This window comes from Pholis gunnellus (genome assembly GCF_910591455.1).
Source record: "Pholis gunnellus genome assembly, chromosome: 2".
In the NCBI taxonomy this organism is placed as follows: Eukaryota; Metazoa; Chordata; class Actinopteri; order Perciformes; family Pholidae; genus Pholis; species Pholis gunnellus.
The window spans coordinates 14,383,815-14,527,993 of record NC_136536.1 but is presented as its reverse complement, the minus strand read 5'-3'; the positions used below and the strand labels follow the sequence as shown (position 1 = coordinate 14,527,993).

Genomic DNA, 144,179 nt, shown 5'->3' with positions numbered 1-144,179 from the left:
GACTCCGAGCAGGGAACACAGACATGCTCAACATGGCAAGTACAGACCTCATAATGCTGTGTTGGCTCGTTCACAGTCAGTGTTTTTTACTGAGGACATGACTGCACCCTGATGGCGTGTGAAGTATATAACATGTTCCAGACTTCCTTAAATAGACTGTCCTCACTATCAACGCCTTTCGGGGATGAGTTGGAATGAACAATCCTGAAAAACTTTAAACAATTCTGCCATATCCACTGTGTCAGGAAATGAGGGAATCGTTCAGTAAACAATTTTCATATTTTGCCATCAGAATCTGATCCAGAATCAGAATCGGATCAGAACTGTTTATTGCCATGTACCTTACACATACAAGGAATTTGGCTAGGTGTTCGGTGCGTAACAGTATTACAGTATGCAAAACAGTATACAAAACATAATTTAAAAATAGAAAATATGAAAATGTACAGTAAAATATTGTTAACAAACAAAGAGTATGTTAAAAAAAGTATATTATTGAAGTGTCAAGTGTATATTAATAGAGAAAAGATGTGCAAGGGTGTGTCACTGTACGAAATTGTCCTGGGGATCTAAGTGACGGAGTCAGTGGGGGTCCCAGGCTTTATTTATGAACCCAACTGCAGATGGAAAGTATTTGTGGCGTGAGGTCTTGGTCCTGATGGAACGCAGCCTCCTGCCAGAGGGACTCGAAGGGTTTGTGTCCAGGGTGAGAGGTATAGCCTGCAATCTTTCTTTCCCGCCTCACGGTCCTGGAGGCGAACAAGTCGTGGAGAGACGGCAGATTGCAGCCAATCCCCTTCTCAGCAAAGCGAATGATACGTTGCAGTCTCAACTTGTCCATGGTAGTGGCTACAGTGTACCAGACGGTGATGGAGGAGCAGAGGATGGACTCAATGATGGCAGTGTAGAAGTGCACCATCATTGCGTATGGCAGGTTGAATTTCTTCAGCTGCCTCAGGAGGTACATCCTCTGCTGAGCCTTCTTTGTGATGGAGCTGATGTTAAGCTCCCACTTGAGGTCCTGGGTTATGGTGGAGCCCAGGAAGCAGAAGGATGCCACAGCATCGTCAGGGGAGTCACACAGGGTGATAGGGGCAAGTGAGACTGCGTTCTTGCCGAAATCCACAACCATCTCCACTGTTTATAGAGCGTTGAGCTCTAGGTTGTTCAGACCGCACCAGGTCACCAGATGGTCAATCTCTTACCTGTAGGCGGACTCATCCCCACCTGTCAGACAGGAAGTCTGTGATCCACTTGCAGGTGGAGTCGGGCACGTGCAGCAGAGACGGGATGATGGTGTTGAAGGCAGAGCTGAAGTCCACAAACAGGATCCTGGCCTATAGGTTCCTGAGGAGTCCAGATGCTGGAGGATGAAATGAAGGGCCATGTTGACTGCGTCATCTACAGGTCTGTTGGCTCTGTAGGCGAACTGCAGGGCGTCCAGGAGAGGGTCGGTGAGGGTTTTGAGGTGGGACAGGACAAGGCGCTCAAAAGACTTCATAACCACAGAGGTCAGGGCGATGGGCCTGTAGTCATTATGTCCTGTGATCCTTGATTTTTCTGGGGACAGGAATGATGGTGGAGGCCTTGAAGCAGGCTGGTACGTGGCATGTCTCCAGTGCGGTGTTGATGTTGTGTTTGTGAACACTGGAGACAGCTAATCAGCACAATGCTTCAGGGTGGAGGGAGAGACAGAGTCAGTAAAACTCTTTCAGCTTGTCGCCAGGCGCTAGTCATTCATGGAGTGGGGGGCTTTAGGCTTGTAGTTTGTTATCTGTCTGAGACCTCTCCAGACATAAGAAGAGTCACTTGCTGAGAGCTGGTGTTGTAGTTTCTCAGAGTACTTTCATTTAGCGTCTCTCACTGCCTTGCTAAACCTGTATTTTGACTCTTTAAACATGTCCCCACTCCTAAATGCCTGTCCCTTTTGCACCCGTAGCTGTTTAAGCTTAGCTGTGAGAGTTTTTCATTGTTATAACTCACCCTGGTGCTTGTTGGAACACAGCTGTCTTCACAGAAGCTGATGTATGACGTCACAGCCTGTGTTGACTCATCCAGACTGTTGGTAGAAGTCCTGAAAACATCCCAGTCTGTACAGTCCAAGCATGTCCGAAGATCCTCCCTGGCCTCACTGGTCCACTGCTTTGATTTCCTCACAACAGGCTTACAGAGCTTTCATTTCTGCCTGTATGGATCAGGTGGACCGCGACGTGATCAGACTGTCCCAGTGCAGCACGAGGGACGGCGTGATAAGCCCCACTTATTGTGGTGTAACAGTGATCTAAAGCCTTCTCCGCTCTGGTTGAGCATTTATTAAACTGTCTGTATTTGGGGAGTTCATGGCTGAGTTTTTCTTTGTTAAAATCACCAAGGACAATAACTAAGGAGTACGGGTTGGTCAGCTCCACACACAGTAGAGCGAACGTGTGACCAGTGAAGTGCAATGTGCTTCAGTTTTATGAGATTCTACAGTTCAGTGCTCTTTTCTTGCAGAGTTCAGAATGAAAGATATTTCAGCACTTAAAAAATGTCTACAGTTTGTACGTGGCCTTCACCCAGTTCAGAGTTTTCTGATTGGTGAAAGGAAAGCTGTTCAGTTGTGAGGTCGAGAGCTTTCAACAAAAACCTCTACGTTAATGGAAGATCATCCTGATAGATGACAGAAACGCCCACGGGCACAGTGTGACGCCCTCGCAAGCTCGTACAGCGCATCAACCTTTTTGTTCTGACACAGCATAATTTAAACGAAGGCTTCAACTGCCTGGATGAAGAACCAAGCACTGAGCCATGTCCATCTTCAAATGAGAAAAGATCACATAGCGTCTTCCTCCCCAGTGTCTTGTCGGCTGAACAGGGTTCAAAAACAATATTGCTCAGTCATTTAAAAAAAAGCACCAGCCATGAACTGCAGTGGTGTTCCCAGCGGACTGCTGACCCAGATGGCAACAACTGGACTCCCTCCAGTAAAACAGTTTAGCCATTTAAAACAAGACGGGGGCCATTGAGGATTACAACTATAGAGTTATTACAAGGGACACTCCAGGAAAAACAAGACAAGATGGATAGCCTTGGCTTTGTCGCTCAAAAGACCTTCAATGAAAATCTCAGATAGGAGGCAATATAAAACATTTAAGCATTCACATGTATCCTCCTGGACAATCGAACAAGCACACAAACAGCCTCTAAAGTATCATATCTGCTGGGAATGGACGTGGCCCCTTGTAATTTACATGGAAATTCTCCAGAAAGTGGTGCATCACAGAGCAAAAACAAACAGATATTAGATTAGATTTAAGTACTCATTTCTTAGTAATTTCTTTTTGTTGTCACACGAACAGCAATCAAGTCTGCTCATTTCCTCTACAATTAATATAGATATAAAAACATAAAGTTGATGTTGTTGAGATCAGCAAACAGCTGCACACAACAGAGAGGTGAGATCATCTGCACGAGGCAGAATGTGTTGCTTCAGGATTATTAGATGTCATAGCATTGAACAGAGACTTCATGGATATAAATACTGCACATCTGATTGCAGGACAAATGCATTTGTCACTATCCATGTGACCCTGATTTTGTGTTGTATTTCACAAAAATACACTTAAAGTGGTTTGAGTCCTGATCGTTAAATTGTTGGAGGGCATAATCTTTATAATCATTTTCTCCTTTAATCAGAGAAAACAACCTGTGGACATACTCATTTTGGAGTAAGAGCTCTTCTCAGAGTTGCCAGCTGGCTGACCCATCATTCTGACTGCTCATCGCCCACAATGTGCGCGTGAAATGAACCACCGCACCGCACCCACTTGAAGCTTGAGCTGACAGGGTGAAAATTAAAAATGTCAACAGCTAGTCAGGCAGCACACTGTGATATCACACAAAAAGCAAGCCTTGATCATAACTGGGATATTTTAAATGTGTGAGTCTTTCAATGTGGCCTGCTGATGAGGTCCTGGCAGGGCCAGAGCCAGGAATTTGGAAATACTGAGTTCACGAGCCCTCTGAGAAATGTTTGACTACCCACCTGAACATTAAATACAAAGAGATTGTTGAAATTATTTCATTCATAATTTTAAATTCATTAAACCATTCAAACATGCATTATTTCTTCAAAGCAAAATAAGCCTTAATATTGGAAATTGGTAGCTGTTAAATCTGCCTCAGGTGATTAAAACCCCTAAATCTTCAGAAACAGTAACAAGGAGTTAAAGTTAAAGAAGTGGTTCTACAATATGGGCAATGTACTCATGTGTTTACTTGCTCATCATCTCTTGTTGTTTTTACACTTTGGTTTAGTACAGATTAAACAAACAAGATATAACATGCTAATTATTGACCTTTAGAGGGGCTGGTAGGGAGATTTCGTTGCCTTTGGACAGACCCCGGCTGGTTCTTTCCCTCTGTTTCCATTCTTTATGCTAAGCTAAGCTAACCAGCCGCTGGCTGTAGCTTCATTAACCGTCAAACATAAGAGCGGTATTGATCTTCCGCGGCAATAAAACAAATAAGCATATTTCCTAAATTGTCAACCTATTCCTTTGACAATATCCTGTTCCTTAGATATCTGTATGGAAAAGTTGGCTACCATGCAACATAATCATGTCTATATGTTTTCAGGTATTGCTCTTATGATTTTATATTCTCCTTTCAGTGGAGAAAGTTAGAGCATAATAGGGGATTCACCATGTGTTTGTGTCTCTGTATGTGTATGAGTGTGTGTTTGTAAAGACGAGGACCACTCAAACAGAAGAGCTAAACCCAAACCATGGTCTCTGTAATGCAGCTCTGTGGAGAGAACGCCTCCGTGTCATCCAACACCAGCCCCAAATAAGATTACTGTGCAGAAAATACTGAGCCACTCAAATGTTCCGCTGCATCTCCCACAGCTCTTCACTCCATCCATCCACACCCAGAAAGCCAGCAGACAGCAGTGCCACTCACTGCCTTTCACAAAACAGCAGGTTAAATATATAATTCACACCTTGCATGTTGACATTTTTATTGTTCACTCTGCATGGCCCACCCTGCTCACTGATGAGCAGCTGATCAGGGTAAAAACATTTCAGACGGCTTTAAAGTAGAAACGCCCTCCTGCAGCCTACACACCAATCATAGAATTAAATACAGAGCTATTTGTAGGCAAATGTGTAAATGTAGGTGAGAAACCAACATTCTGTTTCCGTAAAGGTGGGTGAGTTGACTATGCGTTGTGTTGTGCTTCTTAGGGCTATTTTTGATATAATTTAAACTGCCAACAATGTAGAAAAACAATGTACGATTATAGTCTTGATTTCTTCTCATGGTTACACGCTGTTGCACACATATCGAAAGGCCTCGCATAATACAAGGGAATATTTAATGTCTTTTCCCCAACATGTGATCCTATTAATGCTGCACAACACTAATTGGAAGCACTTTGACAGCAGCATGTACAGTAAGATGATGACAGCCTGCACATGAAATATTGATGCTTGATATACCATCCGGTGATTGTAAATGTGTAATTTGTCAACAAAGGTGATAATTAGGGGAGTACAATGTGTAATGGCATGTGCTGCACAAGTGCTTATTACTGCGTAAACAAGTCTCACACTATACAATTAGATCACAAAGTGATAGGGAATAAAGCCAGACCTGAAAGATTATGGCTTTCAAAACACAAGTTAGCACTTCCCTTTGAAATCGGCCTCTTGTTCTTGGTAGCCGCTACTCCCTCTCTCGCATATAAAGGCGACACGGAGGAAACTGGTGGAGAATCAGCGAAAGGGCGAGAGAATATAAATAGATAGAGGAGCAGGAGAGAGGGATCAGTTAGGGCTGTGCACAACGACGAGATAGATGAGAGAGGAAATGAAAGGAAATGAAGGAAGGAGTGGAAAAATGTGTGGGTTAATGACGAATCTCTAAATGTAATCTATTTAAGATGGGTGGTCAATCCCAAATCAAAGGACTTGATGTGGGCTCTTGTGAATTTATCGCTTCAGAACGTGTGTTTTAAAGTCACGGCTGTTGTCGGCCCACTTTCCTGTGATGTTCCTTTGAAAAGACATTTTGGAAAAGCGCGTCCCGAGGAGTAAAAGAAAACTGGGTCAAACGTGTAGTTTTAGCTCTCTGTGGATGAAGACGTTGTGCTCAGCGTCTTTGATGTTGGCTCGGTCATTTTGATCCAGTGTTGTAAAAGAAAGAATTAATAAATGAAGCCTAATATCATATATAGCAGGATACATTGAGAGGCTCCAGTATTCAGCGTGCATGCTAAAGACTGTGTTCTGTAAATTCTCACCATACTACACTATGAAATTGGGCTGGGACTCTGCACTGGTCTTGTTCTATCATGCACAACAGTTTGGATGACAGTAATCAGACTAGCAGACTTTGGGGAATGATGCATCATGCACAAACATATTATGTATGCTGCTGATTAGATGGGTAGGAGGCATTTCATCTTCTAATTTATTCTGATTGCTCCAACGTGTGTGCCTCAGTGTTTGTCTAATTGTTTATAGCCTGTGTCCTGTGTAGTATATGAATGCTGTTCTCTATATTGAGACAAAAAAAGTTATGCCCCTCATTGATGTTTTCTGTTAATTCTGCAATTATTGGCCAAAGGCAGCCATTGTAGTGTTTGTTAAAATGATCTCTGGCAAAGTGATCTGTGGTTGCCTAAGTACATACATTTGCATTTCTGCACAAAAAAACTATTGCCTGTACATGACATTTGTTGTGCAGATTCACACTATAAAAAAGGAAAAATGCTTTTTATCGTTAATGACCGAGTGACATTTTGTCTAGTGTTTCAATTAGGCCAAACTCTGTGTATTTCAATGACCGTATTTCCTGACCAGTTAGCCATCAAGTTGCATGTCTATCTGTGTGAATACATCCTCCCAGAAAGAGGAAACTTACTGATTTTGGCGACCTTATGGTCTCCTAGGACTGTTTTCTAAAGATTATCATTCCTCGGCTTCTGAGCATGTAGCTCATGATTCACATGCATGCCGGCCTGCACGATTTTTCCTTTTCACCACCTCTCCGTTGTAAAAATCCCCCGACTAAAACGTGGCGTGGTAGATATATAAAAGGGAGTTATGTGGGTTTTAGAATATCCAACAGTGTAAACACTAGGCAATACAATGCCTTCTTAACTTTACTGCCTCCAGCAATGACAAATCTCTACGAATAAGAGACTTTGTTTTCGTCTAAAAGCAGTCTAACTGTCACTGGAGAAAATATAAAAAGCTGCATGGTTAGATTGTGGATAGAGTTTTACCTCAGCTTAGCAGTCACACTTTAAATGAAGCACTTCAGAAACCATACTCTCTTTGGCTTCTCTATTCAAATTGAATAGCCTTGGGGGGCGGGGGGATATTACTATCTGTAATACTTGAAAACAAACTACACTCGAGTCAGAAAGAAGGGAGAAGAGGTTTGTCTGAATTGCTTCACCCACAGACACATTTCTTGTCAATTGTTTTACAGCATGTTCACCCTCTTTGTGCACTCCAGGGTCCCCTGCCTCCCTCCACCCCGAGTTACTTTCAAGCCATCTACGGCCTGAGAGGAGGCATGATAGCTTATTAATGAGAAAATTCTCTGCACTTTATGACCATTTGCCATTTCAATTTAGGAGCAATATTGCAAATTAGGGAAATTGTTGGCGGATCTGGAATGATTAAGCACCATTTGGAGAGTGGGGTTGTGTTTACACAAATGGGAGGTCTAAATATTGGTGCTAACGCAGGAAATAATTACAGCAATGTGAAATGCATTATTCTTGCTTGTGTGTGGATGCTGGAAAGCTCCATAAAAGAGTTCTGCAACGTGAGCGCTTCTGTCACAGCGGGAGGGGATAAAATCCCTGTGAAACATGTGGATGCATTATTAACATTCAGAAGCTAATGAGTATAGACACCCTTTCAGTCTGTCATTTGCATTGTCATGTTTTAATTATAAAGCAATCAGTGTAGTGTGTTGTGCACTGTGCCCCGCATCTTGAAAATGAAAATGACTTCACTGGGTTTTGCTTTGATTGATTTAATGTAAGCAGTTGTTCATGGGCTTTTAAATTACAGCACAGCTTAATTGAGGAGACTGGATGTTAATGAGTTTTAATGTAAGAGAGAAGAGTTTGGGAGATGAGGATGTAAACAATCACGTAGTCGATCAATTTATCTCGACTCCGTGTTTCTGATTGACTCTTGATTGAGGATGCTTTGTTTACAAATTGCAATGTTGTCATTGGCAGTTCAGTTAGATATGACTTCCTTCTTAAATCTTTCACCAACCATGAATATTTACCAACACGTCTGACACCGGGGTAGATTGATGTGACTGTGCTCAGAGGTTATAGTATACAGTATGTGTTGCCCTTTCCGTATGTGCATTTCTATATGCAGATTGGTTCATGGCTTTGCATGTTCAAAAGAAATTTCTTCTTGACCCACTGACCCTCAAAGTGTATGTGACAGCCATGCAAAAGCTCATGATTAAATACTTTCCAAATCCATCCCTTTTGCACTGATGTATGCACCCTCCATCATCCATCAGCCTCCACATGGGAATTCATGTTTGTTTCTATGGCAACAGATAGCAATGCCGGAATTAATGCATTCTAAAATGTTCAGTGGCGAGAACATTTTCAGTGTTTAGTGATATAATCACACCAACACACACACACACACACACACACACACACACACACACACACACACACACACACACACACACACACACACACACACACACACAACCAAAGCTCTTACTAATTGTAGTGAAGTCAAGTGGAGCGTTTTAGTTTTTTGGGGAAAGGGACAGGGGAGGTAAACACCCAGAACAACAGATGAGACTGCTTTTGCAAAACCACCCAGTGAGCATTTTCCCCCTCATTTGCCTTCCTTTTCTTTTCAACCCAGGCAGCTGGACCATGGCTGCAAACAACTTAAATGTTTAACGCGTGGGCAATTCAAGTCCACACACACACACGCGCACACACCTACACACACACACCCTCAGTGGAAAGACTGAATAACACTTAATAGATTAAGTGAAAAAGAGAAGGACCAAGACCTCCTATTTACAGGTGTATATGGAATCAGTAAGGGCCAGATGGGCTGTGTGTGTAGGAATAACATGCCTGGCCAACAACTACACACAAGCATGAGTATTTGTAAGTGAGGAGTACAGATAAAGGGGGAAAAGAGAGAAGAATGAAGAAGACAAAAAGCCTGGTGAAAAGTGGGCTGGGAGTTTTATTGATTACTCATTTCTAATGTATATTCTCCTCTTTTTTTAAATCAATTTTGTTTTGATTAGCTTGTTTTTCTCCTTTTTTCTTCCGCCTTTGTTCTTGCTTTCTCTTGCTTTAGGCCGTGTTGAGACTCGTAGGAAGTTGCTGGGCCATTGGAGGTGTATGGTACACACGGTGACGTCTGTGTATTACTGTGCTATGCAGTGGAAATGTGAATAATCTAATATGTGGACTGTTTGCTTCTGCAAAAGCAAAAAATGCATAACGTTTCAGTAAATAACAGTGAATCGATGTGGAAAGACAAGTAAGAGCCTAACATGTGAGGATTTAAAAAATAAATACTGACGCTGAGAAGAAGACTTTCAGGATTTCCTTTAATAGTTGCTTTTCCAGTGGCTAACTCAAAACCAAATTATTGTCAATGCTGGCAGCGTACGGACTGCTGACTGACTGCTGACAGTGTTCCTAAAGCTGAGGTGTTACAAGACTGTGAAACAGCCAGTGGCATCTTCCTCCTCTATTAGCATATTCATGTGCAAGAGTTGACTCTGTCTGACACAACTGAACACACACAAGCTGCAGCTGCATCCCGAGGCTTAATGCCGCCTTCAATGATATTTTGAATTATTAAAACACAGAGAAATTTTACATCCACTTTCCACAGAAATGATGAAAAACACATTTTTAAAACATTTTCAATGACAATGGCTCGTCTCACTATAAATGTTAAGACCTAAACGTCATTGGCTTGTTTCTTCGGCTCCAATCTAAAATAGCTTTTTCACATGAGCTCACCTATGCTACTGCCGTTGGTGGCTGGCTAAATGTGACAGCTAGGTCACCACACATTACTTATAGCTCAGGTCGGATGGACTGCCGTGGGAGAACTTTGTTTTAAAATCTATCCACTCTTTGTTCTAATAGCCAAGAGACACGTTATACGTTCTATTTCAAGCATCTTACAAAACAAGGTTACACAATACTCTTCACAAAAACAACAAACAACGCGTCATTAGAGGAAATACATTTTTAGCCTCAAAGTGTCCTAAATTCTATATCCTTTAATACATTCTGGCTTCAGTCTGCAGCGGGGAACAGTCAGAGCTTTGTCTAAGATTATGTCTTTGTTCATCTTGACGTACAATTTAAGCAGTAGAAGCTTTTTTCTTTGCTGTAATGTCTTTACAATTTTAAAGTTACTAAAATGAGTTGGACACCAGTGTTTCTAAGTCAGTCTGAACTAACCGCAGGTACTAAAGAGTTTTTTCTCTGCGATCAGAATACAGAGAGATGATGTTCAACATGAGAGGAAACAAAAGTATGAACCATATTTTCCCGATGAAAAACAACTTTCATAGTGACTTCCAGAGATTTATAGCTGCATTCAGAATAAGAGGGTCACTACTGTCCTTCTGGACCCAGCAGCATAAAGACAGAAGATGTACTTTTGTTATATCACAACGGCTGACAAGTCACTAAGAACAAGTCCAGATAACTAATGTGGATATAAGTTGTAACATTTTGACCCCGACCTGTGTCATCTTTAATCCCTCCAGGCGTCTATAAGCAGCCTGTGATGAATGTACTTCAGAGGTGCGCGGTATTTCCTGTTTCTGTTGCTGCTGTTTACTTTCCTCATGATGCAAATTAAAAAAATGTACGACAGGACTGTACTGTTCTTGTTTTGTTTGTCATGTGTTTGTTGTGTTACAAATGGGCTACAACTGAATTTTACTGTGCATCCCTGTGTTGCATAATGACAATAAATGATCCTTGAATGCTTAATATTTATGAATTCACAACACACTCTCAGTGTGAGAGATTCTTATTTCATACAGACGTTTTCAGTCAGGAAGGAAAGTTCTTACATTGTGCATGTGCATTGCAGGTGGAGTGAAATAACTATTCATGACACAAGCTGTTGTTATCTCATTTCTTTACTTGCATAATGCAAGTCAATCCGACTTGCATTATGGTTCCGGAAATGAGTTCCGGGGGATTATGTGAACATTGACACAGATTAATTAACATTTTAAAAACTTTCAAGAGGATTGGGGCTAGAACATGTCTGAGACAGCTAAAAGTACATCTTAATGCTGCAAAATATGGGGAATATGTGGGCTGACTGAAGAGTTATGAGCATAATAATTGCATCATGTCCAATTATTTATGGTCAACCATACTCTCCAATAATACACTATATTACAGTAAATATGCTTTATGGAAAACGTTGTTGACTATGTCAGAGAGATGTTAACTCAATTAGTAGTATTTACTACATGGCTGTTCGGATACATTGCAATACAGTGAACAGATGTTTCAATTTTGTTGTGCTCAGTCTCTGTATCTTAACAACTACAGGACAGTTCCACCAAGCCTTATGTGCATTTTATTTGTTTATTTCACCGTTTTTTTTTTTTCAATCTTGTTTCATTTTATTTAGTTTATTTTATTATAGTCTCTGGATTTGTTTTTGCTTTTTGTTCCCATGTAAAACACTTCGTAGCATTATTTGAAAAAGGTGCTTCATGAATTAAGTTTATCATTATATTTACACTTTCTACCACTTTAATTCATTCTTTCAACATGGACAAAGCTTTTTTTATAGCGAGGTGTAACAAATATTATAGCCTCTAAGCCACCACCGAAGCTTTAGACTTCTAAACGTGTTCGCTTACATAGCTGAGGTCAATGTATTTTGTGGATTTCTACCTCGAGTCATGATGCTGATATATTTTTTTTTTTTTGGTATCCAGGTCTTTTGGAACCATATTTCTGATAAACAGAGAAAAATAAAGATGATATCCGCTTTATAGATGCCCATTCATCTCAGGGGAAGCATATGAACCAGCACACACTGGGTTATATATTGTCTTCATATATTTTGTTATCATTCATATATTCAATGTGACATTGCACACCGAGCAGTACCCTTTAAGGAGGAATGAGATTTTCTTGGCTCAATTCATGTTGAATGGTTTACAGACAAATGAGGACACAGATTAAAACACACAGATGTCATGATGCTGAGATCCAGATAATCCCAGCGTTGTTAAGGAATGTGCTGAGATTCTTTGATCCTCAACTGCGTTTCTAAATAAAATGGTGATAGAAGAATGCGTGTTAACATTGTTTAAATTGAACTGAATTGAAGTTGTAAGGCAAGTGACCTTACTTAAATACTTAAATACAAATACTTACATTTCTAGTTCTCTCAAGCCACAGTAATGTGTATTTTCCTACCGTTTGCTTTTACTACATGCTATATTAAAAAAAAATCAGTCAATCAAAAAGTTGTACTTGTATTTAGTTTTAGAAGTGTTCTTCATTACCTTGTTGTAAATGCACATAAATAATACATGCCAAGGCCAAGGTCTTCTATCAATTTTCCTTTAGGATCTACTGAAGTGTCCCTGTCCTTACCCAAGGGCAGGACATCAGGATGATGCTTCTGTGCATACCGATTAGTACAGTAAATGATCTTTCACAAACAAACCCATTGACATGAAAAAGTAATTCATACCAGGCTATTTCAGATGGGTAAACACTGGGTTGTGGCCGACATACTACTGCAAAACGGTGTTGCATATTTCAGCATCATTGACATGATTGTAAAGTATGTGGAAGAACCCACTGCTGGCTTGTGTGTGTTTTACGTCTGTGTAATTGTGTAAGGGTTGGTTCACCCAAATAACAAAATAGAGCATATTTTCCTAAGTATGTCTAGTTATATATATATCGACATGCAGATTTGGGTTTTATTTCCTGATCTCCATGTCTAAAATTGTTGCATCACAATTTCAAAGATGATAATAAATTGTTAGATTGCCGAACCGAGTTGTCTGCACAACCTTAGAAAATGTTCGCAGGCTAATGAAATTAAGATAGTGAACGTGGTAAAAATGATTTGCTGAACATCAGCATGTTCGCATTGTCACTCGTGTTTCCATTCAATTGTCACAGCTAACTTTTAAAACGTGCCAAAAACAGAAATGTGAATTAGGTGCGTTTTCATCAACTGGTTGAGAGTATAAACAAGGCTACAGCATAGTTTGGTGAGAAGTTACCGCCAAAGGCCGAGGTGTCATTGTTTTTTTCATGTCAGCTACCCTTTGCAATGTTTTATGTTGCCCAGTGATGAAGACAAGCATTCGAGCACCATGGCATTTTCCGAGAATAAATTATTATTAGGCAAAGGCGTTTCCATAATTCATTCAGCGCAACTCTTTTTTCATAGCAGTGTCAGAAAAGAACTTTGGGAAGCAGTAACAAATTGTGTTGTCCTGCCAATAGAGATGTCAAGATAAGAAAAGCTTGTTTGCGTCACCCTGGAGGGAAACAATATGTTATGTCATTGAATTTGGAGGGCTTGTTGGAAACATGCAGCAGCCAGAGCAGAGCAGAATTAAATGCCTCTGGGTCAGATGTCAAGTCAATCTGCATACAATACGTTGTGTGCAACCCTCCACACAAAAGCCAAGCAGCATTTAACATTCAACCCCTTTTAATCCTCAGTGAGTAGCTGTGAATTCATTTCTGGTAACCTGCATTGACCCATTCACATCAAGGGTAACAAGCTATTTTTATTAGGTTGTTGCATCAGTGAGAAAGATTCACCTGCCACTCACATTATTTTACAGATGCATTCCTAATGAAGCACAGCAGTGCAGAGTTTGTTTTTAATATCCGCTTCATAGCTTTGCAGGAAACAGTTCATCTCAGAATCTAGAGCTCTTCTGTCAAACAAAGAAGTTTGACTTCGATACCCAAAGGTCAAATTGAGTTAATTAGACATTGCACCGCAGAGCACTTGAGGGAACAGCTTATCTAAAATCAAATCAACAGCCCTTGACAGGACCACTCGTGGTTGAACCACAGACAAAGAGACCGGAGAGAGCACACATAAACGCTCTAAAGTAAGCAACTGCACGGGACAAACCTGCTAAATTATAGATGACCTGGACAACTAAAGTGCAAGTCCTCTTAATGGAGAACTTTTTAAGCAACACAGAGATGGGAAAAGAGAGAGAGAGAGAGAGAGAGAGAGAGAGAGAGAGAGAGAAAATGAAGCTCTGTATCTCAGTGGAGAGCAGTGGGTTTGGAATTAATATTTCATCCTTCTCTCCCTCTGTCTCCACTCGCTCTCTTTCTTTATCACTTTCTGCTTCTGCCAAGACAAGTTCTGCTCGATCAGAGTGCCTGCCTTTTTGCTGAGGCGTTTCGCGGCCTCGGCCAAAGCCTCAATCTCAGCCTCCCGCTCCCACCGAGACCAATCACAGGTCACGTCTGCCTTCAAGTCACGGCAGCCCCGTGCTGACAGCCAGCTAGTTGAATTTAAGACACGGTAGAGACTTCTCTTCTCTTCACTTCTCTCTTTCTATCACATGGCATTCTCAATCCTCTTTATTTTTAAACTTGGGTTCTTATTCTCTCTGCAGTAACTTCTTTTCGTGTTTCACCGGCGTGATATTTCTGCTCCAGATCTCCACTTCACTGAGCCTTCTGTTCGTGTGCTCTTGTCTTTTAATTTCTCCACGAGTACCACATAATAATACTAGTATTAGTTCTCCACCTCCCACACCATGCAGCCACCCACAGGCACACATTTTTACACTCTTGTAATCCTGTTTTTTATATTTCACCAGCTGCTGCCACGCAGTGTAAGCATTATGCTCACGCTGGCACGAGGGTGTTGTCAATTAGAAGAAGGCTGTACTGTAAAACTCTGGGGTGCTCACAACAAGAGGCTAAGCGCCATGTCAATCAGAATATAATCAGGGATGACACTTAGCTGAACCACGAATCTGACAGTTAAGCCCCGACATGCTATCAGAGAAACGCCAATTTAATGGTGATGGTGGAATTTATTCTCCATAACTTTAGAGATCTTTTCCCCCCATTTCAAATGTGCCATATTATATTGTGTGCTATAAGGCTGTGTGTGTGTATGATTATGTGTGTTTTATTCATTTCCTTCGAGCCAATATTTGCCCATCATGTCATGTCACCTGCTAATAGCCATTAGAGAGCTAACATTTTCAACCCCGACATGATGGCGGGTGTAACAACCAGCAGTATTCCTCAGAGAGCGTTTCCTGTCTCGGCTTGTCTGACTAACCGGGAGGAACCTTGTGTTACAAAACCATTGCTCTTTCTAGAGAGGGAGGGGGACATCTCAGGGCTGACTGACAGCATGTCGTCACCTATTTCTGCAGCTCTTTTCACCTGCGCGGGTTATCCACTGGTGGATGAGGTGACCAGCAGTCGCAGAGAAGGTTTGAAAGGTTTCTGTACTTAAAAAGGAAGTGAACTGAATAAGAAATGTGCTGCAGGAGGAGCAAAGTCAGCAAAGTAAGAAGTGGTTAAAGCGGGATGTCAAATACTTTTTCGCTTCTTATATAATAGTAATTGCTTTTACAAAATCCAACACTGCTGCAAACACATGCTGCATAGCTACAAACATGACATGTCTATATAAATAAAATGCATACGTACAGTGAGCGCTCTTGATCACATGAATTATGAATGGCCACTCATGCTGCTCTCGAAATAGTCAACATGGCCGCCTGGCATGACAGTAGGAGGATACAGAATATTGGATTGCATCTCTCATTGCTGCAATCAATAGCTGGCAGGTCATCGTCTTTTCAGTCTAAAAACCTGACGAACTAAAATAAATAAAAAGGATGTTCAAGGTTACAGAGACACACACCTTCGGACTTATTGAAACTGTCAACAACAGTGGTAAAAATGTAAGTTTCTTAATGTCTGTGAGAGAAAAGAAAGTAATCGTGACGAAAGGAAAACACAAAGGAAGAAAGGTTTTTGCAGACCCAAGTGTTTCTGCTATCCCACTGCTCCCCTCTAGCTTTTACTAAATGAGAAAAACTGGCCTCAAGGAAAACATTAAAGCAAAGGCAGATTTTTGATGAAGTATGATTGCAGTCCTCCCTTGTGGGCTCGCTCTTCTGTGACATTAATTGCGAGAAGGCTCCTTAATGAGTCAAATGGCGCGAGGTTAGAGATGAGAATGTGGGGAGCTTTGTCTGAAAGAGATCACGTTGGTGAAGATCTGCTCCACACTTCTTGACTTTGCATGTTAATCTTCCTAAAAAGCGTATCTCCTATTACTCATCTTCGCATATACCTTTTGACGTCTGTCTGCATAATAACTGGCTCAGTGAATGTCAAACAATCCGGCGACTGTCTTGAACACAGAGATAAGGTTAACGGCCCTTTAAAAGTGCTGAGGTTCTGAGTGTTCCAGCAATCATTTCCCCTTCAGTCTTTCCCTCTCTGTTCAGTTGGCTTATATTTTCTCCCAGTATACAATAGACTGATCATTTGTAAAGAATATCAGTGGCATGGGTTGTCTCATTGATGTCAGTAATTCATCCAAGTAAACAAAATGATGACAAAGGCTCTCAGTTTTGTATAATGGGTAGCAGCATCGTACCACTTGTTGGTTGCCTGATTAAAATATCGAGTAAATTAGTTTTAACAAGGAACAAGAAGCTGTTGCATTTAGTTTCCCACTTGCATTGATTTTTCTGGCTGCAATCAATACAAACGTACAAGGTCCTTTTTGCCTTGATGATACCTGATAGGGAAACAGATGTTGTAAATGTAGAGTTGGAAGGTTTGGCTTGCCTAAAATTGATGTACCCCGAGAGGAAAATTGCAATGAAATAAAAGTCAAATGATCTACAGACTCCCAAGTCCTTGATCCTGAGCTGTTATCAGCTCTGCAGGAAAGGTCGCAGCACAGATTTAGCCTTTTACCGTCTGAGCTCTGGACATTCAGTCCCTGCAGTCGCAGCCTGAGAAGATACTAAAAATATCTAGGGCAAATGTCTGAATCCTGTTTTAAGATAATTCACTCCAACAGAGTTCGAAGCGCGCAGCACTCTGCCAACTGGGCCTCATAAAATGATAATGAGAACGCTGCTGTCTGCTGACAATGAAATAGACGCAGAAAACGCAGATGCATTGGCAGCACTTCCAGATTGGCTGCTTATTTCACAGTTTGAAAAATTCACCATACTAGAAAATATGCTAATTTGTCTCTCTGGCTCGATGTGTACAAAAAAAAAATCATTCACTAAGAACTGAGCGGTTTCTTCTGCTGACACTGAGAGCCACAGTATGGTGATGATAGCAGAAGTTGGGTGCAAGGGTCTGTCATATTTGACAAGAGCAAAAATCAGAGCAGCAAATTAATTTATCATGACCTGAGTATGTGGGGTTAGCTATTTAAAACCTCAAGAGAAAGTGATCCGTTGGTTCCAATGAAGTGAGCTCCAGAGCTGTACTTCTGTAATCTAGCACGTTCTTTGCTGCAGTACCCAGTGAATGGCAAACATCTTTTGTCAACACGTTGAGCCCTGTGTAAGACCTTAACTCTGAAGGTATTAATATTTCACTCTCTGTACATCAGAAGAATCTTATAAAGACCATCAAACTGACAGAGTGTGTTTATCTAAAGGGTCAGCTGACACAGCAGATGGAGAGATAAATGTGGATCCAAATCTTTTAAATCTCAGTGGAGAAGAATATGAAAAGCTGCTTCCTTCCTTGTGCAGCAAGATGCAAATAATTAAATTCCTCCTCCTCTGTAAACTAGAATCTGGACGCTATACTGTGTCTGAGCAGAGCACGAGCAGTATTTCACAACAATGATTCCTGCTCCGTTGAATTTAATAATTAGGGCTCTATAATCAATATTTTTAAACTGATATGACAATACATGACTACTTGTATGTAAAAGGAGTTCCTCGTAGAGACAAACCCTCAGAGAGTCATCACCTGATCTCTGCAGTTCCCCTCAGCAGCTAAAGAGCCAGATATAGACATGAATATCTAGTTGGTGTTAACACAAAACACAGCTACTAAGAAAGTGAATGTTGGACTTACATTCGTCATTTGTACACAGACAGGCTCCAAATGAATGAGGAGTTTTCCGTTTGTCTGTTAGATGTGTAAATAAGGAGCTAATCTGATGATTGGTTCATTCATTAATTGTTTTCAATAGGTGTACATAGCGGTATACCAGTATCGAAAATAACAGTGATGTTTAAAAATGAGATATTGATATCATGTTAAAGGTTCTGTAAACGACATTCAGAGCATTAACATAGCAGCAAATAACTATGTGTTATGTAAAGATATGTCTACCTAAGCAGAGAATGAAGTCACTCTCTCTCTGTGTGTTGTTATCCAGATTCTGCCTTGCATGCTTTTAGTGCATGTTCACGCATGGGAGGGTGATCCACTGGCAGCTGTTACATATAGATATGTATACGTGTATACATTTAAACCACGAGAAAGAAAACCTTGTCAAAACGTAGGGTTGTTATCAAAAAATGTATTGGAGCTAGTGTACAAGTGTGTGAGGCCTCATCTTTTACTTTTCTTCTTGTTAAGTTTATCTTGTGTGATCTGCTGTCATGTGATCACATCACTGAACGCCGCACTGCCTCAGTGGATTGTTAGCTTCAGTTCAGTCTTTGAAGTCTGTTAACCAGACACGAGGTAATGAAGACAAATGAAGACTTGCTGTTTAGCCTCATTATCGGAAATCTCTCTTCTGAATAAATGTGCAGCTTTGTGCATTTAGACTTCAGAGGGAACGTCTGGCATGTTGTTATTCAGCCAAGCTACATCAGTTTACGTGAGTCATATTGAATGACATAGACTCAATTACAGGCTTATTAGATAAACAGTCTAACGCAATAAAAAACTATTAAACACAATAAAGAAAACGTACAAGTTTGTAATATTCAGGTTTTTTTGACAACACGTCAGAGAAGAGTTGATTCCCCATGGTGTTGCACTGAAGTGCATCATATTTAAAGATATTTTTGTTTATATTGGGGTTGACGAGGGTCACAGAGCAGTAGACGGGCGTTGCAAACTAGCTTAGCCTATAAATGCTGTGGTATGTGGCATTGGTCAATGCCAATAACAATTAAATAAATTGGAAAAACCTTTCAATACGGTGCAGTCCAGAACAACACCTCTAACTATAGCTTTAAAAATGACCAGTTAGATCATCCCGTCTCTACACACTGCCAACAAAGACTGAACATTATAACCTCCACAAAAATAGATAGATATTGCAGTGCTACAGTATTAGATTGTATTTATGATGCAGATTTACCCAATAAACTGGTCACCCAGTATATATCTGATTGGACAGCTGCAGTCAGGTCCAGTAACTGTACAGTACTTCTACACCGTGTCAGATGAATACCTCACTGCATGACCTTTAGAACTGTTGTATCAGCTGTCTCAGTCAGCCATGGAGCCCTAACATGTGCACTGATTCACCTCCGTTTACAGTGGCTGTAATTGATGCTGAGCAGGCCATCCATGAGCATTACCTATTGGCATCTGGCTTGGGAACAGGGAGAGGGAGAGAGGGGAGATAAAAGAGCATTTTTCATTCACTCCCCTCTCTGCGGTGGAAGCTCTCTCAGATGTTTACCTGAGAATTTTTCTTTTTTTTTTCCCTGTGTGCACATCTGGCTCTTTCAAAATCCATGCACATTTTGTCAACTATGGGCACTTCACTTTGAGTTTGATCATCATTCTAAATAGGTTTAAAAGAGGATGAAAACAAACGAAATTCAACAGATTATATATCCATGCAGCACTTAAGATTTGACTGATTAGACTCTTGGAGCCCGTTGGATAGATGCAGTATGATGCTTTGCTTGTGTTTTCGTCGTATCAATTAGTGCTACCAACTCTCATGATGAGATTCAAATGTATTGTGCATATCTGGATGCTGGAATATTGAAATTGAAATTGTGATCTTAGAACCAGGAAAACTGTGAAGCCAGATGAAAAAGGTTGCGGTTGGAAAAGACAACACAGGCATCAGAAAAAAAGGAGAGCATGAAAACAGGCGTCTTGGGGGGAAAAGACAGGGAGCGATGCCATGAAAGTGTCTTTTATGTCAGCCCAACTGGAGCTGCATGAATAATTTCTATTATGAATCCACAGTTTTGAAAATTAGAACTACAGCATAACAAAAAGTGGGTTAGCCAGAAAGCATCATCCTGTTATTTTGACTATTTCTGTGCTGAAAACCGTGCTTCATCACTTACTTTAGTTTGCCTTCAGCCATCTCATCACCAAAAAAAACAGCCAATTATCCGCTAAGAAACTGCAGCACTAACAACAACTGCCCACATTTACACATTTATACTGAAGACGATATTCTTCCATTTTCAAATCTATTGTAACAGAGATGGAGTAGATGAAACCTGCTCTCACTGAAACCATAAATGACTTGTTCTCTTTCTCTCCCTTTCTGTGCAAGTATACTCGGCAGCCTAATCCTGCTGGGGTTAGACGAGTCAAACTGCTATCAAAGTGAGTGGTACTGAGCTCATATTTAATATTTACTGACCTATAGTGATTGAAAACCCTGCAGACAAAAGGTCATGCTGAACACTGTCAGGACATTTGGAATAACCGGCTGTGAATCTCCATAGCCTAAAAGGCCTGCAGACAAATTAAACATCCTGTGACTTCACTACTCATTGTTGCTGTAAAATGTCATTCATTTTATATTGTTTTTATACAGTAAATTAATAATCGAGAGACCGTGCATTGATTGTCTTGCAGTCCTAAGAGAATACAGCTACCTTGTAATTTACTGCAAATCAATTTGTAGTAGCAGGCTCATGGGAGCATCAGCTGCAATAGTGCTATTTGCCACATATTTTTTATAATAAGGCAGCTAGTGTTGCTGTGTCTGTGTGAGTGTGTATGTGGGCCTCATTAGCACCAGGGTAAAGTATTATTCTGACGGCCTTACAGCGAGACTCTAATAGACCGAAACAAGGTTACCCCCATTACCAACAGCTACTCAGGGCCAGCCCCTTCAAGGTTGCCATCAGCAACGAACCAACAAAACACGCCACACCTCCACATTCACCCACAACAATAAAACATTTATCATAACTACTCCCATCGGGCAATAGTACAGGGAACGTGTGAGTGAATCAAGAAGGGAAACAGCCACAGTCGAGTTTTCTTGCAGGCTCATGAGTGTTATAACAGTGCTGGGGGAAACAATCGAACAGTTCTTCCGTAGTATCTGTAGATCCTGTTCCATAAGTGTGTTATGCATATGGGGAGCACTTTGCTAAATCATGAGCAAACGTGCACATTGACACACCAAAGCATATTGCCGCCATGTGAGTGCAGTTTCTCTGGGGCCTCAACGATCAATTATTCATCATGTCTTTTATTACAGTTTAATGTACAGAGCACTACTGGCACGAATAAGCACTTATTCAGATCAGTGGTGTCTGTTAAGAGTTAAAGCAAAATTAAATAATAAATTGAAATTACATAAACTCTGAACATTGGTCTTTCAAATTCACTTAGACACTGATGTTCTTTGACTACCTCACAGGACGATTGGCCGTAGTATAGCCTTTTATTTTGTCTATTTTCACCCATGTTGTACTTTCACTCGAGCATGCAGCCAGCAGACGTGAAGCTACTTGAAAACCCATTTTTCACGGCTGAATAAGAGTCTCTCTCTCTCAGGCGAATGATGCTTTTACTGCTGAATTTCATTTTGCCAACCATCATATAATCTCTGGGCCATCTCAGTAATGCACAATATTAGTTATTTGTTCCTAAAAAGCCTCTTTGTGCTAAATTCCTCTTTCTGCTTTGCATCTACACGAGACAATCTAGATGTAAAACCCCTTCTATGAAATCCTGTCCTGATCTACATGAGAAGAGTAATGGAAGGATGTCAACAGAACTGACTTGACAGCGATTGAAAATCGTACATCACAGCAGCAAATCAGTCGTGCAAAACATGCTACATGCACAGACCGAAGCAATGTATAAATCTGATCACTGGAGGACAACGTTTCTCCTCGCTCATATGGAAAAACAAATGATACACTGGATGTCCTTGTTGTTGTTGACAATACATTTGTGAGGAGTTGTCAGCTTGTTGTCATATGAGGGACAACAACAAGAGCTCTCTTTAACACACAAATCTGTCTACTGCAGGAAAAACTGCAAAAAAAAAAAAATGTTTTGCATGAAAGCTTCCAGCCATTGCTCAGGACAGGACTATTAGTTATGCCTGTGCCAGAGAGAAATGCACTATACACACACACAACATTACACAAATTCAGTACAGCACAAGAAACATATTTGCAGTTTCAGTGTAGTAAACATTGCCTGAATCACCTTCAAACACCCCTACGTTTCACAACTCTGAGAATTTAGTCCAGAGCACATCAAAATTATTTGTGTCTATTTGTGTCTATACAATAATACGGTATCACATGTTTCTTGAGCAATTTTCAGACAGTTCGTTCTGTTTTTCTTTCACGTAAGGCTGAGGATCAATACTAATATGTTTACTTTTCTTTTCAGGAGCAAAGGTTACGTTTGCTTTGATTAAAGACTGATATGGTGAAGAAATTGACCAGGGCTCAGCTTCCACTTATAGATAGAGAGAATAAATGACTGCATCCAGCCCCACTCATCTCTGATTAGGATGGCATAATCTAAGAGAGCTTTCAGCCATCCCCGGCTATGATTTTGCCCACGCCTGCTTCCTACCAAGAGAAATTCAAAAATAAAGACAATTTGAGAGTCATCTTCCCCTCAGTATGTAGCGTCGGCCTGCTGACAGCAAGCTACATGCACATTATGCATAATGCAGCCCTTAAAACTGCACTCTTCGCTGGTCGGTGGGGATCCTCAGCAGGCTGACTGTGTCGCGCACCACCCAGCCCACTACTAAAAGTCTAATGAACTGAGCTAATCAAATCAGATGAGTGGGGGAATCAACTGGCTCTCATACCCCACACTATAGTGTGGCACGTTATGGCGTGAAGCCTGGCCACAAATAGCAGCTCCTCCACCGTTGACACTGTTACAGCAGTTAAGAAAAGAAGGCAATCACAAAGACTGTTTGTAAAGAGGTTCAGACAGCAGTCATGCTGCTGTGATGTGCTGTGCTGTGAGTGTGTGTGTGTGTGTGTGTCAGAGTGTCAAAATGACAAACTGCAAGAGCACAAAAAGATACTTGCTGAAAACCCTATTGAGGATGACAAAGTGGAAGAAGATGAAGTCAAGAACATGTAACAAAGACAGAGACTGGCGGAACAAGGGAGTGACAGAGAGATAAACAGAGAAAGACATGAAATAAATGAATGCCAAAATGAGAATATGTGTACTCAGCAGCTCATTCTGGCCGGCAACTTGCTCTTAGCCCCCAAGAGACATCTTCTCACACATGTCCATGAATGTCTCCACAGGAGTGTGTGTATAGCACCACTGCAGCATCCCAGGAGGGCTTGTAAGAAATAAAGCTGCTACTGCTTTTCACTGTACAAATGTGTTGACTCAGACAAATGGGGGAATAGCTCACATTGCTCATCATTCATGTGGAATCAATAACTAGTGATGCAAGAGATTAGAGAATCCACAGAATCTCGCATGGGACCATTTTGGGATTTAGGGGACAATTTGGTCGTGTATTTAGTCTTCAATAAAACTAATGAGAATGTCACAGAGTTGTATACCCAGAGTACTTATAACTAGTTTTAGTAATGTAGCAAACAAGAATGGACGAGGTCGCAGTGATTTACTGACCTCAATAAAAACGTACATGGAGGATTCAAAGCATTGCCCTTAATAGCGGCAGTGGCAGATCACAGACTGTGCAGCCATCTGCCTTCGCAGCACCACTGCTGCTGTCTGACAGCACTTTTGTTTTCCTCTGCATAACAACATGACAGAAAAGACAACTCATCCTCCTGACCTCAGCAAGCTTTGCCTTGACGAATGTAAACAGTGACGCTGTTCTTATTCTTACCACTGCGTGTTATTCATATCATTCTGGAGAATAAAGCACTGCACCTTGTTTATTTGTATAAAAACATTAGGACTGAGATTTTAAGTCTTAATGAAGATGCTCAATCATTTGTGGAAGTGTTCAAATGTTTCTGACTGATAATACAATACTGTTTTATATCTTGAAATCCTTTAGATGGTGGAGTCTATATTAGGACTATTTTCCATATGATCATAATTTTACTCAAACTGCAGCACTGCTATTCACTGTAGCTGTTTTTTTACTGTATGTGCCAGGTATGACTGTACTCCTTATTCATATGCCAAAGGCCAAATATGTGTGTGAGGATAGAGGAAGGGTCCAATTACTAAAAAGAAAGCATTAGGGAAATAATTTACAAATACGGCGAATGGTAAAGAATCAACCAAAGTATCTTACAGTTAGGGTAAAATTGTAATCACTTGCTGACTTGTCTCTTGGCTGTATAAACATTGCCTCACACAGTGTGCAATAATCTAAAGGGCATCCAGCTGTTTAATGTATCACAAAGTATAAGATGTGAACAGTAACAGGGGCCCTCTGACTGTGCTCGACCCGCTCAGTTAATCACCATTTCATCTCTAGCATAGGGTTACCACAGTGCGTGTATGTATGTGTGTGTGTTGGGAGGATAATTAACTGTAAGGCAGAGCATGATTAATGTGCCTCTGGATACGGGGAGAGGACATACGCTGTGCGAGGGGAATGTGAATAAGCAGCAAGGTATAATCCTGAAAAGTGAGTAGTGTGCAAACGTATAGGGAGGGCAACAATGGATTGCAATCACCATAGCGACGCTCCCATTTAGCAGCAACCCCTCCCCCCCTTAGTATATTGTAAGTATACAAATATTAGAAATAGCTAGATGTGATGATGTGATGATGTTCAGGACAATTACACACAGGATTATATGAGTTTATAGAACCACCATGCCAGATGAGTCAGCAAAGGTTTTAGAGAGGAAGCAATCCATCATCCAGTATCACATCAGATTACACTATTTTATTCATTGTACTGCTTCTTGTTTATGTTCTGTAATAGAAGAAAATAAGCTTGCATATAGAGTGAGAAAGATTCAAGACATGTTTTTATGTCATTGTGTGGATAAAAAAATCATGGTATAGCTTAAAAGCATAGGCCATTGTTTTCTGAAATTAATCAAAGTATAAATCAAAATGAACATGAATGGATCAATGAATATGTAGCTTTTATATTTATTATATAATTTATATCCTTTCTAAATCTCTCATAATGTAAGCAGTTTACAAATAAAAATATTATCGAGAAATGTTCTATTTCACACAAAAGAATCGAACTTAAAACCGTTTCCTCTCTCTTGGCGCCATCTTCTGGAGAGTAAACCACCATTCAATCAATTTGAGGGAGATGTTCCTAACTTGACATTAATTAATTAAGCACCTCTTTGCAGATCAATTAAGTGCTTCGGGAGTGTTTGTCTTGGTCGTATTGTGGATTACTAGTTCTGACAATTGTCTTTTACTAATTTAAGAAAAAGGACAAATAGAGATGTTTACTGTTATCTAGAAAAGCTTCAAAAACTGAAAATATGTTAAAATTAGAAACCAGATAGATTAAGATGCATTCTGTGGTTGTCCATGTCTTGTGTGTTTAATTTTGTTTCCATTCATGCAGCATTTGTTTAGGCTTATATTACTCATTTCGTGTAAAGATATTTTTGAGTTTGCTGTTTTTAACGCCCTTGGGGATTGGAAAATGAAACTAAAGGTCATGAATATATGGCAGACCATTTCCAACAGAAAATAATTATGAAAGATGATGTTATACGTTATGTCCCAATTATAAGTGAAATGGTCTATCATACATTTTAATTCTCATTTTAATCAGTAAATCTCATAAATATGATTTACAGTGAGTCATAATTTTAAGTAATGCCAAAATGTACATTTCTAATTTACTATCATCGTCATCTAATTGTGTGCTGTTTTCATCGCAGAACAGGCCTGCTACCTGTTCATGGGACCCTGCATGGTACAACCTCCAGGCGGCAGTATGATACAACAACCTGGACGACAGCTACAGTACAACACCGTAGAAGAAGAAACAGTGCATATATCACACATGTATGAAGGGGCGTTGAGCGTTAACTTGAAAACAGAAGTGACGGGGTCCACAAACGGCTGCAAACACTGTGACTGAACATGTAACGACGGCCAACTGCTTGTGATGTCGAAGGTTGGACGAGAGATTTTATAATCGCACAATAACGACACAATTGTTTAATGCTAACTGCTGCTAGCCACATTGTTTTTAGCAACGTCCGTAGTTCACCAGTGTCTTATTTTTGATTGCTTAACGCTGCATCCAATTATATCAAATGATGACGTCGCTTTTCTGTTTTATTTGTATTTGTTGATTTTACTAAATATATATATATATATATATATATATATATATATATATATATATATATAATGTATTTATTTCTTTGTTTTTATCGTATTAACTGTCTCACTGAGCGTTCTGGTATTATTATTGCCTTGCTTTTGCTGCGTTGGCTGTCAAAGCACTTTGTAAACTCTATTTTTAAAGGTGCAACATAAATAGTTATTATTATTATTATTATTAATTATCACCGGTATGAAGGTAGTATTTTACCTGAAAGAACCTTAACTTTACAACCAATGTCCACAGCCGTTAAGTTTAAACAGTCGTTAAACAGATAATAAACGGTTGTTAGCTCACTTGTTTCTGGTTTTAGGATATCCAGTGGAACCTCAGACAATGTCAGGCAACGGAAAAGTCATCCCCAACACCCCGCTGGCCGTGGACTTCTGGCACGTGCGCAAGTGTCCGGCCACACGGCTGTTTTTCTTGTCCCACATGCACAGCGACCACACGGTGGGTTTGTCCTCCACCTGGAGCAACCGGCCCATCTACTGCTCGCCAACCACCGCCGCTCTGCTCAGACTCAAACTGCAGGTGAGGGAAACACAAACGTGCTGTAGCTAACTGGAGGGACTGTTTAATGCGGATGGGCTCCGTGCAGGCTCATTGGAGCAACTGGTCATGGGTCTGTGTGCTTTACATTAGTACAACAATGACTTCTGACTGTTTTTGCTGTCAGATTTGGTTTAAATTGTGCTCATATCTGTTTTGCAGTGCTAACATATTAACTTAATTTTGACAACCTGTGACAACCCAGTCTCTTTAGTTTCTAGAAGATTCGAGGGTTAAGTCAACATTCCCTTAACTGTCCTTGTTTAATATAATAATAATAACTTTCAGCAAATTTTCAGTCATGGTAAACATTATTCCAAGCCCTTGTTATGTGTTGCATGTATTTCAGAATCATAGGTTGCCGCGGTTAAGAACAACAGTGGATATAAAGCTGTATTTCTTCTGCTGATCATTTCTATTTTTGATCAGGTGAAAGAACAGTGGATCCATCCACTAGAGCTAGATGAGCCTTACCTGTTTCCACTGGATGACATCGGCAAGGAGAGGCTGGCAGTCACACTGATGGACGCCAACCATTGTCCGGGGGCTGTCATGTTTCTCTTCGAAGGCTACTTTGGTTCTATACTTTACACTGGTCAGTGTCTGAATGCATGGGCAACACATTTTATCTCATGCTTCTAGGATGTAGAAAAAATTGTAAAGCTGTATTTTTTTTCTTCAGTATTTTGCTTTCCAACATCATAATTGGTATCATATGACATACAAATATGTGCAGGTACTTCATCAATTACGGAATCAAGTAACGGTAAGCATTGACACATTATTCATTTCAGGTGACTTCAGATATACTCCCTCCATGTTGCGTGAGCCGTGCCTGAGGACCAACATCACTATAGATGTCCTGTACCTAGACAACACCAACTGTGATCCCAACCGCACCCTCCCCTCCAGACAGCGAGCCACTCAACAAATCAAAGAGATCATCCGCAGACACCCCAACCACAATGTTGTCATAGGTAATTTTCCTTAGACTTTTCTAAACATGCCTTCCATACTTTCTCCTCATCTCAACAGGATGAACATACAGGTTCTCAAAAAGTTATATACCTTTATTTGAAACTATTATTGTTTTCCCTCATTGTGACTATGTGTGCTGTCTTTGACACATCTTTCTATTGTCACACCCCTGCACATGTTTAAAAAAGTGATTTAATCAAGGTTGAAATCAAGCTAACAGCCTGAAAAGTGTCTTGGTTTGCCAGTTCGCAAAAAGCTACACTCTCTCTTTTTTGTGACATTGCTGTTGCGCCGCACGCTCAGCTGAGACAGACCCTCATGCTCTCTTGCGCTGCCTTGCAGGTCTCTACACACTTGGAAAGGAGTCCCTGCTGTTGGAGCTGGCGATGGAGTTTAAGACCTGGATCGAGGTGAGCTTTGAGAGGATGGAGACCCTCAAAGTGCTGGAGCTGCCTGACGTCTTCACCACTGACCCAGGAGCCGGTCGTATCCGAGCCGTGGAACAGTCAGAGATTTGCTCTGCCACTTTAAACCAGTGGAACAAAGAACAACCCACTTTGGCCATCTTTCCCACCAGCAGGCCCCTGGTCTCTTTTCACCCCAACGTCCATGTGGTGCCGTACTCCGACCACTCCTCTTACCAAGAGCTGGAGGATTTTGTCTCCGCACTTAAACCTACCTCCCTTGTACCCATTGTAGGAAACCATGTACCCGGTAGTTTCTTTGCCTTACTGCCCACTAAAAAGCGCCATGAAATCCTGGTGCCCGAGTCCGTCCGACACTACATGTTGAGACAGCCTGAGAGCCAATTCAGCTCCTCCGCATACACCAGCCTTTGCCGCAGACGTTTCCAACCTCTTGTTCCCAAAGGGGTGGTATTTGAGTCTCCTGAAAGGGGATCCAAGAAGCCATGCGAAGAAGTCTGGGAGACAGAGTGCCTGGAGCAGGATGCTTCTGAGGAAGAGATGGACACAGAAAGTGGTGAAAAGGACTCCGACTGCATCCTTGTTGACCTGAGCAAGGACCTCACCCCAAACAAAAACAGCAGAGGGACTGGAGATTTGTGGAGCCTCAATATCGTCCAAACAGTGTCTGAAGATATGGTGATGGCTGAGTCGGTGCCTTTTAGTCAACTCAGCCCGAGCAACTTTGCTCCAGTGGAGATCCGGACCAACACCAAGGCCTGCTTGAAGTCTGTGAGGAGGACAAGAGGGCCTTTTGAAACCAAGGCCAAAATAATCAATAGCACAGTTTCAAATGTAAATTACAGCAGTCAGCGTAGCAGACATGCTAATGTTCACAACAACCACACGTTGTCAGGGAGTGATAGTATGAGTCAGCACAGTGGACATGGAATTGATCAGGACAGTGACATAATGTCAAATGACCAACTGAAGAACATCATGACAACATTGCAGAGCAGCCTCCATAACGATTCCTGCTCTTCATCCAGCTCGGAGACTGAGCTGAAGCAGGAGTATATAGAGGAGCTTGAAAGCAGTATTTTAAAGGCTCTCTCCTTCACAGAGGAGGACATGAAGGTGTGTGGCCTCTTGCAGCAGAGCTTTGTGCAACAGTTTTCTCTCTCTCCTTTCTGTGATGCACAAGAAGATGACATCTCAGACAAATAATGTGACCTGACGTTCAAGTTTTCACGTGTGTGTGTGTGTGTGTGTGTGTGTGTGTGTGTGTGTGTGTGTGTGTGTGTGTGTGTGTGTGTGTGTGTGTGTGTGTGTGTGTGTGTGTGTGTGTGTGTGTGTGTGTGTGTGTGTGTGTGGAAAAAAAAAGAGCACTTTAAAGCCAACAAACTATGTTCTCATTGGTAACTTCCTTGTTTATATAATGCTGTATGTGTGGCCTGGAGTTAATGGATGTTTGTAAAGTCACATTTCCACAATGATAGTAAGCTAGTTACTCTTCTTTAGTTTTTCTGCCTTGAGATCCACCTGTTTTGTAACAGCGGTTGCTTTTCCGTTCTTTGTTTTGAGCGGTTGAAAATAAGATTCTTATGTTAGATCTGCATTTCTCACCTCCATTTGTATATTTCGACTGTTTGAATTATGGACTGTTTTAAGTCAATTGTAAAATCTTCAAGACTGGTGTCAGTTGTTTTGTTTTGTTGAGAATCACGGTGTTAAAGATAAAAGGTGATTTTGGTATCATCTGTATTTTTACTTATACTTCAAAATGAAACATGTTTGAGAAGATACTGTTCAAAATAAAGTTTGTTTCCTGTTTATCCTTCAGCAGCTGTGGCAGTGTTCCTTCTTTGTTAGTCAACTGCTGCATATGGATCAGTGTGAAAACATGTTTTATGTCACTGCTCATATTGATTAACAATCCAAGTGTAATTGTCAAGAGGCCAAAATCACTTCTCTTAAAAACATGCATGTGTATTGAAAAGCATGATTGCTTCAGATTGTATTATTCTTACAACAGTTAATGTGCATTTCACATTTGTTTTTGTCCCCATGAACACCTTAACAGCAGCTGCTCTTATCCTTTTTACATGTTCTGAGTAGACTTGACATAAAGCAGCTGCGTGCTGCTCGGCTGCCCTCTGTGGGTATTTAACAACTCGCTGTGATAGTTTTAATCCCAAATCTTACCTGTTGGACTACAGTGCTTTACAACTCTTTGCATTCAAATGATTTGACACGGTTTATATTTGTCACAACACTGGACTTTTCCAACATGGCAAATGATGTCTACCAGTCATCCTCTCTGTACTTCATACACCCTTTTGAACATGTTATCTTGGACACGACCTTCCTCAACATGTTTGATTTACTTAGATAACAGATACAATGTGCATCAAGGGGATCTATGAATTACCACAACAAGCTGCAGAAGCGAATAAAGGTAATCTGGACTAATCATTTTGGTCACGACTGAGTCTCTCTGTGAATCAGTGAATCTTTCTGTTAATCGCTATAACATGAGGCACACTGTTGCACAGGGTGACGTGTTCCTACGTTAAGTTTATGTTGAGCTGATCCAACACACACCGTCCTGCAGCCATAAATCTACTCAGCAATATGCGTCATCAGATTATATATTTCATCAAGAACATGTTGCATATAAGATCACGGAGAAATGCTCCTACCACATAAACCAATTTTTAGAAGAATTTTAGAAATCAACCCAGAAAGTATTTGACTGTTCAATAAAACATACTTTGGTAGATGCTGAAGAAGAAGGTTTTCTTTCAAAGACTGATAGCGCCATCTTGTGGTTTAATTAATCCAGGCAGTTAAAAAAGTAGATTACTTGATTTCCATAGTAATTCTTTTTCCGGGTGTTGGCTCAAGTGAAGTCATAGTTCTTCATAAAGGAACTTTTCAAAAACATGTATTTTCAGTTATTAATCATGAGCATGTGAAACAGGAGTTATTAGCCAAATACATTTAAAAATCACAATTAGATAGAGCATATGAAATAACCTGGAATATAAAATAGGAAAGCGTATGTATGGGCCTCTGCTGACTGGATTCAAGAGTCCTGCTTTGAAGTGGCTGTGTAAGATTTGCATGACGTTTCCACTGTTGATAGAACCAAGAACCAGAACAACCAAGAACCAGAACCAAATATGCAGAACAAACAATGTAATTCATTTGATGACACTTTAAGGTAAACAAAAATCACAACCATTAAAATATGCAGAACAAACAATGCAATTAATTTGATTACAACTATAACTATTTACATATCACTAATTCAGGTTAATTATCAAAGCAACAAGTGGAATAAACAACAAAAAAAAATTCAATTTGTCCAAAACAAATTGTAAATCAGAATCAGAATCAGCTTTGGTAATATCCGATACCAGTGACTCTAATTGAGCGTACACAAGCAATAACATTCACCTGCATCACATCTCTGTCACTCAGGGCAGACTGAGGGCCATTGTCTCACAGATGTAATTGCGCTCGCCGACACAGACAATATCGTCCCAAGAGTTGAGCCAGTCCTCTGCTTCGATCTGTGCCGGCGGGACAATGGCCACACAGTCCTGCCCTGCATTGTCGGTGTCCCAGGAGGGGCTGGCATTGTTTGGCTCCCCGGTCTTCCAGTAAATTAAATCCTTGCCCGTTTTATGTCCACTCACCCAACGGTGTTGGCCCTCCTTCACTAAGTCTTGGAAGCCTATCCATGCTGAATGGAAGCCCTTAGGGTGCTTCTGTTTAAACTGATAGGTCAGGTTTGTCAGAAATGCCTGGTCCTCTGCGGTCCAAACGGTGGCCAGGTCACCCCCCATGTCCAGGCAGTACCGTCGTGCAGCTTCCCACTTCTTTTTTTCCTTGGACCAGAAGAAACAGCGCGAGGCGTGTTCCACCCATCCTGGAATACAGCGGGAGCACTGCAGGGACTCATTGCTGCAGAAACGCCACAGGAACGACAGTCTGCTGGAGGACAGGATCGAGAGCTGGTGTCGATTCTCTGCCTCCAGCTGAGCGGATGTTTGCTGCTCGTTCTTTAACCGCAGGAGCAACTGTTGGTTTTCTGCAGACGCCAGGGCGATGATCTGCATGGATCGATTCTGAAGCAGGTTCAGTTTTCTGTTCTCGTCCCCCGCAAGGTGACAGCTTTCAAGGGTTGCATTCAGAAAGGCCTTCAGCTCGTCGTTCGTCACCTGTAACTGTGCCTTTTCTTGCAACGTGTCCTTCAACAGCAGGCTCAGCTGTGTAGCTGTGTAGTTTATGGGCAACTCCAGTTGGCCAGCCTCACCTTCAAGGGTGACATTTTGACAAGTGGAATGCAGCTGTTGCTTCAGCTGATCATTTTTCATTTGCAACTGCTTGGCAGTTTTTGCCATATTCTGTAATTGCGCTGTCAGACTTTGCTGTGTAGTTATCTGGTCCAAGACGACAGCGGCCACACCACAAAGCATCACCACCCAAATCCCAAGTGTAACGGCTTTCCAACTGAATCTTGGCCTCTGCACCAAGCTGTTTGGAGTCTCTCCTCCGTCTATTTCCACTTCTGTGGGATTTGTCGCTGGTTCCTCACCAGGACTTTCACCGTTAAGACTAAGAGCAAAAAACAAAAGGTATCAAGAGATGTCACTGAAAACAAGATGCTCTACAACCACCAGTAAGAAACACACATATTATACATCGAGTGAATACGTAGAGAGGGATGGATAGTATATAGTCACAGGTGTGAGTAATTAAGAGGATTGAAATCAAACATCAGCAGTCACACAGCAGGATAAAAAAACAAGTTCTGAAAGTGAAACTGTAGCTTTACTCTCATGGCAAACGTATCTTGTTTGGTTTCACTTTAATGTTTGAAACCTTGCTGATGTTACACCCTCAAAGCGCTGGAGCTGCCTGACGTCTTCACCACTGACCCAGGAGCCGGTCGTATAGCAGAGGGACTGGAGGTTTGTGGAGCCTCAATATCGTCCAAACAGTGTCTGAAGATATGGTGACGGCTGAGTCGTTGCCTTTTAGTAAACTCAGCCCGAGCAACTTTGCTCCAGTGGAGATCCGAACCAACACCAAGGCCTGCTTGAAGTCTGTGAGGAGGACAAGAGGGCTTTTTGAAACCAAGACCAAAATAATCAACAGCACAGTTTCAAATATAAATTACAGCAGTCAGCGTAGCAGACATGCTAATGTTCACAACAACCACACACACTCATGTAACCACATACCAATTAACGCTACGTAAATAAAGACCAGATTGGTCTTTATGCATGATTTCCTTTACTGTACTTTTACTCCAGCTCCTAGTTCAATATTATCACCCAATATTCGCACCAAGACTACCCTGACCTATCCTTAAATCCAAAAATACATATTAATTGTACCGACATTTAAAAAAAAACTTAAAATAGACCAAAACAAGTGTTATAACTGATTTAATTACCTCAGGTTCAATTGAATATCCTCAGGGTCAGCCATGTCTTCTCTGTTCAAGCTTTTCTTCTGAATTATCTGTTTTTAATCCACCAACAACTGCAGCAGCTGCAGCCAAGAAATGAACAAACGAATGGAAATCAAAACGTTTTTTTTCAAATTGTATTTTTGACCCCGATGCGCTGGAATCACCGGAGCGAGATCGCGTTGTTAACGTCGTGCTAACGCGAGATGTAGGTATTCTCCAAGGTGAGTTTAATTGAATGAATGGAAAGTATGTTGTAGCCCCTTCACGCGACACACAAATAAAATATAGGCTGCGAATGTTTTAATTACAACATAATATGTACTAGAGTAGTAACTCTGCTTCAACTGTAGTATTCTGACACGTTCTGATATATTGTATATACTTGTCTGTGTTGCTTAGCCACCTTGCTAACAAGAAATTAGCAGTGGTTGATATACGTAGCCTAGCCAACGGTGAGGCTAACTGCTAACTGTTTGAGGTAACTAGTTACTTCTATGCTACTTTGCTTTGGTAAATGTACTTCTCCGACATTCAGTGAGAAGTAATGTTTGTTTTACCGTTTACAGCTACTTGTCACTTGTACAGATTAAGATTAAACAAAACATTGACGTTAACATGTGGCTAACACTCACTGGTTGTTTTTTTAAATTGTGAGTAAGTTACTAACAGTGTGACTGACACTGAAGAACTTTTTGAATAATAGTAGCTCTGTACTTTTATCTTAGTGACATTTGGTGCACGTGTCTACAAAAGTCTTCACACGCAAATGTAAAAAAAACTATTAAGTCCATCAACTCTTGCTCTTCTGTTGGACTACAGGAAATATACTCCTCCAAAATAAGAGACGTCTCAGCTACACGTGTAAATACAACTTAAACACAATAAATAGTATATTGTTCACAATGATCTATAAATCATCTGACTAATGTGCAGTTTGCTTGCTGAAATAATCCTGAAAAAAACAATGCACTTCCTACATCTCAAGCCTCCACTATCAAATAGTTTAGTCCTGTTTGATCCAACACACACAGTCCTGCAGCCATAGGTCTACTCACTACAGCAATGTGTACTAATATGCAGCTGGAATGAGTCAGCCTAAAAATACAATGTCCCACTATTTTAGGAAGTGATTTATCCTTGTTAGCCTTAAAAGAAAATGAAACAAACTATAAATGCATGACCCATTTTTAAAGATTGTCATTGTCAGCAGGAACCAAAGGGCTTGATGAGGAGCACCTGACAGGACCCAGGACCTCCTCTGAGTTTGTACGTAAAAAAATAACAACACAAACTAAACACTGACTCTGCGTTACTCGGCTGGCTTATTTTTGTTTTCCGTTCTGAAATCAGTCACTCGTCATTTATATTCACCTATAAAGGGACGTCTGCTACCGTTGTTACTTCACAATGATCGTTTAAAAGGTTTTGTTTGAATTCTGTTTGTCATTTAAGAACGGCAGTTCATTTTGATCGCGTTTTATGTTAATGTGATACAGATGTTGTGGCTCATAAAAAATGCTATTTTATTAAAAAGAACACAGGAGCTTCTTCTTATTTGCGGGAAACAAAATTATGAAAAGTAATATTAGCTGTTTTTGTGGGTTTTTTTTTTAAACATACCAGGAAAAGTGCAGGAATATTTAATAAAGTTACTTCTGGCTGTATTTGGGGACCTGTCGTTGGTGTTATTAGTTCTACTCGTGTTTTCCCTTTAATAATAACAAATGTGCTGTGAGAAAGGTCAATACTTTTACAAATATTTCTGGTTTTTATTTACTTTTACAAGGAGACAAATTAAGTTTGGTTACATTTCTTCTTGAGAACACCGATGTGGTCAAACACAACATTAACAACAACAGGATGCAGAAATGATGAATCTGTGCAAGCAGCTCAGATTGCTGTTGTATCCACAATCACAGTAAAGAGTGCTCCCTGGGTTATTATTTCATAATAAGTATTTTGTAATTGATCACGTGACATCGTCCCTCTCTCTGCAGAAGCCGTACTCTCTCTCTCTCTCTCTCAGGAGTCTGGCAGATCCGCGGCCAAATACTTTGTCAACAGCAATCCCAAGTTCTTCACCAAAGACTTTGCTGAGCCACAAATACCAGTAAGAAACACACATATTATACATCGAGTGAATACGTAGAGAGGGATGGATAGTATATAGTCACAGGTCTGAGTAATTAAGAGGATTGAAATCAAACATCAGCAGTCACACAGCAGGATAAAAAAACAAGTTCTGAAAGTGAAACTGTAGCTTTACTCTCATGGCAAACGTATCTTGTTTGGTTTCACTTTAATGTTGGAAACGTTGCTGATGTTACACCCTCAAAGCGCTGGAGCTGCCTGACGTCTTCACCACTGACCCAGGAGCCGGTCGTATAGCAGAGGGACTGGAGGTTTGTGGAGCCTCAATATCGTCCAAACAGTGTCTGAAGATATGGTGATGGCTAAGTCGGTGCCTCTCAGTCAACTCAGCCCGAGCAACTTTGCTCCAGTGGAGATCCGGACCAACACCAAGGCCTGCTTGAAGTCTGTGAGGAGGACAAGAGGGCCTTTTGAAACCAAGGCCAAAATAATCAACAGCACAGTTTCAAATGTAAATTACAGCAGTCAGCGTAGCAGACATGCTAATGTTCACAACAACCACACGTTGTCAGGGAGTGATAGTATGAGTCAGCACAGTGGACATGGAATTGATCAGGACAGTGACATAATGTCAAATGACCAACTGAACAACATCGTGACAACATTGCAGAGCAGCCTCCATAACGATTCCTGCTCTTCATCCAGCTCGGAGACTGAGCTGAAGCAGGAGTATATAGAGGAGCTTGAAAGCAGTATTTTAAAGGCTCTCTCCTTCACAGAGGAGGACATGAAGGTGTGTGGCCTCTTGCAGCAGAGCTTTGTGCAACAGTTTTCTCTCTCTCCTTTCTGTGATGCACAAGAAGATGACATCTCAGACAAATAATGTGACCTGACGTTCAAGTTTTCACCTCGCTTTAGAGGCCTGTGTGTGTGTGTGTGTGTGTGTGTGTGTGTGTTTAAAAAAAGAGCACTTTAAAGCCAACAAACTATGTTCTCATTGGTAACTTCTTTATTTATATAATGTTGTATGTGTGGCCTGGAGTTTAGAAAAGCAGGCTTGTGATCAGTCTTTGGACCTGACCTGTGAAGAGACTGACCTCTGCCCACACCGTTCATCATGGTAGCCATGGCCTCGTGGAAATGTATGCCAAGGCAGCTTTCTTTGGTTAAAAAAAAATAATCGAATTAAAAAACGAATTAATTTTGTTGTAATGGAAGGAACTAACCAGTATATGTGGTCGGGGCTGATGCACAGCTTGTCTGTAATGGATGTTTGTAAAGTCACATTTCCACAATGATAGTAAGCTAGTTACTCTTCTTTAGTTTTTCTGCCTTGAGAACCACCTGTTTTGTAACAGCGGTTGCTTTTCCGTTCTTTGTTTTGAGCGGTTGAAAATAAGATTCTTATGTTAGATCTGCATTTCTCACCTCCATTTGTATATTTCCACTGTTTGAATTATGGACTGTTTTAAGTCAATTGTAAAATCTTCAAGACTGGTGTCAGTTGTTTTGTTTTGTTGAGAATCACGGTGTTAAAGATAAAAGGTGATTTTGGTATCATCTGTATTTTTACTTATACTTCAAAATGAAACATGTTTGAGAAGATACTGTTCAAAATAAAGTGTGTTTCCTGTTTATCCTTCAGCAGCTGTGGCAGTGTTCCTTCTTTGTTAGTCAACTGCTGCATATGGATCAGTGTGAAAACATGTTTTATGTCACTGCTCATATTGATTAACAATCCAAGTGTAATTGTCAAGAGGCCAAAATCACTTCTCTTAAAAACATGCATGTGTATTGAAAAGCATGATTGCTTCAGATTGTATTATTCTTACAACAGTTAATGTGCATTTCACATTTGTTTTTGTCCCCATGAACACCTTTAACAGCAGCTGCTCTTATCCTTTTTTACATGTTCTGAGTAGACTTGACATAAAGCAGCTGCGTGCTGCTCGGCTGCCCTCTGTGGGTATTTAACGACTCGCTGTGATAGTTTTAATCCCAAATCGTACCTGTTGGACTACAGTGCTTTACAACTCTTTCATACCCGTTAACATTGTGCAGCAACAATTTGCTTTTTTACTTCTGGTTGTATTGTATTAAAAGAACTAAAACAAAGCCACATAAAACAATGCAACCTTTTCTGTAAATGTATTAGTAGGAGACTTATGCTTCATGTGATAAATTACTGCATTTATGTTGATCTCATATTTATGAGCCTAGCAGCATTTTGTTTGAAATAAAATGTTCCTCTTCAGAAAGAATAATTTCTTGTGAAGTCAAGGAAAGTTAGAACTGTAATATTTATGTCGAAAACCGGCTCCTTATATGTGGACTTTTTCCTCAATAAATTGCCCTTTTATTTGTAAGTGAATGTGCTGTGATGTCCCTTTTTGAAAATCATTTTTTAAGCCCGATAACACTGAGATTTGTGTCAGCATCTCCTGTATATGTGAGCCAAGGATTCACAGCTGCTTCCTGTTGCAATGCTGTCATTCCTCCCTAAGATGGCAGTAGTTTATTAAGAAAAAAAATCAGCAGATGCTTTTACTTTGTCTTGCTTCTTATTTAAGTAGGTTTTAGGTTTCTGCAGTATGTCTGATTCCTGCAGCAACATATTTGGTCGGGAAAAGCATGCTGAGCAGTAATGACTCTGCTCTCAAGAGAATCCCATTGTGTCTCCGTGGTTTTTATAAAGATAATAAAAATGTATAATACAAACTGACTATCAGAAAATGAACAGAAAGCCTGCTATGCTCTTAATGTGAAGGTCTTACTGCGTTTTTCAAAATCTGCATATTTATATTTGTATAATGTTGAGGTAAGCATGCTGCACTACCCGACTACAAAGCAGGACGGACTGTCGCCCTGCATTGCAAATGTTACATAAGGAACAGTATAACCAGAAAACTGTACTAAATACAGAAACATCACCCTTTTGACTGTTTTATACATTACATATTATTTTACTTTATCTATTCATGTGTATTTGAGTGTTGCAGCTGCTGGAGGTGGAGCTGGTTTTTAACTAATTTATTCGGGAATGCAACTAAAAAATGTTTTCCATAAAAGATGAATCTCCTAATTATTAGAATAACTTTTCACAATAAATCAATTGTTTCAAACAGAGAAAGAGATACAATCACAATTACCAAGTGGGCACAAAATAATAATTAAAAAAATGATTAAATATATGAATATAAAAAGACAATAACATTATATTAAGCAATAAATCCTTATATGTGAAGCGCAGGAACCATGAAAAAATAATTTCAACAATCATAAAAACAGTTCCCAATTAATGTTCCGTGGTTTGATCTATAAATAAACCTCTCACATAAATATAATGGAGGTAAAAAGACAATATTTCTCTCTGAATTGCAGGGTAGTAGAAGTATGAAGTGGCATGAAAAGGAAATACTCAAATAAAGTATAAGTAACTCAAAATTGTATTGAAATAAGGTACTTGAGTAAATGTACTTACAGTCATTGATGGATGGGTGTGACAGGGTTCTTCTCACCCGGGGCAGTTCCAGACAGTGAGCTGCTCCACTTTCTTCACATGACCAGCTCTACAGGGACTCCAGGTAAAATGAGTCCAGCACTAAAAGAGCACAAGAATGGATTGTTTCAGTTTGCTTACGTTATAGTCAGTTGTAATATTTCTTGAACATGACAGTAGGGTGACAGTTTGCATTAAGACTCCTGCATGTTTTACACACGCCTGCTTTTTCCCCTGCAGCCCAAAATGTTATAAGTAAGTGCTGCAAAAACTGCAAAAAAATCGATAACATAAAAACAGAATATGGGAGAAAAAAAAACAACCTTTTACACTATAATATAATATGAAGCTCTGGCAGTGAGGCCAGGAAATTAGAGGAAATGGAGTGTCACATACTCCTACCAGCATCCCAGCAGGGTATTAGGGCTAAAGTAATGGATTCCTCACACATACCATTACTTCAAAGTGGAAATCATCAGGAAGCTGCTACCTGTGAGGCCAAGCCCTTTTACCTGGAGTAAAGCGGCTCTAGAATGAGGTGACTATTGCAATGGTCAGTCAACTCTCCTTTCAAGTGAATATTTCTGTTCAGGATGGCGATCTGATTGGCAGAGACTCTGTCTACCTCATCATGTATCTGACATACCTGCAGAAAGAAGTGCTGGGCAAGGAATATGACATTTGGCAACAAAATCCACCCAGGATCAAAGTGCAGAGTTGGTTGTTTTTCTTTTCTCTTTGCATTGTAAAGAAGAAGGTCGGGATGCTGCTGTGCAATTTACAGCTCTGTTCCAGTAAGGGCTCTCTGTACATTCTTCAACTGTTACCAGGGACTAAAATGAGCTTCCACTCAAATTTAAAAAAAGGTAACGCACCCGACAGGCGAGCACACCAAGCCTCTGTTTTGGGTGTTGAAGCACTTAATCACATTTCACAGCTACTGTAGTATAATACAGAAAGGTCCCTGCCTCTTTGAACAGGATCTGTTCATCATTTCAGAATGAATCCATGGAAGACTGTAATTGTGTGTTTAGACTTTGACTCATTTTTCTTTTCTATTTTCTTCTCAATCAACTTTGCATTTAAACTAGTAAAACAACTTTGAGTGAGACAAGGACATTGCGAACATTTACGTATTACATTTAACTATCCAGTCAGACGTCTTTTCATGTATTTCTTATCTGCAACACTTGTGGTCTTACAACTTAGAGTTTGGTGGGAAACTGTGTGGGCAGTCGGCCTTGTTGCTGGAAGGTTATTGATTATAGTAGCATGCAAATGAATGTATTCTCCACAAGTTTGGGTTTTTAAGGGTTTCGAGAAACATTCGTCCATGACCCCAGTGAATAATCACAATGATCTGAAGAAGAGGATGACGAGGTAAAACCATGAATCAACTTGACACAGCTGGAGCAAAGACTTTCCTGCAGGCAAAACCAAGGAGCAAGACAGCGGCTTTTTAACTCAGAGGAAACCTTTTTCCTCATTTACTTTCCACTTACAAAATGCTGACTCGGTTTTAGCTGTTATTCAAAGACGACGCCCTTCAGTGGGGGAGACGAGCTCCAGATCCGAGCTCATATACTGACATAAGAAGAGCAGCACCGGGGATTGTTAATAAGAAAGCCACTGCATGGTTTCTGCACTTTGTAGTGGTTTCCCTCAGTCCCTCTTCCCTACACTGTCGCAGAGAGTTGGACCGATGAAGCTGAGCTGCCTCACACCCACACAGCAGCAGAGGCTGTTATCTTTCTGCTCACAGTCTACTGCTATTTCTGTTGCCTCTGCCAGTGTATATATGTGAGGGGTTACACACACACACACACACATATGGTAATGTCTTTGTTTGGGTGTCTTCTGGGGGGGTAAACACACAACGATGAGAGGAACACAGCAGTCCCAAAACATCTCCGCTGACTGCAGAGTAGAGAGAAAAGGAGGATTTGGGGAAAGCTGCCAAACTCCAGCAAAAACAAAAAAAAGGAAAAGTAGCTGTTGCTTTATGACTTTCAACAACTAGGATAATTTCTGTCTTTCCCAAAAAATGCTTTCCACAATGTTCAGCCTAATACTGGAACCACATGAAATTTCTGCATGTGTCAAGCTTTTAAGGGTCACAAGAAACAACAGCGGCGTAGTGTACAATCGAACACATTAATCACTTTCTTTCACATCAAAAGAGTCGTGATGAGGAAACGTTGAGATGTTGAGAAGCAGTAATTTATGACTCTCTCTTTATTAATACCCCATAAGACCATAGGAGGGAGTCTGGTTTACACAGGCCCAGATCCAGCTGCTTGTGGATGACTCACAGTGCTTCCCTGTGGGGGGACTCCTCTCTCCTTCTGTAGTCCTCATGCTCTCTCCCGCTGTCTCTCCATGCTACACTCTGTCTCCCTCCTCTGTGCTCTTCCTAATCTCCTTTACTCCTCATTCCAGCCCCCTACCCTCTCTATCCTCTCTCCACCTGCCAGCTTTTCTTCCCCTCCGATGCCCCTCTCTCTTTTTTAATGTCACCACTCGCCTACCTCCCCATCATCATCATCCCCTCCCTCTCGTATATTCTCTCTTACTCGCTTACTCCTCTTCCCCTTCCCCCCAGCCACAGAGATTACAGTCCCAGTACTGAGTCACTGAGGTAATCTAAGGTGTATAGAAAATACGCGCGGAGGGCGCAGCAGAGAGAGCAGCAGATAGAGCAGCTGTCAGTGTAGGAAGTATTATCTGAGCACTACTTGAAGCTACCACCTACTTTGACTTATTTGAAATCTCCAAAGCCTTTTTATTGCTTGACAGGGCTGGTACGGTATTGCGTGCACTTTTCAGCCTTCTGTTAAATGGCACGCATCAACCAGAGAAGGGTTTTCACTGCTGAAATAGTTTATGGCTGCTGGCAGCTTCAGCACTTACTGGAGATGTAACAGCCATTTGAGTTGTGTGAGATTGAGTCAGTCTGGAAGTCTTACACTTCTGAGGGACTGTTGGGTAAGGAGGGTAGTTTTTTTTTTTAGAAGAGCTAATGAAAACAAAAGGGCAAATATTCCCAATCAAATTACAAATAGTAGTACGCTGAAAAAAAATAAAAATAAAATCCATCTACAGAGTACAACCACCTATTTCTACAGTCTATTAAAGCTAGCCCGCTCCAGATCTGATACCAGATTACTGGGTGTGGAGGAGTGTTATGTTGTAGGGGGGGGGGCCCTCCAATTAAGATGATCCCTAGAGCCGCTATTCTCAACCACTGGTGGGCCTCAGAGCAGAACCATAGTGGACTGCAGAGGTACTGCCTGATAGTTAGATTACATTTAAAATGTAACCTTTTGGTCATTTACAAATCTTATTTTCATATCTAAATGTGCTCAATAATTCACACGAACAGAATGAGTCTAAATAAAATGCTTGATTTTAATAATTAGTTTCACAGTATAACATAAACCATATTCATACTTAATATTCCAGTATTTGAATAATACTGAATGAAAATTGCTAAGCTTGGACCACTTCAACTTTCTAATAAACCATTTTCAACGTCTAAAATTCCTTTTAAAAGGAAGTGTTCCTTAAATTAGACTCAGTTCAGATCAGTAGATCGCTCTGGGTCAGTTTTAGTGATGGGTGCACACGATAATGTGGACTTGTGACACAGTCTTACCACAATGGTGTCATCAAAATAAGGAATTGAAGGAAGCAATGTTTTTCTGATGAGGTCCAACAGAAAGCTCGCCATCTCCTTCATCAGGGAGGAAATCCAGAACCCCATGGAGGTCCAAGGCCCGTCGGAGGAAAACCTAGCCTGTACACCAACAGCGCTATTACTTTCAGTAAGTTCAGCAAGTTTAAACTAACGAGGCCATGATGAATTATCACGTTATCAAAACGCTACTTTAACATAATAGCAATTCTATGAGTTCATTCGTTTTTAGAACTGTACAGCATTTTCTAGTATGTTTTTCCACCATCAATCATGAATTATAATTACAAATATTTCAACCTTGAATTAGGGTTAACATTTTACAGACACAATGTAAACTAAGAACTGATGTAGAGTGTACACAGCATTCATTTCATACACACTTCACATTGTTTAGGTTGCATTTTAGGTATATATAATATATTTCCTCTCTATGCTAAAACAGGTGATCGAATGTAACGTTAAGTTAACTTGAGTCAGACTGCAGTGCATAGATGTTCAACACCATTCTACAATTGAGCAAATTTAACTACACAACAAAGTTCACTCGGTATTTACATTCAGTGTATTGTTCAATGAGTTTCTGTTAACTTTGGCTTTAACCCCGTTTAATATCTCAACATGTTACAAATGCACAAACTTCAGCATGAACAAATACACACTCGACCTGCAATACCGATTACACACATCGACTGTCACACACAGGCCGTAGCGAAAAATTCACTCACCAACAAGCTGCAAAAAGAGTAATTACCTCAGAGCACACAGGGGTGTGGACCAGCTCGCTCACTGTTTTTGTTTTTTGTCCTCAACCAACGTTAATAGGCTCATTCGAGATGAGTCCAGTCCTGCGCAGAATCGATCATTGGCGATCGCCGCGCAATGCATGCCGGTCAGATTTGTGTCCGATTTGATCTCTGACGTCATGAACACGGGGGCAAGGAGGAAATGAGCCCCAAGCCTGCATCGGGCTTCAGACAAGCGTTAACGATGGTCACAAACAAGCTCACTTTCAATGTCTGGGACACATTCACACGCCTTCTCTAAAGGCCTGCACGTTACTCAGCGTTTTGGTTTCTCATGTTGCCCTGTAGTATAAATTGTGTCATCATGAACCTATGTGGGATTAGAAAGGTTGTCAAATGTCAAAGAGGCAAGGAGTTCTGCTTTTATAACCAGGACAGTCCCAGACGTTGAAACATCCCTGTCTTGCCATTAGAGGAGCTTTCCTCCAGTTTTGGGAAAAGGGAAAACCCTGTCAAACACCCGATTTTCATTTTAAAGGGACTGTATTTTTTCCATTTACCGAGACAGTGGTAGTAATTTGTTGTAGGCACGCACTTCACGGGAGGATAATCTGAAATAGCAACAGTTTACCAAAAATAGTTGTGGTTGTTTCCATGAGCCCATGATTGGATACGAGAGACTTGTTGCACAGGACTTTTCAGAACGTTTTTGGGACGCTTTATAACCTTTTTTTGCTGTTTTTTTTCATCTTTCGTCTTAGTCTGTTTGAGAGCTCTGCCCTCCTTAACGGCATTTGATAGAAAACGTTTTCTGGGAGCACAGGTAGTCTCGGGAGGTGAGTAGTACCATATACAATTTTTATTGTATTTTGGGGTGAACTATTCCTTTAAGTTTTTGGCAATCTGGTGGTCATGCTTAATAACTGTTTTATCAGCTCAATTATTTTAAAATATGGACGTTGATGAGGAAGGAGAGGGGTCTTTCTCCCGTCCCTTCTCAGTAATTTCCATACAGTCCATGGAAATATTAATGTTCTGTTTTCAGAATACTTTATTTTTATGAGTCTCCCCCCTTTTTCCCAAAAGATTTCTTAGCAATTCATAAATATTTAATAACTCATGTGGAGACTTTGTAGTCTAATAATTCAACCAAGAAAGGAAAATCATATCTTGATCCTTTTTCTATATTTCATTGCAGTAAAGCATGCTGTGTTGCATTCATTTGTATGAAATATATATTTTATTTTAACATCATTAGCATTAAAAGCTTGTGTGAAGTTACATCAACCATCTCTCTCTTTCTCTCTTTTATATGCATAAATAATGTATCATAAGTGTTTTTCAGGCAGCAATTAACAATTATTTTCATCATCAATTAATCTGTAGATTATTTTCTATTTATTTTCTTGGTTTACTAAATTGTAAAATCACAATTTTCTAAAGCACAAGTTGACATTTTGTCTCAGCAGTCCAGCACCCAAGTTATATTCAGTTTTATATCAGAGAAGATTAAAAAACATCAAATATTCATATTTGAAAAGCTGGAGCCAGATATTTTTTGGGCATTTTTGCTTAAAATAGGAGTCAAAATGATTGCAGTTCAAACGCCTAATTGATTAGACTCGTTTCACCTCTAAATATATTCCAGCAAAGGCAGTGGTCTGTTCAGTGTAGAGGCAATTAAAACCTGCATTTGGCATTTAGACTGGCTTATTTGTCTTCCCAGTATTCTCTTGTTTTGCGCTGGCATAAAGAATCAAATAAAATCACCAAAACATCTCTGACATTTTTAAAATCATTGTTTGGTCTGTAATGGGGATTCATTTTTATGGGGACCAGGCTTTTCCAGCCTGCAGCAAACAGTAAATAAGGCTCACTCTATGACATTCAGCATGTCTCCCTGTGAGAAGTCAGCACTGTGATACTGTAGGTACTCAGCTCTTCTCCATTCTTTATTTGTTGATGTTATTAATGTGAGTGGTCAGTGCGTTGATGCTTTAATGTCAGATTTCATCCGTTCGAGGCAGAAGACGTGATATTCATTGATGTGAGGTACTATTCCAAACAAAATATCACCACTCTGTCCTTTACTTTGCTTTAATGTAGGAACAGGTACAAGAAATATGACATGTTTTTGTTTCTTTTCATCACAATTGTTTTTCATATGACCGGTTCTCCCAGCTGACAAATCTCCAACAACCATTGGGGGGTGATGAGAAACCACCTACCGCGCCACTCTGGCTCTATTACACTGCACTGAAAACTCACTCATTCTTGTAATATCTTTATCGGTGGCCTAATGATGATCTATAGCCAATACAACGGCAGCTGGTGAATCGTGGTGGTGAGTGCATTTGTGCTGCTGAGCGAGTATAGCCCCGAGGTGAGTGGGGTTCATTATGAGCAGCAGAGTAGAAAGGATACAACAGAGAGTTGTACCATGCAGTTAATGGGAGCTGTGAGGCGTAGAAACCTTCCCACTATAACGCCAAATTCAAATCTAAAGAAAAATAGCAGATCAATTGACCTGAGCTCTACAAATTGGTGGAGTTTGTTCCACCCACCATCAGACATGAAACGGCCCACCTCACTGCTGGAGAACCTGGAGTCTGTTTTAATTGGGAAGTGCTGTGACATACCATAAAGATATCTGTTCGGTTTCCAGGTCAATACTGAAACCGTGGTCCACTCTGATCTCTGATTAGAGTGGGAATAGCTTCTGCACACCTCCCTCCCCGCCCTGTTGAACAGGTTAAAAAGACGGAGGGGTGTTTAGTGGCTGCTGACCACACTGACACACTTTGTGACCTTATTAATTCACAAATGCACACGTTATCTGTGAATGTTAAAAACATGGACTGTTGTTATTGCTCTGCCAAATTAAAAGTTGCAAGCTTTGGCAAATTAATTCAGTGAATTCCTTTTGATGATTTAATTTATATCTGCAGTTATTTATCATCTTTATAGGATTCTTGTTGCAGATAAAATGTTTTTTACAGTTCATACTTTGGATTGCCACCGCCCGTAGAGAGGTTAATGAATGCAGTGGCATGCTGTCTCATTGAGATACGTTTAGTGTGTTCACTGGCTGATCGTAAAAGCCTTGAGTCAACACTCAAATCTATTCTACCAAATTGATGATTTAAAAGAAATAGTTTTGGGAAATACGCTTATTCGCTTTCTTACCGAGTTAAAAGACTAAAGTCGGGTTAATTTAGCTCAGCACAAGACTGAAACAGTTTTTTTATATATATAATTTGGCTTATAAATCGTTGCCTGCCAGAACTCCAGACTGATTGGTGCAATTAGATCTTAGCAGAACTATTTAGCATGTTATACATGTGAAACGTTACATATAGGGTATAATTCTATGTCATTAGCTGTTGATTTTCCCCCTGGCTGCCAGTCAGCGGTTATTGTTCAGGCAGTAAGTGGGTGGGCGAGGGAGGTGTTGGCTCTATCTTAGGCTGGTAATTTATGGCTCCAGCTGCTGTCTCCCTCTCCCCAGGTGGACAGCTTGATGCGTCAGCACTGCATCTCATTAGGGGGAGAAAAACACATTTCTAAGGGGAACACATTCTGCGAAAGGACAGCGCTGATTGGACACCAGTCTCTCGGGGGGATAGATGTGCAGATACAAATCAACCATCTTGTTGGTTGTCGAAAAGTCTCAATGGCAGCAGCTTTCCTAGCGTATGATCCAACACCGACATATGGATCCATCCAAATAAAATGAAATGTAGATAGCTGAGCTTAAAGGAGAATGTTTCGCACCAAAGTCTGTTCAACTCCAAGATAATAAATTATTCAGTTTACTAAAAACAGCAAACTACATACGAGTTAATGATATGCGTCCCTGTCAGACGGACAACACCTTCTAGACGGAACGGGATCAACAAACAGACTGACAATGTGTTGCTGTGGTGATGTAATAAAGGATGTTAAATATAATAATGTAGTGCTTACTTCATGTAAATATTCAAGAAATACATACAATTCAGCTTTCTCTTAATATTCTGTTGCAAACTTCAACATCTTTCTCCGATGTGAGGGAGATACGTAACATCCTGTTGTAATTCTGATAAAAAGAAATGTAACTTTGGATCACTGTTCACTCACCTCACCTAATTTTACCGTCCTGCTCTCGTGCACTCACATTATATCTGGTTTGCCGTCTACTGTCTGCCTGATACCATGTGAACGCAGCATTGTACTGGCAAACCTGCCGTGACTTAAGACAGAACATCTTTTGAAAATGTGTTTCATAAAATACTAAATTAGACCACCAAAGCAAAGCTGGACTTAAAGGTCAGGGGGCCCCTTCAAGTGGTACCAGATAGACGAGACTGTAGAAACACCAGAATAGAGAGGCACAGGAGAACGACAGGTGCATACTGTCCACTGTCTTTTTTTTTTACTTCAACCTCAAACATTTATTGGATTTCATGTGGTTCCTTCTGGAGCTACAAAAAGCTTTATAGGTTTTTCAACATATGCAGTACTTCGCTGTACACAATAGTGGGTTTTATTGGGGGCCCGCGCTCATCAAGGGGCACCATGAAGTAGCTCATGAGATCACAATCTACTTTAAAAAAAAAAAAAAAAAGTTGTTGTAGAATTAGAAAGAATTTCTCTTAACAGACCTCTGTAGCCCGCTCCTCATCTTTGCTTGAGGCTAGCAGCTCAACGCTACATTAGCCGCTACTGGCACAACACACCTGAATCTCTGACTAAACTGCATTATGGGAAATGTTTTAACAAGGAAGACGAGTGTGTGAAATAAAAAAGACAATATGTCTTGTTCCGCTGCACTGATTTGAATGCTTTATTAAATGGTCCATCATAAGTTCAACATTGTTATAGGAGTGCAATGCTAAATGTGTGGCTATTAAAGTTAAGAGTTAAATGTTCAAAGTTACTGTTCCATCTCACTGAGAACAAAGACACACAAAAAAACATCTTGCATTCTGCCAAAGTTGTCAATACTTTATTAATCTTCAGTTAAGGCAATCCATTACAAAGTATTTCACAAACCACAGTATGACGACAATATCATGTCCAACAACTGGTTTGGAAATTATTCAGCATGCAATTTAGAGACCAAGAGAGGTATGTAAACAACCTGGGATAAAACAGGAGTAGTGGCAAGAAGAACCCATACAGAATGTGTGTCATAGGAACAGAATGGAAAGAAACCAGAGATGCAACATGCGAGGTGGCTGTAATCTCTAAATAACACCCTAAGTAACAAACGAAGCACATGGCAGATGCACTAATCAAGTGAAATGAAGGTAGACCACCAAACCTCCCGGCATTTTGGCACAAACATGCACATTGTCTAAAGAGGCCAAGTTCAACAAGTGAACACATTTTGGCACTGAATATTCTTTATACGGGGCTTATGTACATAATTAGGTTTCAGCCTCAAAGAAAATTCTAAATGAAGAGATAATCAAAGCCATTTCCATCAAGAAAAAAAAAGAACTAAATGTATTGTTGGAAAGACTTTTAGACTGAAAAATATATTTCATAACAACTTAATGTTTCACAATTGCATAAGTGTCATTGCTGTGCTCATTTCATATTTATTGATTATGTGTTTACTACTGAGGGTTGTAGTCTTTGATTTCCCTGTGGAGGAAATCTCACAGAGAAAAAGGAAGATTGTAGCTTGTTATAATCTTAGTAGGCCGGCCCAAAATAGCCATCTTGCTGTATTAATTACATGAAGTATTTCTAAAAAGTGCACATAACATATGACCCCAACTCCCTGTTTTCATGTAATCTCCTCACACTCAGTGTATGAGCTGCATGCTGCTAAATGATGTAGCCTACTTTTCCTAATTGATTTCCAGTAATTATAAACTTGTGATTGTTTTAAAGAGAAAATGTGAAAGTAATAACAAATCACTTTGAGAAAAACTATTTAAAGAGGTTACTTGCAAAGTAAATATATCATATATGTGAGTCAGTAGTTATAATACTTCTTTAAATTACTTCATAACAATTGTATTCAATGTATATTCATGATTTCCTTTTGGCTTGAATGTAGAGGTATTTAGGTATTTATGTGTGTTATGTAACTAAACTTAATGGCCTCAATTCATTTCTGATGAAAAAGTGGATTTGGCAGCAGATTAAACGCGTCTTTGTCATCTAAAGGAGAAATGTCATCACAAATTAAAAATTAAAAAAGAAAAAGAAAGGATGCCATATATGGATCTAACAGAAGGAGTTCACTGCCTCTGGACTGAGTTTCTGCAATATAACACTATATCGTCTCTTTGATAGCACTAAAGCAATGGGAGTCAAAGAACATTATGCGGCTAACAAAGATCGCAAAGCAACATGAATTACATAAACACGTTTGCTCTCAGCACAAAACAAATTATAACAATGAGAAATGGAAGCTTCACATTCTCTGACACACGACAACTCTTTGTAAACGTTAGTTCAGACAGTGTCATTCAACCAAACTTGCTTTAAGTACAAAATGAGACTGAATAATGCACAACACAGCGGATCAAAAATAAACTCACTTCTTAATGAATGTTTGCTGTTAATCCTTGAGATAATGTTAACAGCCACAGTTGAGTTGTAAACAAGTCTTGACTTTGAATATTGTACAAGGCTCAGCGACACTGTTAATTCTCATTATTTCAAGACAATTAGTGAAGAGCTGCAAGTATAAAAAGTACAGGACACTGGTAGAGACAGCGTGTAATAGTCTGTAATAGTCCTAATCTTGCAACAGTTTTATTGTCACCAACATTTTCTTAAACATGAGATCTGCTGCTGCTGGCAGAGTAACACCTGGGTAACTGAATTTGGATATGTTTCTATATAATAGGCACATTTGGATCGAGATATTGAGTGACTGAGAGATGCTTATGGAAATAATGGCCAATATAAATAGATAGGATACACACCACTGGGCCACAATGGCAATATCTGACTTTAAAAACATGTACACAGTCACAAAAAAAAAAATGCAGAGAACAAACCTGAACATATGGGCAGCTGTCTTAAATTAAAGTGTACAACAAAATTGTGATATTGTATCTTAGGTATTAAAATGGTATTCCAATGTTTTGTTATAAAATGGGCTGCTGTGCATAAGTGTAAAACAATGTTATCTAGGAACACTCAATTCATTTGAAAGAGTAAAATCAATGAATTCACTAAAAAAGACAATAAGTAATTCCGAAAAGATGGATTCGTAACTTTTTTGTTTTGTGCAATCAGTTATTGTTTTCTTTAAAAAACATTCAACACCCAAATATCTCACTGCAAAATGTGTGATTGTTTCAATTTTCGTTCCGGGGAAACAAATCAATATAAGAAGGAGAAAAAGAAGTCAGTATTTGTTGACATCAGTCTATTGAAAGTGTATTTGTAGGGTCCTTTTAAAAGTACAGAGCAAAATCCCAGACAATAAACTGTAACCATAACAAATATAATGGAAAGAAACAAACAGCAAGATGACAAATGAGATATGGCACCATGACTACTAATTTACCTCTCTGCATAAAACAGGGAAAGCAAGTATGTGCTTTTAATTATTCATCTATTTTTCTGTAAACATACTGTTTTTGTAAATATAGTGTAATATATAATAAATATAAGTTAATTTTAGTATATCAGTATAGTCATTTCTTTACAAACATTGTTCCAGTTTCATTCGGTTTAAAATAATGCATGACGTTGAAGCTGTGTTGAAAACATAACACGGGGTCCTTTCCATTATTTTCATTGTGGTAGCTGTTGGTTCCTTCAAAATAATCATCTTTGAGTTTAATAACATTATAACCTTTGTGCTTTTTGTTAGGACAGTAATTAGTGCATTCTGTTGATATAAATACTATAAATAGTTATAACACATGGTGCTGGAAAATCAGTATGGCAACAGCTCACAGCAGGTCCTCTACCTAACTGCTTGCAATTAAATTATCTATCAGTGAAAATGATTCATAAACTGCTGAATAGGTTTTATCACATGCGATTATATTACAGTCCTTATCAAAGTAGAAATGGGGATTTTTTTAATACACTGGTCATAAAATAAAAGATGGAAAACTACAGGGAAAATAGGACTTTAATCCCCCCTCCTGTTGAAACCCCCTTAAAGGAAGAAATTATTTCTGCAATAAATAAATAAATAAATTAGTATACCTATGATTTCCTAGTTCAACACACACCGATTCCAAAAGGTATCACAAACATGATACACACTGGCACATTCTAATATATGTATGCCTTCAAACAGGCTCTCCCTACGAGTTCACTTGCTATCCATTACATCACCACTTTGACAGGTTTGACAGCGAACAACTAAAACCTCCTTCAACACCGTCCTCTTCTCAGCGCTCTCATCCTCAAGCACTCGGAAAGAAAAAACTTCCTGATCATCAGCAGGTTCACCAAAAGCAGTCGTATTTCTCCAAAACAATATGGAGTTTCGTCATCTTTTTGTTCAGCCGAATTAATATTTATGAAAGGGCCTTAAAAGCGCATTTTCCCAAAGGACGGTTGTCAACCACGATGCTGCCCTACCTCAACGCAGAGCTGTTTTTGGTGCTCAAACGAGATTGGTCTGGAGTTGGTCTCCAGGCGAGTAAGCCGGTGGGACGGGGTTAGGTTTGATGGCTCTGGTCTTCATGGAGGAGATGAGCTGGTCAGGGATCTCGGCCAGTACGTCTTTAGCCAGACGCGCCATGCTCAGCACGTGGTTGCCTGTGCGGTCCATGTAGTCTCTGAACGGGACAAACTGTAAGAAATGTGTGACTTTATGAAAAGGATGCATCACGTATACAGCAAGTCTAACTGGCTAAAGCACTTCTAGCCACCCCTTTAGTTTAGATTGACTTTACTGCCCCCCTGAGCTCACCTGTCCATTGCACCATTGCAGCACTTTTTGTAAAGGTTTCACCTGGAACGCTTTCCGAGGGTTCTACCTAGAACCCAACAAAAAGGGTTGTACCTAGACCTTCTGTGAAAGGTTTCACCCAGAACCCCCTATGAGAGGTTCCACAGACAACCCTTCTATGGTGTAATAGTCCCTTACAGAACCCTCTCTGGGGTTCTATCCAGAATGTTATTATCCTCTAATGGTGGTAACAAGAACCCACCTAGGGGTTTCTTCCGAGAACCTTTTTATATTCCAAGCCTGTCATCTAGAACCCTGAAGGGCCAGTGCTGATGTGCAGTGCCCCCCACAACAATCATGCTTGACAAACAGATTTTTGGGGCCTCCGGACGATGTTATGAACCCAGACACGATGGCGTTTAATTTCCCGGGATATCTGAGACTTCCACAACATATACAAAGCAGCAATAGTGGTTATTTCAGCCATGATTGAAACGTTGTCTGCACAGAGGGAGTCCTCGCTTTTCTCCGGTGAGTCTGGCGATCAACCTGCGATCAAACTCCCGCAAGTAACGCAAAAACGCGAAAATTCCCTTCACGTTTGGTGTGAACGCAGCATTAGTCTTACAAAAAAACTCTCTCCTCAAAAAAGAGTTCTTTAGAAGCAAATGGTTGTGGGTACAACCTAAACCCATCAGGAACAACCCGTTTGGAACCATTACTTCTTACAGTGTACTTGAATAACAGGAGTTGCATTCAGGTATTTTGCCTCGTCTTATTTCTCATTGCTGCCATGCCATTGCAGGATTTATGTTCTTTCATTGGCTGTGATGAAGAGAGTTGGCAGAAATGTGCAGCAGAGATGGTTTTGCTTGACATTTGTTCCTGAAAATCAGCAGGTATTTAAGGGTTTCTTCAAGTTTTTCAATGTCGTCTTCACTCTCAACAATCTCTAGCAGCATCAGAAACTTAGTAGGAGAAAACACAAGCTGCCCAAGCTGACCGATCGCAGTCTTGAGGTCACCACATGCGTGTCTGTACCCCCATAAGTAGTACATTTTGAGGAGGTTCATAGGGATACATGCGTAGGCTATGTAGCTACATCATGGCCCCTTAATTAACACACGGCCATAATTCAAGATTCAGAGCGTTGAGCTGCTTCGACAGTTCAAAGGAAAGAGCATACAAAAGTTTCCCTGATGCTGGCGGTAGATGAAAGTCCAGAAGTTCATTAAAATCTCAAGAGTTTGCCCTCTTTCGAGCATGAATGTTTTAAAATAATTTTGCCAATTAGATTATGATAATTAATGTAGTTTACATATCATCTTTATTGTGGTGCACAAGTAAATAACAAATGGTCACCAAAGCACTGTGGTTGATCCTCTGAGGATGAAGAACATGCACAGTTAATTAATTCGAGGACAAGCATGCAAAGTTAATTCATTCAAAACCATCCATTTGATATCTTGTGTACGAAGTTGACATTTTAGGTTGAGCGTGGATAAGAGAACTGTTGGAGTGGTTTCATCCTCTGATGAGCATGAATGTGCTCAGTTAATCATGATGTGCTAACTGGATTTTGATGAGATATCTTGCTTTGTAATAAAACAACCAACCAACATCGCTGTCTGTAAGCATGGCCAATAAAAGGAGCGAAAATGCAACTTTTTCACCACTGTGCCTTTGGAAAATGAGCCGTGTTCTTCCGATCGCAAGCGACTCAACATTAGAAAGGTCTCACCTGAACAATGTCTCTCTCTGCCAACTTCCCCCGGGAGGAAATCCTGATGTCATCTCCGTCCAGCTCAACCATGGCTACAGAGAAAAGGTATTAAAATAATCTCAGATAAAAAATACATGTTCATACTGATGATTATGTACAATGATTGCTATGGATGGGAGCAAACCTAAAAAGTACATTTGATTAAAACAAACCATCTCGGATGCAAACAGACCACATACTGGTTTTCACGGTTTTATTTTTACACATTTGTTCCCTGAAGAACATTATTTACTGTTCTCACCATCAAACTCAGCTTGGCCAACTCCAACAATGATGATAGACATGGGGAGTTTAGCTGCCTGTCGTGAACAAGAAGAACAAACAGTCAGTCGGGGTTACATTTCCAGTATGTTTTTCACAATAAACTTCTCATTCTGCAAAGTCAGTATTAACCTCCACTCTTTTCTCCAGTGAACAGAAACAATAATGGACAAGCTAAAATAAAATAAACATAACTAATACATAGCATTTTGTTTAATGTGTTTCACATTATGATGCATAGTTTGGGTTGTCAGGGGACGGAGAGAAAATACAAAATACATTATTCAACTCAGGGGCCCAAAGGTTGTTACAACATCCAGCATATAACATAATATTTTAGCTTCTACATATTTTGCAGGCCACTTTTACAATGTGGAATACTAAATCAGTTCAAGGGAATAATGTTACACACCGTTCTTTACATAACGGTCACTCAGAATAAGACAAACAGTAAAAATAACATGTACAAACTCACATTATCTATTCATGATCTTTACATAAAGAAATGTTTCAACCACTGTTAACGTCGAAGCATAAAGGCCACATGTCCTGCCTATTAAACACCAATCTGAACAATACTTAACACAAAAATAGTAAATATGTAATAGGGCTTATCTTCCACACTGGTTGTGGTGTCCATGTTTCTCCACTGCATGATGAATCTAAACCACAGTCCTGATGTGGAGAAAGTGAAAGCTCTGGCATGAATGAATGATGTATGCTTTTGGTAGAAATGCATTTAAAGGGGTAAAAGTAGGTCAGCTTTCCTCGAAAAATCTCCCGAGGGGAGAGGCCTGTCACAGATAGGAGTTTATAGACAGAGGAGGACCATCCTCTCAATGTTCACATGATCATTATTCTCCCTCCATCTCCTCTGCCATTTTATCTTCCCCTCCACCTGGCTTATTCCTCATGAACTCTTGCTCTCACACTAATTACATACATTCTCTTTGCCCCTTTCCAGCAGCAGAAGACCACACAAGCATATACCTATAAATGCCAGATCGGATTCTGTATCAAGGACTGAATTATTCAGTCTACACCATTTGTTACTTTGCTTGTACTGTACAGTCACTCAGGGGATATAACTCCATCAGTCTGTGTGAACACATTCAAATATAGCATGGAACAAGAGATAAATGAAAAAACTCTGTCATCTCTGTGTCTTCAAGTAACTTGAAGGTTGTAAATCATCATCAGTTCATCATCAATTTGGTCCAACTTGTTATTGAAGCAAAAATGTTAATCTTGAGTTAAATATTCAAACCCAAGGCTCTGTGTTTTCTATGGCTGCCTTCTATGACTCATGCATGATTTAATACACATTTCCCCAAAATCAAGCTGGACATTTCTGGTATCTTTGTAATCTTTGAATAACGTGGGGCTGAAGAGGTCAATGATGAGAACAATGAGAAAAATAGAAGTTATAGCAGCTTTGAGAAGGATAGAGTTCATTTTAAATACAGAGATCGAAACATGCTGGCTTGATTAGGAATTTGGTTTAATAAGAAATAAAATCTGTACAAAATAGAAAGTAGCAGAGCATCTAATCTTTGGGAAATTTGTAGATAAATCAGTCAGTAAGTGTCTAAAGTCGGCCAGACAGGTGAAACGTTTGCTTTGTTGATTCCAAGTGGTCAGATGAACTAAGCAAATGCAGTTCTTTATGTGTCTATACATTTTAAAATATTCATGGGTTTTATGAAGTTACTGGTCGAGCCAGCCTCCTATCCAGACAACAAAATGACAACCAGAGACATAATCCAATACCTGTGCACAAATTGATTTATATTTTGGCCTCCCAGGTCAGAGTGAGACTCTCTTTCAGAATCTAAAATCCTGAAATGAAATTTGGAGCTTATAGGAAAAAAAACATCAAAGGGAAGTTGGCCCCAGAGGCTGTCCTGTTAGATTAGTGGACACATTAGTCACTGAAGGCTAAGCTGTGCTGGTTTGGTTTGACCATGGCAGTGTGGTCAGCAGCAGTACTGACAACTTTACAAAATGATATCCGCAATGTAAAATCATTAAAGCTATCCCACAGCACAAATAAGAACTCAAAGGTGCAGAGATGAACGTTGCACGTAACTCTATTGTTAAGATTCATCTCTCTGGGGGCAAAGGCTAAATGCCAAGTGAAGAAGGTTAATCAGCTCCTTTTTCTGTGGGCAGAAGAAAGTGTAGCCAGGTCCAAACTGAGTTGAGACGTGGCAGCAGGACACAGCAGGTTCGGGCCGAGCAGTGCAGAGCAGCAGACAAGATCTTAAAAGGAAGGTGTGGCTGTTCGATTGGTTTGATTAACAGTCGCAAATTCCCTTTAAACCCAGTCTGCTGGGGGTCAGAGCACCGTGTTGCTGTGTATCAGATGCTGGGCTGTGTAAGACCATTGCCTCTAACACAGTGAACCTGTTGACCTGAGAGTGAATCTCAGCTGAGCCCCTCATCCTTCTGAGAGTTCAATTAAAAGGATAAATATTGGACAAACAGATATACTTGTCTCACCCAAGCACAGTGGGTGAGACAAGTGGAGGAGAAAACATCCCACAAAGCCTCAAATCCCAGTGCTACTGGCTTATAAATGAGAAAAAAGGAGAAGTGCCACAGCAAACTAAAAGCACCTGCATTGTTAATGCAAGGGGGAGAGAGAGAGAGAGAGAGAGAGAGAGAGAGAGAGAGAGAGAGAAATGTCCTCCAGTTGTTAGAGCTGCACTTACATTCACGATGGCCTCCTTGGTCTGAGCCATGTCTGATATGACGCCATCAGTAATGATGAGCAGAACAAAGTACTGAGATCCGTCCTGCACTGCTGCTGCATACCTGAAACAGAGGAATCATCAGCACAGAGTGATTTAGTATCCATTTACATACAACTCTGACTTTGGTTTAAACCACCACAGAGCAACTTTTTCGGAAACAAAGTTGCCCCCCCCGCCCACCGTGTGACACAAAGGCTTAATATAGATATGTAAAGAAGTGAAATATGTTGTATAGCTCTTCATGTCTCAGAGGTCTATCCAGACTCTATTATGAAACCCATCAGAGACAGCGCAGTGACTGTGGCCTAGTTTCAATCGGCCATAGCTGGCTGCTCTATGAATAATTTATTAAACTGTTTATGCAAGTACTGCAGTCTTATTCTTCAGAGGATTATTGATTGCCTAGCAATCGACTGACCACACTTGATGAGTGAAAGGGGGTGAAACATGACAGATCATTGTGGGAGCCAAGGACAGGTCAGAGGTCAGCCCTTAGTCATTTTAATCAAAGAGCGTGACAAGTCAGTGACAAAGGCAAGAGCAATGACTGGTGTTCAGGAGATTAAAAAGACCTTTGTCGTCCTCCTTCAGCATACAGCAATGCGGGTCACACTCACTGGAGACATTTGACCACATTAGCAGTGTAATAACACCATAAATAACAATGTATTATAGAGTCTACAATTGTAAGATTAAGATTGCTCCATTGATGAGAACAAAGAGCATTTAACTTATTACCAATTTAACATCACCCTATACATCTAGCATACAGTATGTATTATGCATCAACACCTTTAAGAGCATTGCATGAGAAATGCATGTTCTTCTCAACATCTAAAGTCAAGATCTGTTTCTGCTCATGTACATTTTCATTTGAGACTTTTCATCATTTAGTTACTGGATGACCTATTTCACTTGTTCGGAATAGTTGAGACACTGCAACAGCTTTGTGAATAATCTTTAGTATTTAGTAGTTTTACTGCAACCTTGAGGCAAATAGAGATCGTAGAATTAATAATAAATTATTTAGTCTCCAATTGCTTTCAACCGAGACTATACAAAGCCATAATGTCTCAATATGATTGGGCCAAACAATCTAAAAGTTTTGTTTATGATTAATTTTGTATTCCTTACTCAATGAAATCTGCAGAAGATGTTTTCCTCATCTTTTTTCAATTGTATCATTCTTGTGTGTCTATGTTAGTAGGGAAATAAAGAAATAAAATAAAGCATTCATAACAAAACTGTAATGACTATAATAATGTAAATATAAACGGATTTAAGACTACCAGACACCCATGAGTGGAATCTGAATGACAATATAGTACTACACAGTTTAATGAAATGTCTTAGTAAGTAAGTTATAAAGGTTGACAAAATCTGTACATTGATAAACACGTCCTTATATCTGTAAAGAATGTCCATACATCTGTTTACAACAACGTTATAGTGTCTCATAAATCATTTATCAAATGTTTATATAGTTAACTTTAAAGTAAAGTCTTACCTCATGGTAATTGTTAACAACCCAGAAAATACAGGTAAATGCTGAAAGTCAAATCTAAAATTCAAGTTCATGTCCGCAGTGCACGAACGTGAGTCCAAGTGTGAGTCATTAATATTCAGGTCCAAGTCAAGTCATGAGTCATCGTTACTGAGACTTAAATCCCAGTTTGAGTCCGAGACCCCAGTAAAACACAGGTTGGGGGTAATCAGTGTTCAACTGTGCTTTATTATAATGTAACTGTTTCAATCTTGAGAAGACCATTTTTAATAAATTGTGTGGTTCAGCCCCCCACCAGACTAGAGTCTAAAAAGAAATGTAGCACCTGCATTCTGAAATATCTGGTCCCGAATATGCCGGATTAACATTTAGATTCAACTCAGATTGGCAGCCGATTATTTATTTTCCCTTCATTAGATTTGCTCAATTCATGGAGAAACCATCACTCACTGTCTTAGTACCTCTGACGGCGTGTCTACCCGCCGAGGATTATTTACCGATTGACTTTCAAAGGAAGGACAACTGTGCTCTGTGATGTTCACCGGGACAGCTATTTGTTCTAGTACCTGGCCACATGATTGACAACAGGCGAAAAGTTGGTTGGTCCGTACAGCTGAACCGTCTTAAGGCTTTGATGGTAAGCTTCGAGAATCCCCTCCATGCCGTTACAGTACGGGTTCTCAACGTTGCCATTCTGAGAAAAACAAAAACATGGGCGGTTGTCAGAATGGAATACAACAGCGCTTGACATAAGAATTGATAGTCGATGTAAACAACAATTAGTGTTTCAGTAGTACCACATGGTGTCAGGGAGTAAAGTTAAAGAGTAACTTAATACCAGGCTGAAAAGCAGTGTTTTACTTTCCTCTCAGGGTTGAACGTTTCATATTTGTCTGTTGCACCTCTGACCAAAGCGATTTCAAAATGTCACTCGTTCTGCTTCAATTAACGTCTGAGGAGTCTGAATCCGGCTCCGTTTAGCTAATGCTAACTTTATTAGTCCATGCTTTGTCTGACAACAATCATTTTTACATAATTTGAATGTGATGTGTGATGTAAAAACTGTTGTCTGTAATAAAATAACATTTTAAGTTGAGGACTTTGGCCAGTTGGAGTGCAATTGTAAGGTCTTCCAGGGGCTTATTTACACATGTATGTTGTTACCTGACAAGTTAGTAAGTCAAAACATTGTCAAAAACATCCATCCAACACATATGTGGGTTTCTGTGCTGGATGAAAATGTGCAACAGTTATATAGCAGCTGGTTGTGTTCTCAATAACAACGCATCACACCCAGCTGTGATGACGGGGTGCAGGTTCATCAGACTTACATCTTAACCTACAGAGGTCCGTGTAGTTGTGCTTCTCCGCCATAAGAGATGGAGTACAGCGGAGTTGAATGACAACCTTTGCTCCCAGAGATGTCCTTGTCAAACTTTGCTTTAACAGTTAGCTGATTTAAGTACAAGGCACATTTCCAACCAAATATGTCACCCAGGACTCTAACTTTACTTTTAAACCCACTTACAAGACCGGAGCATGACAGAATGAGACTTCAATTATATGGTGAAATGAATCTTAATTTTGCAAATTTTAATAGAAACATGGAGTGATGCAGACGTTACCCAGTAGACAGACTCCTCATTAGGCTGTACTATGCAGCAGCCAGAGCACATTAGCTGGCAGAGAGAAGCCAAATTGATTTAGGAAGATCCTTCAGCCTTATAGAACCTCATTTGCACTATAAAAGGTAAATGAAATTCACTCTGAATTATGCATATCAGAGGCGTAGCAGGAGCCTTCTCACAATGCACACATCCATATCGCACAAAAATAGTTATCCGTGCATGCTGGAGAGAGCATAAAAACACAAACGAGTGCTCACACTCAAAGATAAGCTCCACTGGGAGGGGCAAATTAACTTTAACATAGAGTCTGATTAACTTTATGAACATTTCATTGGGTGAATTACAACCCGAGAGTCGGAAATAACCCCATAATTTACTCACCAGAGGGAACTCATGGGAGACCCTCCCATCAGGGGGCAGCTTAGCACCGAATCCCAGAGCAGGGAACATCTTATCACTGTCATAGTCCTGGATGATCTCTCCCACGGCCTTCAGGGCCATGGCATAGGCATTCATCTGGTACGGGTTCATGTAGTGCAGTGAAGTGGACTGTGACGGATTTCCTTCCGAGACAAGAGAAGTCAGAGTCAGTGATGCAAACCATCAGACTGAGGCCGAACTGACAGCTGCAAGCTGAGCAACCAAGATTAAATTGGATGTTCTGAATCAAAGGTGGGCCTCGATGGGACTATCTGCATTATTTGCAATAGAAGAATTCAATGTTTATATTTTCCTGTTCATGTTTTGAAGTTACACTGTCACCACTTCTGGGTAGGTGTTAGTTTCCAGGACTCCCTTTTATACTGGCATGAATCAGTAACAGTCAAAATATGACATGCAGTTCAGTGAAAGCAGAGAAAATAAAATACCTTTAGAATGATCTCATTGAAATGTTTGAGCGTATATAGGGACCACAGATAAGAGGAAAATATTGAAATATTGAATATACTGTCTGTGCATCTTTGTATTTGCACATCAACATGACCACATCATGTCACCAAATATAACTAGAGCATGATGAGCAAGTTGTGCCCTTAAATTCACATCTATTGTTTGCTTTGTAGTTTGCACTAGATACAGAAAGCATTTTGTTTAACCTTTCTACATTCTGTTTATAATCCCATTTTGTTATGCCTTCTCTTGTTGTCTTCTTTTAAAAAATGTATTACATGTACTTGACTTTGTTTAGCATGTGAACATGTGAAAAAAAAAGTGTAACAAGAAAAAAGATTTAAAAAAAACAAGCAAGAAAACTCAAGCCGCCTCTTTGATTCATGGAAAATGCAATAGCCATACATCAGATGACAAATGGCAGCAGAACAGGGTGATGGCAGTGAAAACACTCACCGTTTGATGCAGTGAAATCAATGGCCACTGTGAAGTGAATCTGAGTCCTGAAACAGATGAATGGGGAAAGGATGCTGTTATCAAAAGAGAGGCAGGAAAACTCAGCGCTGCAGTTTAATGAGGCTCTCTCTGGTTTCACTGTGCTCTCTGCTCTACCTCTCACCCGAGAGAGGTGTGAGAAAACAAAACCCAAAACAGTGTGGAAAATGCACCTTTACTGTCTGGGCAACATAGGATCTAATCAGGTTTTTATTATTTCATTTCATGAAACATTGAGAGCAGAAATGTACTTATGGTCAATCAGCATCCAAAACACAGCGTTGATCCTAAAATAATACACGTATCTAAAGATTTACCAGCACATCAGTAAAATCACAAACACATCCCAATAAAAAAACTAGAAAAACAAATAAATGAGTAATTTCACAAATGGTCACGTTATGAGTTGCGGCAGGCGGCTCAATGATTTGACTGAACATCATAATAAAGAAAGATTTCATTATTTACACGGCACAAGAGCTGGAAAAAGAAAATAATACCAATTCCATGCTAGCTGTTTAGATTTTTTACCTACTGTTTTCAAGATATATGAACATTTCCACAATCCTGTACAGTATGTATGTATGCAGTGCAACTGATCGTCCATTACAGTCGCATCATAACCCTTACTATCAATGTAATCACCATTTTTGTCTTTGTTCCACCTGGCTGCTACTGTATGATCAATGGAAAATTGAATTTGAAAAAAAGCAGCCTGACAAAATGTCGAAAAACTACTGGATGTTTTTTATTCATGAGCCAGTAATGATAGACACAAAGAAACTAAACATGGCCCAACTAGTCTCTGCTGGATTTATCTGTTTCCCCAGTGAGACAAAGGAAGAGAGAAATGGAAGCCGAGTTAGATCAAAGTGTGTGCTCTTTCATTGTGATTAACACTGATTGCCTTTCCTGACTTCGACTCCATTGAGAAAATTCGAACACGCGCGGTATCGGATATAATGGCAGCTTCCTCCTGGAGAGACTCTGACCCCAGCTCATTAATCAGCATTGAGCTGGACCGCTCAGTTGACAAAGAGGAATTGTTACAATGGCATGCTGCCTCAGTTTGAAAGTCTCTGCTGATTTCTATGGTTGGTTTTGAAAGTTTAGCAAGTAAAGCGAGGTGGTGAGTTAGTGTTGAGGCAGAGTGCATACACTAGAAATGGTCACACGGGAACTGTCAGTCAAACTGCCAATTACAGTCGTTGATCGGAGCACTCCATGGAAATTCATCCTCAGACAGAAGCTGTTAAACTCTGCAGTTAAGTGGGAGCACAACATGGTCCTAATACTTTTTTATCTGAATGTTTTTAAGGACAAGAACCCAGTTGACAAGTGTCACATTTACATTGCATTACAGTCATTTAGCAGACGCTTTTATCCAAAGCGACTTACAATAAGTGTATTCAACATCGGTATTCAAGAGAACTACTAGTCACCAGAAGTGTATTTATAGCATTAATATCCTAAACCCATTTACAACGCACAATCCCTGAAAAATAAAATATATCTAAATAAATAGACACAGTATAACAAGAGAACGCATACAAAAATACACAAAACAAACACGTTGATCAAATTTACAACAGCAATGTATAAGTACCTTAAAAAAACAATTAGTCAATTAATCGACAACCACTGACTAAAATAACCATAGCTACCATTCCCACAATCTTCTGTCATTGAACAAAATCATCAAATATCAATGTACTGGTCTGGTGATTGGGTTGTTCATTTTATATGATATATCTATTTCTACACATATTATCTTATGGCATCTACAATACAACCAGTGTCTTCCTAAAACATGCCAAACCTTTGGTCTCACACCGTCGCACCATGCAGGACTAGGGATTGGACTGTGGTTAGAGTTGGGGTTGCCACTATCCTAAAATCCATCTATCTATCCGTATCTGGTCTGTCTGTGACTTGCTGCAGGAAGAGTTGCAGCTCACACACAGTTGACCGACTTTGGTTTCACTAATTGTTTTTTTTTCCACTTGTAATGCTCTGTGGGAATATGTTTGAGAGCAGTGAGCTCACAAGTTATTTTGTGACAAAAAAATCAATATGGATTGAGGTTGACTGATGCTGCAGTGTTTTCTAGGTCTAACTGGCTGGTCTGGGGTAGCTATCTTTATCTCTGCAATCCTCAAATCTAAAGTCCTTGAGAGCGGACAATTCTTCAGTCATCTTTCAGTTGTCAGACTCTTCTTTGAGTGACGTATTACTGTTTGGACAAATAACTGTACCATCATTTGTTGCTACATTTTATCAGGAGTTCATAAATCTGACACCAGCCTTTGAATGGCCTCTAACAACCTGATTCAGAACAAATCCTACAGAACAAGCAGTCCAATAATCCCCTATGGGCTTCTCTCTGTCCTTTCATATCATCACTAACTTGCTCAGCATCTCCTGTTTTTTTTCTTTTTGTTCGCAGCTAAAATGACAGCTCCTCAACCACTTGTGCATCACCTCGAATTACTGCAATAATTTAAAAATAGATAGAAACGTATCAGTGTCAGATTGACTTTCCCCTTCCAGTTAGACAAACACCATATGGCCAGAGTCTTTGTAATGTGAAATCCCTGCAGTCTTGGCAATCTGGGATTTGAAAACAGAGCGACAGAGAATGCAGCTACTGTACACCTACAATCTCATCAGTGTGTGAAGTAAATTGGTAAACCCAGACCACATCAATGAGCAGAATGGCACGGTACTTTAATTGTGTAATGATATGCAGGCAGATATACACAAGGGAGTTGTTTTTGTTTCAGAAGTGTGTGTGTGTGTGTGTGTGTGTGTGTGTGTGTGTGTTGGGGGGGGATATCTATGTATAGACATATAGATATTGTATAAAAGAAAGTAGATCTATGCAAATCCCTGTATTATTTATGCACTAACCTTCATTGATGGAGATCTAATACTTTCTGATTTTCATTTTACTACCAAATCACTGTGCTTTACTGCCTTACTTTAAAATTAGAATAGATTTATAAAAAAATATATAATTTATTTAACCTGCAAAACTAACACAAAGACGTTCTTCCAGGCCAAAGCAAAGTCTGCAAGCGTTCTATTCAAGGCTGCATACAGCGCCAGCAACCACCACCAGTATGGCAGCCTGTGTGTAGCCTGAGAGGCCAGCAGGACAAAGAGTCCCGTTGCTGCTTGTTACGCTGAGTTACGAAGTTGTGAGCACATTTTATAGGCCTAGACTGCCGGGGGACTTCCTATGATACATTGAGCTCCTATCTCCTCTTCTTCATCTCTTTTTGTTTGAATTCAAGTCCCATTTATGCTCATTACTAATGTTGCTTCTTCTATGGAGTCTTTGTGCTTTCTCACCTCCCAGGTTCCCATGGATCGTGGTTTTATCTGGACCCTGGTCCTTCCTCCCGCCATAGCCCTGCTGACACCCACTGCTACTACCATTTTTATTATTACTCACATTCTATATCAACGATACCATGAACGCACATTACTGACTTTGCTTCTTCACTCCTTCACTTTGTTTTTAAATCTCCTTTTCTTTTGCCTTATGTTTTGATGCTTTAATGGTTTTATCTGAAGCCTTGTTGTTGAAATACAAATAAACTTGCCTTGCCTTATACCTGGACCATGGTCTTGCCTCCTGCCGTGGTTCTGTCATATGCATTGAATGTGTTGTAACTCTGTTGTTGTTCATTCTGTACACATGACATCTATTATACTTCTGTCCATCCTGGGAGAGGGAACCCTCCTCTGTTGCTCTCCCACAGGTCTCTTCCTCTTTTCTCCCCCCGTTAAAGGTTTTTTTGGGGGGAGTTTTTCCTGTTCTGATGTGAGGGTTCCGGGACAGAGGATGTCGTATGTGTACAGATTGTAAAGCCCTCTGAGGCAAATTTGTAATTTGTGATTTTGGGCAATACAAAAATAAATTGAATTGAATTGAGTTTTAGTGAGTCAGATCTTCTCTCTTCTCGTTTTTTGACTTTGGTGACACTGGACAGTGAGACAACAATGTTCAGAGAGATTTTAGTAAGAAATCATGAAGCTATAAAAGTGAGGGGAATGCAAGTGGCATTTTGAAAAATGAATGGTTCATGTCCCCCCATCTCCAATGGAAATTACGCCCTTGGATATTTAGTATGTGGCAGTAAAAGTTGCAGTAAAACAAAGTAAAAGAAAGGTCAGGGAAGTCTACAGTGGCAAGACTCCATTTGCAGAAAATGGCCATGACAGTTTCTGGTTGCAGCAATTCCCGGCACAACTGTGTCATACCTACATTTAAAGTGACGTATTCTTCCTCTGCTTCCCTGTAAACAGGATCAACAATGGGCCGATGTCTGAATGAAACACTAATGCACAAAACCTACCAAGAATCTCTTAACATCAATACCTTCCCTTTCCTGTATTTTTGCAAAGTGAACACAAAACAAACCACTCAGCATGCAGTCAAATATAAAGCGGCAAAAGATTGAAGAAATATTTCCCAATTTTAAAGAATAAAACGGCAGTAAAAGAAGAAGACAAAGAAAAGAAAGTGCTGTACTCCGGTGAAGTACCACTCTGCAGTCTGACCACAAAGCAAACCTAAAAGAAATAAAATAAAAACACATCACCTTCTCCCATATCAGGACAATATATTTTTGGAATGAAACTATTAAACCTTAATAAGATCTCCACACAACAGAGACGCCACACAGGCCATTACACGGCCGATCACACTGCAGATTTAATTTAAAAGAAATATTTCAACACGCAATGAAAAGAATATAAATCTTTCATTAGCCTCTCAGAATCAGAGCAGCATGTGGCTTTTGGACTTTAATTACCTCTGTTTGACTATATCTCTGCCCCAGTTGAACGTTAATGAAAATTTATGAAAAACCAATTCACTGTGAAACCAGTCAGGATGTAATGGTGTGTCTGGAGAAGAAATTGCTTTTTTACCCTCTGCTTCAGAAAATCATCTAAAATGCATCATTTTAGTTATCACCTGTTAGAAAGGGAGCGGTAAAGCAAACATTTATGAAAGTAAAGAAATCAATAGAAGGAATCTAAAAGATCAAATCTGGGTCTTTGGATCAGATGTAGCCTGATGTAGGCTTTATTAGGTTTGGTAGACATTCAGGCTCAGCTTTTTTTATACATTTGTATATATGATTTGAAGAAAAGTCATCTTTTTCACCCGACTACAGCAATACAGATGCCAAATCAAAACCCAGCAATCCATTGGACAAACACTGAGTGTGCCAGAACCCATGAATTGCAAATGTTGTTCCCGCAGAATAGAACTCAATCTGAGTCTGATTGAAAAATATTTAGCAATTTGTTTTTGTCTAGAAACATCTGTGAATGAATATAAAACTTCCCAACTGCACATACATTTTCAATTGAGTAAGACAATTGTTCGCTGATGTCACATTAAGATCGGGACATAAAGATGTATTACAGTACATGTTTTATCTATTTTGAGTTAGAGATTTGTGATGTCTTATATATATATATGTTTGTGTGTTTGTTCAGACTGCTCACATCTCATTTTTCTATCCTGGTGATAATGTGAACTTCTTGTTTCCTCGAATGCAAAACAACCAAATAAAGCAGCATACATCTTGTGATGAGATGAAACAATCTTTTCCACCATTTTCAGCCTTCAGTGCATGTGTGACCGTCCCAGTGGGGCAAATCCTATTGTTTCTAATGAGCTTTTGTGAGATTTTCTCATCCTCAATTGAACAAGGTTACGGTCATGCAGGAGTGGGTTACTTTCATAATGTGGGTGTTGGGAAGTCCTTTGAGACAGTAGCGTTATTCAAATAAATCTGATGAATGTTAGGTGGAGTATAGGCTCTGTAAAGAATAAGAGCTCAAAGTTGCCTGAAGGTTTTCCACTTTAATTGACAAAAACAGCAGCTACTTTTCCCGAACTCTCTTCAGTGAAACATTGTCTAGTGTTTCATTTTCCATGGATACGGTTAATCTGAATCCCATCATGGATAAGCAGCACGCTCATTGTTTCGTCTATCCAACGCCAGCACTAGTAATCTTGTTTATTTTCTTCATCGGTCTGTCATGCAATCTGTTCATGCAATCTGTTCACGCAATCTGTTCCACCCGGAGAAATCTGTTCAATACTTTTATTTAGCTTTTTGTTACTTGATAAATCAGGTTGTTTATGATTGTGGAGACTTGATGTGGTGAAATTATGTCGTTGCAGTTGTGTCACAAATCTCTTAGTTACCATAGGAAGGAAAACGAACACATATTCTGGCAAATAACAGGAAGGAGGAGAAAGTTGCACACTCATAAATCAGATACAGTCTTTGTATGTAAAATCATATTAACAAATGTTTCAGCTCATAGAGGGCTTCTGCAGAAAATGTATCCTGGATTCATCTGAATGACTGCAGCATCACAAAATGCACCCTCCAAAACATCACAAAGTGGTACCAACAACAAAAATGTGTCGGAACAAAAACTGAACATTATCACCTTCATAAAAGACGGATTTGTTTTGTGGCTGTTGTATTAGAATGAACGAATGTTACACATCTGTACCTAATACATTGGAAGCTGAGGGTAAGTCTACCCATCTGTTTTTTTAAGGAGAAAAATTTAATATTCGGAGTAAATAGATTGAGAAGTTCAGCTAAAAATCCTACAGGACAAATTATCAGTTGGGTTTGAACCCACAAACAAACAAAACTTCATTCATTTCAGTGATTCTCTATATTGTACATTTATCTTTACACATGTGCTACTCTTAACTCCTTCTTTACTTGACCACAAGTATTGTAGGTGTACGTGTCATGTACTGTATATATATTGACTTATTGCTGAGTTTTAATGTCACCATTTCTATGATCTTGTTGGAAGACCTTTGAGTCAGATGATTCCTTGCTTTTATCCAGAAAGAACAAGAGGATATGTGCCGTAATAATGATTCATCAATGTCCTCCAACATACCAAATATCTTCATATTGTTTTTCAAAACCAAATAGCAGAGAATACTGAAACAAGTTCCTAAAAGAAACAGATACAAGACCGTGATTTTGTGTTTCATCAGCCAAATCAGCCACAACTGGACTTACAATATAGACTAACTATTAGAAAGTCAGTAAACATAGGAATTCATTAATAATGAAATACAAGTTTGAATCATTAAAATTCTAATAAATTACAATGAGTGTGTGAGCTAATTTTAAACTGAAAACAGTAGGTGTGCTGTGGGTGTAGGTAATCTAATTAACCTAATGAGAAATAGAATCTCCTGCATGTAGAATATTGAGATCAATAAATCATTCTCAAATGACTTTGACAGCAGTCTAATGATCACAATAAATACATATAAAGCATCCATTGCTCTCTGCTTTCAGAGACAATTTGGCACAAAAGCCAGTGTTACAAGAAAAAAAGAAAGAGGTTCAATCAAAACATAAAGCACAAAAGGTAGAGACAGAGATGGCCTCAACTTGCAACACAAAGAGAGCAGGAGATAGCACTAAGTAATATTTCTGAATCCCCAGCTGTCATGTTTTTGACGGCATCTTCCAGTAAATTCTTATCTCTGCTGCTCCTTATGAGACTTTTAGGACTCCCATTGTTGAGAGCACTTTTCAGAGAAAACATTAGGGAGAAAATGACAACAGAAGGCACAGAAGTCTTTCATGATGATTTAAAATACCTCAAGAGAGAATATGAGTCAGAGAGAATTTTCTTTCAGGGATTTCGTTTTTTTTTTTTTTTTTACATGAGTGTTTTTAAAGTAATAGTCTTTGTCATCAGCCCGTCTTCTAAGCACGGCACTGAAACCACACTAAAGAACTGGCTGAGCTTTTAACATCTCTAAATGTCTGGAACAAAAAGATGAAGTACCACAATGCTTCACTGTCCGTTCTGGGTCACATTATTAATTAATGGGGTAATCTCTCTCTCATTTCTGTCTGAAACAGTTTCATGTGAAGATTAACATTTAACATGATGGATAAAAAGCTGTTTCAAGCTTCACACTGAGTTGAGAGTTCAATTTGAATCTGATTTTAGAGTTCTCACATTAAAGCTACAACAAGGAAGTTTAATTGTGTGTTGATTTTACATTATTCTAATCATAATCTGAATTAGTGCTTAATCAGATTCCTGTCAACACCATCACAATAAATTGGCTTAAGAACCATTATAAAGATGAAAATAAGTCAAATAAATACTTGTTTTGGTTTACTTTCTATTATGGATTCAGTCCAAGTTGTTCTCCTGGGAAGAGCAGTTCTCAGGGGATTCATCTTTGAATACACAATGTTTACTAGTTTACTATTAAACAGAAGGCGAGCCTTCTGTTTAATAACTCCAGCAGTAGCATTTCCTCAACTACTTCCCCTGTGGGGATCAATAAAGGCTTATCTTGTCTTAAAATATTACTTCAATGGAAACACACAGCAGGTAACCAACAAGAGAGGGTCATTTGAAACAGGTCTATTGTAATGATGTTAATGTTTTCTTTTGTTAGATTGATAGATCTGGTGTATTGTGCGTAACAATAAAGCCATTTTTGCCAGCTATTTGTGAGGCCATCTGCCAGAAATGTGGGCTGAATTTTGGGTGATATCTTTGATGAACAGGTTAGTGGTGGTGAATTTCCCATCTGAGGAAACGCATTTAACTCTCTGTGTATTGTGATATTTCTTTCGATGAGTTTCTGTAGCTATTTATCGGTTTAGGGAATTTCATTTCATATAAGAAAGCAAAATCCAATAAAATGGTAAAATGTGGTGTTTTTAAAGACAATTAATGTATGTTATTTTAACGGCTCATTTGGGACAAACTGATGACAGACATTTATTATTCTACTAAATCTCATATACAGTATCTTTCACCTCTGTCTTTGAGCTTCCTTCCTTCCAAATGCCATACAGATATATGTCTGTACCCAATTAGAGCAAGAATAATGGAGGGAATACTGTGTGTACAGCAAGTACAAGCAAATCCAAGTGCTCACATTTGGGTTAAATAGAACTTGGAGTGTTTATCTGAACGTGAAATTATGTTGAAATGCACCAACAAAAAGCTGAAAAATCCCCATTAACTGAAATATGAATCTAAATAAAGTACAGTGTGATTTGGACTTATTGTCCATCTAAAGAAACAACTAAATGAAAAGCAAACAGGTAGTAAAACTATAAGGATGAACACACTGTTACCTTGAGTGCATGTGAGTCTGTGTATGTGTGTCCATTTGTGTGAGCTGGAGAGCCAACAGGACAGATCTGGGACACTCAGCCATCAGTAGCGAAGCAGCAGAAAACTAAAACCAGGGCAGCCACTGATCCACTGAGAAACATTTCCATATGTGACAGGTTGTCCGCCTTTAATTAAGCTCTCAGATCTTCTCCATATTTTATCACGGTCATTCATATTAATCGACAATATAGCTGTGAATGTGGACAACATCGTCTCCTTTGGGGCCACACTTTACTCACACGAGGAAACTTCCAGGCCACTGAGTAACCGCAGTCAATAATACCAGAAAATGTGGGCCGGTGCTGCAATGAGCAGGACGGAAGATTGGAAAGAGGATGAGTCAGGGGAGCCCACGAAATGCATTTAAATCTACTGTATTAAATCTTACAGTACTGATTTTCCACCTTATTTCCATGATTAGTCACAGCGATGACATGTTTTCAAAGCCCACAACACACGTATGTCCTCTGTGCTGCCGTGGCCACTTTTAGCGAACTAGTTTGGTCGACTCCAAATAGTTAACCATTTAATCTGAGGAGTCGGATTTGGCCAATTTCATGTGGTAATGAAATAAAGAATCATTCATAAATAACAACATGGCTATTTCCAAATCAAAGAACAGGACTACATTTATTAACCAGAGCACTCACATGAGAGCGAAGCACTATCAGAGCGCTGAGTATATTATTCGCTGTAATCAGCTGGGGGAGGCGAGACGCCGCTGTTTGAGGCTTGTTGACCGTCCCTTCTGTCTGTGGATTGGGTTACGGTCTTCAGAAAGTCTAAATAGCAACAACATGATTTTTACAAATCAACGAATAAATGTATTAATCAGAGCACTAGCATATGAACATAGAACTATCAGAGTGCTAAATATTTTTCAAGTTTATGAACTATTTTCCGTCAAATCAGCAGGAGGAGGCGCATAGAAACAGCTGTTAACGGCTTGGATCACGACACATTTCTTAATTGGGCGTTTCAGCTCTTTTGTCAGTTGTGGGAAAAAAAATGTTTTGAGCAAACAAAAACAACATGATTTGACGATCAGTTGATGATAGGCAAGACTTGAACAATCAGATGTGGCGATGCAATTCTTAGTTTAACTGGTTAACTCCCAGTCTTGACTGATGTGTTCAAATTGTATCTTTGTAAGAAGAAACTACAGAAAGAGTTCTCTCATTGCCTCTAGGTATACAGTTTTTTCAGTGTCGTACTATTTCATCAAAGCTGCTAGTGGAGCTTTTGGTCAGCCACAACAGAACACATTATAGATTTTGGAATGGAAATCACCCATCATCACACTGGGATGGTCTAACGGCGTGTTCACGTCTGGAATCAATGGGACAGATTCCCATGATAGAAACTTGCGAGCGTTCACATCATTAAGATGGTTACATGATCACAGAGTGGGTCGTATGAGGATTAGAATCATCTTCCATGAGACGCTTAATATTCATCAAATTATTGTTTGGTTACATTTAACGTCGGTGTTTGGCCAACGTGAAGCATCAAGGTCTGTTTAGTTTTCAGGCACTTCCGTATTTTTTAAGTGCTACGTGGAATATATCAGAGCAAGTTGTAGACTCATTACTCATAACTCAAATACAACATGAACGTGGCATGAAGAATCAATGGATTACGTTGACCAGAAGCACATAATGGGCATAAGTGTAACCAGTTGTTTTTCAAAACGTCATAGCAGGCATTATTGTAAAAACAGTCTTTTAATGTCAGACTCTGCACATGCAACATTCTGCACAGTGAAGCTCAAACATCCAAGGGAATAAACAACAAGCAAAGTACATTTCAGTGAAGGAAAACTTTCTGTGTTATTGCCCCCCGGAGTCTGGCACAAAGGTAATATGATATAAGGTAATAATATTAACATACTGCATGCATATGAACAGTAACATCATTATCAGGCAAACATTAGACTCACCCTCCTTTGATGTAATCCAGGAAGGTGTGCTCTGACTCCACATTGAATGACAACAGGGACACCTGTGGGAAAAAAAGGTCCAAATACATTATCTCATGCTTGCTAATTAAGGAAAGCTAAATCTATCAATCTACACATTAACACTGACCTCTGAGCTAACCACCCACAAAATGACTTATCCACGCTGAATGCTTTTGACGCCTGGGCAGCATATTAGTATTACAATCACTGAGAGAACATCAGTGTGGCAGAGCACTGATGGATGATCAGTGTAATGGAAAACTGGCCACAGATTTTAATTACAGAGTCATCGCATACAGAGAGAGCAGCCAAAGTACTCAGGCAGTAACAAAAGCTCAGGCTCATCTATAAACATCCATCACTACTCTTCACTAATAGGACAGACAAGAGTCCCTTTATGCATTACTATGGACTTGGTTATTCAACCTGTTTCAGGCCAAGAGACTTGTTTTCTCATCTACTTAAATTCACTGTCTGGATCACAGGCCCCGAGACTGGGAATGGAACAAAAACATTTAACAGAGCTGACCTGCCTCATACAATCCACTTAGAGGAAACTTCCTGATGAATACAAAAGCAAAAGGAGGGTTGGGGGGGTGTGTGCACCAGGAGCTTTGCTCTTATCTCAGAACTCACCGTCCCAGAGTTGATGTATCTCTTTTTCTTGATTTTCTTCTTGGCATTCACCACCTGGTATGAAGGCAGATTAGAAAAGAAGGATGATGATAATACAAACTTGCAGCACAATTCTTTTTATCCCCCCTCGGGCATGTAATAAAAACATCTTTGTCCTCCTACTCCATGTCTGTAAGGGTAATGGAGCATAGGGACTGAATCCAATAACTGTAGTAGCTGAGAATGAGATCAAGAGCATTGATCATGCCCCGCAGCAAGATACAGATTATTCACGGGGATTTTTATAAGCACCTACACTGTGCTGTATATTGTACATTACCAAGCTTGGGGATGGTGGGACGCATATGTCTGTTCCAACCATTAACTTGTGATAAATAATAATGATATGTAATGTAGGTGTGTAGGTGTGAGTGATAAGCAAGACAAGCTGATTATGAGCGATTACATGTGTAGGAAATGGCCAGAATTTTTAAGAAGTTTAAAACATTTTTTATTTCAATGAAAACAAAATTATCAACAGAATCTAAAATGTTCTTTGAGAGCGATAGTTGGGTCACTGTAGCGTCCAGTCTGCCGTCAATCAAACATGAGCGTGTGAAGAAGTATAGCTTCCCTGAGTCTCTGTGAGTTTTGATATTTTAATTATTGGATTAAATCCAAAGTGGCAGAAATGAGAAAACAACTTCCTTTTTTGTTTCGTCCTCCCCACCACCAGGGGTTCAGGACATGGACCTTCAGTAAGCAGTTAGCTCGAACTCAGCCAATGGTGTATCTGTTGCAATTTCAGTGCGATTAGTCTATTTCTTTTTTGGCTCAGATGATGTGTTTTGTGCTATTGGGTTAGCCTTTGTGCCAACATTACTGGGTACGCTTGCTGAGCAGCAGCTCTCACTCATTATCCGGCTCAGTCGGTGTGTGCGCTCATGAACGAGTTAACTTCTGGACTAAAGTCAATTTTAAGTTTAAGTGTATTTTTTTTAAGTCGAAGTGGCTCTCAGAGTTTCTGCAGTTTAGTCGAATTTTAAGTATTCTTACCCTGCTGTTAGTTAATAGTTGGCATTACACATCGCCTCTTTAAATTAATGTCACTTTTGGAGCCCGCAGGCAGAAACATGTGCTCAACACTGAGCCATCACAATTTAAAATCTCTACTGTTTATATTATGGGTCTGCACACAAACATAAAGCACAAGCCTGAAACTGCGATGTACAATAAAGTAAAAGGTAACCCACTCTCCCTCTCTCTTCCGTTATGCCTCTGTGGTTTCTGATGCTACTCCTCAAGACAGATGATGGCTTATAGCACCGCAGTCATCACTGCCAGGTTCACATTATGTCACACAGACATCACCCTCAATTACACCAACCTCTGTTGGCATTAGCCTGCTGTCATCTCACATCACAGAGCCACTGTTTGCAGGCCCTGTTTCCTGTCAGGTTAAGCACACAGGAATCTGCCGAGAGTCGAACACCGCGACTGGTGACCTATTCAAATTATTTATTTGTCAACTGTGATAAGGTGGCTTCATGTAGTTTTTGACCACATTTTGAAATTGATTCAAGTGCCCTGACCTGGCAAAGAGTGGAGGAAGAAACTGCTGTGTTTCATTTTCTAATTAGAATACAGAAAGGTTTGGTGAAGGGTAATGGATACACCTTCTTCTGCCATATCAGCAGTGTGAAAGGGCAACTCTGCATGCTACTCACTAATCTCTCTTTCTCATTCTGTCTCTCCTCACCTATCCCCTTCTACTCACAACCCACTCCCTCTTTTCACTGGCCCTGTTCTTTACTTAAGCCACCTCCATGACTTATTCAGAGACTAATGTAACATGGCAAGTGTTTTAATGAGCAGGGACCAAAAGGAGTCCCCCAGCGCCCAATAGTAATACCCTCTCTTACCCTCCAAGGATCATCCAAAAAAACTCTAATCAGCAACATAGTTCAGTTGTATTCTCCCCACAGAAACACCCTTCTTCATCTGGTCACTTAACCTCTTCGATGCTTAATGCGGTTTAGGGTGAGGAGAGACAGAGGAGGCTAGCTGTTAATCTCAAACAACCACAGACTCTTAGAGTCATTAAACTTTGGATAACAAGACCTTGCTGGGCAAAAGGGTGCACTGATTTGGTCTTAAATTGAAGTTGGTTTCTCAAACTTGTTCAACGAAATGGAGCCTTTTGTTCTTTGCTTACAGCTCTGTCCAGCTGCAGTATGCAGTATAAAAAGAAATAGATATCAGGCTTTAGAATCAGGTAAAAAAGAGGTCGGGTTTAAAGTAGTTTAAAGAGACCAAAGAGGAACATCAGGAAGAAGTAAAATACAAGATTTAGGACATTCTGGACACATTCCTGAGATTTAAAAAAAAAGTTTGAAACAGAGGTCAGTTATTAACACTATCAGTATCGACTCTCTTTATCTCCACTCACCTCGTAGACGTTTAACTGGTTCTGACCTCGACATAGGTCTTTATAGCTGGTGGTGAGTTCACCGATGAAATCGTGGCTGGAGAAAAGAGAGAAAACCTGCATGATATAATGTTCATTCAGATGCAGGAGGTACAACCCTGAGAGGTAGAAGATAAAAGTAGTCGGAGTAATTACACCACAACCATTGACACACAGATGGAATCAAATAGTCAATTGTTAAGGAAAAAGGAACAGCAAGTAAAAAGACAATATTTTGAATGTGAATGAAAATGTAATTTATGGAGGAGTTAAAGGAGAAATATGTAGACAGTGAGCAAGACATGTGGAAGAATTTATAAATTCTATGAATTATCCCTGTCCTGTAAATGCTGTCTGTGTGTGCAACCATTACCTCCCGTCTCTGTCCCAGTCATACACCTCCACTTTGATTGTCCTGTAAAACACATCAAAGGAGAGGATGAAGTGTTGAGCACATTTAAGTAGCATGTGAACCATCCTCACGTCCTTGAGGGAGCATTTCTGAAATGACGCTGCAGAAAAAGCTATTGAAGCTCATTAATTGTTCGTGAAAGCGGAAATAAATCAATCAGAGAGAGCCTGCTCCGTGTTTGCAAACAAAATGTGTTTTTACATTCATTAGGTAATGACAAATCATTCAACCTAGACTGAGACCAATACCAATTCCACACAGCTGAGTTTCTGTCAGTCTTGCATTCAAAAAAGCTTTTCAGAGCCGGTTGCTAAACTGCCATCAAGGATTTAATAATTTCTTTACTTGTTTGTGTTTCTCACAGAAGAGAGACTTTGAGGTTAGTTGCGAGAAGTTTGGGTAAAGCATTTCCCTGCACAAGCCAAAGATAGAAAACTAACCTCTTGGGAGGGAGCATATTTTGCAAGTTCCTGAAGTAAGTTGGAAGGCAAGAATCCAAATATGTAAGCCTGAGATAATTCACTCAGAAAGAGGAAATTGCTTCCTCTTTTGTTCTTTATCTGATGGAAAGATCAGTGCCCCCCCCCCCCCCCCCCCCCCCATCAGCAGCTGTCAATCATGTGTCTCTGAGTCCAGGAGGAGGCAAGGTGCTGGAGGGCTCTGCCCTGTTATCCTGACCTGAACTCATTCTGTCTGCACTTATTGTGTTTCCCCTTTTATAACAAACGTGTGAGATCCATGTAGTGCAGAGAGAAATAAGGCAAGAATTGTAACATTAATTTGTGACAAAGCGAGTCTTTTCTTACTTTAATTGAGTTCTATAAAGAACTCAGAGTCTATGATTGGGGAATCTTTACATAGCAAAAAGCTGTTTGCTGCTATATTAAAGTTATGAATGTCTTATAGAGATCCTTTAAATACTGAAACATATAACATCCAGAACATAACAGATATTCAGATTTCAGAGTAAGAGTGAGAGAACGAGCAAATCTTCCTCGTGCTCTTGACTAAAAAACAAATGTGTTTTGACACTCAGGGAAGATAATTCCCCAATGATGCGTCAGTCAATATCAATTTTCTCAAATGTAATGTTCTTGCACCGAATGATCATGGTTGTGAGCAGCACTACGACACGATCAATATACTGGTGAAGATACAGAGAATTTGTTCCTGGATCAATCTAATTTCGGTTTCTGCACCCACTGCATGTTTTAGTGCAAATGGGAGAGATTTCACTCTATAATTGCTATTAAAGCCAGATGATTACATGAGATTTGACAAATTCAAATGAGGCCGAAGACGTGACTCAGAGACCACGTAAACGCAATCATTTCTGCCTTAGCTTTACAGGTAAAAGATGGGCACAGAGGAAATACGAGGAACAAAACATAAGGTGTTTCTGCACTGGAGCATCGGCCATCCTAGGACCCCTCTCTTCTGTCCCATCTGGTCCTTCCAGACATCTCGGATCTGGATCTTGTCTTACAGAAGATTACGTCTCAACTCCTGTCTTTTCTAACTGTGTGAATGATATCCTTGACTTTTAACTCTTGAGTGTATGTAGTCTGTCCTTTTTCTAGGTTTTTGTGGTGCAATAATGTATCAAATATTATTATTCTGTTATCCCATGGGGCAATTTTGCTAATGTTATTGCTGTCTACTCCATGTACAGAAAATGTATTGCGTGTCTTTGGCTCAATCGGGAAGTCTGCATTATCTATTAAGTACAATTGACTGAGTCAAATTCAAAGTCTCAGAATTACTGCAAAAATACTGTGCCAAAAACAGGCCAAATACAATTAATATTAATACAAAACCAATATATTTTTAACAGAGTTTAAATTTGATTTGCTGAGAAGTAGTAAATCAAAAGTATGACATTGGCAGTGGCTCTGCTGTGTAGATTTTGGAAACAGAGAATGTAAACTTTTATTTTACAGGAAACGTCAGGGAGGCCCCAAAGTCGCTGAAGATTTATCTCGCTATCAAAATCCTCAAAGGGAATCAGGCTTCTTTCATGCTTCCACTCCATCTGTCTGACCCAATTAGCTTCTCCAGGCAGGTGAGGAGAGACAGGATCGAAGTGAAGAACCTCTGTTGACACCCAGCATGGTGGAGAGGGCGAGGTTTGACGACTTCTACACACTCTCACGGCTGCCTGGGTCTGCACACTTTCATGCTTATGCTCACACACATAGCAGGACTCTGCTGCTGTTCTAGCCACCTGTCAACATCTATAGAACGATGTGTACAGCCACTTTTAACCGTCTCTCTCTCTCTCTCTCTCTCTCGTATTATAATTTATTTTCCTGCCAAAACTCCTCCGGCTCCTCAGGTGTCCCACAAGGCCTTTTGCTCTAAAGAGATTCAGATAAGGTGATAGGTGATGAAACTGGAGCAGCCAAATGCAGGCCATAATATTTCTCTCTTACAGCAGTAGATCAAATTACGGTATGAAATCAATGGTGGCTAAATTTGACACATTAAACCATATTGAAAAAACTACACAGCATATTGAAACGCTCCGCACAATTTATTGTACTTCATCATTCATCTTACCTGTCATAGTCTCCGTTGCAGAGCGCTCTGACAGGGATGGAGAAGGGCTGCCACACAGGGTTCAGCGTGTTCTTCACCACTTCAGTCTTGTGGCAGATGGTGAACCTGGAGACGCAGGTCAATGGAGATTTAAAATCCTACGAGGCAAATCTCTAAGAAAAGCCAACTCAGTGATAAAATCTCCCCGCTATGCTTTGCTTCGAGACCATGCCTGCATGAATTTATCTCAATTCCGCTGAGTTCAAGGGATTTCAATTTTTCACTTCCTCTTTGATCTCCCCGCCCTCCTACCTGTCTTTGATAGGTTACAATGTAATACCCACTGAGAAGAAAAGGCAGGAGACAAACTCACGTGCCATCCTCATTGCTTCTGTAGAAGACCATGAAGGGGTCCGACTTTCCAAAGAAGTCCTTTTTGTCTAGTTTGTTGGCACAGAATTGCATGGTGGCGTAATCCTACAGACAAAGGAAAATAACAGACTCAGAGAAATGAAAAAACAAAAACTAAAGGACATTGCAAATCCATGCTTCTGTCTCTATTTGCCTCCTGTTGTTTATTTATACATGCTGTGTGCCAAGATATAAAAGCACTGAAGCACCAAATAAAAGCAAGGTGCTGAATCCTAATTAGAGGAGAGTGAAACCAGCAAGTGGATGCTCATTTCCAAAAATCTGCAAATGCATTCATTCATTACCATTTCTTTATTGTGCTACTCCTGCATAACAACAGTGAATGGGATAAGTAGTATCAAATTGAAAATACCTTGTTATGCAGCATATAATCATAGTAACAGTATGAGAGACCATGCGGAGGCACAGACGTGGATTCTAAACCCTGCATTTGAGGAGGAGGGGGCTGCGTACAAAAAGGATGAGCGGGGTGTGAGTGCAGCTAATGATACATTAGAAAGGCTGGTATTACCATAATTATATTCATTTAGGCAGCATTTCAATGTGCGCTGCCATTACAAGGACAATGAGCATGCCCTAAAATGGTCTTGGTTCCAGATAGTCTCCCTGTGGCCAAGATATTAGTCTGCATTGTATAATAATGAAGCATAGCCGGCACAGTCTGGACAGGTAAACAATATCAATATCAGATTGTCAATGAAGACTTTAAAAGAAGTTTTTAGGCCTTTCGCACACCGTAGATGCAAGTCGAGTGTCTAATTGTCATATTTTAAAGCATCTGATGCAAGAAGATATTTCGGGGCCTTCAACTGGCAGAAAGAAGAGCTGCTTTTACCCTGCTGGTCTCCTGAGCTTTGAGATTTTAAAGTGCAGCTATTAGACCTGAATCAGCATGGTGATGCACTAGGTTTCCATCGATTGCTTTGACCCAGATCAGTGTGATGCGCTATGCCTCTGACCTGCCTCTCACTAACCCCATCACATCACTTAATGCCTTGGATAGGACCCAGACCAGCCTCTGAGGCGAACGCTCAGAAAAAGATGGATGTCACTACATGGATTCTCCTAAAAATGTAGCTACTTTGATTATCGCCATTTGTATAATGTCTAATTATACAACAACGTCTAATTATACAACAACGTCAATTATACAAACACTTCATGTTTCCGTGCGACGCTGTGGAGATGTTAAGACAAAATTAAAGTAAAGAGCTGATTAAAACAGGTGACTAAATAAAGCAGGGCTGTTGTATATTGTATTTTCTTTACCAACTGTCAGTTCATTTCTGTGTTTCTACTGTACCACTTCTACAATATAGGTAGGGAATCATTTTTTTTATTTTGTATCCCTGGATATGAATCAGCAAGCTATAGAGCCATCCACTGAGCTTGAAGAAAGTCAAGCTCATCAGTAGAGTGGCACAAGAATATCTAATTTGGCATGTTCCCATTGTGGCTTGTTTTGAGGATTTTAAGTTAGCTTAGGTCAGTCATCCAAACCCTTAAAAATAGAGGAATCCTATGACTGTCCTGCTATTCTCTGACACGGCCTCTGCAATTACACTATCATGGCAACACCGTGCCTTAATCCTTCATTAGGCACGGATAACACATACCCACTTTGGTGCCTTGCAGTGTTCTCTCATTAAGTGTGGAAAAAAAGGCAGAACATTAATTTCAACCACTGAGGTTTAAGAGCAGCAGGGGAATACTGAGTGCAGTCTGTATCCTCTTTTCCATTTCCCTGTTCCCCCCAACGGCATCGCTGCACGGGTTAAGTGTTAGAGCAATGCACACTGTCACTTTCAGAGAGTCAGACTGGTCTTTCAAAGGAATACAAAGCAATACCTGAAACGAGGCCTTGGGTGAAGGATTTCTATCAATGTGAGGAGCAGTTTTATATATGCACAAAAAATAAATACATCATACAATCCAAAAAGTTAATGGTAATTGTACAAGTGAATGGTGAGCTGGTGAGTAAATGCTATACATACAGTCGGGAGAAAGACATGGAAGAACTATAGTACATCTTCATATGAACTAAATCATACTTGAACAGGCAGAAATTAAAAAGATCTCTGTCATATGTAAAGTGTTGTGTGGTTTACTTAGATTTAAATCAGCCTGAGCTGCAGCTGGACTGTGAGGATGAAGTGAGAGAGAGCCAGCTGCTGCTCAGCATGTTACATGTGCCAGAGTTAGCGATAGCCAAGAGAAAGTCTTTGATCCATGCAGAGGCTGTTGCTATCTCTAATGATACCTGGCAAATCCACCATGAAGGTGAGCCAACCAACCTCTCGGTTAACCATCCCTGTAGAACTTCCCCAGTCGAATCCCACTCTGCTGGTTTTAGTTTCCCCAAACAAGAGTTGCAGTGTTTTCCTCAGGCGAGGCAGCAACTCAGCTGCCGCCATTTATTGGTCACATGTGAATTATAGAATAAACACCATCCAGATGGATGCAATTCCAAACATGCTATAAGTCACAGGTGCGGGACTTGTTCTCACAGCAGGGTCTTCAGATTATTCAATTACAGTACGCATTTTCTCTCAGTTCCCTATTCTTTATTCGAACATGAGGTTTTTCTTTCCAGGGTCAAATTCTGTGTAAACAGTGCAGGTCTGGAGTGACATGTTAAGTCTGTGTCTGTCTAATGGAGTCTGGGAGAAAGGAAATGGTAATTTGTACCAGTTATGATCATTTGCATTTATATTACAAAACCCTTCTTGAAGTGGTGCCTTGCAGTGATTATGCTAACTTTCATCATTGCAGAACCACTGCACCTGGTGACTCACAGCAGCCCCTCAATGACTGTGCTTCAATCCAGCAAGAACCAAATCAGTAATGTAAAGGCATGGCAGTTTTATTATAAGCATGGCTTATCTGTCTCACTCTAATCGGGGATTGTTTATCAGGAAATAAGTGGTGCTATCCATAAAACGTCCTCAAAGTCAGGTACAACAACTGTGAAACCACGGGCTTTTTACTCAACATGTATGACTGGAAGTTACAAAGCTTTGATGCCTACATGCGTTAGGATATCATAAAACAGCCACACAGTAGTTGCTGATCAATGACTTGTTTATAGCCTCCGAGGGAGGGCAGTTGTTCTGGTCAATAAGTCTTGATACTTCTACTGGCAGCACTATATTGAGATTACTATCTTCATTTAGCAGTACAGAGAGAAAGCCAATGGGTATCAGTGGACACTGGTTATTAACACAGATTTATGGATGACCACACAACACAAGTCTGCTTCAGTGATGGGAATGAAAGCAAGCTCATTAAATAGGCATTTAAACTCATAGCATATTCACTATGTATACAATTTCAATTTGAAAAACGTAATTGCAAAGAGACATGGCATATCCTGCTGTTTTAATGGGGGCTGTTATGACATAATATATCTAACTGAAGCCAAGGCTATTATACAAGCGACTTCACTCACTATATGCATTACGGGACTTACACAAAATGCACCATTGCCCTGTGTCTCAAACCATTTCACAGTGACATGCCATAATCAGTTACACTCAATACATTCGACTGAACTTTCAAGTGTGCCGCTGTTAAAGGGCCCAATTCAAATTAGATCAGTGAACATTGCAAAACATTTATTATGAAACCCACGTTGTGAGCAAATATATAAGGGTTAAAACAATTTAAACTTACTCTGCAGTTTCCCAGCTCCTCAGCAGACAAGATAATGGTCCCACATTTCTTCCCAGGTATGCCGCTGTGAAAACAAATAGAAATCATTCACTCTTACAACAAATATTGTACACAGCACGATGATGAAGAGCCACTCGATCACATTGTTTGTGGCTTAAATGGCATCAAGAGGCACTGTTTTGACTATTGCATTTCCCATAAAGAGTAAAGTTAAATTTGTGATTCAGGGATTCTATTTCCACCAGAGAGTATGCCAGACACCTAAATAATAATAATAATAATTAGAAAGATAATCACTAATAACGCTTTTTATGCAGTCACACTTTTCACTTGAGGTGATGATTGTACAGGTGTATTTTTACATAAACTTACAGGTTTAATCATAAAAGTCCTTTCAGAATGTGACATTAGAGTGACAGTCTGACAGCTCTAACGAGCACATTATTTTTTTCCCCCACTGTGACTGAATCAAAAACCAGTTATAAATACAGGCTCTTGAGTTTATTAGTACAATGTGGAACAAAACTCCTCTTATCCCTGTTTGCCGGCATTACACTGACAGTTTAAAGCTCCGCGGGTCTTCAGTTGTTTACCGTCGATTCCCGCTCCAGCAGATGATCAAGACGTATCGTAGCACAAGAGAGGTCCCTGTGTGTCTGCATTCCTATGCTTCACCTCTTCAGTAGCTTGCCAACCCAATGGCGCTAACAGAATAGAGACAGAGTTGCTCCAGAGGCTTTTTCTAAATGGTTTTGGGCTTTATGTTTTGAAGCGGAAATAAAATGAGATTTTTTTTTTATATTCAATCTCTCCAACTCTCTGCATCCGCTGAAGCTGTGCTAAGAAGGCAGAGCCCATTCCACTCAACACAGAGCAAGACAGCATATCTACTTTCCCATCATACAGAAGCACTCCAGCTGCTGACACTCCTGTCATCTTTCCGGATAAAGAAGGAAATTACAAGGGAATCCTGCTGTGGCCGTAGCTGGAGAGCGATTATTAGAAGGTCAGACTTGCTGCAGATCCTCATTAAGCTATGACAGTTCATCTGACTGCCAGTTACACTGGATTCCATACTGCTAAATGGGAGGCAGAATTTGACTACAGCAGCAGATGCTTGCAATAGCGCAAACCTGCGATGGCTGAACATACAGTACTGGGTATGCTAGAGGACCTACAGTATTATGAGATATAACGTGCATGTAGTATTTTTAAGAAATGGTTCAGGGTACTTCCATTAATCTTTACTGGCTTATCTCAGGTATCCCAGGCCCTTAATACAAGCAGTTTAATGCTCCATAGTAGCAACAGTAGCCCTTTAAGTATCAACTTTGATCAACCGTAATATAAATCTACTGACCAAAAGCATCCAATTGGAAATGCTGCGCACCCACCGGTGTGAGCAAGAAGACTTCCATAGTGTCCGCTTTTAATGAGGCGAATTTGTAAAATGAACCAATCACACTCTGCCAGGGCAAACACCTCATTCTCAAGCTCCACGAGGATTCATTTCAAGGTTAATAAAATGTCCTTGAATCATTGATGAAGTCGCCACTGTGCAGTTTATGCTGCCTCAAAGAGCCAGTAAACCCCAAACCAATGAGGCCAGCGAACCCTGCACACTCCACGGGTCAGGTTATCTCCCTCGGGTCACGATAATGACCACTACTCTTTTCAAACTGGGAAATGAGATCTAGTGATTCGTAAAATACCAGCTCCAGATACGTTGAGATGCACCACCCTGATCTAATCTCTGCTGCTGAGACGAGAGCAGGTACCAAAAGGGCAATGGTCTTTTTAAATTAGGCATGCATTATTGAGTGCTGCATTTTCTCTGAGTTTTCTACTAGTTAACTTGAAGAGCACATAAGCACTGACTGGATAAATACAGTTCCTGTTGCACAAGAGTTCCTTTTTATTCCAAAGACTGACAATTTTTTCCTGCTAGTTCTAACAGCTTCTGCACTGAAATGTGACTGCTGATGATATGAAGTGTCCTGTATCAAGAGGCCTCATTCACTCAGCGCTCATTCACTGATGGTTCCTCAGTGGGAAAACGCTTTGATGATGAAATTATGTGAAATGTGCTGCTGCTGCTGCTGCTGCCCTCCTTGCTGTACTATCTGCATGTGAACAAGGCCAACAGTCCGACTGCTGTGAGGAACTGACAGTAGTTAATCAGTCGGTCATGTAAATGTGTATTCGTCTCCACTGATTCTGCGCTGCTCAAACATTTGACTATTCAAATTACAACAGGCAAACACCATACGGGTGTTTTGTGATGTTTAACCAACTCATGTCAACAAAACGATGTGACAGCTTCAGTGGTTACATCATCAAGCGTATACCCGTCTACATACAGTATAATGTGGAATGGAACATTTTGTGTCGTACGGCTTATGAAAGAGGATCTCACTCAACCTCGGGGTCAGGACCCCCAAGGGGGTCGCAAGATCATTTCTGGGGTCGCCAGATGGTTTTGGTGAAAAAAATGAAATGACATTTAAAAGAAACATATTTTAGGTTGGGGAATTTACATAACATCCCCTGTACCAGTGATGTAACTTGCCGCAGAAATATAGACTTTATTGAGAGTGTTTGTGAGAGTCAAAGTGTGCATTCAAATGAGTTCAAGACGGGGAATTGGCTGCTGGTCAGGGGGAGAGAAAAAGTCTCAGACCGCATTAAAAAATCCACAGTGCTTTTAAAAAGTGAAATAATGCTGATCTATTACTGTTAATTTTTGGATAATTTGACTGGTTTGACAGTGGTACATATTACCGGTGGGTTGAATATGTACATAAGACATTTTCTACAGACATTCATGTTCCAATGATGAACCTTACGTGGGTTTCAATAATCGTCTGTCATGCTCGCCTTCGCTTCCCTCTGCACTTATTACGTATTCATATTAATGCATTGCTTATGCTTATTACAACCTTTAGTGACCCCCTGAGCTTTACTTTACTTCCACTATGAGGCACAAAGTTCCACTTGAACGCATGAAACATCAAAGTCTAATAGGTATATTGCATGAAATTTACTAAGCAAATAAATGCTGCCCAGTGCAGGATCCCTTTCCAATTTCGCATTCACCTTGAACTTTCTTCAAATGTTTACCCACACCACTGGGCAGGCTGTAAGAAAAGCAAACTCAGTGGTATATTGTACATTTTTTACACTTTTATACTTTCAGGGTCTCTATTTCATTAAGTCAAACAACAAGGAATTGAAACATCTTTCATTTTTTAAAGGGAAGACACCCCTGGTGAATGGGGGGGTAATACATACCTTTCTGAAATTCTATGTCTAAATATGCATATTAGGCATTATTCAATGCTAACTTTTAGTAAATTTAGGATAAATCTACAGATGCAAATAGACAACATGTACATGTATTTTGGATAAAAAGAAAACATGTTATGCAGACAAAATAGCCCCAAATCTCTAATTTGATCAGGGCAGTGCATAAAAAAACGCATGTTTTTGCCCGTGATGTCATGCCCTAATTCAAACACAGATAATTGTTTTCTGCACGTTGTGACATACATTAATGAGTGAAATAACTGCCCCGCACCCTCCAGTGCCGTGGAGCTACGCGATGCACATCCACAAAGTCAAATAGAAGAAAAATGAAATATCAAACATTACCGATATGATTGGTTAGAATTAAACATTCAATAACTCTAGTTTAAGGCTGCAGGACCCTTCCATCTCCTCACGGGCCTGACTAAGGTTGTTCGGGCTGAATAACTTAGAGCATTACCAACCTTCAGTTTATTTGAAGAATAAAATGTAATCATTCATGCTATCATGTTACTTAATTTCTTTAAGATTTCATGCAATTTACAGTTAAGAGGAACAATAGTAATCATTGTGCAGAAGCAATAATAAAAGCTAAATTCAGCATGTGAAGAGCAGACAGGTGCATATGAGTTTTGATAAGGTGTTCTTGTTCAGAGAAGACTGATGACAGCTTTTTATCCTCCATTGGCTTCTGTGCTTCCAGTGAATGATTAATGTGATAAAATGAAGGCATTAAGGCTTCCAGCATCTAAGGAATGCAGGTGAGCAGTGACTGTACTAACCGCATGCTAAGTAGCTATAATACCTAACAGCATTCACAGCTTTCTATAATGAATACGGTCAATTAAAAGCTTGCCTTGGCACTCAACAGACACCTTGCCATATGGTCCTGACCACTCAAATGCCACATGGCGATGTGCACGTGTGTTGCCTGAACATCTCACTGGGCCTAATATTTACAGTCAAATTAGCATCATGTTAGGGAGAAAGGCTACCTCCTCTGCTGTCCCTCCTATTCAACAGAAACCCAGAAGATCAAACAAAGCGTCAGAAAGACAACTAACAAGTAGAGACAGAAATGAAACACTGCTTTGTAGCAGAGTGCCCTCCTTTACACAGAAAGAAAGCTCACCCTGAAACAAGGAGCTGCCTTGCCAGAACCCCCGATTGATCAACTAAATAGAAAGAGATCAAGCAGCATATTTCATCATCCCGATATTTACTAATGTTTCTGATACTGTGCTGTTCCGCAGAATACCAATGAGAATATCTATTTTCCATTGGAAAAACACATTTGAGTCATGTATTATATCAAAAATCATTGCGCATGACATATTATAATATGGATGTCCAGGTTCAATTGATGGCCTCTATAATTTCCCATCTAGAGGCAGTTGCTGTCGCGACATTCACAATTTCTGTATTCTCCATTACCTATCTGTGCGGAGGTGGGGTGGATGGAGGTTGGTGAGATTAAAGTCCGAAGAGGGACAAGAAAGTGATTGTTGATGCCGTTCACGTTAGGTCATTAGGATGAGGAATGGGCTTGATATTTAACGAACGCAGCAACGTGTCATACATATGAGAGCGGGGGAGGGTTCTCTGCCCAACAATACGAGTGAGAGCCCAGGAAGAAGAAGAACATTTTTTCCCACTGCAGCTGTTGCAGGGTGGGTCTACAATACATATTTTCCTACCAGACAAAATGACTGCAGTATTATCATGCTAGGAAGATCGTTACTTCACAATTTCACACCCGGGGATAAGCAAATTAAAACATATTATTTGGGATGGGGATGTGTAACAAGACAAGAAATAGGATCATTTCACTGCACGAAAGAATGATTTCAGTGAGATTGCCATGATTAGAGAATCCGATGAATCTTTCTGGTTGACTGTGGGATAAGGGTAAATGAACAAATCTAACAGAGATGGAGGGGAGACAGATGATGTGGCTTTGTGCCACTGTAAACGTTTGGGGCAGTGGGCAGATCATAGTTGAACAGAATTAGACAAGGTTGCCGAAAGTCTATATGGGTTCAAATGGGATTATACCCCTAATCCCTTTGATCTTTATACACCGATAAGCATCCATAATCCCTCACCTCAGCGGGATTAAAAAGGAGGATGAAAAGTGCACCGGCTAATTTAAAAGGACACCAGAAAACCTAACTGTAGTTCTAAGAGAGGAAAAAGAGAGAGCGGCTTCATAATGGTGCTGCAAGAGGAGCTGCTGTTTGTGTTTAGGTAGCTACAGGCAACCTATGCTAAGCTCTTTGAAGCTTTGTTAGAATGAGCACAAAGCAAGTAAATAGGCCAAAAAAAATGCTTTGCAGAAAATGTCAGAAGGATATACCAAACAACCAAGAGTAAAGAATGTCTCTGCTTTTTTTCAACAGTGGGAACGAGGTGCAAGGCATGAAACCACATTGTCACCAACATGTCTGTTTTTTTTAACCTATCGGGTGCTATTCAGTGAATAGCACCCAACATCCAATTGATGCATAATGACCATCATCACAACTTCAACGAATGAAAATTACGAGATTTACGGTGAATTATGTTTGCTCTGATGTAATTATGAACACTAAACATGAAATACAATTACATTTCAAATGCACTTTATTGTAGTATTCATGCAATGAGACTGTTGTTGATGTTTTGATTAAAAAAATGATGGCGCAGGCTTTAATCACTTTAACAATGTTTGACTAATTATGATTCTAAACAAATGAGACATCCATCAACCACCCGCAAGCTAAAAATGGCATGTTTTGACAGAGAAAAAAGAGGATTAGGAGAAGTTGTCAATCAAAGAGAAACTTTCTCTCTCGGGCTACAGACGAAAACTACTCAAAGTCACGACAGTGAGTTCACTTCCTCTCTTGTGCTCTCTCCCGCCAACAAGAAGAACCTTCTCTAGAGGACATAACGAGCACATTTCAATTTCCCCACGGCAAGAGCAGAACATTCCTCTCTATTAGACGCCGAAAGAGAAGCCCAATTCTCTTTGTTAATACAGTATTACACATATGTTGGAAGTAAAAATTCATCCCACTTTCCCTCTCTGGGCGCTTGACATTAAATCCCAGCCGATTCTCGACTCCCATATCCCCGCTGTGTCACGTGGCCACGCCATCTTTGGCCCCCTCTCCTGGTGCTGGGCAGCGAGTAATGGGATTTATACCATGTTACACTGGGGCGGCCTGACCTCCTCTGTGGCGGTTACTGCTGAATTTAGATTGCAATCTGCTTGTCGACAGATCGTTTTCGGCTGTTAAATAGATTACTAACAAGGGAGTGTTAAACTTACGCAGCAGAGCGCTCGTTGAGAGGCTCTTGGGGTACCTTTCCATCAGATGAGCCAGTGGCCATGACAGAAATTAACACTCTCTGCTCTGAGTGCAAAACAAATCAGCTAAGCTCATCCACAGCTAAAACCTCCGCTGCCCTTGGCTGCTCTTGCACTTGAGGCCTCCATTATGAGTCCAAAGACAGAAATCTATTACCTTATTATCCACAGCTTTAAAAACCAAGACCTTTAACAACATTGAATGACCTGAGATTCTTTTAGATTTTGTGTGACGCCAAAGTCCTTGAAGAGTCATAAACAGAGCAATTCAACTGTATGATGAAGAAACTGTTTGCCACAAGAGCTCGTTCTGCTGAGAGGGGAGTCTTTTGCCCCTTATGAAACCAGAATTGTAACTAATAAATCCTTATTTCACTGGACAAAAAGGGTTCTTGTAGAATCAGCACGGTTGGGTTTTTCCTCACTAAGCAGGAACACACATTATTAAAGAGGGACCCTTGTTAGTTTTCAGGCTTGGAGCCCAAATTGGCATTTAGCGAGGCAGCAGAAAGCTCTAATTGTGTGTGATGTCCCGAGGCAGAAGATGCCGATTACTGTAGGCCGTCTAAAACACTTCACCTCCCAGTTAAGTAAAACAGGACAACATGAGGCTAAACAGGCAAAGAAAACTATCTCCATGCAGTTTCAAGTGTACTTATATTTAGGAATTTTAGTTCCACCAAAAAATGAACTTCTCTCACTCCCACTCAATTTTTAAATCTGAAGGGGTTTTTTTTCATCTCGGAGGAACTGCCGCTGAGTAGCCCCGAATAAGTCAGCCAACTACATTAACCATCAACTTTAAAAGCACTGTGAGTCTCTGAAGTCGAGATGAGACCAGTGATGCCCTCTGATTCAGTTTTCTCTGAGAGAGTCATACATCTCTGCTACATGACACAGAAGTTTGAATGACACTGAAAAACGTATTTGTGCTAGAAGGTTCTAACTGATTGCTTGCTAAACCCCTCACCCAAGCAGAGACAGTCCAATCAGTCAGTTTTGGACGTGTACGGACAGCTTGTCAGTATCCGCTCATTACATGGATGCATTTTCAAAATAAACTGCAACCGGCAACCAACAATGAGCGCAAATCTTAGCTTAACACAAACTATGAATCGTATGCTACTTAAAGTTAATACTGCAGTTTAAATTCATGAAAAAAAAGGTGAGGTGCATAGAGCGGAAAAACAAGCAAGGCTGCTAAAATGTGCTCAGGACTTACTTAGTTTTTAGGTTTACTTACACAACAAAACTATTTGTTTAAGTTCAGGAAACGTTAAAGAAAGTAGTCAACGGTTGTAACGTAACTGGTGTTAGTTAGGCTGTAAATCAAGTAACAAAACTATGGTAAAATATGTCAACGTTGACTTGGTTTCACAAGGACACGACCAGCAGTCTGCCGGGTGAAAGTCTGGCATTTGTTTGAATCCACCTCCCCAAATTACATGTTGCTTCTGTCTACCTCTGAGTGACAGCAAAGACCTTTCCGAAATTCCGAAAACAGAAATTACAATGACTTTCAAGTGTAAATCTGTCACTATTATCATTGTAAACCAGGTGAAATATGTGTCAACAGTAACTAATGGGGGCGAAGCGCAGCCAACGGTCACTTATAAACTTCATAGTTTCAGGGAAAATGTTTCCCCTCATGTCCTGTAAGAACAATTTCCTGAGAGTGAGTGATGATGATGTTGTTCCACTTTTTCATGACAGCACTGAAGGCAAAGTGAGGACTTTTTAATTTTTTATCCACTCATGGACTGTGAGCTGCAGAAACACGGGACGGAAGAGAAAAAAGTGAGTCGGTGTCAACAAAAACGTAACATTATAGGTTTCACAGATATAGTATTTATTACATCACTGTTGTGTTGGATTGCATTACATTGTACTGCTGTTGGTGTATTTAATACTTCATTTAATTGAGAAGCAACAACGATAGTTATATACGAGCACAGATGTGATAGATAGTGTTGAAATTATGTCTCGTCCTCAGTGAGAAAACAAGGATGAGAGCTTGAGGGAGGATGATAAAATAATTCAAATTTATACTAAAATACCAAAATGTATTTGATTTTAGACGTCTTATGTTATGACTTGTTTTGCTAGCGAGATCATTAAAACATGGCTGATCTGATAAAAGCAGAACCAAGTTTAATTTTAAAAACATCATTATCATTCATCTGTTTATCGTTCATCATCTGCACTGGTGTGATCATTTAACATGTGCACCGATGTGTCAATCAAAGATTCATCTGGAGAAGTCAGAGTTGATTGTTTCTGGTTTGGAGCCATCTGGAGCTTTGATCTGCACCAACAGTGTGAGATGGACTTTTTGTTTAGTTTTCTCCAAAGACTTCCAGCTGCTTTATCGATGTTGATTGTTTATTATCATCACAAAGCAGGTTGGACATTAATGCAGTCTGTAATACATTGAGCAATGCACATATTAAGCCGTAAATTCCCACACCAGAGAAAACTAATTAACAGCAAAGCTGTGATTTGAAAATAAAGAAAAAGAAAAGATGATTATCAAATTAAGCTTCTGTGATTTTATCAAATCTGACATGTTTTAATCAGATGATGACTTTATCAAAACACGTAGAAATTCAAGAGAAAATGTATCAGTTTAACTGCACTTTCATCTTGTCTGTTTTTGTCATTTATTATTTTAGTTCCACATTCTGGGATAATCTAAATCTAGATTCGGCTTGGCCTTTGACTATGAAGTTTTGCATTTGAAGAGCTTTAAAGCTTTAAAGACACATAGTACAGTTTGTAATACAGTTTACGATGTCAAGGCTTAAAGAAAACACAGTAACCTACAGTCACACTGACAACAGAACACATGGCATAAAATCTATATCACATCAAACTGCCATGGTACAACCAGGGTACATTCTAACAGAGCACATATTTTACTTCCTATTGTTGGAAAAATGTATCATACCGTTCTTCTGTTAATCTATTAATTTGTTTTTAGTTAATGTAATGTGTAGGCTTTCTGCATAAGACTACAAAAACACTTCTTCTATTGTCTCATATATTTCCTCATAACTGCAACTAGAGACAGAAGCTGACCTCTTACGTTAGCTGAAGAGTCACTAGCAGGTGCTTAGGCCTACTGTATATTGCATTTGTGTAAATATTTCCTGAACTTCCTATTCAGTTGCCACTATGAAGTGTTGTAGAGACAACAGAAAGACAAGATTATTCCTTCTATAGTCTGTGTGTTTCCTACAGGTGGGATACGGTTCAGATGAGCCTCTGACTTGAGTTACGGCTCTCAATCTATATTCCAGTCAGCATGCACAGTGTTTTTATACGTTATTTATTTATATTTCTACAAAACCATCTCCTCCCTTGGCTCCCGTGGGTGCAGCCAGCACACCCACGACAGTCGTTGCAGTTTTGCATATGGTTCATTTCCTGCCTCAAGCGTACAGCAGCAGGGCACAGTTACAGTAGGCTAATGGGTTTGACATGCTAATGTTGTGCTGCATTCATATGCTCTGGTGTGCAGTATAATTTACCATATCAACAGAAAAGGTTACTACCATTTGTATAATGATCGCTATCATCCTCTTACCTATAGTATGATTCCCTCCCACAGGCTATACTCATAAACACAGCCATGAGAGAAGCTAACACTATTTCTCTGTAAAAGATGGCATTCACCTGCATCAGTCAATCATTTAGCTTTGCATTTCCACAGCTACCAATCACTTGGATACATGCTTCTCATTAAAACCACATCATAAACAGAAATGATCTCTACCACTGTATCAGTTCAGCGCTTCAGAGCTCACATTCCCTCCACTGGCAGACGTTTCTGTCTTAATAAAGACACACGGGTAAAGCCATACATCTCATCTGTCCTGTTATTTTCCCCAAGACAAATAGGTCTGAGACAATTTGCTCTGATGCCAATGGCACGAAATTACATTTTATTCCCAAGTGCACAGCACATACAAATTCAGAAATGATTGAGGTGAATTATTGAACCAAGCGTGAGTAGCATGTTTCTGCGTACATGAAAGGGAAAGTGTGTGTGTGTGTGTGTGTGTGTGTGTGTGTACCCGCAAAACATTCTTTGCCATTATGACACTTGAGAACATACGCACCAGCAAATACATTTTCTCCAAAATGTACTTGCAAAAGCAAATGTGTAGCACACTGTGTAACGGCATTTTGAAGGAGACAGGGCTGAATCTATCTGTTGTGAGTGTGGGTTCACACTCTAATAGTATGTGCAAACTCAACACCTATCTGGGCACAAAGGGTTGGTCAAGGTAAAAAAAAAACAGACAGAATGGTTGAGGCTTTGAAGTTAAGATTAGAATTGTGATTGGGTTCATTCTTAGCTAGGAGTTTGGGAGGCGTGTAGCAGTATGGTTAACATTATTATAGGATAAGTAAATAAAATGGCCTCAAAAGTAAAGTAGTACACATTTGCATGTGTGCTGGTTGTAGGAGGGAGCAAAATGAAGGCAGATCAAGGGAGAGGAAGACGTTTGGGGGAACAAATATAAATCAAAACCACAATGAGGAGAAAGGGGGTCAGGCTACAAAAAACAAATCTGGTGGATGGAAGGAGGGAGAATAAATGGGAGATGAAGTGTGGAAAATAGGGAAAGGGCTGCTGATGTGATTCTTAAGCAGGTCATTGGATGCAACGTGCCTTGGGAGGGCTTGTTTAAGCATGGCTAACAGATTTCCTCACTCCCTGCGGGAGCCGTTCCTCGGCTCTGGTCCGGAGAGGCACTGTCACTTCAGGACGCATTACTAGGAAATGGAGCACACAGCCAATAAACGACTTCTGAGCTATCGTCTATCACAGAAGGCGAGGAAAACTCCATTACCCATGGATGCCGTTTAGCTATTCAAACAGGACAGGGCAGATACAAATTGTACCATGAACTGAATGTTATCAGGAACAGAACATTTTAAAGAAACCTACACTTTTCCTTTATTTCCTAATTGCTACAGGTACTTCCTGACATGAAAGCAATTGAAACCGTTAATAGCAGCGCAACTGACTGTTTCATAAGGGCTCATTTCTGCAGTTTTTTTTAAACTGCATCCTGTAACGACAACCATATCATCTTCATCACCCTCTGCTGCAGAAGAGTCTCAAGGTGCCCTGCTGAAGCTGCACAATCAATACTTCTGTCCATCGTGTCTGCCTGGGGCTCCTGAGCCTTCTGCCTGTCTCTGATGTGTGAAGCCTAGTTTACAGCATACTGGTGAACACTGTCTCTTGATCCTGCTCATCCTCTTATTCAGCACTGAAGGGCACAGAGCTCTGTAATCCACCGCCACTAGTCCCTGGCAGAATTCATGGTCGACACCAAAGCCCTGTTATTCACACAAGCCCCCCACTGCCAAGGGCCAGCACTGCCTCAAACAGTACTTCACATAGACGCATACAGGCTTCACAGTCTCACACACACACACACACAAGCTTCGTAGCTCGTCGAACTCGCCTTCTCTCATGCAAACGGACACACAAAGAGCCACGCATAGGTCTGTTGGTGCTAATGGTTTCAGGGCTTCATATTTCCCATTTTATATTGAAGGAGTTGATAGTGCCATGTGTCTCACGCTGACTTCAATCCGCTCTCCGTGCTAGATCTCCTCCCTAATGACAGTAATTGCATTGAGGAAGCCCCCGTTCCTGTTCAATTACCCATTCTCATCCAAGCACACGGGTCTAATCTTGCAGTATAATGTACGACACAGATGGCTATAAAAGGCAGACATATTCATCACCGCCTCATCTTTGCTGCAACGTGTGAAATCCAGTAGGAGAACCATGTCGCTTTTGAAATGGTTAAGAAGTGGCACTGAGTTTTCATTATCTGATCATATCTGAAAACTTGTGTTTGCAATAGTAAAATTGTTATATTTGTCTGCTTGAGAGGATAAGTAAAGGAATAATCTCTACCTGGCTCTGAGTGGCTGTTTTCTCACAAACGATGTGCAAAATCAGAGAGTGAACACATTGAAATGAACACTCACCCTAGAGGTTTCTCCAGGCGACTGGCAGGTGATCCCACGATCTCTCCCAGTGTACAGTAGACCTGTCCTAGGAAGTCCTGCCATTGGGGGGAGCATAAAGTGGTATGGAGAGACGTAGGATTGGGGTTCAGGTGGATCACGGGGGGTAACAAGGAGAGTCGGTGAGGAGTTAAGCAGGGTTATAATAATTGTACAGTTATGAATTAGGACATCTGAGGCAGACACGTACGTTAAAGTCGGTTGGCTTCCAGGGTGAAGGAGGAGTAGGAGCAAGAGAGAGAGACCAGGCAGTAGCAGTGACACAACAGAGCATATCATGGAACAGAAGGCACATGACTCAAATACCAGACTGTCATCAACCAAGTGCAAGAAGGAAGAGCAAAAGTGTGAAATGTGAAAGAGCTGAACAGCAGAGGGTAAAGAGTCTCAGAGGAGGACAAAAGGAAAAGGGAAACAACACAAGAGATGGGAAGCAACAAAGGCCGAAAGACTTTTATTCCAAGGAGTTTGTTTCCAGACCATGCAGCACAAAAACACAACAATTAAAGCATCACAGTAATAGAAGCAGAATTACTGCTAAACATTTTGGAACTATGCAAACCAAGTGCTGCAAATATATTCTTTATGTGTCTATGTAGAATGAGTATTTATTTATCAAAGCATTCACCATAAATGACGACAGTAACATACATCATGTTTACCTGAATGTATGTTCTACGATAAAGTGCTGTCCTTTTCAGACAATTTAAATACATACCAATGTATATTGTTTTGAAATATACATTTATATACTATATATATATATATACGTATATATATATTCTGTCTATCTTAATTGCAAAGAAGAAGCACACAAGAATATGTGTTGAAAAGGTTTAATAATGGTGTGCAATGCTTCATTTCTCATTAAAAAAAGGTAATGAGGGTATACCAGATGCAAATTAAGCTCTGATTGTTATAGCTCCGGAGGAATAAAATACCTCATTTACAAACCGAAGCAGATGTAAGATATAATACAAACAATATTTGGCAGATGAAGCATAATTCATTCCTTATACCAAGATATATTTGAGCATTTAGATGCCCCAAACTTTGGTTTGCATAAAGCCTTAATGTTCTAAACACCGATAACAATTCGCGCTAATGTCTGAAATATAAAGCAGAACTAATGAACCTAAAAACAAATGTCTTCACTTACATGCTTTGCCAGATCTGGACTTTTAGAATCAATATCATACCTGAAATCACAAAGAGACCACAAATCACAGGGGCAAAGACGTGAGCAAAACATCACGAGACACTTAAAATTGCTGCTAACTCCCGTAAAAAAAATACTGGCTGCAGAGTGGACATTTTTTGCCTGTCAATCACACACCTGGGTCATTGAGGGAGCAAAGGGGTAAGGCATAAGCAATAATGTTACAGTTAATTAAGGAAGTAATTCTATAGTTCATGAATGTAATTTCCGTACATATGCCTAGGGGATCATATTGAAACAATCTACCAATGCAGACAAAGTTTCCAGCATTTGCCAGTCAAACTTAATGCAAAAGTAATTAAACCTCAGTAAGCCCTGGCTCCCACTTCTGTGATAAAAGAAAGATGTAGATGAGCAACACTAATTAAGAGGGGATGCGCTCCCTCCTTTCCTGTTCCTGAGTCAAATCATGATAGCATGCCAAATTCATTCATTATGTGTCTAAAAATCCACAGAGACCTGCAGCTCTGTCCTGGATACATCGCTGAGGTCCACTAGGGACTTCATGCTCGAAGCGAGGAAAAAAAAAAAAGGATTTTTGAAAGCATAGCTGTTCTACTTGAGGAGGGGGAGGAAGAGCGGAGAAAATGATCCTGACTCTTTTCTGGGAGATCTCAAAATGAAACTGCACCCTCCTGACCCTCTCGCTATGCCTGGCCTTTTCAAGAGGAGGAAGGCAGCTATATGTGAAAGAGGGGAGGAGAGGGGTCTTTGTGAGTTTTATGGGACTTGGTTTCAGACATTTGCTTTGCTTAGCAGCAGGGAGATTAAGGATAAAACTTTATATGAAATATTTATCACCGATATACCAATCTCCCTTCAACAAATGACTACTGAGACACTGCACCGATGAATAATTCCTCAGGAGAGCCGAGCTGGTGCCAATGGAGGGAAGAGAGAAAATGAGAGACAGGAATGATGGAGAGGGGATGAAGAGATAGATGGGGGGAGATAGAGAGTGAATGTGGGAGAAGATTCAAAGCTTGTGGTGGAAAAAAAAAGAATTGGGAGGACTGGGTTAGAAGAGGGCGGCACATCTGAAACACACACACCTCGGTGTGAGTCCCCAGAGGACCGGATCAAACAGAATAACTCACACGTCAAAGCGCAGGTTCTGCTTCTCCTCAAAGAAGTAGTCCAGGATGTACTTCCTGACAAAGTCTGGGTTTAGTGTGTTGTCTATCACCTCCGTTCTCCCAAACTAGATCAGAACCAGGAAAGAAAGAAGAGGAAAGGGACAAAAGAGGAAGAAGTAAGCCCAGAGCTTTGACACGGCACATCATGCAGTCACTCAGAAACTGCATCCACTGCTCTATTCCCCCCCCCCCCCCCCCCCGTCCACATTATCTTCCCCCAGCAGGCATGTGAGTTCACAGCTTCAGATAAGCTCAGATTTGATTAACAGAAGTCAGTGATCGCACAGTGTCAGCTCTTCTTCTCCACCTCTTCTCATTGTGATGGGGTTGAGCAAGCCTGAGGAAAACACTTTATGGAGTCCAATTACACTTATTGAATTAATACCCCATTCACGCCACTGTCGCTACCACAACCACTTCAAAAACACGGGGCGGAGGATGGGGTGACGGGACAAAGGCAGAGAAAAATAGGGACTTTCACATTTTGTCTTTACACAGGGGAACTGTCACAAATGACGGGAAGATAGAAAACTATCTCCTGATCCCCGGCGTTGAGAAGAAAATAGGAACCTGCCAGCACAGACACTGAAAAACGATTTGTCAGCGTTACAGAGCAAGACCTTCTGATGAGGTGATGTGCTGATAAACAAATCAACAGACATAAAAAAGTGTCGCACCCCCTGCACAAGCACATTAATTGTATCCAAAATGAATAATTCAAAGTCAGAGAACTGATGTTGAGCGGCATAAATAAAAGAACGTGTAACCATAAACCGACACAGTGAATTAATAACGGCAGTGTTAGAGCTTAATGAGTAGATGAAACAGCAGGATTACAGGCTCACACCTTTGTGATTACATGCAGTGGGGGTGAATCTCAAAGTGGGAATTAACAGGGGAGCTACACAGAGTAACGTTACAGCAGTGGAATACTTTTAACGGATGGACGCCGATGCTAATGCCAAGACAGTCAAGCTCGACTGTGTGCAAGGTATGACAGTTTGAGAGTGGGTTTGCTGAAGTGTAACCTGCCATCAAACATAAAAGTGTGTCTAAGCCTATGAAAGTTGAACTGCTGTGTGGCAGCAGCTCTCCTCTCGCTCTTCCTCTACATCCCTGTCAGATAGTGTGAGAGCTCCCGTCCAGCAGAGGCAACCAGACGGTTATTTCAATGATAGGAGCTGAATGTGGAGGTAGGGAGCCAACAGCATATTCTATTTGTTCCCAATTAACTGTCAACCTACCCGAAAAAAAAAGAGCACAGGGATACATGGATATCAGGGCGCTGGCAGCGTGCACTTCTTCGCCTCAAAAGAAACCCAGCGAGGATAAATTGTGAGCTGCAATGTCAGAAAATTAATCTTGGTAAAAAGATTAATGTCTCAGAGTTCGACTAGAAGTGGAAAAACCAGGCTTTGCTTGAATTTGGGGAGGTTTTGTTATGTCAGCTAAGTGAAAGCGGTAGAAAGAGGAAAACCTGAACTGTCGCGCACTGGGAGTAATTACAGACGAGGGAGTCAGAGGGAGAAGATTAACACTTTACAGTCATGTGGTAACAGAATGATGGGCTAATGATAGATATTCGACTACGGATTCAATTCAATTAAAATGTATTTGTATTGCACCATATACACGTCATACAAAAGCTGTTCACAGTGCTTTACATAATACAACAAACAACACAAACACAAAAAAGACAACAACAACAAACAGTAGCCAACATGTGCTGTGTAGAAGCAAGTCTAAGATCAGCAGGCAAACTGTTCCATTGTTTAGACACATTAACACTGATCATCTCACTGGACTTTAAAAGTGCTCTGAACACATGGAGGAGATTTCTACTCTGTGACCAGAGGGATCTGCCGGGGTTATAAACTGACAGCATGTCTCAGACGTTCTGAGGAGCAAGACCAGACAGCAGGATTTTTAATCTTATTCTGAAAGCAGCTGGTAACCTGTCTGACCTTTTTGTCCGGGTTGAAAGATGTGCAGCTGAGTTCTGGGTAAATTGTAATCTATAGAATTTGTTAGTTTGGAAGACTCATAAACAGAGAATTGTGATATATATCCTGCTCACAACAAATGCATGCACCAGTTTCTCTGAGTCAGGATGCTGATAGATTCAAGTCAAAGGGAGTGCAGGTCTCAAGTGGAGCTGAGGGAGCAATCCTCCTGGAATCAAAACACTATCCATTTGTTTTGTTATTCTTCTCTTGATGGATAAATGTAAAAGACTCGCAGCCGATGGTGGAGTTTGTCCCACAGAAGAGTAATTGGATTACAAAACGGTTGATGGCACAGTAAAAGGTGCTCCGACAAACCATATCTGCTCTTGGGAGAACAAAACCGCATTAGATGACAGAGGGGCAAAAGAGGCGCTTAGCTTTATCAATACAGAACAGCTTGACTCTGCTGCTCACAAAGCCAGCTGTCCTCTGCACTGAAAACACAAGCCTGTCTCTCAGGGAGAGACGTTCAGGCTGCACTCAGTGTTTTGTAAGGTTGAGGCGGGGTAGTGCAGCCAGTGGTGACAGGTATAAGAGGCTCTATCCGCCTGAACGCTGCGCTTGATGCCTGTTTACGTTGCATGTCAATCAGTAAAACTACTCTCTGGCTCAACTATAAGAATATCAGCGTGCTGCTACCACGCAAGCACGCTTTACTGTGAGCCAAGCCCAGCTGACCGCTCATGAATTATAATCAGCCACAAAGTTCAAGTATTATTTGCTCTGAGTGATTAAAGTAAAGCAATGGAACACTCAGCTCACTAAGTTAATCAACAAATCAATTAAGCAATCGATCAAACATCCAACCAGGCCCTCGTTCAGTCAATCATTCAGGTTAATTGTCCCTGCTGGAAAATGTATTATGCAGTCAGGTTAGCAGAAATGACGAGCACAGACTCATAACACACAAGACGTGATAACACAGACAAATAGCCAGCATGGAGACATGGAGACATACAGATGACCCCAACACATTAAAACAAAAATGATTAAGAGAACAACTCCTCTCAAGAAAAGTCTTGTGAATCTATTCAGTCATTTAGTTTAAATGTGGTAAACTTTCTGCGTCTGTGCGTGTTTTCTTATACTTCAAACTTCAGTCAGTTGTTTGAGTTTTAAAGGTTGAGGACATTTTTTGAAAGCAAGGACATGTTGGCCGGTCCTCACTTCATCCACGACAAGTGGAGATTCCGCAAAGTTACAGTTTCCTGCCAAGAAGTAAACTGGCTTGTTTTTAGACGTAGTTTTTTGTGCGGATGAAACAAACAAAATCCAACATGTTACTTAATGAGCTTTATGCTGGATGTACTTGCTTCTTATTTTTATTGGCAAGTCACCAAAACGGAGCTCTTTAACTGAGTGTGAGACACTTTACGGGCCCACTCACCATATCAACTAACTACTCCAATGAGATGAAGCTCGTGGTGCATGGGCACATGTAAAATAATATATAACTCCACTAAATGTAAGGTTACAGTTCAGGTTAGGCAATACATTATGTCAGTGACGGTTCCAAGTATAGCAGGTCAAATGAGATTGAATGTCTCTCATGTTGAAATTCATGAAATGAACCTGCTCTGAACCACTGAAAGCTCATTTAAACCTTCCTCCCTTTTTAAGAGCCCACCAACACCAAAACACAGATTATTACTGAAACCTTTGTGTCTTGGAGCCGAGGTTTTCACACTCTTAAATCTGTGTGTCACACCACTGTGCACCAGCATGACACCAAGGTCTCTGTGGAGTCAATAAACATAGCACTCCTATTGAGTCAGATTGTGAAAGCAGAAGCAAAATATTTTGAGCTCCCAAACTATCTGTCTTCCTTTTAGGCAGCGAATATATCCAGTGTTGATTGAGCGGTATACATTTCTGACTTGGTTGACTTTCAGCTTTTGAAAAAAAGTGATTAATGTTCCCAAAGAATGGCTGGATGCCGTAGATCAAGAAGAATCTGAAACAACTATTTCCCTTTGAGATGTAATTTACAGAAAGTTTCTCTGTATGTCATCCGTTGAGATTAGAGGATACAAATAATAACCGGATGTCTTTCCGCAATCTCTGCTCCTAATCTGCCTCTCTGGTCTAATTAAGGCCCAGAGGCCAACAGCCAGGGGAGACTCTGATGCGAAGGCAAATCTTTATTGATACAAATAGCTGCCACCTTAATCAGAAAATCAGTCACAGCTAACACAGTTCTGACCAGCGCACGGATATTCACAGGGTCAATCAATTGCAAATGATTGGCACTCACAGCATTTACCTTGAGGGAGAAGTAGGGGAGGATGGGGGGAAGGGGGTGTAAACAGACAGCGGGCTGTCACGGAGAAGAGACAGGCTGGTTGAGTTGTCTTGACAAAGGGATGGCTGTGATCTCTTACCTCTCTCCACTGTTTGGTCTCGACGCCCTGCGTGTACAACACCAGCACTGAGAAGAGAGGAGAGAGAGCAGAAGAACACATCGTCACCACACAATCTCTATCAAGCATCCTGCTTCTTTAAATGGCGTTTGGTTTGTTCCTCCTTTGCTCACATTAATCATTAATTATGCTGCCATGCCCCGACAGCATAAATAAGTGCCAAGCTTGATGACGCTGCGTTGCGTGACATTCTGGGTTTAATTTCCACATGCAAAGAACAAAGCTATAAAGCAAGATTTAAGGCTCCTGGAGCCCAATTTAAGCTGTGCAATCAAAATGCAATTTCTTAACGGTAGGATTCTCCTGACTCCGGTTTGATTTTGCGACTTCAAATGAAGCTGAGGCAGGCGAACGCGACGTGACCTGTCATATATCCCAGGGTTCATCTGCAGGCGAATACTAAACAGGGCCAGTGTGATATTTTCCCGGTAGCTTATTTACACAGGGCTTGAACCTCCTCCCTATTATGATGAATGCCTCATCCATTCTCTTTCCCTCAGGGAGTATGAAAGAAACTGCCTTTATGGCGGTTCCCCATGTCTTTCACCAAAAGATACCCATTTGTATTCAAAGGCTGACTTTTATACCCTGCATGCATTAAGGTACTTTCAGTGCGGAAAGGTTGTCACATTACTGTGCAAATGATATGCAGTCATTGAAGGAACACTTTGAAATAGCAGAGTAAACTGAATTAAAGTTAAGCTCAGCAAAAGTAAAAAGTATAGCTTCGCAAAAGGAGAGGAGGTGTCAATGAACCGTATCCTGAACAAGGAAAAGCTAAACTGTAATTAGCATTGAAAAGAAGTTGAGAACTTACATGGGTCGGATTTGGAGAAAGTGTCTCGGTCCAAGAGATTCCTGTATGAGAAGGAAACAGTCACACATTAAAATCGGGGTCCGGCATGTGGGTCTAATTAATTTCAATGAATTTTAAGACCGCGGTGTGAAAGTTGGGGGAAATCCCATTTGCAAAATGCTACAAAATAATTGCATGGTAATTCACAACCACACTTTACTTGACATAAACCATATACTGTCCTTGACTTTTCATTTTAAACTGTAGCAGCACATTAAAGCTCAGTGAAAGGACACAGACACCACCACACAGCATTCTGAGGGTGTGCATTCCTTTGCCACGGCTAAACAACATGTATTCTAATAGGAGAAAATGTCCAGAAAACAATGGTCAATCAGGTTGGCATGCATGTGCCAGATTTCTTTTTCTTTTTTTAGAGTAAGCGTAGTAGTTCAAGACAGAACAGTAAAAAAATGTTAACAACTGCCGATCTCATAGTGAAGCATTCTTGAAAGTATTCAAAAATATGACCTTGTTCTTTCGCAAATTACCTTTTTTTCTACCAAATTTCATAAATCCCATGACTAACACTGAGAAAAACTGAACACTCTTTATTTGTGAAGGTTGTGAAAGATTTATGGCATCGATGAACAGATCAGAAGCAACAAAACCTCACACTTGCTGCTGCAACCTAATAGAACGCATGGTTGAAGGCTACTCTTATTTGAATGGTGATTTTTGTAACGTTTGTTCTTATTTAGTCTTTATATGCCACATGGACCGCCTCTTGTATGTCATACAGCAAACGTTTGACATCATTTCAAGAAGAGCCCAGGTACAGCACCAGGCTAAGCAGCCATTTTGTTGTAGCAGTCACAGGAACAACAGAAATACACTAAAGAAAGAAATCAGAAATGAATCTTTGTATTATAATTTGAGCCATTATGTCCGAGAAAAATTACAAAAATCTCCAAGAGTCAAATCAATTAATTATGTGCACCCTACTTGACCAGAGAAGGAATTAGAGCCGTAACGAATATTTGATTAACTGATCGACAAAAAATAAATCTTTGTCATGTCGGATAGTAAACTGATATCTGTGTGTTTTTGACTGTTGGTCAGACAAAACTAATAATATGAAGAAGTCACTATTGGCTTTTTTTGCTGACAAAAAAATGAATCAAGAGCATAGTTTGCAGATTATTTGCTAACAAAAATAATTGTTAGTCGAAGCACTGACTCCTGATGGGTCAAGAAATCTTTCCGGCACACATGAGCAACCTTTATCAGAATGAATGGTGGGCTGTTTGGGAGTTCTCTTAATATATCCATGACAACACAGAGGAAAGTGTGGCGTGATCAGCTCTACCAATGCTCATACTGCAGAGTGACGATGAGGAGTTCAGCTGTCTTTGCCCTGGTGACTCTGGCCTGAGGGCAGAAGGCAACGGGCCACAGCACGGAGTACATATGAGGACGTATTTCACCATTCACAGCAACATGGATCAATACATCGAACAGGTCCGTCAGCATGCATCCATGAGCAAGGTTACATTCAAAACTCATGTAGCTTTCATGAGAGCGTCCTGCAAAAGAGTGTCCTATGTGTTCACAACGCTATCAGTCTGATCCGGCAGCCACACACATTCAGACCAGTCTCCCTCAGTTTGAACCACAATCAAAGAAAACTGGCTGCTATGAATGACAGGATACCTACAGCAGCCTTTCCCGCACTCTAAATCCTCTAAACCCTAAAATAAAACACAGCCCTGCTCACTGTGGAGGAGCTAAACCGTTCCCTGACGCTGATCGTCGTCCAACACCTTTTCAAGCAGCCAGACACTCTGATTGGCTCACAGACTCATTCAAGATAATAGACCCGCAATCAGCCTTAATGTTATTCATTCAATCTTTATTTTTAGCCTGTTCCAGACTGGATTTTGCATGTGTTTCTTTGGGAGACAGGGAAGTTTTCCAGACAACTCTAGTTGTTCCCTTTAGTATTTCCTTCTGTCAATGTACAAGATCTAACAAAGCAGATATTACCTTTAAAACACAAGGCTACTGCAAATGGGCCTGAGCATCCATCACTTAATGCAACATTTTAAATGAGAGACATTTTCCAGTTTGAATGATCGCATTAGTATATCAGTATAATGAAAAAGCCTGTAAATATGTCTTGTTTCTGCTTCCTGATTGTGAGCAGCGTCATTAAATAACTTGCATGTCGCTCAGAACAATGATCATCCCTTTAGGGGACAGCAGGATTTCAGGACTGAATACAAGCAAGGGGGCTTCATTCATGTGCACATCATTCTGCATTCCTGGACACAAACTCCTCTGTCACAGGGATACGAGGCGGGATAACAGATGCAGCTTGGTTCGGTATTAGCCTTGGGCTGACCTGACTACAGTTGGAACATTGTCAGTGTAATTATCATTGGAGATAACAAAGCCATCCATGACTAACTGCCTCTTTGTATCCACCTGTAACCGCCTGGCATCCATTAGCCTCCGACAATTAGCTTGTCCATCAACTCATCCCGTCTCTCAGCGCAGAAGAGAACATGAAAAACAGGACATCCTATTTTCACATTTACATAATGTAGAAAACAAGCCTTCATTTTGCGCTGCTGAACCTCACTTCGGTCTTGCAGGACATTTCTATTCCACGAAGAAATGATTAGTAAACCGATTTACACACAAATGCAAATTGATCCCCCATCTTACTGTTCCCATTGTCAGAGAACATGCAACGGTGCCGCAGAATGGGTATTAACGTCTCAGATTATCAGTCTGCTTTCACTGCCTATTTCAAAAGTTAACTCCTTCCCGCTACGAATCTCAGCGGGATAAGAGAAGATCATTATCCCGAAAGCTGATGTAGAACAAGTTCGTTGAAGATAAAGTTCATTGAAAGTAGGACAAAAGTAATTAGATCCAGCTACTTTTCATCCACACCACATTTCATCCATCAGCCTTCTTTCATACTGGAGCACTTTTGTGATCGCCGTGTGATCTCATTTGAAACACGTGAATGAAAATTTGGCAAACATCACTCCTCTTCCTCTTGATCTCACCACCTTCATTAAAACTGTGCAAAAAAAAAGTGCAATAATCCCCTCAAGTCACTGGAGCATTTCATATTTTATCAAATGTGAAGCAAGAGTCTGGAGTGCATTATTAGATGTGGCACAAACTAAACAAGAATTTCACTTGAAAAAAAGAAATATATCATTTAAATAGCTTTCTTTCTCTGCCTAAGCATCCCTAACAAAGTAATTTGTGTATTCGTCAGTGAATTAAGCTTGCAGTTATCGGTTATGCACACTTTAATTAATAAAGCAGTACCAGGAAAATCTGCAAATGATGAATTAGTATCACCCAACCAATGCATGAACTCCAAATCTGCAACTCTCTCAGGCTGTGTAAATGTTAATAAATGTTAAATATTGAGAAACATTTCCACTAGAGGCCAAGAGTAAAGGAGATCTGACTTCTAAAACGTGGCCAGCTGCTGAACTATGCATGAAGACTGTAATAGGAGAACACGCTCCCTCTCGGTCAGTTCCCTGGAGATATTTTAGCAGCTCCTTGGTCCATGTAGCCGATTATTAAACGGAGAAATGTGGGAATTAATTCATGCACCCGCAGTGCCTTATTGTCAGAAGTCCCTTAAATTTCCTCCACTTTCTTAGAGTGGTCGAAATCATAATTGGCACCTTGGCATTATGGCATCTAATTCAGCGGAAAGTGTTTTTAAATGGTCTCGAGTCTGGCTTACCAACTCTAGTATGCACTGCTGCCTCATTGTTTCTTAAAAGGACACAACAAATGAAAGCTTGAAAGCCAAGTCTTCGACTAGGTTAGAGGAAGGAAAGTCTCCTTATTACATCAGAGACAATGGGAGATTGCTGGGAGGAGAAAGTGAAGGACGGTTTGCATTTTCAAGTCTACTCTGTCACTTCACTTTCACTACTGCCCTATGGACCTCTCTTTTTGGATTGAGGACATACATTTTCTTTCCACTCACACACCACGAGGGCAGTAGGTCTTACTTTTGTCTAATATGGCCTGAAGCAGCCTCTCAGTGGTGAAACGGTCAGGGAACCAAAGACGTGACATATATGCTGCAGCAGAGGTCAGCTGACCCTTTGCAAACTGGAGGAATCCCATTATTTAGACTGAAATACTAATTTCCTTGAGGGTGTTTTTGAAATTCTTAAAAATAAATACCTACAATATATTATGCAGCACAGACCATCAGATACATGCGTCAAGGAGCACTACCGCTGAAACTAAAACAAACAAATTAAAACAACAACTGATCCAATCTAACGCACGCCTGCATTTCATTATCGGAAATGATATCTGCCCTCATTGCGTAACTGAATCCCCTGAATAGTGACAGATGATGGTACACAGTAATGTTGCTTTTGTCTAGATCTCAAAAACTCCCCTCAATTTCATTCAATGTGCAATCTGGTCCCTTTATTAGTGTCAGACCCATCTGCTGACCTTCACTGTGATGGCACCAGGGGTCTTCTCCTCCTCCATCTGTTTAATTATTCAGTTTCTGTTCAACCTGGGAACTCTCCAGGTCGACAGTACCTGCAGCAGAGCACTCCCTGGGCGGCCGTCTCGCAGGCGGTGACAAAATCTCAGTCATAAAGCGGCTGTTATAATAGATGAGAATTCGCGTACATGGGTGTTTCAGGGTGGCTTCTGGAGTGTGACCAATGTCTGACTAGGGAATAATATCACCGCTAATTGCGGTGTGGCAGCTCAGGGTTTTCTGCAGGGAAAGGTCTTCTTTGTTGTTGTGAGGAGCTGAGGGAGATAGACACTATTGGGCTGTTATAACCCTGGCAGAGCACTTTGCACTTAGTCTACTGTTAAAAAAACCCAAGCTGCAAAAATCTTTGCAGGCAGACACTAACCATGTATTTCACAAACTGTCCACTTAAATCACATTAAAATCTACATTAGGAACCTAATAACACATTTCTAAGGCCATACATATTTTTGCTTTAAAATGACTGAGTGATCATTAACTTGAGCTAGAGAAAGTAAACTCTGCTTGGATTCAGTCAAGTGTGGAGAGGTGAGAGCCGGGTCAATGTGTTCCTGATAATAAAGCTTTCAAAGAAACTTTCTCAGAGTACAACACTAATTGGTGTTACTAATAGCTGCAAGTGTATCGCATAAAGGGTGGAAACAGAGGAATGCAGTTGTCTAACTGGTGGAGGACTCATGCTGAGCTACGATAAGTGAAAGCAGCACGCAGCAGGTAAAGTGGTGAAAAACCACACACCTATTCACTCAAACACACAACTGACATGTGAACACTGAAATACATTACATTACAATACAGTCATTTAGCAGACGCTTTTATCCAAAGCGACTTACAAGAAGTGTATTCAACATGGGTATTCAAGAGAGCTAGTCACCAGAAGTCATAAGTGCATCTCCTTTTTTTAAACAAGCATCTAAGAGCATAAACTAGAGCAAACGCACAGTGCAGAAACAAACGAATACAATAAGTGCAACAAACTCGTATGAATACAATAAGTGCTGAGTGGAAGGCTCGGGGTGGTACTTCTTGAAGAGGTGAGTTTTCAGCCTGCGGCGAAAGATGGACAGCGACTCCGCTGTCCTGACGTCAGTGGGGAGTTCATTCCACCGCTGTGGAGCCAGGACAGAAAACAGCCGTGACCGGGTCGATCAGCCGCAGGGACCTCTGAGCGACAAGGCAACCATATACCTACAAAATACATATTTTGACTTTAGTCACAGAAGTTGTGGTAGCGGTTGCTAGGAACGAGTATGTCTCTTTTTTGCATTGGTCAAACATTTGAGACACTTTACTACACTTACAACTACTTTTACAACAGAGTTAATGTGTTGTCTTAGAAGCAGCCTAAAGAAACTAATTCCATCTTCACAGTTTAATTAAGAAAGGAAGTTATCTTTCAATCGTGTACTTGTGTGTAGGGGAGGGGGGGGGGCAGTGTGGGTGTGTTTAAGGAGGGTTAGGTATGAATGCAGTGTATATGTGAGTACGTGTGTGAATGTGTTTGTCCTCCGGTATTTTAAAGACCCTTGTAGGGGCGGGCATTGGACATTTACAGCAGCTATAAATGCTGTGATACATTGGATTGAAAAATTGTTGTGCAATTTCTCTTTGTTTATTGAATCTATTGAATCACCAAATAAACATGAAATGAGGTGGGTGGCAATCGGAGGTTTTGGTACCAGACCACAACAAATCTGACAGAAAACCTCTCCTTATAAGGCTTATAAAGATTGTAAGCCTTGAAATGAGCCAGACAGCCAAGAGACAACATCCCAATGTCATCAATCTGATGACAGTTGTTACCGTCACTGTCAATTAAATCTGATCAGTTTTTTTAAGTGTTAAACTCTAATACTAATACAAATGTTTTCTTTTTTACTTTGATTAACTTTGCCAATTCTTGAGCTAATACTTGAGCTTTGAAGCCAAGTTTTGTAGCACTCAGGAAGAACATCAAGTCTGTGGTTGGGTCCGAAATCACACTGTTGATCACTCATTTGTCACTCCCTATATAACCGCCACTTAATAATTTGCTCGAGAGTTGCAAATGGTCATTTACGCATCGGTACAATGCGGAGCACTGCACTGTGTGATCGTTAGAGGATCCATCTGCAACTCAGAATTCAGACTCTCAAATGAAATGGTCGAGGGTAAACACAATATAGTAAATAGGGAACAGACTTGTTTCTGCCTGTATTGGGTAGGTTTTCACAAAGCCTGCTGTGTTAATTGAAATCCTGTCAATCAATGAAAAAGGGGGCTCTATTGGCAGAAATTAATATAATATTAATAAGCATGCTTTCTTTAGTGTATTGTCAACTGAAAATAAAAACGATTTGTATTCTCGTTACTTTAGAATGAGACGTTTGTATCTACATACGGAGCAGGTCTCCTCCTCTTCACGGAGCCGAACAGACTTAATGAAATTAGGCTAACTGACAGCTTCTAACAGAAGGCTATAATCATTTAATAGTTTTGTAGCTTGTGGTTAAGTTTATCTTGCACAATTCACACATTTTGACTGATAACCCATTTCCCTGCAGTGAAAATTAATTGTATTTGTACATTTTCAGCCACATACACAGCTTTGTGGCAAAAGCACACACACACACACACACACACATTCTCTCCAACACAGCAGCAAATGTCCCCTTTAGCTAAAGTATAACATCATCCCCTTGAATGTATCGAGCAGAAAAACTATTCTCTCAGATAAGTTTAGAAATGACAATAACCTGACAATGAGTTGCTTGTTTAGGCCTGCGGCTAAGACTCTCAATGAGGGAGAGAGCTTCAACATATGCAACAAAATGTGGCGAAATCTTCACAGAGCAACCGGTCGCACTTTGTACAAATCTGCCACCAGCTCGCACATTTCCCAGACAAGCTGTGATGTTATAGGTCAAATATCCCTTGATACAGAACACTACAGATACTCCGCTGACCCTTAAGGTTTTCTGAAAATAGTGATAAAAGCGGCTTGATACTTCTGAGCCAAGAGGGACTGCTTTGATTTCTTACTGCTGCACCACCCTCTTGACTTCTCCTGTCATTCCAATCAACACTTTCAGATGGCACAGCCAACATGCAGTGTTATACACCACTGGCATGGCACCACGACTGTGTATCCATGGGATCCCCCTCTGCTGTCATCAATCCCAAACGAGAATATATTAATAACACTGACACCATCACAAGCCAAGTGTCTGGGATCCAAACTCATTTTCACTGAGTCAGGAGTTCATGCATAATCATCCGCTTCATCGACCTGTGAGACTCGCCTGCTGCAATCTTAGCGTCCCCAAATTGGAATGAAAAAAAATAAATCTACCTCCTCTTGGAACCCTCGTGTCTCTCAGCCTTGATCCCCAAAACAGATGCGACACATTACTAACACACCGCACACACACAAGCCATCCTGCAAGATAAAAGCTGCGAGCTCGCCCCAGGTCAGTTTTAACCCAGAACACGATATGAAAAGAGCAGCCACAGTGAAAACACAGCAAATTGAAATGTCTCTCTTACTCTGAGAACATTTATTAATATTTTATGCTCTTGCACAATGCAAACTAGTTCAATTCAAACTTGCTTTCTGGCAGAGAAAAGCAAGAGGATGTTTCAACTACAAAAAAATCAGGTCACAGGATTTGATTGAATGAGTAACCAAGACTGAATTAGATCAACAGCCACTACAAGCATTTAACACAACAACAACAGAGTTAGAGGCCATAACAAAGCATTGGAATAAACAAAAAGGTTTTCACACAGCTTGAATCCCAATTGCTCTGCTTAGGCAATTGTTTTTGACAGATTGAGTAGCGACGGCAGACATACTAATTGTCCTGATGATTTCATTAGTCTTCCCCCCTCGGTTGCAATGGTTGCCTCAGGAAGAGTTTGGATCGGGAAGCATGCCACATGGTTTAAGATTGACCCCTGAGATGGGTGGTGGTGCATGGCCGTTCTTGGTTGGTGGAGCGATTTGTCTGGTTAATTCCAATAAAGAACGAGACTCCGGCATGCTAACTAGTTAAGTGGCCCTGTGCGGTCGGCGTCCAGCTTCTTAGAGGGACAAGTGGCGTTCAGCCGCACGAGATTGAGCAACAACAGGTCTGTGATGCCCTTAGATGTCCGGGGCTGCACTCACGCCACACTGAGTGGATCAGCGTGTGTCTACCCTTCACCGAGAGGCGTGGGTAACCCGCTGAACCCCACTCGTGATATTAGTCCATTTTTTTTTAAATTATTACTTTAACAGCTCAGGGATGTTCGAGCAATCTGTTTGTGCACTTTCTGAAGATTTTTTCCAGTCAGTTCTGTTTTTGAATAAAGGGTTGGAAATTAATGGTTTTTTATCCGATTCATCGATTAATCGAAAAAATAATTGACAGATTAATCGATTATTAAGATCATCGTTAGTTGCAGCCCTACTCTCCTGCAAGCATTTGTCACAGGATGCTCACAGTCATGTGACGTGTGTGTTTCACAAGGTGATGAATCCCTCGGGAGCAGCCCTGTTGAGTTAGACCCCCCCCCCCCCCCCAAGCACCGAGGCGCATTGATTGGATGCAGTGCTACTCTAACCAATCTATCACAGCAAATGAATGGTTACAGCGAGCGCCGAAGCAACAGCAGACAACAGGAGGAGATGGACTTGGTGCATTGTCTTCGTCCTGATGAAATGGGCAATAGGCTGATAAAGTTCACTGTTCAAGCTGTCAGGTGGGAGGCTGAGCGCAGGAAGGGAGGGTGGCTTTGTCAGCTGATTGCACTTTTAACAGCATACCTGTGGTGTGATTTGACATGCTGCAAAGGACCAATAAATTTCGATAATATGCCCTCTGTTGACATGTTTTTATGTGGGAGAGATATAAAAATGTAAGCTACGTCCTTGTGCTTGGTGTTTATCATGTACTCACAATGCTACAATGTAAAAAAATCTGAGCTTTTCATCAAATCATTCTGTTATTTGTTTTCCCTTCAATCTCCTCTCAATGGTAACTTTATAGCAAATGAGATACCAAAAACCAATCTTTCAGGAGCAAGACATTTTTCCCTCGCTCCACTCAGATAAGGGTTGTAAACCTTTGGAGGGGTTTGTCAGGCTTATCAGCTCTGGTCCCTCATTCTGGTCACAGAGGCACATAAAGTAAACAGTTCATTTACAAATTGTTACTGACAACCTGTCCATGGATCTCTACTGTGACGAACCAAAGATAAACACGAGGAAAAAAACTATTCATGTGTCAAGCCTTTAGGGGCATTGGGATTTTCGTCTGTGTGCACTTTTTTCCCCCCCGACATTCATTACCAAAAGTGTGCTTCACAGGTGAACCGCAAGAGTTGAAGCCCCAGTTTCCCTTAAGTCATTGTACATGGGAACTCTGATGGTGGGCTGATATAAAGAAAGGGCACATTTTACAATCCAGCAGGAGTCACATTTACTACTTTGCTCATAATTAAAGCATGATACAGCAAACCACATAGACACCTTATGAAATATTCATCAGAGCTGCTTCAGTATTAACTAATGAACACACTCACAACTGCCACATAAGAGGTGGGATCAAGCTTGTAAAAGCACAGGGGGCCACTGACCTAGCCCACTGAACTGTATTCGCTGGCATGCGTTTGGTTAGGCAGATGTAGAAATCGAGGCCACTTGAGTTTGAAGAGCCATCATCTTATCGCTGAGTTGGAGCTTGCAGCTAAGAAGCAGATGCTCTGGGCTCGGCTCACTGGCTAACCTGTGAGCAAAACCAATCAGAGCTATGGACTGGGAGCAATGTGCTATCACAGTGATATGCACTTATTTCAAGAAGGGGTTGTCTGCTTCAGTCCCTCCAGTTTGTCAGCGGGCTTTCTGTAATATTGGCGGAGGGTTATGAGAATGCCTACAGGGCTGCATACTGCAATTCAACCCCATGTGCGCCGCAATCTCAGAGCTTTCAGGCTTACTAAATCAATTACACAGAGTTTGTGGAGCCTGTGCCTCTCGCCCACGTCACACCCATTGTTTCTATTTGCTCCTATTGGATGCACCAGATACACACTTGAAGATAAGTGGGAGGAATAGCTTCATGCATGGCTGTGTGTTGAACCTTTGAGCTGTCCAATGTTTGATCTTTGAAGCAATCCTCAGAGGTCGGACATGAGCTATACTGTAGCATGTCACAAAGAAGAGCAGACAGGACCTGCCGTCTTTGCATCTAAAACAGACAATGTTTCAAGGCCCAATGAAAGCAGGAATGATTTTGTTCTGCTCTATCAAACTGTGTCCTTGAGCAACTCTTTGTTTGGAGAGACATTAATGACAGACTAGGGAGCTGCATATTGACCGGAGGGCATCAACACAGATACCAGCTTAAAGTATGAAGGTCTGAGGGAAAAAGAACATAAGTGTGTACCAACAGGGAGTCCAGCTGCTATTCACAGCCCCACAGTGGACAAAAAAAACACACACACACACAACCTAAGCTCTATATGCAAACCTTACACACATTCTTACCACACACACTTTCTCTTGCCTTAGTTGTACACACAATTTAATACATGTTGGTTACATAAACGCAAGACCCCAGGCCTCCGTAGGGTTTAATGCTGTTCATTTTATTTTAGCAGCCCCCCTCTCCCCACAGCTGCAGCATCCTCCCAACCCGTCATCTCTATAAAGGTTAACAGATTTCTTTTAAAAGGTGACTTGTATCCAAAATGGGTTAAAAGGTTGCCTACGCGACAAGAGCAATGTTGGGTTTGTTGAACAACTCAAGAATTTCATTCAAAATGGATGACATAGCAGCGTTTGCAACAAGACTGACTGAATGCAGATTTCAAGAAGATGTCAAATGAGAGAGAGAGAGCGAAGAAAACGATGACACCAGAATGTTTGTTTGATGAATCTCTCACCTGTGGCTGAACATGCATTAATATCAGAAGTCTCTATGGGACCCTTTTCAACAGCAGTGCACATGGGAGCACATCATTAATATGCATATAATACTGATGCAGCCGGGAATTACAAAGAGTTAAACACTGTGGGTTATGGCAAAATGACGCACAGCGGGGGAGTCCCTGCAAACAAAAATGTATAACAACTTTAATGTATAGCGACATTAATTAAAACGGGAGCGATTATCGTCGTCGACCTTTATAACGCCACTATATGTTGCAGCAGCACACTGTAGGCTATACAGTGACTCTAACTGCAACCAGCGCTGCCCCGCCCTATCCAGCCGAGCCACTTGACATCTTCGTGGTATTTGTGATTTTGGGGGAGCTGTGATCCACTTAAAGCTTAATTCACAACGAGGGTGAGCATATTTAGTTCCAATTGATATGTTCACGTTTCTGTGACAAACTAGTGTTGTTTTGGAATTCTGTAAAGCGGTTACACGGCTTCACACACGACAAGTTGCCTCTGGGGGAAACCTCTCAGGCACGCCATCAAACTCTATGACGGTCAATAGCTCCCGTGGCACGCGACACGGCACGCGCAAAACACACACACACACACACACACACACACACACACACACACGACACGCTGACAGAGAAATTGATTTATCTTATTAGACACACCAAAGCGAACATCTCTACGATAAACAGGACAAAGAAACAAAGAAAAGTACAGAGATTGTCAGAATTACGGCACGTTGTGTATTTCACAAATGATGGACATTCTGGACATCCCTATGTGTAAAGACAATTAGGTGCTGTGTTTCAGTTTTGTTTGTAGTCTTGTATATGCCTTTCAGCAGCGCAATGAACTCTGAGAAGATTTTACCCACAAAGTCATTTTACCTTTGTAAAGTTTTTAGTATCTTCGAAAATGTTTAATGTAGTTCTTTTCAGCTCCAAAATGTTAAACGACACGTTTACTTGTTACAAACCGTGTCCCGTCCTCTCACGGCAACACGCAGCATAGCGCGCGGAGCTCCCCCAAACCCTGGCGCAGACACAGCAGCATCCGCACCGGAGTGGACTCACCTGCAGGACACGGTGATCTCCACTTTGGTGGCCGGGATGCTCCCACTGATGGGATCGAAGTCACGGACCGTCGCCGTGGCCTCCACTTTGTCCATAACGTCTCCCTCCATGTGTGCAGGAGAACCAGGCCAGCTCCGCGAGTCCCTCTGGACCCGGAGAGTCGACGGTGGAGAGCCGGAGCGCAGCGGGCGAGCGAGCGGGAGCGAATACGGTCCAGACAAACCTCCTAAGTGCTGTCCACTGGACGGGCAACCGCATGGAAAGTTTAATGGGAGGCTGCAGCAGTGAGGCGATTGATTTGACGAAAGTGGGATCACATGCCAGGACGCATCAGCGCCAACTCCGCTGTTTACCAGGCAAAGAATGAGCTCTTCTGCCAGAGCAGCGCTTGAGAAGTAAAGGGTGTGAACTCCACCCCTCCTGTCTGCATTCTCCTACACGCTGGGCTGCGACGGACACAACTCGTTGCAGATTCAAGCTGTCGCCCTATGGCTATGGACGGATCGTTATATCGCTCCAAATTGTTTTTTAAGAGCCGCTTACAGAACATAAATTAGCACCGATGAGCGTGAATATAGAGTGCAGTGTTCCTTTCTTGCTGTTTTGGTTTAAGAATAGGTGGGGGTTCCCTGCATAATTAAATTACCGCCTCAAATGAACTGCAAAATTAAAATGTTCAAGCTGAACCTTTGTCGCACGCAACGGATGAATAGTTTATTATCACCTATATTGTTAAAATCACATCAGTTCCTCCAGAGCCATCAGCTCTTATTACTAATTGAAAGGCGGCATGGTGCTCTTTCAGCATCTGGACAGCTCCTCGAACTCCTGCAGCTTCAGTCACAGCCTCGTTCATCTCGCCAGTAAAAACGTGACGTTTGTTTTTCTTCCACCCCAACTGTACATTCATCTCTGGGAGATAGCATGGGAGGCATGTGCTCTCCCCGGGAGTTTCATCGTTTTCTTGTTTTCTTGATTGAACTGGATAAATTCAACCTGTCAAACATGTAATTTTCACAGGTAAACTGCTCTACCATTAGATTCTGTGGATATTTGTGCAGCCAGTGTGTGTGTGTGCGCGTATACACAGTGTGATTGCCTCTCTTTTGCTAAACATTTGTTCTTTTTTCTTTTTAAGAAATCCCTCTAAACAACTCCTGTCACCTGAAACCATTCGCAGTTATCAGAGGCAAATCGACGAACAGCAAATAAACCCTTGTCAAATCACCAATTTACACAAAGGTATAAGGAGCTGCATCAATTTAAGACAAATGGAAATCCTACTCTACATATCCTACAGGCTGAAACACCTAGGCTACATATGTTCCAGAGATCACATATGAATCATGCAGCCATGGAAACTAAATGAGGTTCATGTCACATTCTCTACATTACTTTCCAAATGTCATTCCTGAGCAGCAAGCATTGTGGAAGGTCTATTGATAACACACTGCTACTTACACCCGACAGTGAGACTATAGGCTGATGAGGGCTGAGCATTTCGGACACAGCAACACCAGAGTGCAGCTTCATCATTAGTCATGTTCACTATGTAATTAGGCCCTGTGGTGGCCCTCGGTTGGTTGATTTTGAGCTCCCTTCAGTGCGCTGTTCCCTGCCGCCTGCTGTGAGGCTCTCCACTGTTCTCACCCACAGCCGCCCCACTTCCTATAGCTGTGGCAGGAGTGTAATTAGGGCTGTATGGAGCCTCTCTGCGGGGAGTCCGTGTGAGAGAGAGAGAGAGCGGTGATGCAACCCGAACCTGCTCAGCAGCAGGACTCTGCATCAGCAGAGGGAGGAGGCCAGATGACCGGGTACAAACTCCAACATCACTGGTGTTCTGCAGTGACGAGTAGCCTACAGCAACAAGAGAAGATGTTGAAACTTATACATACATTTACTCAAACATTGTATTGAGAGACAGCTGTTACTTTTCAGGCAAAGATTACATTTATGAATATATATTTGACAGCATATGATGTATTGGTGTATATGCGATTAGAGTATTTAAATCATTTGAAATGTTTAAGCTCATCGCAAAATTGTTCAAACTGGGATAACAGCTCAAAGTTTCAGACAGTCCTTCCTCTAAAGCACTGATGCTGTTGTACACATCTGTACAAATGAAAAGTGACTGAAGTAGTTGTGTGAAGAATGAAACGAGGAGAGCTTGAGAGACGAGTTCAAGTGCCTGGCCACCTGTCAATTCAGACACCGTGCGGTGTGTGGCGGAGGGGGGGGGGGGGGTTCTGATGCTGTTTGATCATCCAACAATCACTTCAGTTGCAACAAATGAAAACCTTCAAGCCACATTAAGATCAACATTAGCACTGCGTGTGTGTTACTCTGAATCATGATGGTGTTGATTCAAATGCCAAATACTTCCAATCACTGCAAAGACAACAAAGACAGTCTTTAGATGATTACAGGGATTGCATTCTCCGCTACCTTGACTGTTTTATGTGCAGACCGGTATAAATGAACACTAATACATCACCATACTGTATGTAGTCTTTACATCATAAACCAGAGGAAATAAGCAGAACAATTTTGAGGTACTTGAAATTGATGTGAATATTTCCCTTTCCTGCTACATATATTTTAATATAACTATTCAAATGAAAACATTGTAATTCTACTACAGTACATCTATAATACATCTGGAGTTACTTATCACTTCACAAATTACAATTCTGTATAAAAACTACAGAATAACTCATATGATGTAATGCTTTTAACCCAGTTTAACCACCTCAACCAGCTACAGTGTTGAAATACTGCTTAATCTTACACTTATGTTATATAATAATGATCCAACTGTATAATGTTTAATAATTAAACATTAATAGGGGCAATTCTTCATAATTGGGTACTTTTACCGTTGTTATTTGAGGTATATTTTGCTGGTAATATATACTTAGCGAACAGCTAAATAACATTTTAAAAGCAGGACTTCTACTTCTATTGTTTTACATTGTGTTACATCTTAAAAGTTATTAACCACCACTTCAGTATGAAAAGACTTTCTCATCTGCTCTCACTGCTGGAGAGCAGATGTCAACAAAATAAGTGTCCCATTAGCCACAAGTAAACATTATGTTAGCTAAGCGACAAAGCTAGCTAGCATTATAGACTTGCCCACAAAAACTAGCCCACCTTAGCTTAGCACCAGGCATTAAGACTTAACAGTCACCTTCAAACACAGCAAAAAGAACAGTTTTATACGCAGTTTAGATGAGTACACGACTTGTCGCAAGCATTAGCTACTATTATGACTGTTCTGTTCTTTCGCGCTCACAGCGTCACTCCCTGACATTAAAGTGATTAAACTGATATCGCAGTAGAGCCGTTTTACTTCAGAGCAGGGGAGTTTTTCAGTGACTAAAATGTGACTCAATGCATCGGGTTGGGCCTTCAACGATGTATTTTTCTCATCTCAGTGCTGTCTGCTTTATGTGTAGAATTATAATATGTTAGCCTGGGATAAAAACAAGGTTTAAATGTCCACAAAACGGTGCTGCTCCGCTCTGCTTTGCTGGAACATAAGGTTATACTGCTATACACAGTATATGCCTGATTGTTGCCCAGGCCGGGGTGACCATTGTTCAGAGTTCTTCATGTGTAAAGATTTAAATGTTGGTTTCTCCCTGGGCAGACATGATATCTTTCAGGCTGCTTGACAAGTTTTGTGGGATCAGTAAAATACCCCTTGAGATAAACCAATGGGATACAACCCCATGCGGGGTAATAACAGGTAAGCAGAAATTACTGTTTGACAATGACTAGGAAACCCTGTATGGCCGTCCGAATCACTAAGTAGGTCTTGCATTGCATAGCTAAGTCTACGGTATTGTGTCAGCAGAGTAGCCAACATGTGGCGCTTGTATCTTAGCTTCAAGTAATTAATCTATTTCAGTCAGGAACACTCTCGTTATAGATTTTAACCATTTATTGCAACAAATGGAATACAGTTAAACTTGGCGATAATGGCTCCGCTCTTTGAATGCTCCCCGGATTAGCCAGCAGCTACTGAGCTAAGACCGGGAGCACGAGCAATAACCCCCCCCCCCCCCCCCCCCCGGGTTTACGGGACAGAGGTACATTTTTAAAATACATTTCAAACATTTGCCAGAAGATGAACTAACAAAGAGGTGGAGGCTGGGGTGGAGGAGGCGAAGCTTCGCCAGCAGTGTGGTCTGTAGCAGCGTAGATGTAGAATGAATCAGTGAGGAGGAAGCCATATTTAAATAAACCTCCGTGAAGTGAGAGTGGGCTGTGATTGGTGCGTGGCCGATCGGAAGCTATGATTCAATCGGCTGGCTGTCAGCTGGTTACAGCTGGGGCGTATAACTTCCGTGTCCTGCATGAATTTACGCTAGCTTCATTTTACTCAAACTGGAATTTTTTGGGATCATAACTATGTGTCCCACCTGCACCTAAAGCAACACTCATGCACTTTCTTCTGATTTTGAACAGGGTCGTTTTTGGTCATCTTGTGAAGCTGTTGTGGCTGATGTTGGCAAACTGTTAGCTATCCTGTACACACAGAACACCAGTAACATTCATTTGGAGTCTGTTCCTGGCCACCTGACAAATGGAAGTCCAATATTTACTTTGCCGTTTAGCTCTGGTATGCACCAACTTCAGAGACAGGGCAGGGCATATAAGGTCCAGTGGGTATCAGAACTTTTTCACTGAATATGGCCGTTGAAAACATGGATGCTGATGAGAGCAAAGAGAGTCTCACTGCTCTTATTTACTGTAAATGTGCAATAAAACAAAAAACATGAGTTTACAGAGACTCAAAAGCTGCATATCCTCCTTAGCTGCAAAGTTGGGTGATAATTCTCAGTGAATTCATCATTACAAGGGACCTCTTTCACATTTCCATTTGATTGTCATCTGATTAATTATAATGATAAAGGAGCACTAACTGGAGTGCAGATGTCCGCCAGGTGTGGCATCTGTGTCTCTGGCTGCAGGACAGTGTGTGTAGTTCCGTTAGCAGTTAGACAAACACACCGTCAAAAACAAGTGAGGAAACAGTTGTATACAGCTTTCCCCCACTGTGTTTCTGGCCACAGAGTAGTGTCTGTTCGCCAATGAACTTAGCCGTGTTACCACTAGCGGCCCCTCCCGGCCAGGGGCCAGCAGGCAGTCAATGAAAGCATAAAAGAGGCAATAAATGGTGTTTTGAGAAAGTGTGAGTCACCACAACCACGAGAGGCCCTTGAGCATGCAGCCACAACTAGGCACCCAAAATATAATGCAGTTTGCTGCAGCAGAATGCGAGATTAGCCGTGTACAACACTTTTCTACTGTGGTACTGCTGCATATTCTTGAGTTACGATCAGAATATTTGTTCTCCCACTGAAGGTTATGATGTACAAAAAAGCTTCTTGTAAATGCTACTGTCATTTCCTGTTTTTATAAAAAGTTAGACGTTGGAAAGTCTATCATCTATTTTCTGTGCAGTCTGAAAACATGCATCTACTTGAAAATGAACATCTGTGAAGCAACATACTGTAAATGTACCGTGAAAGAAATACTGCATATAAATTCTTTAGATGATTGTTGCTAAAAGTGGAATTTTGTTTGTTTTGATTCAGTTTTTCACATCTCACTTTTCAAGGACAAGTTTGCCATCTGTGGCAAAGTTTTCTGTGCTTCAGTTCACAAAACATGACTATTGAACGAATGAACTTTCCATATTTCCTTTTCTTTCCCACTGAGAATAAACGGTCTGACATATGCAGTGTACCAGCATCAGACAGCAGCACAAGATGGCTTTTAAGCATTTCTAGTGATTCATTTTGTAACGGATAGTTCTGTTAGTCCCGCCATGTCTATCTCTCTCCTTTTTTAGCAAACTTATATTATAGATAAACTATAAAAAGTCTAGTATTGATGGACAAAGAAGCCTTTGAGGGACCAACCGCAGGAACCTGGGATTCAATTTAGTTCCCCTGCGATCATTTTAGATGTGAAACAAAAGTCCACGCGCATGCTGAAAAATCAAAAGCAATATGCAAAACAAGAAAGAAAAGAAAATCTGTCGACCTAAACATTGTGAAGATATGACCGCGTGTTGCTTTTCTCATTGTTCTGTGATATAAATCAACAATGTGCCTGTGTCGAGCTAAAAAAAAAAACACATTTGTAATTCTCCTTTTCAGACGATCGGATCACTTTGTAGAAGAGGAGGAAACGGGGAGCATCAAATCCCTCTGACGCGATGATCTCCAAGCGATAATGAGGGGAGCAGTGAGTTTATCTACAATCATACATGAAGGTACAGAGAATAATTGAACTCAACAGAGAAGTAGGGTTTAGTCCAACTTTGCTCCATTGCACTGTTCAATTGAGCTGCACTGATGTGAGGTGGATGGAGATTCATCGAGCATGCATTGCATCATTCATCTTCTATGGGACTGGAACATTGTGAGGGCATGACAGCACAGAGCTTCTTCATGTGGGAATGTGTGTATATGCATGAGAGGTATGCACGCATACATGCGTGTGTGTTAGCATCACAGTTGCAGAAACTCGCCCGTTACACCGATTGAGCACCAGGAAATGCAATGTCGGCAGCCGCTCCGCCGCCATCACGAAAACACTAGAGCGTGTCTGTTTTCAGTGGTGGTGACAGGAAACGGCCGTGTTTTACTGGGGCGAAGCTCTGCCACTTCCCTGTCAGGGAGTTCATTATGTTGAGAAAGAGATTCACGACCCCATAAAGTGATGGCATTTATTGTTGTATAGTAGCTACAGTGGAGATATATTTCAGATGTGTATGCTCATGGTGGAAACATGCTGCAGAATTCACATGAGAATTCTCAACGTATTATCAAAGATTCACACCACAAAACATATTTTTAGTCACAGGTAGAGTTGCAGTTATGCAAGTATGCTTTTAAAAAAACTCTCTAAAATGCTGCACATACTACACGGGGTAATTCATTCAAATCATTTTTCCTGAAAAATAAAAAAAACAAAGATGTCATTGCATTTATTGAGAGCTGTCATGGATGCAGGAGTCATATAACCGTTCATGATTCCCAACTGTGCACGTCTTTGAAAAAAAGCTTGCACATTTTAATGAAAGAAAATAATACTGGGGGCTTTTCTCATATCCTCCGACATATCTTTTCGTTAGGCATGTGTGACAGCTGTGTAGCGGGTTGGCTGCAACAGACAGGTCTTTTCTCTTCCACCTCATATCCAAAGCAAACTTTAACCATGAGCTCAGCTTGTTGGGCTATTTGCATTATTTATGCTGATAATGTAAACCAAAGTAATTTGTTGGTTTGCAAAATTACGAGCTGTGAAATTTGTCAGCTGTCAGATGATCCTGGAGAGAGAAACGATCGCAGAACAACTTAAAGCATCATTAACAATTCTTGCTTTGTCTTAGAGACCATGGAAGGGTTGTTGTGACACCTAACCCAAGACGGTTGAATTGTCATTTGTGTAGACAGACGCTGAAGGTTTTGCTTGTATTCTCTTTACAAACTCTTTATAATCTACAACAAAGAAAGACTATCTCTGCGCTCCAGCAACATATGACATCACTTCTCCATCTTTGTAGAAATATCAGTTTCACATTCGGTTTGCCGTGTGAGGAGGTGGACCAATCAATGCATCCAGTTGCTTTATTTAAATTACAAGCTCTAACCGACAGAAATGGTCCCTAGAGAAGTCATTTAGGGCTCCTTAGCTGGATGAGACCGCCTCCCTCTGAATGCCAAGTGTCCATAAATTCGTTATAGACATAATCTGTAAAAGTTAAGGTCCCTCACATCTGCGTGCCTCTTGTGGGTGTCTCTGAATAGCGTGGTGTTGCCACATGTCTTCTTGCTTCACTTCACAAGCAACTCAACATCCACCAGCAGCCTGACCTAGATCCAGCCATCCCTGTGCTCACCTATGCATATTCATCGGGTTCTCTTAATCATAAAACAACCCCTTGAGCAGAAGAGAAAACTCTCTCTAATTAGTTGCTATCATCTAATGGCAGCTCATTGGGCTGCGTTTGTCTTGCCTGCCACATGTTTGTGTTGTGTTGCTGCAGTCGTTTTCATGCAGGTTCAAAGCTGGCTGTCATCTGCCATACCTGTGGTCACTTGTAAAATGAAGTGTGTGATGATTTTGATACAATATGTTTGGTACAGTAAACATCATGGGTGCTTGAAGCTGCCTGCTTAGTAGTTCAGAACCCACACCACACGATCATGACTGAGTTAAGTTTGCAGCTGCTGACACTCAGAGAAATAAGTCAAAAGTATGCTTGCCTTCTTCAGATTGTGTTACTGTTATCCTCAACACTTACTGGTCTTTCATGCAAACCATTTCCTGCAATAAGAAACGACACGAAGACAATACCGAAGTTCAAAACAGGCACACTCTGTAAAAGAAGGTTGACATTGAGCATGAAAAAAACAAATAAACATCGTCATTGATTCTGATCAACTGTCCAATATCAATGTTCTTGCCTTGTGATTATGTTGAGTGTTCCCTCTGACTGGTAAATAGACTTTGACATGTACAATGTACCCCCTGAAATTTCAGATTATTTTCAGCAGCCTTAATGAGGTCAACACTCTTCTTCCATATGAAATGAGTTCACAAGTATGAAAGGCCTCCCGAGTAAGCTTTTGGCAACTGAGATCAGACTTCATGAGTTATGAAGCCCAAGCACCTCAGTCCCTAAAAATATGATTATGTACAACTGTCAACAAACCCAAAAAGAGCCAAATTAGATGCAAAATTCAAGAGAGCTTCTTCCAGTGTAACGTTTGACAGAAACAGACGTGTTGGAGGGTTGAATGAAAAAAAAGTCCCAATATCTTCAAAGGCTGAAAAAGTTAAAAAACGTCAGCAGACAAACAAAAGTGCTGCAAAGTTGACAGGTTCCTCCTTTGTTCTCCAGAGAGAATTCAAAAATAAATGAATGATTGTTAATAAACACACACATTTTCTACGTTTATACTTATGAGGACACTCATTCTCTCCGAGAGATGAACCCAAAGAGAATTATTACTCGACACTCCCTTCAGCTCCACGGAGCTTTGTAGTTTTTCGGCTCATGATTTTGGTTTTACTGTTGAAAATAACAACACCTACATCCAAATGTTGTTTGTTGATTTCAGCTCAGCATTCAACACAATTTCCCCTATGAAAATGATTGTTAAACTACCTCACTACCTCTTAAAGTACCTCACTTTGCAACTGGTTGTTAGACTTTCTCAACAGACCCCAGGAAGTTCCGATTGGCAGCCAGACCTCCTTCACTCAGGTTGAACGCCAGGAGGCTGTGTGCTCAGCCCCTTCCTGTTCATGCTGTACACCCAAGGCTGCTTCCCCTGAAACTCATCAACTTGTGAAGTTTGCAGATGACACTACTGATTACAAACACCAGTAAGACTTCATATAGAGAGGAAATCAACAACCCTGCAGAGTGGTGCTCAGAGATAAACCTGCTGCTCAAACGTCAGTAAAACCAAGGAGCTGATTGTTGATTTTAGAAAAAAGGAGATGAAGACACACACCACTGTCTACATCAATGGAGCTGAGGTGGAGCAAGTGAACAGTTTTAAGTTCTTCAACAAAGAAAATATGCCTTTACAACAATCAAAACCAAACCAAATCAAAGAGGCCATACTTGTAAAATCATAAACAAAGAAATTGTCTAGAGGTTTACGTTAAACGTTAAAACGGTTGAGCATTGTCTCTCGTCTATGTCTTCAGCTTCAAATTGCTCACAAACAACTGTTATTAACCGGCTACATCACTAGATGTAGATGATTATGGCAAACCATAACACCTTAATAATGAACACCGATTACAGTCTTCTATTTGCAAACATCGTATCACTTTAAAATGGTTTTCACAAAGATATACGTGCATTAAACCACACAAACGTCCACAGAGTTACAATTCTTTTTCAGGCAGGAGCCAAATTGCAAGAAATTACTGCTGCATGCTTGCATGAACCGCAAACGTCAAGGTGTCCAGTGTCAATCAATGAAAGAAAGTGAATTGAATTAATTCAGAGGCAGGAAGTCTGAGAGCAATGTATCACCTGTTCATCCACTGAATCTCAGGCCACAGCTTCATCAAAATTCTCCATTTCAGCTTTTTCATGCAGCAACACGCCCACTAATCATTCATCCTCACGATGCTAACTGAAGCAGTTTAGTTTGTGTTGACTGAAAGTCAGCAGCTCCACTGCTGATCTTAAATGAAATAAGAGTCATTTAGATGTTTAAAAAAAACTGCTTTAGTGAGTAGCATCACAACCGTGGGAGAGACTACTTTTAGGGACAACCTAACCACAGGATTTTGACCTCATCTATTTGTTCAACAAGCAGTGGGTCTAATCTTAAATGCTGCACTCCTGCAGCCTCCTGCCCCTACGGTGCCTTGCGGCATGGAGACATTTCCCTCCTACCCCTGATCAAAGTTTGCTTTCCAGTGTGGGCGGGAGAGCCTTTCATCAGGTTTTCCTAAAAGCTATATCCATGCAAATCACTGCATTCATCCCTTGTGCACTGCATGCAGTATGGGTGGAAATGAATTCACCGCCAGTGATATGTGAACATTGCAAGATAAGACTCCCAGCAGGCATAGCAGCACCACCAATGGCTCTCTGAGGAGAAATAGCCGGATTCCTCCCACACAGAGATCAGATGCAGGTGCAGAGGAGCACCGCTGAGCCGGAGCTGCAAAGGAGGACTGCCATTACAGCACAAATCCCCAAATATTATCATTAGGGATCTGTCAGCAAAACAGAAAAATATAGAGTGGTATCGTCCTGTGGCATGGGCTTAAATTGCACTGTGGTTGAGTGAGTGAGGACACTAGTTGTTGTCATCCTCAGAGCACAAGCATCCTGGGGCGTGAACTCCTGTCTCCGGAGTGGACCTGTACATATGTGACAGTATGATTAATGCGACTCCACACCCTCTGCATTATTCAACCCTCATGGTGCTCACATCTAGATAATGAGGAAAGGCTCCTCGCCAGCTGAAGCACCCACTCCCCCCCCCCCCTCTCTCTCTCTCTTCACACATGTCCTCCGGTGCAGACATCACAGCCAGAGGATGCTCCGAGCGGGATTTGCCATTATGGTTTTCCTCATTACAGGAGCAGCGTGATTTTAGGAGTTGATGGGCTTCACGCGCTCACAGGGGCCCGGGGATGTCGTCGCTGTCTGGGGAAAAAAACTCATCAGTGGCGAGTGTGGGTAGCCGTACAGGCCTGCTGTGGTGTCGTTAACGCCAGCAGTCTTTAACCCCTTAAGCTATTCCTGACCACCCCACCACCAGCAGCTGTCCCTTGACAATGTCTATAGAAATGTCAGCTCACTCACCTCCATTAAACTCCACAATCAAACCTGTCAACAGGTGAGGAAGGGAAGGGATTCATTACTTACATTTTGTGAATCACACAATGTTTACAGTTTGACCTTCATAGGCAGAGCTTATTGTCAATAGCTTTACATTCCCTTCATGTGCACCCTCTGTAAAAAAACAGACATACCTTTAGGATGTGTTTCTATGAGCAACGTGTAGACCAGATGACAAAAGGACAGAGAACCTGGATGCACCATTTTAGAAACCAAAAGATTGCCTGTCAGTGATTGGAAAGACAGCGAATGACAAAGACAGCTGAACATTGAAGGCTTGTACTGGGTCAGCAAGTGTCTAATAAAGTTATTAAGTCCCCATTCATGCTGTCCAGTCTGGAGCCACTGCTTTCTGTGATGGAGCACTTCTCCTTTCCTTTTGTGGGAAACAGAGAAACAGTTCATGGCTGAACGTCTGGCGGTGTGAAGTGATTTAAAACTAAGCTGGTTTTTTTTAATCGACTAAAAAGGGTAAGAAAATCTAGTAGAGATGAAATATACAAAGAAAAAGACAGCGACACCAAATGTTATTCAAGCTGAAATGTTGAGAGAAAGGAATAGAGAATTATTTGCATACCCAGCGACAACCTTTGAAGCGCGATGCAGTCGCCCGTATCCAAGTTTACAGGCAGTTTACATGATCTGGCATCATCAACATTCACCGTTTCATCAGTGTTTGATGCAAATGGTGTTTGTTTGGATACTGTTCATCTGAACAGCCTTCTTCATAACCTGTGTGAAGAAAAGGGAGGAAGACACAGTGGCTCTTGAGTACACCGTTCACACTAATAGTATCAGTGTTTCTAAATTCTCTTCATTTTCGAGTGTGCTGTTGATGGGCACTTTTATCTCCCAGTGCAATCAATGCTCAGGAGGTGGAGCAGCAACTCAACAAAAAAAAGTATCAAATCTAAAGGAAAATATTTAAACTTGCATTTTAAAAAGGACTATAGTCCAACATTTTGAGAAATAGGCTAACACACTTTTTGGATGATAAGATCAATATCATTCTTGACTCTAAATATAGTAAATATGAGGCAGTTAGCTTAAAGACTGGAAGCAGGGGACAGTGATGCCAGATGTGATCGACAACATGCCCAGTTCATTCATTTTATTAGCTAAATATAATATCGGGGCCTGTGATTGTAAAGTTGTGGATGGAGGTGATGGAATGAGCATAACTTTGGGATATGAGTCATTATGTTAAAGTTAACCGTACACAATAACAAGGAAGAGAGATCTTTTTGTGATACAATGCTACCGGTATGGATTTAGAGTGAGTATTTGAGACTTCTAAACACTAAACACGTAACATAGGGTTGAGTTATTTCCAGCTTTGTGACCTGTTTGTATTATGTTGCAGCTCAGCTGATTTTTTAATGATGGATATAGGAGAGAGAAGTTGGAGGACCATGTGAGATTAAAAACACAAGGTAAATTTAAAATAGGCCAGCAATTTTGTATTATAGTAGCCTTATACAACTGCATTATATAAATAATCATATTAGACATGTATCATATTACTGTATGTAGGGAATATTGTTTGAGTATATTAGCAACCTGTTTGAAGAGCACTGGGTGCTGCGTTGTGTTGTTTCCTTGCACCTGCCCAGGGACTGAAGATGGAAATTAGCCACGAGCTAAATCCGGTACAAAACATCTCTTCTCTTTTTGAGATGAATGTATTTTTGTACCTGGTCCCTGATGTAAATAAACTATATACATAATAACCATCGAGATGGTTTGGCCTTTGTTTGTAAAAAAGTGCAAATGCAGTTGTTTGAATATGATTACTTCGCATATGTTTTTGCTGTTGTAATCTCAGTTAATGTACCCCTCTTAATAACAGATTACCGCACATGCAAGTCAAAGAGAAATGTCAAAGAAGTGGAAAATATAGTTGTTTTTCATTTGATTATTATGTATCAATGTATATTACTAAGTGCAGGGCTCCATAGGCATTTTTAGTTTAATTCAACATATTTGCAACGGCTTTCCTAAAAAAACGAACCTGACATCATCATGCTTCTGCTTTAAGTCCATTGAGCCATTGTGCTTTGAGTTGACAATGAGTGACATCACCTCTCAGTCTCCTTTGTCCTGTCTGAAAGTCCTAAAAGATTACATTGACCCTCAGATACCAGGGGATTACTCAAATAACAATGAATTAAATAAATGGTAGAAAATGTATCTAATCTGAATATTGACACATTTTCCCCTCCCTCCAAATATATTATTTATTGCTATGTGATTGCTCTTGTTTAGGAACATTAAAATATTCAAAGCAATAAGCAACAGCTCTTTAAACAAGGCAACCGTAGCCTAAAATATGTCAACAAGGCAGGTAACTAACTGTTCACACTCACTAATCCTCAAATATTAGTGAATTCTACTTCATTTTACTTAAAACAAAACAAAACATTGATGTCACTACATATGCCGGTGTTCTATGTGAATGTTGTAAATCAATACATTTATTGACTACTAATTAACATAAATCGCAGTTCGGTCTGTCTCTATTTTCTCTATTCTGTCTCTATTTTACAGATTTCTATGCATTCAAATTGCCCGCCAAGTACTTCCTGGAACTATCTGAGGTCTACATGAGTGACGTGACATTCTTATTAAAGAGTAGTCCAGCCTGGCAACACTAGCAGGAGAAAACAGCTTGCTTGGCTTTGTTCAAACGTAACAATACCTGCAACCTAGAAATGAGAACAAGACTCCAGGAAGTCCCTGTGCCCAGCCAAGAAATACAGTAGTCCAACACATAACCTCTTGTGAAACAACAACTTATCGTTTTCACACAGTAAACAAGATATGTGGGGTTTTAACTTCGGACAGAGCCAGGATAGCTGTTTCCACATGGTCCACCAGTCTTTATGCTAACCTCATATTTATGATACAGTCATCAGATATCGATCGTCTCATCCAACTCTCCAGAAAAAAGAAAATAAGTGCATTTCCCAAAATATTAAACTATTCCTTTAACTGGCAGTAGCTTTACAAAGTGACAGTTTGTTTCACGTCTGTCTGTGCAAGTCTTGCATCATTTACAGTTAGTAACTTACAAAACGGTCACCTTTGTATGGCGACAGCATATCTTGAATATTATGAATATTTTGTCGTACATGGTGAGAACAAGTATGGAGTTAGAACATGTGCGCAGAGAGAGAAATAGAGGACATGCTCTAAAACTAGTACCAGTTTACAATCCGTGGTGTGAACTTGCAGAGGAAGAAGAGTGACATGAAGAGAGGGCTGATCCGCAGTAGAAATCCTTCACAGACCAATTAACAGCAAGAATTTCCGCACAGCTCTCGCATGCAGCACCGCCTCGCCAAATTTTAGTGTTGAGGGGCGGGAATCCTCCTTCCTATCACTTCTGCTACACAGTTATATAACTGCTGGAGCATCACTTACACATACACTGACAGGAAACAGACACTCTCACATGCAGTGACGATCTAAAAGTGAACACACGACAAACCGCACAAAAATGACTGCTGTGTGGCGTCTTGCCTCGCCTGTGTTTCAGGGCAATTGACGGACTTATTGATGGTGACATTTCAAAAGGGCACTGCACATCATGATTGAAATTATAGGTTTGTTTTCTTTAATCTCTGGGGGGGGGGCTCTGATATTATACATGTGAGACTATACACACACAATCAAAGTTCAGAGCCTCAGGTCTTAGAATCTAGAATAAGAAGAATGATGAGATTCACCCCCTGAAAGAAATACGTCTCCTTGCCATGTGTGTCCTTACCCCTAACTGATTTCTCATGCAGCGTGTGTGCAGCTCGGAGATGAAGCTGGTGTCGTTGCACCGATAGCAGCTGTGTTGGTAGGCGCAGCAGTGTTTTCACAGGGATTCAGTCTGTCGGGAGATCTGAATGATGAGCCCAGCTCACAGTTGATGTCATGTTCTCACACACACACACACACACACGCACACACACACTGGGCTTCAATCCTAGAATCAGCAGGACATCTAAGGAATCACATAAATCACAAATCCAAATGAGGAAGAAAGACAGGAAGAAAATGACTTTCAAAGTAAGTGTTTGAATATGAAAATCAATGTGATTAAAGATGGTGTGTGTTAACACAATCAGTGTGAAGGACGCAGAAGCCTTTTCAAAGAACATCACACCAGAAAAGATTTATGTAAAATACACTCAGGGTCTTCTTCGACAAAAGAAATATGTTTCATATGGATTTGGAAAACTTCCTGTCTAGTTCATGTGACTGTGTAAACACACTGTACGTAAACACACACGAATGAAGAGCAAGGACAGTCTGTTCCTCGTCCGGCTGTTTTAGTGGAGGTATGAAAGGAGCACACTCTTATTCTAACCTCTGTGCATACATTCTAATAAATGACCAGACTCAATACGTTCAATGGCATACTGCCCCCTCTTGGACAATCTTGGCTAATAAAATGTCTTTTTTCATAAACGCACTGCGAGAGAAAAGGCATTTTGATGCATTTTCTGTGTTTTCTTTTATTCTTTCTTTTATTATTCTTTTTGCACAAAAGCAGAACATCTGTGGTGGAAAAGTAATCTCATTAGTGTGACACCAAACACACGCTCCAAGAGTTGTAACCATTGCAGATGCCTCAGTTATCCCAAATACACTAATGCTGGGTTCGCCGAGGGTGTTAAAGCCCATTGTGGTCTGAAATAACAAGATGTCTCTGGCTGAGCTCTGGATGGGATCCTGCTTTCTGCTAAAGAACTACACCGATTCTAACAGAAATGGGATGAAAGAAACTGGCCTCAGAGCCGGCTGCAAGCATCTATGAAGCTGCAGTGCTGTAAAAAGGAAGGGGGGGGGGGGGCAACATTAGTGCAGGGTCAGGCATCAGGGATTACAGGGTAACGTTTGGGTTGTTGCTCTGGGAGGAGCACAAAAATGTGGATGCTCATCTCTTTTCCTGTGCAGAGCTCGTGCAGCTATTACAATACCTGCACTAAACTCACAGAGGTCATTATCTTCGAATATTGTTGCTGAAGAGAAACAACGCCACAGTGCAGTTTAAAGGTTATTGATGCAACACAAGGGGGTGTTTAGAAGGCTATTTCAGTATGCACAACGCCAGAGAGATATATCAAAATGAAGGAATACTAGAGATGTACAAGACAGTTTGACCCCCTGCAACAACCCTCCTGCATACTGATAGGAGTGGTTTATTAGACTGAATACTAAGTAGAGAAAACTAGCTAAATCCTTTTATTCTCCTCAAACCAGCACCAATGGGCAGCACCCTTGTCTGGGCCAATCATAAAATAAATCTGTGCCTGAGTTTAAAAGACAGTTAATATTTTGATGAAATGCCTCGCCATCTCTTATTGGCATCTAATTGGAGGGCTTGTTTGTTATGAATCCAAAGGCTGAAAACAGAGACACTTTGGTGGGAAGGAATATGAGTCACGTAACATAAAGCAATAATATAGCCAAAAGAAAATATGACAGTGATGGAATGTCTGTCACATTTCCAGAAAAACATTATGATGTACTCTGCTCTCCGTCTCAGCAGCAAACATTAATCACATCACGGAATAAGCATGTCGCTCATTTGATGAAAGTTGGCCATAAATGTAATAAAGCTGCCACGGTTATTAGAAGTGCCACAGGCCATTTTACAACAGCTCACACACCTCGAATTGGATTATGGAAAGAAATATGATGAACCAAGGAAGTAGGATTTACCCATTTACAGGGGACCTGGGGAGGTTTAATGACTTGTGACTGAATCCATTCATAAACATTAATATCTACAGCAATAACAAGCTGCAGAGGTTTTTCTCAGATGGGGGAAACTTGAAGACGTCCTCTGCTGCAGTTAAACTGTGTGTGCATATCAGCCATGAGTTGCCTTTGTAAAAACATATATACACTCCACTATAGCTTTGATCACAGGTTACATCCAGCAGTTAACAAGTGTAATGGGGTATTTAGGGGTTCAAAGACTTGTGTGTCCACTCAGTAGAGTTAATAAGGCTCTGGAGTGGCCAGTAATAACATCTAAAAGGGCTCAATTAGCTCAGATTGGAATCGACTTGACTTGATTTTTACAATTGGATCAACACTAAAAACTATCCTGACTCCAGCGTAGAGCACTGATACGTTTTTGAGAGTTATGCATTTTTGCTGAAAACTGCTGCCAGTTGCAGCTGGAAACAACACTGATTAGAGCGAAGCTAATGATAAGAGATGAGACTGAACCGAAAGAGAAACGATGGGAGCCAGAAAACCAAAACAATGAGCTGAAAGACGCTGAAGCGCTTCATGGAGCTGAGGGAAACTAGAGTGGATAATGCTCAGTGGTTTCATCACTACTATAACAATCAACTTAAGTTTTAAGCCTAGTTACATTTACACTTTGAGAGCAACTGTGATACTAACGTCTGGTATTCACAGATTTTTAGTGCCTTCAAAACCCTCTGACAACAAACAAGAAATAAACGTACTGAGTTTCTTTTGCAATAAGCTCACAAGAAAGTAACTGCAATGTCCACTTGAACAATGTTTGACCGACTCTAAAAAGTTCCCCTTAATAAGACCAACCAAAATGTCCATAAAAGCAACAATGGAATATGTTCTCAACCACAATCATAAATACAAATAAAGAAAGTTAATAATTGGAAAGAAACCCTCAAAAGATTCTTACTCACCAAATGTAATATTGAGAATTTATTTAATATTGAGAGATTATTTGTCAATTGCAAAATTTCTTTTTAAAAGCTTACTGTGGTCATCAGTGTTCATTATTCAAATTGCATATAATGACAAATATTATCAAAAAATATTGTTGTGGTGTTTCCTCTTTTAAAATGTTTCTTCTGAATTGATATCAGGCCTCTGTGGTCCATTCTTTTTAACGATATAGAATATGTTTCGATCTCTTACCATGTTTGCTGCGAGTGAATTGTGATAGCCCTGCTGTGCTGCTGATAAGTTGTAGTGACACACAAACGTGATGGGTGAGAGAGAGAGAGAGAGAGAGAGAGAGAGAGAGAGAGAGAGAGAGAGAGAGAGAGAGAGAGAGAGAGAGAGAGAGAGAGAGGCCAGTGTGCTGTGAGGATTCTGTTTCAGGACATATTTGTTGCGTGGGTGTGTAGTTGTGTGAGTGGCCTTATTGTTAACGATGTTAGCCTTGGTGTCGTGTGTGCAAAGCGTGTATAGCCGAGTTGATTGCCTTGGCTTGCATCCATGAAGTGTTGTTGCCATTGAGTCTGAAATGAGTTCAGCAGGAGCACTGGAGGGATCCCCCGATTGACCCCGGGTGCCACACTGCATCCTTCCCCTCACACCTGTGGTGGTGTCACACTCTACAATTGACTTCCTTTTAGAACTGCAAATAAAGACTATTTTCATTCTTTCTCTTTTATTGATTATTGTTTTAAATTCACATGTTGAAAAATGAAATGAAACCAGACTGGCAGATCGTTTTAACAGTGTCTCTGAGCGTCAGCGTGAGGAGCAGAAATAATTGAACAGCCGGATAAACAAACCTGACTCCCCAAGGCAGTCTACAAGAAGGACGAAGAGCTCAGCTGTCAGTTTGCTGATGAATTCACTCATCGGAGGTAAGAAGTCCTTTAAGTGTGGATAGGTCTGATGTTCAGAGAGTCGATCCTGAGGTTGTGCATGAGGCAACAATTAAAGACGTCTCATTCTAACGTCAAGTCATTATTTCTCGTTCACCCTCCAGACATAAAAGTACTTAATTACCATTAAACAAAGATATTGTTTGAACTTCCTGGTGGCTTAGGGGTCTTTAAGCCAATGACCATGTGTTAGCTGGTCAACTTTGATGTATGCCATGTCCTCTCGTTCGCCTTTCTATCCCTGTCACATCTCTATTGTTTACTGTTCAATAAAGGGTAAAAATACACAGAAAAATGCCCCTTCTAACTCGGATAATAAAACTTTATAAGTTTAAATTTGTATCATTATTGCTGATGCATTAAGCAAAACATTAAATATACTCGTATGTTTTGTGTGTAAAATCTTCATTCTTAAAGTTGCAAACTAAAGCCTCTGAGTTATAGTTGTAAAGTGTCATGAAGTCTAAAATCTACTTCACAAGGAAAGGGGTTAGAGGGATTTTTTTGTCCCAGAGCCCCCAGTCACCATGACTGATGGATGATGAGATTTGATGAGCAGCCAGCTATCACCATGTACAAACCCAGTGCTCATTAATTAGGAGACAGAAAAAGAAAATGTCAAAATTACCATCAAGTCAACTTAAATTAGCAGTTGATGAAGTTTGGATCATATCCATATGGCTTCCATATGGCGGCTGCTGATTGGAGAGGACTGGCCATTTCCAGGCTTTTTTATATGTACCATCAACTTGAATTTTGTCTGAAATTTGCTGGATTGCCTCGTGGCACAAAGACAAATTATTTTGAAGAATCCAAAAGTGATTCTGCTGCCTTCAATGTTAAACAAGCGCTAAAAAGTTGTGGAGCGACAGACGGTAGAATGACTGCAAAAGCCAACGCAAACAAAGTTTAATTCTCCTCAATAAAGTGAAAGACGAATCCTACTTTGATTTGTATTCAGGAGACGGTGGCACCCCTGAAATCAAACCTATGAGCAATAAGAAAATGAAAATGCTAACACAGTTAAACGTCTTTAGCTGCTACTAATGCCAGACCCTGTCTGTGATGGGAAAGAAGGCTGTAAAATCTAGACACCAGATTTCATCTTCATTTGGGAGCTATAACACAGCAGCTTTGCTCTTGGTCAAAAGCAGATGGACATGGATTAATCTTTTGAATTCATAACAAGCTCTGAGTGCAGCATAAGTGGATCTTTGGAGTTCACTAATTCCCTCATATCACTACAGGCTTTCGTTATTTTGACTTCAGAATAAGCCTGGAACAAGGTTTTCTTTTGTCAGAAAACAAATACAAACAAATAACAAGGTTAATCCTCCTAAAAGTGTAAAGCCTATCTGCGTCCGTCTCTACGTCCGTCTCCACATCCGCAACCACTTCCCGTCTTCAAGGCGTCTCCAAAGAAACAGCAGGCTTGAAGGAAATCTTGACGAGACAGTCAGAGGCTGTCACTTGTATCAGGGATTACGTCTCATTAGAGCAGCACTCCAAAGCAGCTCCCCCGCATTTCTCCTCCACGGACTGAGTTTGATTAGTCTTTTTATCTATGCTGTGACGTCTCCTCTCCATCTCATCTCTCTCTCTCTCTCTGTCTGTCTTTCAGGCAGAGCTCGTGCTACCCCCCACCGGCAGCTGATTGTCCCTCCTGAGCAGCAGGGAGCCGTCGGGAAGCCGTCAGGGAGTCTGGGGCGACGCGGGACAGCCGCTCCTCCCTGAATACTCTTCTCAACACATGGCAGAGTGTCGTCGGATGCCTTCATGCTCCTTGTTGTGATCACTGACTAGAGGGTGAAGGGTACAGATGGTGGCACACTCTGTCCGGCTGCCTTCTGTCAGCCTCGAGCCGGGGTCGTCATCCCTAACTGAACATGGCAAAACAAAAGAAAACGTATACGAGGAGTGACACCATATGTGTTGCTGTAGTTTAAAGGACACAGATAAAACGTACGTGAAAACGCACCAGCAATTAAGAAAGAGAAATTAAAAAAGTGTTGCTGCATCAATCACATTTATTTTGCTCAAAATGTGTCTTTGGTGTTCTCAGCAAACAGAGGGGCAATTAAAATGTAAAAAAAAGTCCCCTGAACAGACTGAGAGAGATAGATCTCTGCTTTGGTGTGAGTCATCCCAGACCAGCTGCTTTTGGCAAACACATTTGTGCTGTGTGATTTAAAGCTGCCCACATGTCTGCATTTCACATCTCTGCCATTTTTAAGCCTCTACGGACTCAAGACTTCACTGTCACTGAACTCCCAACACCGTCTGCAACAACAGTCAAGATCTATATCCGTGTGAGACTTTGTTGAAATGTATCAAAATAAAATTCTGATTGTGTTCCTGTCACTGGCAGTGAGTTCCAGATAAGCAGCACTGCAATAAAAAAGATTCAGCCGGAGCGATATTGAATTTGATACAAATGAATAAAGGTTTGATTCTGCAAACCTTTATAATTTATTTTTTCCTGTGTATCAGCCATAAACCTCAGCAAACTGCCTGGCAGAATCCCCTAGGTATAGCATAATGGCATTGAGAAACATTGGAATAAAGATGAGTTTGGACAAAATTAGAACAACTAAACAATGCTGTAAAGCTGCAGTGAGGATACAAAAATAACCCCTAAACATCATGCATGTATGTGGTTTTGTTGGAGATCTGTTAACTTGAACCAAAAGTAACATTTGTATGTTCTTTTTAAAGGAAAGACAGGGTTGCAGGTTTGACTTTCCAAGGAGGCAGATGTACTTTTTTCAAATCTGTATAATAACACAACTGTAGTGTTTTGATTCTACATATGCTTGTTTACACTCCTAGTTCTGTAATTCAATGGTGATCTTATTGCTTATTCTGTCAACCTCTGACGTCAGAGCTACGTCGTTAATTAGAGAGGTGAGGGTGCTGTCCTGGGTGCTGAATCCCGAGCCAGGTCTTTCCGTGCAAAGCAGCCACGGCAGCAACGGGCGCGTGTTTTGGTGTTTAAAGACTCATCGGGACACGTGGATTGTGTTTAAACACGTGTAGGGATTTGTTTGGATTTACTGAAGACAGGGAACATTGACGACATATTTAAGAAAAGCTCGCTGACATGGATCTGCTTCCAGCCCAGGAGGCAGCCAAAATCTACCACACCAACTATGTGAGAAACTCTCGAGCCGTCGGCGTCATGTGGGCCGTGTTCACCATCTGCTTCGTCATCATCACCATGGTGGTCTTCATCCAGCCCTACTGGATCGGGGACAGCGTCAGCACCCCGCAGGCCGGGTACTTCGGCCTCTTCCACTACTGCATCGGCAACGCGCTCACCTCGGAGCTCGTCTGCAAGGGCAGCGTGCTGGACTTCGCCTCCATCCCCTCGCCTGCCTTCAGGACCGCCATGTTCTTCGTGGGGACCTCCATGCTGCTGATTGTGGCCACTATGGTCTGCTTCAGCTTGTTTTTCTTCTGCAACGCCGGGAACGTCTACAAGATCTGCGCGTGGATGCAGCTGGCCTCAGGTGAGGAAGAGGGTGGTCTTTATGCTTCCGCGCTGCATTTTAGAAGTTCATGTTGTACTTTTAAGTCCACGTAAGTAGTTTGACAGTTATAGTTACTGTTCAGATTAAGATATCACATCATAAATATATGATCTTTGTGTAAAATATGACACATCGTTATTGATTAAAGTACCCAACAACATAATGAAGAAGTTAAAGCTTCGACTCCAGTAGTCTGTATAATGATCATTTTTATTACTTTTGATAGTTAAAAGTACATTTTGCTAGTAATACTGAGTACTTTTTTAATTCATGAACTTTTACTTATACTAAAGTTGTATTTTTATATTTAAGCATTACTACTTCTACTGAATAAAGAAAGAGATACATTCTTCCACCATTGCTGGCATCCAATGACAAAATTAACAATAATAATTTTGAGTAAAATCCTACAGTCTCTGGTAAAAAATGTATTAATGTAGCCATACATCATTTTGTATTATTTTGTAGGATGTGTTTTGATCACACTTTATTTTGTAATATAGAACTGATACTGAACTTACATTTGAGTGAAGCTGAGACATAAATCAATATTGATAATTGACTATGAGGCTGGATATCATCTGGGATTAAACCAGTAGTAATCCATCAATTATCATGAGATTATTGATATCGAGGCATTGTGTTAAAATACTGTGGTAGTACAGCCATACAGTTACTATGCCACCAACAAGTTCACTGGGTTTAAGATGAAGGTTTGAAACACAAACGAGTTCATTGCTCTTCATATTCAGAGTTAAAATCTTGACAAAGGTCAAAGGTCATACTGTCCGTGGAGTGACTCCACCGCCTACTCTACCCTTTCCAAACTTTATAGTTGCTTTAGTTTCTACTTCTAACTATCCAAATAAAGACTGCGTTTTTACATTTTGTCACGAAAGTACACGTTCAACAGAAACCTTTCAAATCTTTACCAAAGTTCAGCACCTGAATATCAAAACTCTGAAACGGAGCAGTGAAGGATGAGTCTTCTGAACGGTTCCCTTTAAACTGTGTGAGAGTGAGATAAACTCATCTTCTCACCTCTCTGGTTTCATGTGAGGTGTGTGTTTGTACTGGATGTGTTGTTCCTCACTGAGGAAGCCAAGAAGGGATCCAGTTTCAGCCCAGACTCTGACACCTCTGATGGTGGATTGGTTACATGTAACAAGATCAGGTGTTGCTGTGTTGTTAAGTGATCAAAACTCCCACCTGAAACACACCAGGGCCAAAGAAACGATGAAGTACTATCAGAAATATTCTCAACTAAATGCACTAAGCAGTAAATGTGTCCCCTTTGACTGATATATTATCATAATCAAGCAGCATTAAACTCTTTGGGCCATCAAGCAGGTATTTAAATGAAACCATCTGAGAAGTTAAGAGAGGAAATGTCTCTCAGATTTAACTGCTAACAACTCAAAGACTTCAGGAAATGTTTTAATGTAAAAAATAGCTAGGAACAAGTAAACACTACAATATTCCTTCTAAAACGCAGTGGCATATAAAGCAACTAAGTAAAATAAAATGGAAATAGTACAGCACACGTACCTCAAACCACAAACGTTTATATAAGTATAGTTGTAAATCTACTTAGTTACCCCACCACAGTATTGAACGTGACAGTTTTGGAATGTGCATATCTGCAAAATTCAGATTTGTGGCAAAAACACAGAGGACTCTTTACCAGATGAAGAGCATTTAACATTTAAGAACTTTCATAGCAGTACATCATGCAAACAGCCCCACTGAGCATCCTTTGCTGCTGCACCATTAATAAATTACAACTTAGGCACTTTATGGGGTTACATCATGCCTTATCCTGCACAAGGGGCTCAGAAGAACCTCCTTTATAATTATTCAGCAAAGTAACAGCACACAAGGGTAATTATTTCAAGGCTCCTCCATTTTAGTGTCCGTCTTCCCCCGCAGCGGTGTTGATGGTGATGGGCTGCATGATCTACCCGGACGGCTGGGACGCTCCCGAGGTGAAGAGGATGTGTGGCCAGAGGACGGATAAGTACAGCCTGGGGAACTGCACGGTGCGCTGGGCCTACATCCTGGCCATCATCAGCATCCTGGACGCCCTCCTCCTGGCATTTCTGTCCTTCACTCTCGGCAACCGTCAGGACAAACTGCTGCCGGATGAGTTCGAGGTGCAGGGGGGAGCAGGTAATGAAAACAGATGAAGGTGGTGGGCATGGACCAAAGCAGGGAGGTAGGCATGTCTGCTCTTGAGCTTGGTTTGTGGAGTCGGTAGGCCTTGTAGGGCTTTTTTTCACAGAAGACATTTTGACTTGTCATGGAAGGAGAAGCATAAGTGTTTGTTAAGCCGTAATGTTGTGATAATGAGCCGGCATCCACAATACCAGGACCCTAAAACTAAAGCAGCTACATGTTAATGAAACTGAGCCATCACTCATTTTATTATTTACGATTGTGCTTTTTCTACTGTGATGAGATTTGAAACTTACACTTTCTTTTTCACTCTGCCACTTCTGGAGAGAATCTTGTATCTTCACAGATATCCCAGGGAAGGTTATGCAAATACAACTATATATAAATAATCCATTTCTTTCCTGATTGTATGAAATCAAAACCATAAGAAATTATGAAATGCTAAACAAGAATGATTTTAGGATTTTCAAACAAATTGCAACCTATTGTATCACATTTGATATGCGTCATTTTCAACATAACACCACAAAAGCACACTATTCTTATCTTAAATATTGGTAAAAATAAAAATCTTACCACAACTTTGTCAATATTAGCTAAATGGTATGGTAAGTCATGCGAGTTGCAACCCAACGAGGAGGAAACTAAGGCCCAGGGTCTTAAATCCATTAAATAAGGATATCCACAAGAGTGTTTTCCCTCTTTTACAGAAAACCCCTGATGAACATGGACCTTAAGACCCAACGAACAAGCATCCTGAAATGTCAGAATGTAGTTCAGGTCAAACTGCTCACCTGACAAGTTGTGACCTTTGGTTAATTGAAATGCAGCAGTCTCTTACTGCTTCACAACCTCGGCAATAACAGCAGAGTTTTAATTCTGTACTTGATGTCAAACACCTAATAAAGTTCGACGCAGTAGCTCTGTATTGTATGAACATTTTTTTTATTGTATGGTGTGTTTTTGTAAATTGACAGCTTACACAAAGTCCATGTTCTTGAATCAGACACTAATGTACATTTTGTTGTTACCTAGGCTCAATAGATACATAGGTTACTTTGATATGATCAATTTGGGACACCATCACTTAACATCAGATCTCGCCATTTTGTTGGTAAAAACAGAGACAGTATTGAACAGTTGTCCATACATACAACTGTGTTCGAACACATCTTCCATACACTTTATTAAAACACAGCTACCCAGCTAAATAACTTTAGCTAAGATATAAGATTTGTTAAAAACTGTACATAACTGTAATATACATAAAGGCAAACTCTTTGGTACAGATATATACAGTTTATTTACTTTTTTTCCTTTGACTACGGCTTCTTAACATGTCGTCTTGTTGAAACCTTCAAAACAGTATTTTCCTGATTTGTATGAGAATACCAGCCTCCCATGAGAATGCAAGACCTCATTTATTATAATTACCTAACCACACTAAGTACCAGATGACAACAGATTTGTTATGGCTAAATAATATGACCTACATCATCAGACAGGGGATGTCTAAGAAACTGTCTGGAGAAATGCTGTGAACATTACCACAGTCAGTGTACATGTCAGCCCAGTGTGCAACTTCCTAAGCCTACTTTACAAATACGAAATGTTTACCTTACATGTTTAATATAAGATAAAAGAATTCTTAAAAAAAAAAAAAAAAACAGCACGAGAAAAGAAGTAATAGCGGATCCTTTTAAAAAGGGGACAGAATGACCAAGGAAGGCTACATATCCTTAATTTGTTTAGTGCAGGAGTGTAACAAACAAGGATGAGTCACGAGCAGTACAATAACAGGTTTGCTGAGTTGGGTGGGTGAACGGAGCACAGCAGATTGGAGCCAACATGACCACAAAGTAATATATACCACTGGAATCCTGACGTCATCACACTAAGAGAAGAACCAACGAATACAAAGCAAACATACACAGAAGCAATAGTTCAATAACAAGAACATAAGAAATCCAAATTAACGAAACAAAAGAAAAGAAAAAGAGAAATAAATATTCATCTGATATGCCCAAACTGGAAAGTGATCTGTTGCAGTCTCTGGAGAGAGTGGGGGGGGGAGGGTGCAATGGCTGGAGGTGTCCACTAGAGGGTGAGCCAGGGGTGACGCAAGCACTCTGCGGCAGTGGCTCTCTTCTCTGGGATCAGCTCCAGCATGGGAAGCAGGAAGTCAGTGAAGCACTCGGCTTCTTCACGGGGCCACTCGTACTTGTCGAGCAGCACCTCCATCAGGCCCCACGGCTTCAGCTTGGTGATGTGCTTCAAATCACCTGCAGACAGACAGCGCTGCGTCAGAGAGCCGTGCAGGAATACAGCGCAACAATTCCCCCATGTGTACATTTACTACCAACGAGAAGTCTGTGAAAACACATAGAAACCTCGAAATATGACACTAAATAGTTTTACTTCAATAACTGTCAATGGATTTCCAAAGCAGGAATTATTTGAATTGTAATATCTAATGTTGGAAACGTTTTAACAATAAAAAGTTTAAATTTCATACAACAGCTATGTGAAAACCTTATAACGCAGCTCTAGGGCATGATTCAAATGGCAGGCAGAAACCCTCTTCTAATCTCGACACTGACGCGTCTTTGTTTTACCTTTCTTGGTGAAAAAATCCTTGGAATATTTGCCAGTCATTATGAGTTTGCGTGGGACACTCCCCAGCAGCTCAATTATCAGCGCTATATGGTCTACACGGCAGACGATTGCAAGAGGAGAGGGACAAGACAGACAAGACAGACAACAGATTGGTCAGACAGTGTCCCGGTCACAGGCCCACTCTGGGTGTGTGGGTGGAGGGCTGAGGAGGAGGGCGGTCAGCTGACGGCACACACACCTGTGTACATATGGGTCAGACTGTTGCAGAGGTCGGGGTGCACACACCTGCAGTTAGAAATCAGGCTATCAAACACGGCCACCAGACATTACAAGAGCTGTACGGTTCCTAAACCTCTTCCAGCTCCATGCGTCAAGAATCAATAGCTTCAGTTTGGTCACTGCAGTCAGTCACAAAATTCACATACCGTCGATGACAAATGAATACAACTAGGGAGGA

The 144,179-nt window shown here is 40.6% G+C and overlaps 4 protein-coding genes across 5 annotated transcripts in view; 2 read left to right on the top strand and 2 right to left on the bottom strand.

Moving 5' to 3' along the window:
• The first annotated feature begins 26,211 nt into the window (after nt 1-26,211).
• Nucleotides 26,212-30,337, top strand: dclre1b (DNA cross-link repair 1B). The gene is made up of 5 exons (XM_079168986.1): nt 26,212-26,348; nt 26,875-27,095; nt 27,543-27,708; nt 27,908-28,090; nt 28,434-30,337. Exons 2-5 carry the CDS (start codon nt 26,898-26,900, stop codon nt 29,720-29,722), a joined length of 1,836 nt encoding a protein of 611 aa, XP_079025112.1. The 5' UTR covers nt 26,212-26,348; nt 26,875-26,897; the 3' UTR covers nt 29,723-30,337.
• Nucleotides 30,338-52,591: 22,254 nt separating this feature from the next.
• On the bottom strand, nt 52,592-116,542 carry cpne5a (copine Va; the record flags this gene model as incomplete). The annotated part of the gene is made up of 21 exons (XM_079181017.1): nt 116,376-116,542; nt 103,835-103,875; nt 102,979-103,025; nt 98,553-98,656; nt 97,396-97,435; nt 96,427-96,441; nt 96,198-96,274; nt 83,522-83,585; nt 79,791-79,894; nt 79,439-79,543; nt 76,841-76,882; nt 76,450-76,525; nt 74,022-74,075; nt 73,365-73,426; nt 62,159-62,205; nt 61,193-61,374; nt 59,750-59,877; nt 57,638-57,740; nt 54,904-54,961; nt 54,621-54,694; nt 52,592-52,780 (listed from the first exon to the last, which is right to left on the bottom strand). Exons 1-21 carry the CDS (start codon nt 116,483-116,485, stop codon nt 52,592-52,594), a joined length of 1,722 nt encoding a protein of 573 aa, XP_079037143.1. The 5' UTR covers nt 116,486-116,542.
• A 21,959-nt stretch (nt 116,543-138,501) lies between these two features.
• On the top strand, nt 138,502-141,117 carry lhfpl5b (LHFPL tetraspan subfamily member 5b; the record flags this gene model as incomplete). The annotated part of the gene is made up of 2 exons (XM_079176167.1): nt 138,502-138,910; nt 140,861-141,117. 2 exons carry the CDS (start codon nt 138,502-138,504, stop codon nt 141,115-141,117), a joined length of 666 nt encoding a protein of 221 aa, XP_079032293.1.
• Nucleotides 141,118-142,038: 921 nt separating this feature from the next.
• Nucleotides 142,039-144,179, bottom strand: part of srpk1a (SRSF protein kinase 1a) — an 11,406-nt gene continuing 9,265 nt past the window's right edge. Inside the window, exon 16 of one of the 2 annotated variants that reach the window (XM_079171264.1) lies at nt 142,039-143,388. In XM_079171264.1, the coding sequence (XP_079027390.1) occupies nt 143,204-143,388 (185 nt within the window). In that variant the 3' untranslated portion in view covers nt 142,039-143,203. Of the gene's footprint in view, nt 143,389-143,472 lie in introns of those variants that run through there. The other variant, XM_079171263.1, reaches the window with a different exon arrangement.

Bases quoted from the DNA above. Each gene is read 5' to 3' on its own strand.
- dclre1b (XM_079168986.1), top strand. From the start codon at position 26,898: ATGTCAGGCAACGGAAAAGTCATCCCCAACACCCCGCTGGCCGTGGAC. The intron at 27,096-27,542 runs GTGAGGGAAACA...ATTTTTGATCAG, and splicing joins TGCTCAGACTCAAACTGCAG to GTGAAAGAACAGTGGATCCA. The intron at 28,091-28,433 runs GTAATTTTCCTT...GCTGCCTTGCAG, and splicing joins CAACCACAATGTTGTCATAG to GTCTCTACACACTTGGAAAG.